The sequence below is a fragment of the Thalassophryne amazonica genome, chromosome 10 (genome assembly GCF_902500255.1).
Source record: "Thalassophryne amazonica chromosome 10, fThaAma1.1, whole genome shotgun sequence".
In the NCBI taxonomy this organism is placed as follows: domain Eukaryota; kingdom Metazoa; phylum Chordata; class Actinopteri; order Batrachoidiformes; family Batrachoididae; genus Thalassophryne; species Thalassophryne amazonica.
This window is the reverse complement of record NC_047112.1, coordinates 64,592,721-64,736,899: the sequence shown is the minus strand read 5'-3', so window position 1 is coordinate 64,736,899 and position 144,179 is coordinate 64,592,721. Positions and strand designations below refer to the sequence as shown.

The 144,179-nt window shown below is 43.1% G+C and overlaps 2 protein-coding genes across 4 annotated transcripts in view; one reads left to right on the top strand and one right to left on the bottom strand.

The window, feature by feature from the left end:
- The window catches only part of si:ch73-61d6.3 (occludin), a 75,119-nt gene extending 1,514 nt beyond the window's left edge, over positions 1-73,605 (top strand). The window contains exons 1-9 of one of the 2 annotated variants that reach the window (XM_034180137.1): positions 3,384-3,514; positions 15,182-15,762; positions 25,088-25,279; positions 26,916-27,083; positions 60,929-61,092; positions 67,294-67,512; positions 69,852-70,023; positions 73,092-73,133; positions 73,345-73,605. In XM_034180137.1, coding sequence (XP_034036028.1) covers positions 15,190-15,762; positions 25,088-25,279; positions 26,916-27,083; positions 60,929-61,092; positions 67,294-67,512; positions 69,852-70,023; positions 73,092-73,133; positions 73,345-73,446 — 1,632 coding nt within the window. In that variant the 5' untranslated portion in view covers positions 3,384-3,514; positions 15,182-15,189 and the 3' untranslated portion in view covers positions 73,447-73,605. Of the gene's footprint in view, positions 1-3,383; positions 3,515-15,181; positions 15,763-25,087; positions 25,280-26,915; positions 27,084-60,928; positions 61,093-67,293; positions 67,513-69,851; positions 70,024-73,091; positions 73,134-73,344 lie in introns of those variants that run through there. The other variant, XM_034180136.1, reaches the window with a different exon arrangement.
- Positions 73,606-79,283: 5,678 nt separating this feature from the next.
- Positions 79,284-134,274, bottom strand: nr2f6b (nuclear receptor subfamily 2, group F, member 6b). Of its 2 annotated transcripts, XM_034180135.1 has the most exons (6): positions 133,362-134,274; positions 132,662-133,240; positions 131,853-131,947; positions 110,859-111,193; positions 88,279-88,525; positions 79,284-80,362 (listed from the first exon to the last, which is right to left on the bottom strand). In XM_034180135.1, exons 2-6 carry the CDS (start codon positions 132,928-132,930, stop codon positions 80,088-80,090), a joined length of 1,221 nt encoding a protein of 406 aa, XP_034036026.1. In that variant the 5' UTR covers positions 132,931-133,240; positions 133,362-134,274; the 3' UTR covers positions 79,284-80,087. The 2 variants fall into 2 exon arrangements, with proteins under 2 accessions (XP_034036026.1, XP_034036025.1); XM_034180134.1 differs by lacking the exon at positions 133,362-134,274 and having other exon boundaries at positions 132,662-133,355.
- Positions 134,275-144,179: the final 9,905 nt, after the last annotated feature.

Genomic DNA, 144,179 nt, shown 5'->3' with positions numbered 1-144,179 from the left:
TATAAAGTTTTTGTCCATATGAACATAAGGTTGTGCTGATGCCTCGATGCTGGGGGGTGAGTTGGACAATCTGAAAAACCTGTTCTGGAGTAACTCATTACAAATGGCGGTGACCTCGTTGATTGAGATCTGTTGTGGCTGGAGGAGCTTCAGGTTCCACAAAATCCTTCCAACACCTCACCATGCAGGTTCTATATTTTATTTTAAATGGTCTAAGAGCCCTCTTTGGTGTGTCTCGGCCTACACTGGGCACGGCTTTAATTGTTTTGGACAGATGTGAGACATTTGACTGGAATTCCATGATCAGCAGCAGATGATTGAGTCTGTGTGCTGGAGTGGAGCTCAGACTGTGGCCGGTGGGTTAGACTGCAGTCGGTGTGCTGCACTTACTGCTGTCCAGCACCAAGAGGGGAGGTTTACTGTAGTAATACATTTACTCCAACGGACTGCTGCAACAAATACTTTGTCATTTGCATTCAGTCCTTGCAGTGTCTTATAAACTGAGTTTCAATGACTTCTGCAATAAAGGATTACCTGTCAGTCATTACGTCCATCAATCAGGCGTGAAGGAGGACTCATCCATCTGATTGTCTGTATACACAATAACTCAAAAATTAGCCTGCAGATTTTGATAGAATTATATGCATTATTGCACAAGAAAATGGTAAATATCCAGAAAAATACCAGATTTTGCCTTTTTCCTAGACTTTAGAAAAGCCTAGGCATGTACCTTACACAATACAATAAGTTAGGGTTCGTCCGCCCCCTCTGGTTTTAATACAATAACTCAAAATCAATAATTGCTATTGTCTTTTACGTCTCCAAATTAAAAGGGCATATCGTAAGAACAAACTAACTAAAATCTGGCAAACTTTGACCCACCAGATCAATCAAGAAAGTTGTTTTGCTTGTTTTGCCTGCCACCTGCTGAACACTGCCACCTGCTGGATGGATAAAAATTAGCAACAGGTGTGGTTGAGCTTGAATGTAGCTTGCCTGCCACCTGCTGGACGTTGTGTGGGCTTCTTGCAAGGAATAATCTTTTGGAGTGCATGGTGGAAATCAGGAGCAGGTGATGTTACATGTGGCTTGAAAAGAGCTTTTGACTTTCTTTCCTTTTGAGCTTCAGTCTGGTGTTGACCAAACCACCTCTGCATATTGACAAAAGAGATTTAAAATCAAAACGATCCCATCCCTCATCCATCTGTCCTCCTCTGTCCACACCTGGTGCTTCAGTTTTCATCTGTCCTCTCCGTTTGACTCGAACCAGCTTCTGCAGGCGAGATCTGGGACAGAGAGCAAATTGGAGCTAATTAATCAGAAAACTAAATGTGCTAACATGCTTACCGCTGGTAATGTCCTATAGTTGGCAAACGTTCCCCAGGAATGATATAGTTTGGAACACAAATCAGTCGACCTCAGTGGCTTTTTGGTTGGCATATTTGAAAGATGATCTCCAAAGGTTTCCATGTGTGTTGTTTTTGTGTTAACTTAATTTGAGGTGGGCACGGACACTGTTGATTAACAAATAGAGAACACCTGACACTGGTGCACAAAACATACCTGTCCACCCGTCCTCCTCTTTTCTGTCTCTTTCTTCTGGCTCTCCTCCTTTAGGAGCAGCACAGTGGAGCCCTTGTTTGATCCTCTCTGGACAGTGCCCCAAATTATAATTATTTTTTTTTGCTCTGACTCCATGGCAACATTGTTCCTGCAAGGAACAGGTTTGACCTTTGCCCCTCCTGCTCTTGAAACAAAGGCAAGAATTTACAGAGGGAGCAAAGGAAAGGGGCGGGTTTAGGACAGGGGGATTGTAAGAGGCTGAGGGACACGGAGGAATGAGCGTCTCACATGGAGGATCCAAGACCAGACGTCTTCTGCAGTGTGGGCCAGAACCCCATAAAGAAAGCAGAGTTATGAGCTCACACTGTTGGTTGTGGCCAGCAACGGTCTCATTGTCTTTACAGGAGTCTGGGTGATGGGAATCTGGAACATAACCTGTGTCACAATCCAGTTTAGCTGCTGATTTTTATTCATTTTTTTGTTAAGGTTCAGGTGGATTTCTTTTGGAGGGTGATATATGATTTCCTCAGATTTGCATGATTTTTTTTTTTTTTTTTTTTTTGGTGAAAGGCTTTGGGCTAGATAGTACTAGAGTGCCTTGATTGAGAGAGTAGCTTCAATTCAGAACATGGTGCCATTTTGGGTCTAACTGCGCTGAACTACAGAATGAACCTTTAAATTTTTCAACATATTTTTTATCATTCAGCCACAAAAGAGAAGATATCCCTTGAGCGGCACTTGTGTGGCTGAATATCCCTTGTTGATGTCAGAGGACTTGGGCAGACTGGTTGAATGGGTGACTGCACAATACTATCATGTCAATATGGACCAACATCTCTGAGGAATGTTTCCAACACCTTGTTGAATCTATACCACAAAGAATTAAAGCAGTTCTGAAGGCAAAAGGGGGTCCAAGCTGGTAGCAAGGTGTACCTCATAAAGTGACCAGTGAGTGTATTTCAATGTCATTTTATTAAGAAGTCCAGTTTTGGCTCTCAAGAAATTCACCATAGGCCCTAGACCAAAGACCCTAGTTTAATAAACAAACATTTGGTTTAATCAATCAATCAGTCAAACTTTATTTATAGAGCACTTTTCATACAATTAAATGCAACACAGTGCTTCACAAAGTAAAAACAGTACCGTTGAACTACCATTGACCCACGTAAAAACATCAACCCACAAAAATCCACGTCATACACACCACCGCTCACCACACACAAGCACATTAAAAGAATAAGAGAATAAAAGGCAATAACAATTTAAACAAGATAATAATGATAAATAAACATTAATTAAAAGCTAAACTAAAAAGATGAGTCTTGAGCCTGTTTTTAAAAACCTGAACATTCTCTGCAGCCCTGAGCCCCTCCGGCAGACTATTCCAAAGATGAGGACCGTAAAACTGAAAAGACGCCTCGCCATGAGTGTGTGTTCTGACTTTGGGAATGACTAACAGTCTGCTGCCAGAGGAGCGCAGAGAGCGTGAGGGTTCATATGGTAAAAGCAATTCTGAAAGATAAGAAGGGCCAAGACCATTAAGACATTTAAAAACCATTAAAAGAACCTTAAAATCGATCCTAAAAGACACGGGGAGCCAATGCGGTTTAGAGACCTAGAATTTTTTTTCCCATTTAGCCATAGACCTCCCACCTCAAAAACACATACCAGAGGGTGAGACTATAATTGGTTAAAACATTCTGCAAGACAAACATTTTATCTTGTATAACTTTCATATCTGTGTGAGATTTGTAACGAGTAGAAAAAATGTGTTGTGAGAGGACAGAATGTGAAATGTTCAAAGGCTGTCTGGACTCGGTGGGGAAGGAGGGAGGCTCCTGCAGCCTGTGAAGAAGCAAAAAGGAAAGTATTGTTGTTTGGTTGTGCTCTCCTTCCTGGTAGCGATATCACCGCACTGACTCTGACTTTACTCTGACATCTCAAAGCCGAGGTCAGTTCTTCAATATTTCTTGTGTGTGTTAATGTTGGAAAGCCGGTCTGGTCGTTGTAACCCAGTGAGTACAAGATGTAATTTCAATGTTGATTTTTGGTTGAAAACTGGGTTATATTTGTCTGAACGTCTTTTCACCCACTTTTAAGCCAGCAGAAACGTGGCTACATTATCAACATGTCACAAAATGCAAATTTCTTTCATCAAATGGGTGATTCATTCAGATGAAGCTTTAAACAGATATGATATGGATTATTGTGGTGAAATTTCTCCAGATTCACGTTTCACTGATTGGTGAAATCTAGTTTAAAAAAGATGTCTTTTCAACACATTTAATGTTGGACATAAAATGCCATAAACACAGTGTTGCGAGGGCTCCACACTGTCAACAAGAAGTCTCCAGAACTCTGTAATGTGAACAGATTTAGGGATTAATTTAGAATAAGAATATACGTTTGTTGTTATAAGGTGCATGCACGTACACTTAGTTTATTTCTGGAGTTCAGTGGCTGTGGGATTGTAGTTTGGAACACCTTAACAAAGAGACCTTTGGCTTGGTGCGGACTTTACACCGAGTGCCCTCTGGTGACATATTTGGCCAATGAAAACATCGCCGAGCTCAATACAAATACTTGTGATTTGGTCACTTTTCAAAGGGTTCAGACTCGTCAATAAAGTCAATGTAATGTATAATTGTTCATTTCAGATCAGCTTGGTGTATAAATCTCATTGTTCCAGGCAGTGAGAGCCCTCAGCTGGCTGATAGAAGCAAGTTAGAGACAAAACAAACCAGCTGATTTCAATAGACAATCAATGCAGGCCGAGCTTGTTTTCATCAGGCGGCCAGTCGGGGAGGTTCAAATTCTCGCCTTCAGATTCACCACTTCACCGGAAGTGACGTGTCTCCGCGCCAACCCATAACATGAACAAGCAGAAGAAATATGAGACTTTATAACAACACACTCTGTAAGCATTTTTGCTACTGTCTCTCAACAAAACAATCCAGAAATGAGCGCTGTTGCTTTTTTTCTTTTTCTTCCCCGTTCACAGTTCCCAAGGCTTTAGGTCTGCTAAGTTAAAGCTAACATGCTAATGCTGTCTGATTAATCAAAAATATCCCCAAACTATTTTCACAACATGTTTGTGTGTGATGTTTAGATGTTAGTGAAACTGGCTCATCGATTTCTATTTACTCACTAGATGGAGGACCACGGCGATCCACTCATTCACTGGCTGTTGCCAGAGTGCCGCCATCTTGGTTAACGTCTAACAACCAGACATAAATAGAAATCACTGTGGGTATGATCAGTGTTTTAAAGAGACTGTCACAATAAATCTGCATTTTCTGTGCTATTACTGTGCTGTTACATTTTTTCAAACTCAGTCCCTCATTTGTACAGCCACTATTTGTCAAAACAAATACAGAAAAGGATCAGACTATTTATATAATAGACTTAAATGAATTTGTTAGTCCCAGTCCAGGTAGAAAATAATACCATAATAAATAATACCAGTTTGTCAAACACACTGTTTGCCACAACACCAGATACTAGTGTGATCCTTAATTAATTAATTAATTTCATTATGACGTTAAAGATGGGAAATAATCAGGGGATTGAATGGATTGAATGGTGAGATATTTATCATGACAAAGCATTCAGGCAGTAAAACTGAAGTCTCCACAGAATACAGATTAATACAAAATAAATCATTTTCTAACTTTTATTCAGCAATTTTAGTCATTTTTCCCACATCATTTATATTACATATACTACACACTTCTGAATGCTCACACCACAATTTATTATTATTTATTTTACCTTTATTTAACCAGCTGATACTCCTTTGTCAGCTTGTCGCAGCACCTGAATGCTGCACGAAACAGCATTTTCAGATCACTTTAACCCAAGTTTAAGTCAGCAAATAACCTAATTGTATTTAACCTAATGCCCGATGACGTATAATAACGCTAAGCAAGATGGCGGCGGGGATTGTTGCCCCGCCGCCATCCCCGAACCCAGTGGTGGTCGCCGGAAGTAAGGGATGCTGTCAAGCTGAAGGAGGAGTCCTACTTGTCTTTGTTGGTAGGTGGGACCCCAGAGGCAGCTGACAGGTACCAGTAGGCCAAGCATGCTGCAGCCCGTGTGGTCGCAGAGGAAAAAACTCGGGTCTGGGAGGAGTTCGGGGAGGCCATGGAGGAGGACTATCGGTCGGCCTCGAAGAAATTCTGGCAAACCGTCCGACGCCTCAGGAGGCGGAAGCAGCTCTCCACCAGCACTGTCCATGGTGCGGGTGGGGAGCTGTTGACCCTGACTGGGGATGTTGTCGGGTAGTGGAAGGAATACTTTGAGGATCTTCTCAATCCCATCGTCACATCTTCCGAAGAGGAAGCAGAGACTGGGGACTCAGAGGCAGACTCATCCATTACCCAGGCCGAAGTCACCGAGGTGGTTAGAAAGCTCCTCAGTGGCAAGGCTCCTGGGGTGGATGAAATCCGTCCTGAGTACCTTAAATCTCTGGATGTTGTGGGACTGTCTTGGCTGACACGCCTCTGCAACATCGCATGGTGGTTGGGGACAGTGTCTCTGGATTGGCAGACTGGGGTGGTGGTCCCTCTGTTTAAGAAGGGGGACCGGAGGATGTGTTCCAACTACAGGGGGATCACACTCCTGAGCCTCCCCGGTAAGGTCTGTTCCAGAGTACTGGAGAGGAGAATTCGACCGATGGTTGAACCTCGGATTCAGGAGGGGCAGTGTGGTTTTTGTCCTGGTCGCGGCACACTGGACCAGCTCTACACGCTCCATCGGGTGCTCGAGAGTTCATGGGAGTTTGCCCAACCAGTCCACATGTGCTTTGTGGATCTGGAGAAGGCGTTTGACCGTGTCCCTCGGGGCACCCTGCGGGGGGTGCTCTGGGAGTACGGGGTCCGGGATCCTTTGCTAAGGGCTATCCGGTCCCTGTACGACCGCAGCAGGAGCTTGGTTCGCATTGCCGGTAGTAAGTCAAACCTGTTTCCAGTGCACGTTGGTCTCCGCCAGGGCTGCCCTTTGTCACCGGTTCTGTTCATTATCTTTATGGACAGAATTTCTAGGCGCAGCCAGGGTGTAGAGGGCGTCTGGTTTGGGAACCACAGAATCTCATCTCTGCTGTTTGCGGACGATGTGGTTCTGTTGGCTTCGTCAAATCAGGACCTTCAGCGGGCACTGGGGCAGTTTGCAGCCGAGTGTGAAGCGTCCGGGATGAAAATCAGCACCTCCAAATATGAGGCCATGGTTCTCGACCGGAAAAAGGTGCTTTGCTGTCTTCAGGTCGGTGGAGTGTCCTTGCCTCAAGTGGAGGAGTTTAAGTATCTCGGGGTCTTGTTCACGAGTGAGGGATGGATGGAGCGTGAGATCGACAGACGGATTGGTGCAGCATCTGCAGTGATGCGGTCACTGTATCGGACCATCGTGGTGAAGAGAGAGCTGAGTAGGGGGGCAAAGCTCTCGATTTACCGATCGATCTACGTTCCGATCCTCACCTATGGTCATGAGATTTGGCTCATAACCGAAAGAACGAGATCGCGAGTACAAGCGGCCGAGATGAGTTTCCGCCGCAGGGTGGGTGGGCACTCCCTTAGAGATAGGGTGAGGAGTTCGGTCACTCGGGAGGAGCTCGGAGTCGAGGCGCTGCTCCTCCACGTCGAAAGCAGCCAGTTGAGGTGGCTCGGGCATCTTTTCCGGATGCCCGCTGGACGCCTCACTGGAGAGGTGTTCCGGGCATGTCCCATTGGGAGGGGGCCCCGGGGAAGACCCAGGACATGCTGGAGGGACTACGTCTCTCGGCTGGCTTGGGAACGCCTTGGGGTTCCCCCGGAGGAGCTGGAGGAGGTGTGTGTGGATCGGGAGGTCTGGGCGGGTTTGCTTGAGCTGCTGCCCCCGCGACCCGACTCCGGATAAAGCGGAAGAAAATGGATGGATGGATGGATGGATGGATGGATGGATGGCTGGAAGATGGCAGCGCACTGGCAAAAGCTCACAGGCTGGGTCCGCCATCTAGTGGATTAAATAGAAATCGATGAACTGGCTTCATAACAGGCTGTTTGTGCAGCCTGTAATATTTTATTTTTGTTGTTGCATTTTCTTCAAGACAGCTCTTAATGAATACACTTATTAGTGCCTTCCTCAGCTACCTTAGCAGGTAGCTGTAGCTTTAGGCCTGGGGCAGATGTCATCAGGTGGTATCCAACCTTCTCTGGGTGTTTCAGCCCTAAACCACGACACCCTCCAGTTGGTGGGCCCGCAGTGAGTGGCCAACTCACTGCCCATCTGCCCCCGGCTTCCAGCTCTCCTCCTCCCTTTTGCTCCAGATCCAGCATGAGGCACGTTCTGCCTCCTCCCCCATCCGGCGAGCCGCTTGCTTTTTACTCTGCTCGTCCATCCCAATGGCACAAAGGAAGCTCCATGTAGACTTCGCTGGGAAGCCCCTACACCCTATCTCTACAGGGAAAACCCATGCCTGCCAGCCCCTGTCTCGACATTCTTGGGCCAGAGGTTGGTATTTTGCAGCTTTCCTTTCGTGGGCCTCCTCGCAGCCCTCTTCCCATGGCACCGTTAGCTCGACCAGGATTATCTTCTGGTCTTTTGCCGACCACAGCACTATGTCGGGGCGGAGGGATGTTTGCACCACCTCGGGGAACTGCAACCTACTTTCTACATCCACCCTCATCTCCCAGGAGCTTGCGGCATGGAGTATGCTGGGTCTTATCCTTTTGGTGGTCTGTACAGGCCTGGCTCCTTCCTTAAGGAAGGTGATCTTTCTTCCTGCAGTTGTGTGAACTGGTCTCTTCTTGACTCTCTCCCGCTCTATGGTATCAGCCAATGAGAGGAGCACTTTGTCATGGCGCCATCTATACCGCCCCTGGGTCAAAGATATTTTACACCCAGAGAGTATGTGGGCCAAAGTCCCCTTCTGGCTGCACAACTTGCAAAGTGGATCCTCTCTTAGCCCCCATGTGTGCAGATGTACTGGAGAGGGGAGGGTGTCATAGACCGACCGCAAGAGGAAGGAGATGCGGTATGGCTCCAGGCGCCACAGCTCTCTCCACGTGACTTTGCGCCTAGGCAAATCCCATTTTGTCCAGGCCCCCTGGGATCCTTGCTGCACTGCTCTGGCTACTCGCTTCTCCTCCTCCCTGTTCCTCACTTCTGCCTGCACCAAGCCTCGCCTGGTTCTCATGTTTGCGCCTCCCCAAGTTTGAAATTGTGCAGAGCCGAAACCTTGTCGATGGACGCATTGGTTGCCAGCAATATCCCGCAACTTCAGGGAACCAATGGCCTGTTCCACAGCTGTGTTGGCAGACCATTTGCGTCCAGACCTAGTTGTAATGCCCGCTTGTTTAATGAGGTCATCGTTAGAATTCCTCAAGCTTAGGACGACCCTGCATTTTGCCACCTTGTACTCCTCAACAACTGATGACAGGGGGAGTTGCAATTGACCAGACCGGATGTAAAGGCCCACTGCTGAGAAGCTTGGGGGAATTCCCAGCCACCTCCGCAGGTGCTTGTTGATCTTCCTCTCAATGACCTCGATGGTAGTCATGGGAAACTCATAGACTGTGAATAGCCAAAGTAGCCTGAGCAAGAGGCCATGTTGATACAGCCAGGTCTTAAACTTGCCCGGGAGTAAAGACTTATCTATCTTCTTCAGCCATTCCTCGATCTGCTTCACAGCCTCAGCAACATTGGCTCCATCCGTCATTGACGCATTGAACCATTTTCCCAGGCATTTTATTGGGCTGCCCTCGATGGATGGAATGACCTCACCCTGGACTTTGAGGCTAAACTTGCTGGTGACTTTACCCTTCCTAATGACCATACTCCTAGACTTCCTGGCTTTAAACAGCATACCTGCCCAGGTGGCGACACTACCCAAGGTTTCCAGCACCCATCTTGCTTGGACGTGCGTCATAGTTGTTACAGTGATGTCGTCCATGAATGCTCGCAGCACTGGCTGCTCTACACTGGATTCCAACTTGGGACCCCGGGTTATGCCCTCTGCTGCGGATAACAATAAGTTCATTCCCATAATGAACAAGATGGGGGAGATGGTACACCCTGTTGGAATCCCCTTTTGGAGGTCCAGTCAACTGGTGGTAAAGAACGCTGATAAAAACCTGAGTCGAAATCCCGCAAGATAGTTGTTAATCAAGCCTCGAATTGCCATAGGAATGGAATAATGGTCAAGCCCTTCTTGGATGAGGTTATGTGAAATTGACCCATAAGCGTTGGCAAGATCTAACCAGACGACTGTTAGGTCACTTTTCTTCTGCCTTGCTTCTTGAATCAATTGACTAATCATCGAGGTGTGTTCCAGACAGCCCGAAAAGCCTGGGATACCACCTTTCTGGATGGATGTATTGATATATTGGTTTTGTATCATATAGGTGGTAATTCTTCGTGCCAGAACAGAAAAAAAGATCTTACACTCTACACTAAGGAGAGAGATTGTCCTAAACTGAGAAATTGTGGAGGACCTCTCCTCCTTTGGAACAAAACATCCCTCCGCCAGTTTCCAGCTGGGTGGAATTATGCCCTTGGCCCAGATCTTCCTCATAATTTTCCACAACCTCCTAAGGAGTTTGGGACATTTCTTGTATACCTTATATGGTATACCACTTGGGCCAGGGGCAGCTGAAGATTTGGCTTTACGGACGATGTCCTTAACCTCCTGCCATGTAGGTTCCTTCACGTTCAACTCAATTGTTGGCTTTCCAGGCCTTGAGATATTGTGGTTGGTTCCTAGACCCTGACCCCTATTAGGGTCGCTGTAGGCTTCCACAAGGAACTCTTCTACCTCCGACTTAGAGCTGGAGAGTGAGCTAGATCTTTGTTGGCAGAGAAGTGTCTTAGTGAAGCTGTATGGGTCTCTTACAAACTGAGCTCTCGTCTTCTCTTTTTTCCGACGCTGCTTCCGAAGCTGTTCTGATTTTGAGTCATGCAGTGGCCGCCATCTTGAAAACTGGTGGTCATTTTCGTATATAATTCTCAAAAATAAATTTTTCCAGTTAAAATATATTCTACTTAATAGAAGAGAAAGACAGCTGGTGCAACACAGAAGTAGGTGCTGAAAAATTTATTAAGGTGCTGAAAACAGACAATAGGGACTAGCGTTTCGATGTGAGCATCACATCTTCATCAGAGTCCTGAAAAGTCATAGATAGTACAGCCTAAATACTAATAGGAGCCAGGTGTCATAATGCTTAAAGGGGGCGTGACCATCCATCAATCAAGGCACTCACTGAATTTGTAATCAGTTCATAATTAGAGACACACTGTCCCAAAAAACAAATATGACATGACAAAAACCCAGAATAAAAACAAATATTAATATTAAAGAAAACAAGTAAACTTCAATTCTTCATTCGAACCAAACGGTTCCAAAGTGCCCAAAGTATAAATCCAAAATGCTTCTCTACATAAAAGTTTTTTAATGATGTCACCTCTTCTGGGTGGAAAAGTGATTTTCTCAATTTTCTCAATTAATTGATTTTCTCAATCAATCTCACTCAGGGACTTGTTGGTCCCTGCGGACCCACCTGAGGAGACTGTGATTAACATCACTGATTCTGCCCTCACAGGTACTGAGACAGCGATTCTTCGGTAAGGACTCTCCTTTGCTCCTTCTAACCACCTTGATTCTTTTCCTCTTAAAGTTGATTCTTTTAATTTTTTCAGACAGCTTCATTTTAAACATTTTTTTCTCTAAGTCTAATAATTTGTCTAACAACAAAAGTAATGATCCGGTCTCTGATATTAGTGAGTCTTCAAGAGAAGTTACCCACTTTAAAAAGAAATCAAGTTTTTTGCCTTCTTCAAATTTAAACCCTACTATAGTGACTTTTAGCCAGTTAGTTGAGCAGGATTTTGCTAAATTAGGTGTTTTATGCCCATCTAAACATAAAAATATGACAAAGAGTGAATTGAATGTATTGCAGTCTTTGGAATCCAGATGGGATATCATTTGTCATGGGGCTGGAGAATTATGAACATGGTATTTTGAAATTGTTAAATAATGTAAAACACATTCAACCTTTATCTTCTAATCCCACTTCTAATATCAATAGTATGATTCATGAATTTATTGACTCATAAGAAAGGCTGGATTACAGAAAAAGAGAAGGCTTTTCTTTTTAAGTGAATTTCCTCGTTGTCCTGTATTTTATGGTTTACCCAAAATTCATAAACAGTTGGATGATCCTCCATTACAGCCTATTGTTTCTGGAATAGGGAGTCTTACTGAGCCCCTTTCACAATTTGTTGACTTTTTTCTGGGAAAATTTGTTCAGAATTTACCTTTGTATCTTGAGGACACTACTGATGTTCTAAACCTAATCAATAATTGGAATTGTGCAATTGATGATATCCTTGTGTCTTTGGATGTACAAAGCTTGTATACATACAAATAACCCTTTTCACTCAAAAATATCATTATGGAGTCGATATATTGATGGTGTCCTCTTAATTTGGAGGGGCACATCTGATGAGTTACATCAATTTCTGAATTGTTAATTCCACTACAGATTCTTTCTTTCACTAGGAATTAGAATCTTCATTCCATTGACTTCTTAGATCTTACTATTTATAAGAATGATAATATTTTTTTGCAATCTACTATTTACTGTGAACCCCTCAGTAAAAACACTTTGAGAGCAGACAGTAATTATCCATCCCATTTAGTTTGTAACATACCAGTGGGTCAATTTTTGTGAGTTACAACAAATTGTAGCATTATTACTGATTTCATGTCAAAAGCAGCTCTTTTAGCACATCGGTTTGAACAATGTGGCTATGATAAAATTGATATTGGTAAAGCATGGGATAGAGCTCTAAATACTGATCGTTCCTCTTTACTTAAGAAGAAATCTAAATCTTCTCCAACATCTAAATTGTTTTTTTCTTCCTGCTATACTCCATTGGCTGGAAGAATAAAAAACATAACTTACAAACACTGGCACATTATTAAAGAGTGATCCGACACTTAGACATCTGTGCTGAACCGCCCAAATTTATATTTAGGCGTGCCCGTAATATTCGTGATCGACTTGTTCACTCAGATATGAATACTCCCGTCTCGACTACTTGGCCTTCCAGCCCACCAAAAGGTTTCTTTAGATGCGGTAATTGGGAACATTGTTCTGATCCCCGTACTGGTAAGCAATATTCTATTTTTTTTATTTATCAATTGTAATACTACACATGTAGTATATCTCCTAAAATGTCCTTGTGGATGGGCATATATTGGCAAAAAGTCAACTTAAATTACTGCCTTTCTCAGTCCTACCTGGTTGCACCGGATTTTTTTGTGCTGTACAGAAGCACGGAGAACTGTCCTTTTTTTGTTTTACATTCTGTTTAATGTTTGTATCAATAGCATGTTTCTATTTGTATCGTTTTACCCCGAAAACTGGATTTTCAGTTGGTTAACATGCTTCTCTTAAACAATAAGTCTTATACTTCATTTGTGCCAGATTTGGTGCTTGTACCATCAAGTGAAAGATTCTTATGGAATATTGACTTAATCTGCGTCACTATAAATGATAAATGTGGACATGCCTTGCTAGCTAGGCTTCATCAAAATTACAATTTGCTATAATTTACACATTGTACAGGTTGGGAAGTACTACTATTTAAAATCAAGTTAAAAAACCATCTTAACCCGAACGTTGATTAAAGGTGATAGAGAGAGGTTGAATGGGGCATTAATCCTTGTTCTGTGATGTGATATGTAGCCCAAAAAAAATTGGTTGGGTCTGTAATGGCTCAGAACCTTCCTAAAAGGCTCTCTGAACAGCTATGTTACTATGCTGGGTTTAGAATGCCACGTTTGCCTTTAATGGCGTCATTTCAGAGCTTATTTGGCAACCTCATTATGAAATGCAAGTAGGTGGCGCTGATCGGTTGCCGTTGTTTGATTGGCTGCCCTTGCTCTCACTGAAAAGAAAGCATTACTTATTTATTTTCATTGCTTTTATATTTTCTGTTGTGTTTCTATTCAGGTTTTTTTTGCCTCTTTCTCTAAAATTGTATATAATAATCTTTAGATTATTAATATATAAACAAAAATAAATTTAAGAAATATTACAATTTGAAAACAAATGCACCCGAACGTGATGACAGCTGCAATGCTAACTTTTAACATTGAAAATGCCATAGACATGCTGACGCGTTAGCATCGCTCCCATTTTTAAGTTATAAAATACATCTATCAACTGTTTCAGAAGAACATAACAGGTCGGTTTAACATAGAAAAGGTAAATAATACTCACAGACGTATGCTGTTTAGGGTTTTAGCAGGAGAAAATTAAGCAAAAGAAAGAAAGAATAATCGAAGCATTGCTTCAATCTGCGAAGCACTGCTTCGATTGGTTCAAGGTTCAAAGCAAAGCCGCGCTGCAGAAAAGTTGTTTACGGACCCGCTGCAGGGTCTGTAATCAATACAGAAATGATCATTTTCCTGACAAACACCCCCCAAAACAACGGCCACTCTGAAGGACCGATAACATAATCGTTAAGCACAAAGCTTATTGATGTCGGTGGATTGAGTTATTTCTTAACGATACCCAAAAGGAACCGGTTCTCAATACACATCCCTAGCTGCTAAGGGGGGGTTAGCTCATTCCCTTTAGAGGAACAAACCAGAGCTAACGTGCCATTCTAACGTGCAATTCTTACAACAGGAATATGGCGCAACACAAATTTAAAACAAAAGAAAATGTGATACTTACAGGCTGTACTGATTGCTGGGGTTGATTTTGTCACAGAGTCAGAACTGACCCTCTACTGAGTATTAAATGCCGACTGAAGCCAGCTCGAAATCATGCAAGGTTTGTGAAACAGTCCTCCGTGAAATGCGCAGAGCAAAGAAATAGTCGGCGGTTGTATGTACTGGGGATGCGGTTAAAAATGAATAAAAGCCAGTGATCACGTACATTGCTTTCCGTGGGAAGATCGTAGTCTGCTAAAACAGCCTGGGAAAGCACACCTGTAGCTCGCCATTGCTTCTCTTCGAGTGTTACGAATGGGTGGGCACAACCTTATGAATAATTAATTTCGAAGGGGCGTGTGTGAAAGGGTGTGGGTGTGTGTGTGGGGGGGCTATTGGTGAAAAAGTGACGCAAGTTTTCTCTCAAAAACGGATTGGCCTGTTTTCAAGGGGCAATTCAAAAAAGGAGAAATACTTGAAACAGAGGTTCTGAAACTTGCTGGCACTTCGTGTGTATTCCCCACAGCGGGGAGACTCTGAACTAACACCAAAAACATGAAAAAGATGATTTTGATTCTCTATCCCCTTTAAATGTCTACAAATAGACATTAAAAAAACTTTCACTTTTGAACCATTTTTGAACGTCTTTTCAACGGAAAAATGCTCACTGGGAATCTACTCACAGTGGTGGGCAAAACTGCACACAGTTGAGAATATATATACAGTACTGTACTTGTACTGTTGTGAGTCACTCACCCTTGGACATAGTAAAACTTTTACACGGTTACTAAGCCTCATTAGTGGTGACAGTCATGCCTTACATTCTCAGGTTTCTCCACATTATTCACAACACCACCATTGGAAAAACACAATTAACTGATGCACCACAGTTGGATATTGACAAATTGTTTGTGTTTTTTGTAGTTGCTGAGATGTTTGACCACCAGCGCTACGACAGCCCCCCTGTCTACAGTCCTCCTTTCAGCCCAACATCCAATAATGGTTTTGGCCCTCAGAGCAGCTTTCATCCTCCTCAGAGTGATTACGATCCTTACCCACCCGCACCGGGCTCCTACTACATCGAGGCGAAACCACAACACTTTTACAAATGGGTGTCACCCCCTGGGGTCATCAAGGTCATGATGGCGGTGGTCATTGTACTGTGCGTGGGAATATTCGCCTGTGTGGCCTCCACTCTCATGTGGGACCTTCAGTATGGATATGGAATGGGAATGGGTTACTATGGTTCTGGGATGGGCTACGGCTCTGGATATGTCGGCGGCAGCTATGGCTCAGGTTACGGCAGTTATGGCAATTATGGGAACTACTACGGCTCCTACATTTCACCTTACTCAGCCAAAACTGCCATGATTTCCATGGCAGCCATTAACTTCATATTGGCATTGGGTTTTTTCATTGCCAGCTTCACTAAGTCTGACTTCGTCCGCAGCAGGAAGTACTTTCTGGGTGTCGTGATAGCAAGCATCATCATGGCTATCCTGGAGGTAAGACTTATTACATTTTGGGGTTGTATTGTGCTTCTGCCATTGCACTTTTGTGTTGTTGGGACTGCCTGCTAGGGATGCGCTTATCCAATATTTTGGATCGGTATGCACATGGACTATGGGACTAGAGAAGTAATAAGTTTGTTTGATAATTTGAGTTGATGTTTTGTTAGTTGGGTAGGTTAGCAAAGATGTACATGTAGACATATGCGTTTATGAACAGATTAGTTGACTGAAGACAGGTAGTATTATTTAGTAGTGCTGTTTGAATTAGCAGTGTAGCAATATTCAGAGTTTGGCAGTTTGTGTTTTAGTCTTGGTAAGTACATTATTTTAAATACATCTTGGAGTTTTTCATAGAAGCCAGATGGGTTAAATTAGATCTGACCAGTGTTTAAGACTATCTAGATCTGTTCTAGGTTGGGCAGTTCCACTCCACATTATTTATTCCATTTGAATGGAATTGTTAACCCCCAAAACGTGAATCAGCTGCAAATCATGAATTATCCACAAACCGTTAATTGCAAAATGTGAAAACTGAAAAAATATCTCACAAAACGTGAATGCAGGTATTGCAAAACATAAATATCTTTCATGATATATATATTTTTCATTTTAAGTAGCTTATGGATTTCAGTTTATGGATCACTTACTGTAGGAAATCTTGATTGCAAACCCTATCACTGAAAAAATGATTTTTTTTTAATTGAATTTTTTTTTGGGGGGGGGGGGGGGGGGGTCCGAGCAGGTCTCACTTCGCTGCAGGTGAGGAGTTTGACTGGGATGATCCACCTGTCAAACTCACAGAGGACAGAAACCTTCCCCTCCGGTAAACGGATCAATAATCTTAAGAGAAACATTGTAGAAAAACAAGCAACACTAGATTCTAACCTCAGGAAGGTAGATAACGAGCTACAACCTTATTTTTTTCAATATGAACCATCCTGTGAGCTGGGAAAATTATACTGACCCAAACCAGCAAGCGGCAGAAAAAATGTAAGCGTAGGGACTGTCTACAAAGTGCAAAAACAAGACACCAGAAAAATTTTAAATAAATTCGGGTGTGGTGTCACCAAATTCACTGCACACATCAATGGTCTCCTGCTGGTTATACTAGAGGTGGGCGATACCGGGAATTTTGGTATTGATCCAATACCAAGTAAATACAGGCCCAGTATTGCCGATATCAATACTGATACGTTTTCATATTTAAGCTTCATAGATCCAAAGGACCCAAAAGACCTAGAATAGAATTTCGCCAAACATTGTACGTGACAACAAAATACTTGATTATCACAATCAACATTTTTGTTTAAAAAAATATCACTCAACACAACTTAAAACAAAATCTCCTGAGGTAGAGGGCTGACAAACCACAATACAAGGGTGCGCTGCTCTGTGTGACACAGTGCAGCACTGCTCTTACAGACAGAGAGTAGACTTTGATGAATCTGCGTGCGCAGCAGTCAGTGCGTGCGGGAGAGAAAAAAAGCTTGAGTATTGACCTTTTTACATGAGGATATTTCAATATCAATACCAGCGTTGGTATCGATATTATCGATATTAGGATCGATCCGCCCACCTCGAGGTTATACTACGGCACTCAGCACTCACACTGCCATCTACTGCCAGTAGATGGCAGTGTTCATGGCAGTGCGACACACTTACACTAAAAGTGATGGACTTAACAAACAGAATTTTCAGTTTTCAAATTGCCTTTTTTTTACAAATGAAAAAAAAGGACATATTTAGAAATACAGATTTGTAAAACCCACCACACGTTTCAGTAACTGTGTGTTATACCGATCAGTCAACCACTGACATCAGGAAACTAATGTACCCATAATGCAATGCGGCATGTGTGTCTAAACTCTAAAACCTTCAAAATTAATGGATTACTTTAAAGCTAAAACATACAGCTGATATTTTTACTTTGTAAAATGACAGACGTGATGTTAATTTCAATAACTTGTATGGATTTAGTTTGTTTAAAATTATAACCATAAGTCAAAACTGTCTGCCTGAGCAAGACTCCAGTGAAATGACTGGCAGGTCTGTATGGTGGGAAGAGAAATTGTCTTTTTTCTTCTCTCCCTCTTTCTTTCTCTCTGGTAGTCAGCTCTCCTCTGCCTGCAGAGGATAGAGCTCTGCCATTCATGGCTGTCTGTCTGCTACAAAATATGTAACAGATTTCAGACTTTACAAATGTTTTTAACTGTTAAGCTTTATTTACTATGCCCGCAGAAATATGCTAGCAGTCTAAAAGTTATCGGAACTAAACCTATCGGAAGCTAATTGGTCCGCTGATGGTTTTCAAAGTTAACTGGAAAGCTAATCTGCTAATGAAAACTTTGTGTCGATAATTAGCGGTTAGCGGATTAGCAGACCTCTGCCCACCACTGAAAATAAGGTTGTAGCTCGTTGTCTTCCTTCCTGGGGTTAGAAACTAGTGTTGTTTGTTTTTGTACAACCTTTCTCTGAAGATTATTGAGCCGTTTACCAGAGGAGGAGGTTTCTGTGCTCTGTAGGTTTGACAGGTGGACCGTCTCAGTCAAACTCCTCATCTGACACTGTCCCCGGAGCAAGACACACCCAACGGGGTCGGGCACTTGACACCAGAAGCAAGAGCTGCTCGGATTACCTCCCGACCTCACCGGCTGTATTGAGCCCCCCTCTCCCCCTGCCATAAACTACTAAACTGAAATATATATATATATATATATATGTATGTATATCATGAATGGTATTCACGTTTTGCGAGACCTGGGTTCACGTTTTGGGAGCTGTTTCATCAGTATTCACATTTTGCAATTGATGGTTTGTGGATAATTCACAATTTGCAGCTGATTAACGTTTTTGGGGTTAATAAACTCCATTGGTGTTTTACCATGGGTACAGTTTAGTTTTTCTAGTTATATATACTCCTTTGCAGTTGAGGGCAGCATAAAACCACTACATACAAATAATTTAGCTAATATTTATCAAAGCTGGGCGAGATGCATCTGGTGCTGACGTCACATTGTAACAAAGCAAGACCCTCATTCTAGTTTTAAAGTCGTCACAGGATTTGAGTGACAACTGTTAAGACTTTGTTTGTTTGATACTCACATTACACCTGTCCTATACATTTTATTTCTTATTAATTATGTCATTTTGTGATGTTAATTTACTGTCTTAATGTATTTACAAATTGTTTTGGTTCTTGTTACCATATACACACTATTATAATTATTATATTTTATTATTACATCTATTTTGACATTTTATTTTTAAATGGACTCCAACGGAAATAAGTGTTTTCACTTTCTTGTGTCATCCATGTATTTTTAACGTATTTCCAATTATATTATGTACTTACATTGAACTTACCAAATAATATTACACACACACTCGATGCTTTTAATCTAATGATGATTTACTGCCCCCCGGAATGACCTGTTCGTCCAGAATGTAATTAGCAATGTTAGCTAATATCTGTCATTTCTCCAAAAATATTAGTCCAATCAACGTTCCGTTTTGGCTCCGTTCATCCTTGACCCAAAATACATAAGTGTACCAATCAGAAAATGTCAGCTGTCCCCAGTCGCATGCAGAGCTTTGTGTTTCTTCTGCATTCTGCTTCAAGCAGGTGCATTTAATTTTTACACACGCACAAACATGGTGGAAGACATCAAAAGCAATGCTCTTGTCACTCATGGTAATGACAACATGTCACTTAACTAAACTGACTAAACCAGCGGTTTTCAAACTGTGAGGCGACCGACATCAATAGCCTTTTTGCTTAACGATTCCCTTATTGCTCCTTCAGAGTGGCCGCTCAGGGGTTGAAATACATTTTTTAACCTACTTGCACTGGTGTTAGTAACAAAAAAATTACTTGCACCAAAAAAAAGTTACTTGCACAACCAAAAGTCAGTCTTATATCAACCTTAAAACTCCTCCTCTGATGTGTCAGACTCTTCCTCTCTGGGGAGAGTTTGCTGCTGCTGCTCTCCCCTCAGTTTTTTTTTTCCACGTGCATGCATGAACGAATCATCTGTGAAGATTATTTTATTTATTAACTACACAGATGTATAATAAAGCAAATGGTGACTGGTTTATAACACAATTTTGACAGAGTTTGAGGGGAAAGAGAGCGAGGAACTACGGAACCCTGGAAGTGTCATCGCAAAATGTTTTGCATGTGCAGAGAATGTGCGCAGGTTTTATTATATTGTGTGCACTTTTTATGATATTGTGCACTCGTTTTATTATATTGTGCGCACGTTTTATTATATTGTGCGCACATTTTAAGCATTGTTTGAGTAAAACAAGGGCACGATCTACTTAAACGTGGCCACAATTTGTAAAACGTGCACGCAATATTATCTTGACACATAAATGTTGGCTATTAGTCAACAATCCAGCAGACAGTGTAATACATTTCCTCATTAGAAATGGATCTGGTCAGGGTGTATCATCATGGTTTGGGCACACAAGGACATACAGAGAACTCCAGCTGCCCAGCATGATATCATCTGTAGTTTAAGCACATTAAAAAGGATGCTGAGGTCGAAGCGTCTTCCCGTGGTGAGGATGACAGTTTAGGTCATATTATGGAGTTCATTTTGACCGAAAGGAAAATGTGCGCACGTTTTATTAATTCGAGGGTTCAATTAAAGGAAAACGTGTGCACGAATTATCACGGCCAGGAAAACGTGCGCACGTTTTATTAATTTGAGAGCACATTTTATTAATTTGTGTGCTCAATTAAAGGAAAACGTGTGCACAAATGATCATGGCCAGAAAAAAAAAAATCACTTTAAGTGACCTCTCCCAGGTTCCGTAATGTAACCACAGCGACAGCCAGTTTTTTTTTTCATGTGCGCACGCGAACTAATCGTCTGTGAAGAGAATTTTATTAACTACACAGATGTATAATAAAACAAATGGTGACTCGTTTATAACACAATGATGACAGAGTTTGAGGGCAGAGAGAACAAGGAACCGCAGCGGCAGCCAGTTTTTTTCTTTTCTTTGTTTACATGTGCGCGCACTAACACAACAAATAGAGCATAGCAACGCGCTCTGTGTGTGAGAGTCATAAAACGCAGGGAAGACAAAGACAACACACTGGAAATTGTTTTTCCTTTTCCTTTATTGGTTCATTTTACTGGTGCTTATAATTGATAAAACTTGAATAAAGTGACTTGCACCAGTGCAAGTGTAGTATAAAATTACGTGCACCGCTCGAATAATACGTGCACAAACTAGCACATGCACATACTATTTCGAGCCCTGCCGCTGTTTTTGAGGGTGTTTTAGCAGGAAAATGATCATTTTCCTATATTGATTTCAGACCCTGCAGTGGGCCTGTAATCAACGGCTTCTGCAGCAGCTGTTCTTGAAGCTTGAACCAACGAAGCAGTGCCCCAACCCACTGCTTCGTTGGTTCATTGCTTTGCTGCTTTTCAGAAGCGGCAAGTCCGCTTCTTAACCTCTCCCAAAGCCATTTAAAAATGTCAATTGTGAGTCACTTTTCTGCAGATTAAAGTTACTAACTGGTTCTCTCACCTTGTTGCAGGGAAGAAATGAGAATCGTCCTCCGTTCCGTTCGGACTGCTCCAAACGCTGCACCACTCTCTGCTGAGTCACGTTAGAGTCCGGCTGGAATTAATAACTTCAAAGCGAATCACCGTTTTAAATCAAATGACGCCTCTTTCCAAACATTGTAACACAGACAACAAACTATAACAGACTAAAACGTTTTTTTTTCCTCCCAAAATGAGACATCCTGCATTATTTATGAATTACATTGATGTTGACATGCAGCTTAGCGTTATGGAGTGACATTCGTGAAATTAATGTCTGAAAGGAAATTGCTTTTTCGAAAGTACAGATTTTATTTTTATTATAGGATCCCGTAACCAATTTCATATTTATTTACTTTAAGATTCAATAAAATGTTATTGACATAGAAAACCTGTAAAGCCTTTTTTGTAGTACACAGAAAATTCATAGGAGGTATTGATAAGGGAATCGATAAGGAATTGGATCAATAAGCGGAATCGATAATGGCATCGATATCGATAAAATCTGATCAATACCCATCCCTGAAGTTGAATTAATATTATGTTCAAATGTGTTAGTTATGCCAAAGACATTTAAAAACACACAGAGATGTTAAATGTTTAAAAAAAATATTTAAACTATGACAAAAGGTAAAAATAGAAGAACAGAAAGTTCTTTAAAACACGTTTAAAATGTTTGAAAAAGGTGTAAAATGTGTGAAAGAATAGAAAGTCATTTAAAATGTTTACAAAGACTAAAATGTGTAAATGCATAGACATTTCCTTAAAAACACACAAATATTTTTAAAATGTGTATAAGATGTGTAAAAGAATTAAAAGAAACACATGAAGATGAAATTGTGTGTATGTGGGGGTGGGGGGTGCAGCTATTAATTTGTTCTCTGAGGTGGGCTCACTCTCCCACACATTGAAAACCCCTGTGCTAAACCAGTTGAGCTACAAAAACACAATGAGTCAGTAACACTAATAACACTGTTAAACTACCATGAACCACAATAACAACATTTAAACATCAAAACCCCGAACTCCCATGGTGCATTGCAGCACAGTATCCATTGTTTACTAGTGAGGTAAAATTGCTAATTTCTCCAAAAGTATTAGTCCTCTCAGCTTTCCGTTTTTGCAGCGTTCATCCTTGATCCAAAATGCATAAGCATACCAAATGGAAAATGACAGCTCTCCTCGGTTTCTGGTGATTGAAGCCATACACACGCACGCACTCACACAGAGGCCACTTGGCTATGATAATATAGATATCTTAATCCTTTTACATGAAGACATGAGCCCCATGGACACTAGCTGAATGCACCAAAAACATGACTAATTGTGTCCAGTAATATTTTACTGATAAATAAAGCCTAAAAAGATATTATTGTTCTTCTTATCTGATACATAGGCAGTAGGTTTCCCTGAAGTAGCCCATCTATTTCTTGGTGTCATTGTTGACATTGTTTCCATGTTCCAGTTGTTTGTTTTTAGCAAAAAGGAATTGATTGTTCAGGATATGTGTATGTACTATACGAGGTCTGTTAGAAAAGTATCAGACCTTTTTATTTTTTTCAAAAACCTTATGGATTTGAATCACGTGTGCTTGCATGAGCAAACCTTGAACCTTTGTGCGCATGCATGAATTTTTTCACGCCTGTCATTTGCATCATTTGCTTGTAAGCAGCCTTTGTGTGAGGATGGATGGAGTCTCTCGTCGTTTTTTCTTTGCAAGGAAATGGCGGAATGACTGGAGCAGCGCGACTGCATCAAATTTTGCCAGAAACTGGGCGACAGCCAGGTGGAAACCATTCGGATTATTCAGACGGCTTTCGGTGACGATCCTCTGGGCATCACACAGATTAAGGAGCGGTACAACCGGTTTAAAGACGGCCGCAAACGGTGGAGAGCGAGCCGCGCTCTGGTCGGCCATCAACATGCTGAAATGACCGGATCATTTCCAAAGTGAACGCTGTGGTGATGTGGGACCGTCGTGTGATTATCCGAGAAATTGTGGAAGAGCTGGGCATGTCACACCATGTCCTGTGAGGCTTCAACACAGTGGCGTTTTTGCTCCGCCATCAGCTTCGTGCCAAAGCCATCGGCATGAATTTCGCTGCAACTCTTTTCATGGCCAAATCTTCTGTCACAGCGGAATGTTCCGAAAAAGTGCTGATGTCCACCTCTTCCACAATTTCTCGGATAATCACACGACGGTCCCACATCACCACAGCGTTCACTTGTGGAAATGATCTGGTCATTTCAGCATGTTGATGGCCAACCGGAGCATGGCTCGCTCTCCACCGTTGTGCGGCCGTCTTTAAACCAGTCTGAATAATCTGAATGGTTTCCACCTGGCTGTCACCCAGTTTCTGGCAAAATTTGATGCAGTCGCGCTGTTCCAGTCGTTCCGCCATTTTCCTTGCAAAGAAAAAACGAGGAGAGACTCCACCCATCCTCACACAAAGGCTGTTTACAAGCAAATGACGCAATCGACAGGCGTGAAAAAATTCACGCATGTGCATGAAGGTTCAAGGTTTGCTCATGCAAGCACACGTGATTCAAATCCATAAGGTTTTTGAAAAAATAAAAAGGTCGGATAATTTTCTAACAGACCTCGTATGTATGCATTGGATGTTATCTTTGCATTTCTGTGAATAACAAGGAAATGTCCCACGTGAGGCCTAGGGCCTGAAACACACCAGATGCGTTGTGTGTGTGGTAGCAGTGTTGTGTGTTGTTGATTTTCATTTTGGTGGCCCTTTTAACATATTACACCTTGTGCACCACCTGCACGAGAGAAGCAGCAGAGGAATTTCCCAGATGTGTGTCTCGTACCACGGCTGCTATGACCCTCTGGAGAATTGAGGCGGTGCCTATTTTTCATCTAACGCAAACTGCACGCAAAAAAAAAAATAAAATAAAAATATATATATATATATATATATACAGAGAAATGATCTGTTAACATCACACTGGTAACATGAAGTACTTAAGTAAGAGGAAAGGTTGTTGGTTCAGATGGTGAGACTATACGTATCTGTTTATACTTTTATGTTTATAACACTTTCAACATTGAGTGTTCTTTCAGTCACATCCTGTCAGCTGACCGATGGTGAAGTCAGCTGGGTGTGCCAGTTAAAACACACAGCCACACACACACACATGCTGCTGGTGGAAAATGGACAGTAACACCCTTTTCAATGTTGCCTACAGTTGTATGAAGTTGAAGCAACTCACAATGATGTCTTACTTTTACATTTACATTTCACATCCCAACCAATAACAACAGTCCCTCAAAACTTCACTAAATATCTGCAATGAGCTTGTTTTCACTTTGGGCTGATTACTCATCTGAATCGAAAGGAATGTTTTGTTTTTTTTCTATCTAAACAAATCTGTTAACTTTATTCCAGGTCATCTGAGGTTTATAGATGTTTGATAAGTAGAATTCTCAGTTAAATTTGTGCTTTTCTGCACATAAACTGAAGTCAGACTTTGCTCGACTTTTCCTAAGTTACATTTTGAACTCTGGTGCTGAATTTTTATTTTACTCTTTTCTGCTACTCATGAATAGTGTCCAGTTAGTCACAGAGTTTATGTGGTTGCCGTCATCATATGATCACATCATGTAGTGATGTAGTGTGGTCGTGTAACAGATTACGGGGGCATACTCTTAGTGTACTGTGAGTCCTTCAGACATGGCTGATGGATCTTTCAAATGTCAAAGTATCTCTGTTGTTGTTACACTAACTGTATATCTTTCACAGGGCATTATAAGTATTGTCTATATTGTCGGGGTGAACCCAATGGCTCAGGGATCCTCCAGTATGATATACAATCCAATGCTGATGATGTGTCAGAACCTCTACCAAACTAGTTACTCTCAGATGGGTGGAGTGGGAGGATTCCCCATGTACAACCAGTATCTCTACCACTACTGCTTTGTGGATCCTCAAGAGGTGTGTACTATTTTTCCCCCTGAATTTAATTGAGAATGTCCATATATCTCACCATTTGTGGTTTTATTAGCAGCATTGCTTGTACATTGATGAGCCAGACATTACTGAAAATAGCCAAACGCTCAAATAAACGGTATTCTTTTGATGATGAAAATGAAGGACGTGATTCCACCAGTTTGTAACTCAGTGACTTGCTTACACTGTCACAACTGCATGACTCTTGCGTGTGACTCAGTGCAAGACAATTATTAATTATTAATCAACTATTTTTTTACAATTGATTGTTTCAGTTGATCATTATAACTGATCATCTCACTTTCTTAAATGTGAAAATGTCAGTTTCTTTAGTAAATTCTTTACTCTTTTCTGATAGTAAACAGAATATCTTAAGGTTGTGGACAATAAATGGTAAATGGACTGCATTTATATAGCACTTTTCCACCTGAATCAGAAGCCCAAAGTGCTTTACAGTGATGCCTCACATTCACACACTGATGTCAGGGTGGTGCTATGCAAGGCGCTCACTGCACACTGGGAGCAACTTGGGGATTAGGGACCTTGTCCAAGAGTCCTTAGTGATTTTCCAGTCAGGCTGGGATTTGAACCGAGGATCCTCTGGTCTCAAGCCCGCGGCTTAACCACTGGACTATCACCCCCCCAATACAAAATATTTGGCTGTTTCATTTCTTGTCATCAAGATTGTTCATGATTTTCTGACATTTTATGGAATAAACAATTACATTGATTAAGAGAAATTTATCTCCAGATCGATCATGAAAATAAACATTAGTTGCAGCAGCCATACTCTACACATAGGAGGGTTTTTCCCCACATCTGCATTGCTACAATATGCAATGAGCTTAATGCCCATAGAACAGCTGAGGAATTTCATGTCAGTCCGTTCATTTATATATTACTTATGCAAAAATAGTTCGATTTTGCTCTGTTATCTGGTCCGTATGTGGATTATTTGAAAATGTAAGCACTTTTTTAGGATGCTTTGTACAATTACTGTTAATAAACAAAACAAAATATGTGATACTTGGTACACAGGCACGAGTCACATAAACAACACTCAGTAAGACTGTGAAACAACATTAAATATATGTAATCAATAGTAAAATAAAAAAATAGAAATAAAAAGGTCATACTCATGTTACGTAAATGAATTTATTATTAACTTCTGGCACCAGACGTGTTGTTGGATAAAATATCAGATTATTTCACCTTGTTTCTTTATCTTTTTTTACTGTATGTTTACAAAAATTACAGGTCGTGAATGTGGCACAAGTTATTATCCAAAAATGCAATTTGGTCCAACTGCAGACAGACCCAGATTCAACGGATTAGAATGAATTGTTGGTCAGGAGTCACATGTACTGTGTTACTGTAATTGTACGCTTAAACATGCTCAGCAGTTTTATTTTTTCATTATTTCATGGCATTATTAGACTCCTGTTTCTTACATTAATAGAGAATGTCACTGCTTATGTGGGAAATGTGAGACAAATAATACATTTGTTAAACAGTAAAATTTCTTTTACAAGTACATTTGTTAGATTTTTGGCTCCACAGTGTCAGGATTTGTGTTTTGCGTCAAGCTTCTCTGTTTAAGAACTTGTCATTGCTTTTCTAGGGAATTGCTATGGTGTGTGGATTCCTGGTTGTCATTGCATTGAGTGTTGCTGCATTCTTTGCACTGAAAACAAGAGGCAAGATCTGGCGCTATGGGAAACCCAACATTTACTGGGAACAGCCTCTTGCTGGTGGGAAAGCCTCAGAGGGCAGAGATGTAGAGGAATGGGTAAGAGACACACACAGACGACAGCCACAGTTTAATGAAACAGAGTTTACATCAGATTTACAGAAATCACATTTTGATCCCAGCTGACCTTGACCTAGATTTGACTGTGCAGCTTGCAGTGGGTCACAAACAGCTTAAATCCATCCTAAAATGAGTTGATGGAAAACAATGTCCACTGTCAGATTTGATTAGACAATGAAATGTTCAACTTTTATGCATTTTCTCCACAATGGGGTTCAGCAACCAAAGCCCAGTTTCTGGCAAAATTTGATGCGGTGCTGCTCCAGTCGTTCCGTCTTTTCCTTGGAATGAAAAAACGCCGAGCGCACGACACATGTCCTACACAAAGGCTGCTTACCAGAAAATGATGCACTCGACAGGCGTGAAAAAGTTCACACATGCGCACAAAGGATCAAGGTTTGCTCATGCAAGCACACGTGATTCAAATCCATCAGGTTTTTGAAAAAAATAAAAAGGTCCAATACTTTTCTAACAGACCTTGTATATGATAACAAGAACCTAAACAATTTATAAGTACATTAATGCAGTAAATTAACATTAAAAATTCCATAATTAACAGGAAATAAAAGGCTTGAGTTTCTCTTCTAAAAATTGTTGAGGTCTAGGGCTCTAAAAACATCCTGGATTTACACACTATTCCAACTCATTATACAAGCTTTGCTTAATTTATTACCACCCTTGAAAAACGTCAGCTACCTATTTTATAAACACTACCCAATCTGGAGCCCGTGGATCCCCACGGGCAACACGCTAGTTGTTTTAAATGTTGCTCAACAATATTATGATGCTTACGTGTTCTCATTACCCATCTTTACAAGTTTCAAGTCTAAAAGGTGTGTCGTATACAGATCAATTCATAGCACCAGTGTGGAAACGAGAACATTACTGACAGTGTTTTCTGTGACTGGGTCACTTTGTTCAGGGTCACAGCTGATAGCAGCCAGACATTGTTTGCTCATGGTGTACTGCCTGGTTTCACTCTAAGTAATCATTAACCAGCCCAGAAAACAGTAAGCTGGCAGGTGGTTTCTACAGAACTAACCTCAGATTTGTACAGCGGCACGTTGTTACCTGAGATATGAGCTGATTATTGAATTTACCTTCTTCAGTTCAAATGCTTTAGACAGTGACAGTTGGTGAGCTGTAACAGTGATTGAATAAAGAACAAATAATATCTCAAGTTAGAAATATCATAGATGTATTAAGACTTCATTTCTAGAAACCAGGAGAATGTTTGACAGAATGTGGTCACATTCAATAGTCACAGAGTGAATGTGAAAACTTACTTTGTAACAGTAGTATACAGCCATATTTAAATGACCCATAGTTATTTTGCTTTGTAAATTTATTTATTGATCACATCTGTAAACTGCATGAAGTCGTATGATCAGTGTCTCTGGCAAATGCAGGAAAATGCCATGAAAAACGATTAGAGGGGCCTAACTTCTTTCCAGTTTTGTGGCAAAATAAATGTATACATGTACTGTCAAGAACAAGACATTTTATAATTTCATGATGAAATACTTCAAAATTTATTCCACATTTATTTTAGACTAGAGTTTAGAGAAGAATTTCCCTACGTTTTATATATACTACTTGCATAGTCTTTAACCCTCCATGACCCGCAACTGGAATAAGTGGGTTTAAAAAAAATGTAATTTTGCAGAAAAGTCATTTATTTCATAAAGTGAAAATATTATAGTTATAGTTTTATAGCTAGTGGTTTCAGTGCGGAAGGTTCCCGGTTCAAACCCCACCCCTGCCACATTTCTCCATATAATGTGGAGTTGTGTCAGGAAGGGCATCCGGTGTAAAACGTGTGTCAAATCAACATGCAGATCCACCTTGGATTTGCTGTGGTGACCCTGTCTGAAAACAAGGGAGCAGCCGAAGGGAGTCATTTTATACATATAAACTAAAATGTTTTAAGCTTTGTTTTCAATTTTAAATTGTGATAATTAAGGCAGAACAAAAAGTAAAAAGAAAGAAATATCTTTACAATCTAAGTGTGCATGTTTGCATCATGTTTGTGTGGGTTCTCTCTGGGTGCTCTGGATTCCTCCCACTTCTGAAAACATACACGTTAGTTAAATTGGAAACTTTAAATTGAGCGTAGGTATGAGTGGGAGTGTGAATGTGGTTGTCTGTCTCTATGTGGCCCTGCAGCAGACTGGCATTCTGTCCAGGGTGTACCTCACCTCTTGCCCTATATCTGCTGAGAAAGGATCCAGCTTCCTTGTGACCCTTAAGTGTGTATAAAATAATTAATGAATGAATGAATAATGGACCTTCAGCTCGTCTGTATCGTTGGGTTTGGTGTCTTGAGTCTTTTCCTTGACAACACCCCATAGATTCTCTGTGATGATCAGGTCAGGCCTGTTGGCTGCCCAAACAAGTACATTAATATAATGGTCAGCAAACCAGTTACTAGTACTTTTGGCACTGTGGGCAGGCTCCAAATCTTGCTGGACTCGGCTTTAGGATTGGGGTTGGGGACCCAAGGAGGTGGACTGAATTGCATGAGACTGTGGATAAAATACAGAAAGCTTTATTTACAATGAGGATTTTGCCCACAGGAGTAGCTGCCGAGGCACAGAAGGAGGAGGAACCTGTGGTCTGGAGGGAGGTCAGGAGCAAATTAGCCAGATATAGCCAGTGGAGCTGGTGGTGATGGCAAACTTAAAAAACAAAACAGAGTGACAGAGTTACACAAAACACAGAAGCATTGACTAGGAGACACTGGGGACAAAGGTAAACAGAGTTTAGGCCATGTTACCACTGAGAGGTATGCAAGAATCTGGCAAGGATGAAGTGAAGAGCCAGGGGAATACTGTGAGGGTGATTGATTGCAGGTGTTGCAGCTGCCACAGGTATGTCCAGTAATCAGCAGCACTGGCAAAATAAAGAAGAAAGGGGGAGAGAGAGCACAGCAACAGAGGCCAGGAAATGTTTCTGTACCCTTCCCCAGATTTGTGCCTCAAGACAATCCTGACTCAGAGGTCTACAGACAATTCCTTTGACTTCATGCTTGGTTTGTGCTCTGACATGCACTGTCAACTGTGGCACCTTATATGTAGACAGGTGTGTGCCTTTCCAAATCATGTCCAGTCAACTGAATTTACCCCAGGTGGACTCCACTTAAGCTGTAGAAACAGCTCAAGGATGATCAGTGGAAACAGGATGCACCTGAGCTCAACTTTGAGCTTCATGGGAAAGGCAGTGAATTCTTATACACATGAGATTTCTTAGTTTTTTTATTGTTAATAAATTTGAAAATTCAAAACAACAACAACAAAAAAAAGCAAACAAACCTTTTTTCACGTTGTCATTATGGGGTATTGTGTGTAAAATTTCATCTATTTTGGAATAAGGCTGTAACATAACAATATATGGAAAAAGTGAAGCACTATAAATACTTTCCAGATGCACTGTATTGAAAATGTTTCACACAACAGTTTTACCGCTTTTCTTCTGCATTACCTGCACATCTGCATGACATTCTGTGTCTCTTTTAAATACGTCCAGTGACAGTCTAACAGGCTGTGGCTGGTTTCAGATTGGACTCGTTTCTCTTGCTGTGCTGTGGGGGGCCTGGTTCTCCCCGATGACCTCACACAGTCGCCTCATTCAGCTCATCCATGCAAGCTGCATTGTGTCTGCTGCATGAGGTCATCAGTCGACTTCTGCAGGGCCTTCTATATGCTGTACGAGCTTAGCTACTGGGCAGATGTGTAAAGTTCTTGGACTAGTTTTGTAGGCATGAATTAAAAAATACCCAGTAAGCGTAGCTATTACACTTTTAGTAGCTATAGCACCACTCTCTGGTGGTTTTGATTAAACTACACGAGTTTAGCACAGAAGAACATACGTACATAGAGGTTGTGCAGCTGATGTCAGGAGTTTCATAGCCATTGTTTGTTCACCGTGTTGAACGTCATTGTTACCAGATGTCTGCAAGTTGTGCAGAATGGTGCACCACTTGGAAACCAGAGTCATACGAGGGCTGTCAATAAAGTAACGGTCCTTTTTATTTTTTTCAAAAACTATATGGATTTCATTCATATGTTTTTACGTCAGACATGCTTGAACCCTCGTGCGCATGCGTGAGTTTTTCCACGCCTGTCGGTGACGTCATTCGCCTGTGAGCACTCCTTGTGGGAGGAGTCGTCCAGCCCTTTGTCGGAATTCCTTTGTCTGAGAAGTTGCTGAGAGACTGGCGCGTTGTTTGATCAAAATTTTTTCTAAACCTGTGAGACACATCGAAGTGGACACGGTTCGAAAAATTAAGCTGGTTTTCAGTGAAAATTTTAACGGCTGATGAGAGATTTTGAGGTGATTCTGTCGCTTTAAGGACTTCCCACGGTGCGAGACGTCGCGCAGCGCTCTCAGGTGGCGTCGTCAGCCTGTTCAAGCTGAAAACCTCCACATTTCAGGTTCTATTGATCCAGGACGTCGTGAGAGAACAGAGAAGTTTCAGAAGAAGTCGGTTTCAGCATTTTATCCGGATATTCCACTGTTAAAGGAGATTTTTTTAATGAAAGACGTGCGGACAGGTCCGCGCATCGGGACGCATCCGCCGCGACGCTCCGCCACAGGAAAAACACCTCTGTTGAAAGCCTTAAGGACAAGTTGGAACATGTCCTGCCTGTTAAACAATTTCTCATATACTCACTCCACTGAAAGCCATCAAAAGCCGCCTGGATTTTACAAATGGTTATCAACACGGAGGTGTTTTTCCTGTGCCGCCGCACCGCGTCGGCTGCGTCTCGACGCGCGGATCCGTCCGTACGTCTTTCATTAAAAAAATCTCCTTTAACAGTGGAATATCCGGATAAAATGCTGAAACCGACTTCTTCTGAAACTTCTCTGTTCTCTCACGACGTCCTGGATCAATAGAGCCTGAAATGTGGAGGTTTTCAGCTTGAACAGGCTGACGACGGCGGCTGAGAGCGCTGAGCGACGTCTCGCACCGTGGGAAGTCCTTAAAGCGACAGAATCACCTCAAAATCTCTCATCAGCCGTTAAAATTTTCACTGAAAACCAGCTTAATTTTTCGAACCGTGTCCACTTCGATGTGTCTCACAGGTTTAGAAAAACTTTTGATCAAACAACGCGCCAGTCTCTCAGCAACTTCTCAGACAAAGGAATTCCGACGAGGGGCTGGACGACTCCTCCCACAAGGAGTGCTCACAGGCGAATGACGTCACCGACAGGCGTGGAAAAACTCACGCATGCGCACGAGGGTTCAAGCATGTCTGACGTAAAAACATATGAATGAAATCCATATAGTTTCTGAAAAAAATAAAAAGGACCCTTACTTTATTGACAGCCCTCGTATTTGTCTCATCCTGTTCACGACTAAAGACTGTAATCTCCCACCATGGTTCTCACCAGGATTTTTTTACAGCATAGGGGAGAACTTGGTGTGGCATAGCCGCACAGCGAGCGCTGCAGGCACAAATATTGTTGGAGGGTCTGGAAATTGAAATTTATAACCCTCGGACTTCCGGTGGAGCGAATGGAGTAGACGTGTCAGGAACCTCTCTCCCGCTTTAAACTTGAACATCCCAAAATCGAACTTTTTTTTTATTCTTAAACTGGGCAAGATTGTTACTAGGGATTACAACCCCTGGCAAAAATTATGGAATCACCGGCCTCGGAGGATATTCATTCAGTTGTTTAATTTTGTAGAAAAAAAGCAGATCACAGACATGACACAAAACTAAAGTCATTTCAAATGGCAACTTTCTGGCTTTAAGAAACACTATAAGAAATCAAGAAAAAAAAATTGTGGCAGTCAGTAACGGTTACTTTTTTAGACCAAGCAGAGGGAAAAAAATATGGACTCACTCAATTCTGAGGAATAAATTATGGAATCACCCTGTAAATTTTCACCCCCAAAACTAACACCTGCATCAAATCAGATCTGCTCGTTAGTCTGCATCTAAAAAGGAGTGATCACACCTTGGAGAGCTGTTGCACCAAGTGGACTGACATGAATCATGGCTCCAACACGAGAGATGTCAATTGAAACAAAGGAGAGGATTATCAAACTCTTAAAAGAGGGTAAATCATCACGCAATGTTGCAAAAGATGTTGGTTGTTCACAGTCAGCTGTGTCTACACTCTGGACCAAATACAAACAGCATGGGAAGGTTGTTAAAGGCAAACATACTGGTAGACCAAGGAAGACATCAAAGCGTCAAGACAGAAAACTTAAAGCAATATGTCTCAAAAATCGAAAATGCACAACAAAACAAATGAGGAACGAATGGGAGGAAACTGGAGTCAACGTCTGTGACCGAACTGTAAGAAACCGCCTAAAGGAAATGGGATTTACATACAGAAAAGCTAAACGAAAGCCATCATTAACACCTAAACAGAAAAAAACAAGGTTACAATGGGCTAAGGAAAAGCAATCGTGGATGACTGGATGAAAGTCATATTCAGTGATGAATCTCGAATCTGCATTGGGCAAGGTGATGATGCTGGAACTTTTGTTTGGTGCCGTTCCAATGGGATTTATAAAGATGACTGCCTGAAGAGAACATGTAAATTTCCACAGTCATTGATGATATGGGGCTACATGTCAGGTAAAGGCACTGGGGATGTTGGGAAAGTGTAGGAACACGGACCCACAACAGGGGGCGCAAATGAACGGACAATGGAGAAAGTCAAATCACAAAGTTTTACTGTTGTGAATTCACACAACAAACACAACAGATTACAAATACAGCAGTAACCGAATTCCAATGGTGTCGTGTGGGCAGGCTCGACGATAGGAGACGTCTGTCCGAGTCGAACCGGAACCACCCGATTTCCTCTGCCACCGAACCCCGGGGATACTGGAGCCGCCAAGTCCCGAACCCCAGGTGGCCACTGCCTCCGCTCGTCGGATCCGGTACTGCTGGCAAGGAACAGAAACAGTCAGGTGTGGGTGCGGCTGCACCCAGCAACACACAGGGTGGAGACACCACCTCCACCTCTTGTCAGGAAAATACTGGTAAGTGCAGGAGTGTGAGTACTTATCCAAGAAGTCCAATACAGTCTCCCGCTGTACTACTCACTATCTGCTATCCAACACACAAGCAACAAAGTATTATCGTCAAGAACACAATTGGCTGAGTACGTTACCTCCTTAGTAGAGCGATATCTCGGCAATGAGGTGGAGATGCCGTCCTGCTGATATACCTCCCTGTTGATTGATATCAGCTGTCTCAGGTGATGGGTGACAGCTGTCACCCTGGCTGCTCCTGTGAGGCGGCAGCGCCCTCCGGTGCCTGGAGCCCGCACTCCAGGCAGGGCGCCCTCTGGTGGTGGTGGGCCAGCAGTACCTCCTCTTCAGCGGCCCACACAACAGGACCCCCCACCTCAACGGGCGCCTCCTGGCGCACGGCCAGGCTTGTCCAGGTGGCGACGGTAGAAGTCGGCCAGGAGGGCCGGGTCCAGGATGAAGCTCTTCTTCACCCAGGAGCGTTCTTCGGGGCCGTACCCTTCCCAGTCCACCAGATACTGAAAACCCCGGCCCATCCGTCGGACGTCTAGGAGCCGGCGCACAGTCCAAGCCGGCTCGCCGTCGATGATCCGGGCAGGAGGTGGTGCCGGACCCGGAGTGCAGAGGGGTGAGGTGTGATGAGGTTTGATTCTGGAAACATGGAATACTGGATGAATCCGCAGTGAGGCCGGAAGCTGAAGCCTCACTGCGGCGGGATTGATGACCTTGAGAATTTTAAACGGACCAATGTATCGTTCCTGTAGTTTCGGGGAGTCCACTTGTAGGGGAATGTCCTTGGTGGACAACCACACTTCCTGCCCAGGACGATACGTGGGAGCCGGGGTCCGCCGCCGGTCTGCATGGGTCTTCGCCCTCGTCCGGGCCTTCAACAAAGCAGAACGGGCGGCACACCACACCCGACGGCACTTCCTTAGGTGGACCTGGACCGAGGGCACACCGACCTCTCCCTCAACCACCGGAAACAACGGGGGCTGATACCCCAAACACACCTCAAAAGGGGAGAGGCCGGTGGCTGATGATACTTGACTGTTGTGGGCGTACTCGATCCCGGCCAGGTGGGTACTCCAGGCCGTCGGGTGCGCGGCTGTCACACAACGTAGGGTCTGCTCCATCTCTTGGTTGGCCCGTTCTGCTTGCCCGTTGGTCTGGGGGTGATACCCGGACGAGAGACTGACCGTGGCCCCCAGTTCCCGGCAGAAGCTCCTCCAGACGTGCGAGGAGAACTGGGGACCGCGATCGGAGACGATGTCTGACGGTATCCCATGCAGACGGACGACGTGGTGGACCAGGAGGTCCGCTGTCTCCTGGGCCGTTGGTAGCTTCGGGAGGGCCACGAAGTGGGCCGCCTTGGAGAATCGGTCCACTATCGTGAGGATGATGGTGTTTCCCTGGGACGGCGGAAGGCCCGTGACAAAATCCAGGCCGATGTGAGACCAGGGGCGATGAGGCACGGGCAGCGGCTGTAGCAATCCCGATGTCTTGCGGTGGTCGGCCTTGCCCCTGGCGCAGGTGGTACAGGCCTGGATGTAACCCCGGACGTCGGCCTCCAGGGACGCCCACCAGAAGCGCTGCTGGACGACTGCCACGGTTCTTCGCACCCCAGGATGACAGGAGAGCTTAGAACCGTGACAGAAGTCCAGAACTGCAGCCCTAGCTTCTGGTGGGACGTAGAGTTTGCTCTTTGGTCCGGTTCCGGGGTCCGGGTCTCGTGTCAGGGCCTCCCGGACGGTCTTCTCCACGTCCCAGGTGAGGGCGGCCACGATAGTGGACTCCGGGATGATGGGATCCGACGACTCCGTTCTGACTTCATCTTCATGTACCCGGGACAAAGCATCCGATCTTTGATTTTTGGTCCCGGGACGGTAGGTGATCCGGAAGTCAAAATGGCCGAAGAACAGTGACCAGCGGGCTTGCCTGGGATTCAGCCGCTTGGCGGTCCTGATATACTCCAGGTTCCGTTGGTCAGTGAAAACCGTGAATGGCACGGACGTTCCCTCCAACAGATGTCTCCACTCCTCAAGGGCCTCTTTCACCGCAAGGAGTTCTTGATTGCCGACGTCATAGTTCCGTTCGGCTGGGGTCAACCTGCGGGAAAAATAGGCACACGGGTGAAGGACCTTATCGGTCTTCCCGCTCTGGGACAGCACGGCTCCTATCCCTGAGTCCGAGGCGTCCACTTCAACCACTAACTGGCGACTAGGATCGGGCTGCACCAGAACGGGTGCAGACGAGAAGCGCCGTTTCAACTCCTTGAACGCGGCATCGCAACGATCCGACCAGGTGAAGGGAACTTTTGGCGAGGTCAGGGCTGTCAGGGGGCTAACTACCTGACTGTAGCCCTTAATGAACCTCCTGTAGAAATTAGCAAAGCCTAGGAACTGTTGCAACTTCCTACGGCTCGTGGGTTGGGGCCAGTCTCTCACCGCCGCAACCTTGGCCAGATCAGGAGCGACGGAGTTGGAGGAGATGATGAACCCCAGGAAGGACAAAGACGTGCGGTGGAACTCACACTTCTCGCCCTTCACAAACAGCCGGTTCTCCAACAACCGCTGCAGGACCTGACGTACATGCTTGACATGGGTCTCAGGGTCTGGAGAAAAGATGAGTATATCGTCTAGGTATACGAAGACAAACCGGTGCAGGAAATCCCGCAAGACATCGTTAACCAACGCTTGGAAAGTCGCGGGAGCATTTGTGAGACCGAACGGCATGACCAGGTACTCAAAGTGACCTAAGGGGGTGTTGAATGCCGTCTTCCACTCGTCTCCCTTCCGGATCCGGACCAGATGATACGCATTTCTAAGATCGAGCTTGGTGAAAATTCGGGCTCCATGCAGTGGCGTGAACACCGAATCCAACAGGGGCAACGGGTATCGATTGCGAACCGTGATTTCGTTCAGTCCCCTGTAATCAATGCATGGACGAAGTCCGCCGTCTTTTTTACCCACAAAAAAGAAACCTGCACCCATCGGGGAGGTGGAATTCCGGATCAACCCGGCGGCTAACGAGTCCCGGATGTAGGTCTCCAATGATTCGCGCTCAGGCCGTGAGAGGTTGTACAGCCTACTGGACGGGAACTCACTGCCCGGAACCAAATCAATGGCACAATCATACGGACGGTGGGGGGGAAGAGTGAGCGCCAGATCCTTGCTGAACACGTCGACAAGGTCATGGTACTCCACCGGCACCGTCTCCAGATTGGGCGGGACTCTGACCTCCTCCTTAGCCTGGGAGCCGGGAGGAACCGAGGAACCTAGACACACCCAATGGCAGGTTTCGCTCCACTGAACCACTACCCCGGACGGCCAATCAATCCGGGGATTGTGCTTCAACATCCAGGGAAATCCTAAAACCACACGGGAGGTGGCAGGAGTCACAAAAAACTCGATCTCCTCCCGGTGATTCCCTGACACCACCAGAGTTACAGGTGGTGTCTTGTGCGTGATCGGAGGGAGTAGGGAGCCATCTAGTGCTCGAACCTGCACAGGCGAGGTAAGCGCCACCAGAGGGAGCCCTATCTCCCTGGCCCATCTGCTGTCTAACAGATTCCCTTCAGAGCCCGTGTCCACCAGTGCTGGGGCCTTCAGGGTTGATTCCTCATAAAGGATCGTAACTGGGAGTCGTGTGGCAATGTGGGTGTGTCCCACGTGAATGTCTCGGCCCACCCCTAGCCCAGTCTCTAGGGGCGGGCGTTGGTGTTTAACCGCTCGGGGCAGTCTCTCACGTGGTGCTCTATCGAGCCACAAACAAAACATACTCCGCGGGCCCGCCTCCTCTGTGCATCTTGTGCCCTAAATGTTGCCCTGCTCGTGTCCATAGCTTCGTCAGCAGGGGGAGCTGTAGCCACACGGAGCGCGGGGGCCGTGGAGCGTGGGGAAGGCGGAGCGCGGTCTCGTTCCCGACGACGTTCTTCTAACCGGTTGTCTAGTCGTATGACAAGATCGATGAGCCCATCTAAATCCCGCGGTTCGTCCTTAGCCACCAGGTGCTCCTTGAGAACCAAAGACAGTCCGTTTACGAAGGCGGCGCGGAGGGCAGTGCTATTCCAGCCGGACCTCGCAGCCGCGATGCGGAAGTCGACTGCATAAGCAGCTGCACTCCGGCGCTCCTGTCTCATTGACAGCAGCACGGCTGAAGCGGTTTCTCCTCTATTAGGGTGATCAAACACTCTTCTGAACTCCCTCATAAACCCATCATATGTCTGAAGGAGCCGTGAATTCTGCTCCCAGAGTGCTGTAGCCCAAGCGCGTGCCTCACCGCGAAGCAGGTTTATTACATAAGCTACCTTGCTAGCATCAGTTGCGTAGATGACGGGACGCTGTGCGAAGACGAGCGAACACTGCATAAGAAAGTCCGCGCACGTCTCCACACAGCCTCCGTACGGCTCTGGGGGGCTTATGTAAGCTTCAGGGGAAGGTGGGAGGGGTCGTTGAACGACCAGTGGAACGTCACTGTTACGCACAGGGTCGACGGGAGGGAGAGCTGCAGCGGCACCCGGAGGGCGCGCTTCCACCTGCGCGGCGAGAGCTTCCACCCTGCGGTTCAGGAGGACGTTCTGCTCAGTCATCACATCCAACCGAGTCGTGAAAGCGGTGAGGATCCGCTGCAACTCACCGATCACCCCTCCTGAGGACGCCTGTGCGCCCTGTTCTTCCATTGGCCGTTCAACAGCCGGTTGACGCCCTTCGGGATCCATGACGCTGGCCGAGATATCCTGTTGGGAAAGTGTAGGAACACGGACCCACAACAGGGGGCGCAAATGAACGGACAATGGAGAAAGTCAAATCACAAAGTTTTACTGTTGTGAATTCACACAACAAACACAACAGATTACAAATACAGCAGTAACCGAATTCCAATGGTGTCGTGTGGGCAGGCTCGACGATAGGAGACGTCTGTCCGAGTCGAACCGGAACCACCCGATTTCCTCTGCCACCGAACCCCGGGGATACTGGAGCCGCCAAGTCCCGAACCCCAGGTGGCCACTGCCTCCGCTCGTCGGATCCGGTACTGCTGGCAAGGAACAGAAACAGTCAGGTGTGGGTGCGGCTGCACCCAGCAACACACAGGGTGGAGACACCACCTCCACCTCTTGTCAGGAAAATACTGGTAAGTGCAGGAGTGTGAGTACTTATCCAAGAAGTCCAATACAGTCTCCCGCTGTACTACTCACTATCTGCTATCCAACACACAACAAAGTATTATCGTCAAGAACACAACTGGCTGAGTACGTTACCTCCTTAGTAGAGCGATATCTCGGCAATGAGGTGGAGATGCCGTCCTGCTGATATACCTCCCTGTTGATTGATATCAGCTGTCTCAGGTGATGGGTGACAGCTGTCACCCTGGCTGCTCCTGTGAGGCGGCAGCGCCCTCCGGTGCCTGGAGCCCGCACTCCAGGCAGGGCGCCCTCTGGTGGTGGTGGGCCAGCAGTACCTCCTCTTCAGTGGCCCACACAACAGGGGAGATGGCTGTCATTACATCATCAATAAATGCACAAGTTTACGTTGATATTTTGGACACTTTTCTTATCCCATCAATTGAAAGGATGTTTGGGGATGATGAAATCATTTTTCAAGATGATAATGCATCTTGCCATAGAGCAAAAACTGTGAAAACATTCCTTGCAAAAAGACACATAGGGTCAATGTCATGGACTGCAAATAGTCCGGATCTTAATCCAATTGAAAATCTTTGGTGGAAGTTGAAGAAAATGGTCCATGACAAGGCTCCAACCTGCAAAGCTGATCTGGCAACAGCAATCAGAGAAAGTTGGAGCCAGATTGATGAAGAGTACTGTTTGTCACTCATTAAGTCCATGCCTCAGAGACTGCAAGCTGTTATAAAAGCCAGAGGTGGTGCAACAAAATACTAGAGATGTGTTGGAGCGTTCTTTTGTTTTTCATGATTCCATAATTTTTTCCTCAGAATTGAGTGATTCCATATTTTTTTTCCCTCTGCTTGGTCTAAAAAAGTAACCGTTACTGACTGCCACAATTATTTTTCCTGATTTCTTATAGTGTTTCTTAAAGCCAGAAAGTTGCCATTTGAAATGACTTTAGTTTTGTGTCATGTCTGTGATCTGCTTTTTTTCTACAAAATTAAACAACTGAATGAACATCCTCCGAGGCCGGTAATTCCATAATTTTTGCCAGGGGTTGTATATTCACCAGAAAACAAAGCTAAAATGCCTAAATCTCAACCAGAAAAGAACACTTCATCTGCTAAAGCTAGCTCCCACTCAGACCAAGCTAAAGCTAGTAACAACGCCACGCCAGACGCGGACTCTGAGGTACTGAGAGCAATAAAAGAGCTGAGAGAGGAACTTCAAGGCGGCACTGCGCTTAACCTGGACAAACTAAGTCAAGAAATACATGAAAAGCTGGACAGATTTGGCAGAGACTTTAACGGTAAGCTGGACAGCGCCATGAGCGAAGTCAAAAGCCTGATGTGCAGAATGGATGAAGCAGAATCACGAACAACGCAAGTAGAGAGCTGGGTAGAAGAAGCCACCAAACTACTGTGCACATGTTTGGAGCAACAGAGAAAACTTCAGCTTAAAGCTACTGATATTGAATCAAGGTCACGCAGGAATAATCTCCGTATTTTTAACTTGCCAGAGGGCATCGAGGAAAATATGCCCATCCTTCAGTTTATCGAGAGCTTTCTTAAAGAACACCTGCAAATACCTCGTGACCTGAGGATCCAGCACGCCCACCGCTCCCTGGCGAGCAAACCACCGCCCAGCGCCCTTCCAAGAGCTGTCATTGTCAATTTCCTGGAACATTCAACGAAGGAGCTGGTCTTGAGAGAAGCGTGGAAAAAGAAAAAAGTTCAGGTGGGCTCCAACTCTATTTGCTTCGATCATGACTATCCTCCAGAGATTGTGGCCAAGTGCAAGGAATACAGCATGATCAAGAAAACACTCAAAGAAAAATGAGTGCGCTTTCAAACCCCATTCACCAATATGAGGATACACTGGGAATCGGGCGCGCGCACTTACAGCAGCGCGCAGCACGTCTACGAGGAGCTGCGGTGCCTTGGCTTTGATGTGGAGGTGCCTGTCCCGGAGAACAACGCGACCTGCGTGGTGACCCGGCTCCGGGAACTTCTGGGATGGCAGCAAGTGGACAGCGGCGGATTTGCAGTGACACAAAGAGCTAAGACCAAATTGCGGAGCTTCCAGAAAGAAACAGACGAGTAGGATGACGCGGAGCATCCTCTTGATTAAAGGGCAGCGAATCATCGGCTTTGTTTTCTTCTTTCGGCTAAACCACAAACGTGGGAGAGAAGGCAACCTTTACTACTTATTTTTAGTTGGACATATAGGATAGAAGTGTTTACTCAGATAGACACATCAGCTATCCTTTTTGGGCCCTCTCCATGTGAGAGGCTTTCCCTTGGACCCCCCAACAAGGTCAGAACAGAGGAGGTGACTCTTCTTTTTGGAAGTCAAGTTTTTTATGTTTTTTCTAGTTCCATATTGTGTTATTGTTCTTTTGTTTTTTGGGGTCACTGTTTTAAATATGCATTACAGAGTTTTACAGCTTCTGAATGTTAAATGACATAAAAATAGGATCTTTGAATGTAAACGGTCTAAGTGGTCCAGTAAAACAGAAAAGGATTCTCACAAAAATTAAAAAAGACAGAATACAGGTTGCTTCCTTACAGGAAACGCACATGTCAATGACTGAGCATGGAAAATTTAAAGGCTTTGGGTATACCAATGCAGTTTATAGTTCTTGTAAAAAATACCAGACAAAGGGGCGTGATAACTCATATCTCTAACTCTGTAAATTTTGAAGCTGACACTAAAGTTGCAGACAAAGAGGGCAGGTATATAATAGTAAAGGAGAGGGTGGATAATGTGGTGGTCACATTTGCTAATGTTTATGTCCCACCTGAAAGTGATAGAAAATTTCTCAAATCGCTCTTTGATATAATTATCACCAACAGTGATGGAATACTGATCTGTGGTGGAGATTGGAATATAATTCAAAAATTTTCTCTAGACACAAGTTATAAAAGACAAAAAGCATATAGATCCAAAGATCTGAGGGCCTTAATTAAACAATCCGGGCTAAGCGACATCTGGAGAGACCTGAACCCTAAAGACAAGGTTTTTACTCATTACTCTCTCACACATAAAGTGCACTCAAGACTTGATTTCTTTTTGTTAAATACTGTTGATAGACACAGAGTGAAGGAGTGCTCAACTGGCACATCTGATATATCAGACCACCACATTATCTATCTGTCATTGCAACTGTCTAACATACCAAAGGTTACTCTGTGGAGATTAAATATTGGGATACTCAATAAAGAAGCCATAGTAAAAGAAATAAAAAAGGAAATAGCAGGATGTATAGAGGTTAATGACAATGGTCAAGTAAGCCCAACTGTGGTGTGGGATACAGTTAAAGCAGTGTTGAGGGGGAACTCATTTCGAGGACATCCTATTTAAAGAAGGTGAGAAGAGAAACATAGGACAATTTGGAAACAAAATTAAGAAATCTTGAACTCAAATTAGTACACAATAGTGACAAAAAATTGTTAGATAAAATAAAACATACTAAACACCAAATAAATGATTTAGTCCAAGAAGAATTAGAAAAATGGTTAAGATTTTGTAAACAAACCTTCTATGAATCAGGCCCCAAAGCAATAAAAATATTAGCGAGACGTCTTTGGACACAAGAGCAAAAACATGCAGTCTTCGGAATCAGGGACCCCTCCTCAGGTAAATTGACCCATGACATAAAGCAAATCCATACTATCTTTGAAAAATATTATGAAAAATTGTATTCAAGCCCCTCCCCAGTGATGGATAGTGATATCACTCATTACTTATCTCAACTAGATTTGCCTTCACTAGGAATAACGCAAAATGAAGTCCTAACCGCTCCCATTACTAGAAAAGAATTAGATACTGTAATTGGCCTTCTTAAAAACTCTAAAATGCCTGGCAGTGATGGATACCCTAATGAGTGTTATAAATTATTTAAACAAGATCTTGCACCTTTATTGCTAAAATCATTTAATTGGACATTAGACAGAGCTGAAATACCCCCATCCTGGAGAGAGGCAATCATATCTGTCATACCCAAAGAAGGTAAAAACAAAGAATATTGCGAATCCTACCGCCCCATCTCAATTTTGAATGTAGACTACAAACTGTTTACCCATATTATGTCCAAAAGACTAGAGAACTATTTACTGGAGGTTATACACAAAGACCAGACAGGATTCATAAAAGGTTGACAAACACATGATAGCATAAGACGAACACTGCATATTATTGAGGAAGCAAAGAAACAGAAAGTGAACATGGCCTTAGTAAGCCTAGACGCGGAGAAGGCCTTCGATCGGGTCAGCTGGCCATTTTTATACAAAGTACTGGAACGACATGGATTTAACAGTAAATTTATCACTTTATAACAATCCAGTAGCTAGAATCAAAATTAATGGTCATCTGACATCTAGTTTTCAGTTGTATAGGGGAAATCGTCAGGGTTGTGGGCTCAGCCCCTCCCTCTTTGCTTTATTTATTGATCCTGTGGCTCAGGCAATACGACAAAATGATGAAATTCAAGGTATCACAATAGCTAACACTAAACATGTAATAGCCCTGTTTGCCGACGATATTATCATTTACCTACAGAATCCTAATGAAACAATTCCAAAACTTATGTCAATTCTAAAAGAGTTTGGGCATTTGTCAGGTTATCACTTAAATATTACTAAGACCCAAGTCTTGACCATCGACTATCAACCAAGTAATTTAATAAGACAACAATACAAACTAAAATGGGACACAAAACAGTTAAAACATTTAGGTGTGTTCATCACACAGGAATTTGATAATCTCTTTTCCTTAAATTTTAATAAAATAATTGACTCGATACAGAAGGACATTAGTCGATGGTCATCACTTACATTGGATTTTGGTTCAAGAGTAGAGACAGTGAAGTTTAATATTTTACCAAGATTTTTATATTTTTTTATGGCACTGCCCATTATAATTCCAGACTCACATTTTAATACTTGGAACAAACTAATTTCACGTTTTATATGGGCAGGTGCCAGACCAAGGGTTAAATTTAAAACACTCCAAATATGCAAAGAAAGTGGTGGCTTGGCTGTTCCTAATCTGAAAGAATATTATTTTGCAACCCAGTTAAGAAATATAGCATGTTGGTGTTCTCCTGAATTTGAAACAGGATGGAAACAAATTTAGATAGATTTAGAGCCTATACCACCAATAAAATAAAATAATAATATATAATAATAAAATAAAATCGGGGGGGGGGGGGGGGTTGTCCTGACAGGGGAGTTCGTGGTTATGTTACGGCAGAGCGCTCCCCTCATCTCACCTCTCGCGTTAGGTGAGCAACGCTGCACAGTGCAGAGTTTGTGCAGGGGGAGGGGGGAATCATTCAGTGTTTGGACGAGGAGGTGGTCGAAACGGAGTAAGACATAATCATGGATAGGAAACGATCAAAGCCATCAGGTGCCCAATTTCGAAAGAAAAAGAAAGAAGAAAAGGAGAAACGAGGAAAGGAAAAAGGTATGTATTGATTTACATATTCCTGCAGCTTCACAGTGCTTTAAACAGTGTGGACGCTGAGCGTCCACAGAGTTTAATAGCGAAGCAAAGAGTGCAGCGAAACGAGACGAGTCATTGGATAAATGCTGGGCTTTGTCCCGCCCATTGGACGCTCAGCGTGTCTGGGGGTCTATGGGGCAGTGGGCTGGCCTCGGCCGGCCCGGACGCTCAGCTTCTGCATGATGATTGGCTGATCTGTCTGAGGCTGAATCCCTTTTTGATTGACAGCGAAATGAGCGAATCAGCGATCTTTTGGTGTAAACATCCGTGGGAGCATTTTTTAATTTTCATTCAGTTCTGAGTTGAACCGGAGACTTTCCTAATCCTCTTAGCGGAATTTTCTTTGTTAAAAACAACTAGCGACAAATCGAGCTTCTATTTCTGGTGTGTTTTTTTGTAGCTGCTTGTGTTTGGAGACTGACTTCTATCGCAGTTTCTGTCCCTACTGAGCAGCGGGTGCTGCTGAGCTCCTTCACCATCACAAAGCACTCACAGGCGGACAAACTTCACACTAGCCTCGCGCCAGTCCCAGCTAGCGAGCTAGCTAGGTAGCTGCACATAATGGCAGACAATTTGAATGTTGTGGACCGGATTTTGGCAAAGCCATTTGATAGTCTTCCTTACGAAGAAGCCATGGCTGCTGTCATGGCTTCATCTCTCAATGGTTTGCAGGCCAAAGTTAAAGCAATAGCCTCCAGTGCAATGTTTGTGCATTGCTATGCACACAGACTGAACCTGGTTCTGTCTCAGGGAGCTAAATGCTTATCTGAGTGCAGAATATTTTTTGCATCACTCTCTGGGTTTGCCACATTTTTCTCAAAATCCACAAAGAGGATGTCTTTTCTTGAGTCTGCAGGCTGCTCAAGGTTGCCCAGAAATGCTCCTACTCGATGGAATTTCACATCACGGATAGTGAGCACTGTGGCAAACAATTATGATGCCCTCCTGCAAACTTTTGTATATAGACTGTTTTCCTCTTACTTCTTTTGCACTTCTTGTTATTTATGACAAATTATTGTGGTTTGCCATTTTTGCCTTTAAATAGTGTTAACTTCTTCACTTGTTGCTTCCTGTTACTTATGATGCACAATAGTGTTTATTTCTTCTTATGTGTACAGTAATGGGTATAGAATTTACCTCTGTCGTTAGTTCATTTATTTATGATACATGATTGCGCTTTACCATTTTTGCCACTTTAATGTATAGGTGTTTTTTTTTTTTGTACATTTTTTTGTCACTTCATGGTATTCTGTAATATACAGATTAACTTCTTTTGTTATTTATATGGTGCGACTTTAATGGAGGTTGTAAGTCTTGTTCATTATGGTGAATGGTACTCTATGATAATGCAAAGTGCACTCTGTTGGTATAACTGAATGACGTGCAATATTTTGACCATCGGCTGGTGCTGTAGTGCAGTTGTGCTTTCTTAAATACCTGTACTGTACATAGTTGTAATGTGAAGTCACTGAGTCTTTTGTTTTTTTATGTTCAAAAAGTTTATTGAATTAATTATTGTTTATCTTTGTGTTTATCTTTGTGTTTTTTATTGCAGTAGACATTAAAACCGGAAATTTGTTCTTGAAAATAGCTGTTGTGAGTTAATTTGTGGGATTGTGGGTGTTCTGGACGAAGTTAGTGTTTTCATGGGTAGTGGGGCGGAGGTGGTGGCCACATTAGTGTGCGCGGGGGGGGGGGGGGGGCACGCCGGGGGTTTCGCCCGGGGAGTAAATCACTCTAGGACCGCCACTGTTCTCATATGCAATTCCCAGGGATCCCCAAATCTATCTCCTGGGCCTTCTAACAGAAGAGATTTTTCAGAAAGAGGACATGTACCTTTTTAAAGTTTTGTCAGTTCCATCAAAAAAAGCTATCACAAGGAACTGGATTAAACCCGATCCTCCAAGTCTTAATCACTGGCTGGACATTATAGAAGAAATCTACATTATGGAGAAACTGACCTTTTCTCTTAGACTTAAAGGACATGTCTTTTTAAAACGCTGGAAAAAATGGTTAGAATACACACAAAATATAAACTAAATGTAAACAGTGACCCACATGTTTTGTTTGTTTTGTTAATGCAAAAACTCCAATAAAAAATAAGTATAAAAAAAAAAGAAAAGAAATTCATAACCCTCTGAAACAATATTTTGAGGGCCAAATTTTGTAAAGTAAAGCCAGAGATTTTTTTTTTTTTTAAATCTTTGTTAGAGCCTTACTTTATGGCCAAAAGAATGAATGAATGAGATATCAGACAAAAACATGAAAGAGTGTAGAAATGTGTGTCAGAGGACCATTTGATGTGCTAATTTATACACAGCAGTTTTCTAAAGAAAATCCTTACAAATGTGTTTTTTTTTAAACATAAAGATTAAATGTGATTACTGTACATTTTGAAGTTAAAAATGTTTCTTACATTAGAAAACTTGTCATTAAAATAGTTTTAAGTTTAAAAAAGATTCTTTAGAAATCTTTGATGTTCATCTGTAAATTAAAACCATTTCCTACCTGTTGTTGTTGTTTCAGATGAGATCATTTCTTCATTAACATGATCTTGACTCTTGCTTGCCTCTACTGGTGGTTGGCTCTCACTGCGGTATTGTATCACTTCCTGTTCCGGAGCACAGCGGTGTTTTTCTGTATCTGTTAGCTGTTTAATCTGCGCAGTTAGATTGATCTAGTTATCTAGATTACGATTTGTTTCCCAGTGTAATCTTTACGTGCCTTAACTAAAGCACTCCTTCTGCTGAATCACCTCTAAATTATTTACACATTATTCACTTTGCGTGTTTTTAGGAATCCGCTAGCTTAGCGTAGCTACTAGCTCTTAGCCGATTTAGCATGGCGGCTTCTGTCTCTCCCGCACTTTTCTGCTCTGGGTGTGAAATGTTTAGTTATTCCTCGGCCTCCTTTAGCAGTAACGGTACTTGTAATAAGTGTAGCTTATTCGTAGCTTTGGAGGCCAGGCTGGGCGAATTGGAGACTCGGCTCTGCACCGTGGAAAATTCTACAGCTAGCCAGGCCCCTGTAGTCGGTGCGGACCAAGGTAGCTTAGACGCCGTTAGTTTCCCTCTGGCAGATCCCGAGCAGCCGGGAAAGCAGGCCGACTGGGTGACTGTGAGGAGGAAGCGTAGTTCTAAACAGAAGCCCCATGTACACCGCCAACCCGTTCACATCTCTAACCGTTTTTCCCCACTCGGCGACACACCCGCCGAGGATCAAACTCTGGTTATTGGCGACTCTGTTTTGTGAAATGTGAAGTTAGCGACACCAGCAACCATAGTCAATTGTCTTCCGGGGGCCAGAGCAGGCGACATTGAAGGAAATTTGAAACTGCTGGCTAAGGCTAAGCGTAAATTTGGTAAGATTGTAATTCACGTCGGCAGTAATGACACCCGGTTACGCCAATCGGAGGTCACTAAAATTAACATTAAATCGGTGTGTAACTTTGCAAAAACAATGTCGGACTCTGTAGTTTTCTCTGGGCCCCTCCCCAATCAGACCGGGAGTGACATGTTTAGCCGCATGTTCTCCTTGAATTGCTGGCTGTCTGAGTGGTGTCCAAAAAATGAGGTGGGCTTCATAGATAATTGGCAAAGCTTCTGGGGAAAACCTGGTCTTGTTAGGAGAGACGGCATCCATCCCACTTTGGATGGAGCAGCTCTCATTTCTAGAAATCTGGCCAATTTTCTTAAATCCTCCAAACCGTGACTATCCAGGGTTGGGACCAGGAAGCTGAGTTGTAGTCTTACACACCTCTCTGCAGCTTCTCTCCCCCTGCCATCCCCTCATTACCCCATCCCCGTAGAGACGGTGCCTGCTCCCAGACTACCAATAACCAGCAAAAATCTATTTAAGCATAAAAATTCAAAAAGAAAAAATAATATAGCACCTTCAACTGCACCACAGACTAAAACAGTTAAATGTGGTCTATTAAACATTAGGTCTCTCTCTTCTAAGTCCCTGTTGGTAAATGATATAATAATTGATCAACATATTGATTTATTCTGCCTTACAGAAACCTGGTTACAGCAGGATGAATATGTTAGTTTAAATGAGTCAACACCCCAGAGTCACACTAACTGTCAGAATGCTCAGTAGCACGGGCCGGGGCGGAGGATTAGCAGCAATCTTCCATTCCAGCTTATTAATTAATCAAAAACCCAGACAGAGCTTTAATTCATTTGAAAGCTTGACTCTTAGTCTTGTCCATCCAAATTGGAAGTCCCAAAAACCAGTTTTATTTGTTATTATCTATCGTCCACCTGGTCGTTACTGTGAGTTTCTCTGTGAATTTTCAGACCTTTTGTCTGACTTAGTGCTTAGCTCAGATAAGATAATTATAGTGGGCGATTTTAACATCCACACAGATGCTGAGAATGACAGCCTCAACACTGCATTTAATCTATTATTAGACTCTATTGGCTTTGCTCAAAAAGTAAATGAGTCCACCCACCACTTTAATCATATCTTAGATCTTGTTCTGACTTATGGTATGGAAATAGAAGACTTAACAGTATTCCCTGAAAACTCCCTTCTGTCTGATCATTTCTTAATAACATTTACATTTACTCTGATGGACTACCCAGCAGTGGGGAATAAGTTTCATTACACTAGAAGTCTTTCAGAAAGCGCTGTAACTAGGTTTAAGGATATGATTCCTTCTTTATGTTCTCTAATGCCATATACCAACACAGTGCAGAGTAGCTACCTAAACTCTGTAAGTGAGATAGAGTATCTCATCAATAGTTTTACATCCTCAATGAAGACAACTTTGGATGCTGTAGCTCCTCTAAAAAAGAGAGCTTTAAATCAGAAGTGCCTGACTCCGTGGTATAACTCACAAACTCGTAGCTTAAAGCAGATAACCCGTAAGTTGTAGAGGAAATGGCGTCTCACTAATTTAGAAGATCTTCACTTAGCCTGGAAAAAGAGTCTGTTGCTCTATAAAAAAGCCCTCCGTAAAGCTAGGACATCTTTCTACTCATCACTAATTGAAGAAAATAAGAACAACCCCAGGTTTCTTTTCAGCACTGTAGCCAGGCTGACAAAGAGTCAGAGCTCTATTGAGCTCAGTATTCCATTAACTTTAACTAGTAATGACTTCATGACTTTCTTTGCTAACAAAATTTTAACTATTAGAGAAAAAATTACTCATAACCATCCCAAAGACGTATCGTTATCTTTGGCTGCTTTCAGTGATGCCGGTATTTGGTTAGACTCTTTCTCTCCGATTGTTCTGAGTTATTTTCATTAGTTACTTCATCCAAACCATCAACATGTTTATTAGACCCCATTCCTACCAGGCTGCTCAAGGAAGCCCTACCATTATTTAATGCTTCGATCTTAAATATGATCAATCTATCTTTGTTAGTTGGCTATGTACCACAGGCTTTTAAGGTGGCAGTAATTAAACCATTACTTAAAAAGCCATCACTTGACCCAGCTATCTTAGCTAATTATAGGCCAATCTCCAACCTTCCTTTTCTCTCAAAAATTCTTGAAAGGGTAGTTGTAAAACAGCTAACTGATCATCTGCAGAGGAATGGTCTATTTGAAGAGTTTCAGTCAGGTTTTAGAATTCATCATAGTACAGAAACAGCATTAGTGAAGGTTACAAATGATCTTCTTATGGCCTCGGACAGTGGACTCATCTCTGTGCTTGTTCTGTTAGACCTCAGTGCTGCTTTTGATACTGTTGACCATAAAATTTTATTACAGAGATTAGAGCATGCCATAGGTATTAAAGGCACTGCGCTGCGGTGGTTTGAATCATATTTGTCTAATAGATTACAATTTGTTCATGTAAATGGGGAATCTTCTTCACAGACTAAAGTTAATTATGGAGTTCCACAAGGTTCTGTGCTAGGACCAATTTTATTCACTTTATACATGCTTCCCTTAGGCAGTATTATTAGACGGTATTGCTTAAATTTTCATTGTTACGCAGATGATACCCAGCTTTATCTATCCATGAAGCCAGAGGACACACACCAATTAGCTAAACTGCAGGATTGTCTTACAGACATAAAGACATGGATGACCTCTAATTTCCTGCTTTTAAACTCAGATAAAACTGAAGTTATTGTACTTGGCCCCACAAATCTTAGAAACATGGTGTCTAACCAGATCCTTACTCTGGATGGCATTACCCTGACCTCTAGTAATACTGTGAGAAATCTTGGAGTCATTTTTGATCAGGATATGTCATTCAAAGTGCATATTAAACAAATATGTAGGACTGCTTTTTTGCATTTACGCAATATCTCTAAAATCAGAAAGGTCTCAGAGTGATGCTGAAAAACTAATTCATGCATTTATTTCCTCTAGGCTGGACTATTGTAATTCATTATCATCAGGTTGTCCTAAAAGTTCCCTAAAAAGCCTTCAGTTAATTCAAAATGCTGCAGCTAGAGTACTGACGGGGACTAGAAGGAGAGAGCATATCTCACCCATATTGGCCTCTCTTCATTGGCTTCCTGTTAATTCTAGAATAGAATTTAAAATTCTTCTTCTTACTTATAAGGTTTTGAATAATCAGGTCCCATCTTATCTTAGGGACCTCGTAGTACCATATCACCCCAATAGAGTGCTTCGCTCTCAGACTGCAGGCTTACTTGTAGTTCCTAGGGTTTGTAAGAGTAGAATGGGAGGCAGAGCCTTCAGCTTTCAGGCTCCTCTCCTGTGGAACCAGCTCCCAATTCAGATCAGGGAGACAGACACCCTCTCTACTTTTAAGATTAGGCTTAAAACTTTCCTTTTTGCTAAAGCTTATAGTTATGGCTGGATCAGGTGACCCTGAACCATCCCTTAGTTATGCTGCTATAGACGTAGACTGCTGGGGGGTTCCCATGATGCACTGTTTCTTTCTCTTTTTGCTCTGTATGCACCACTCTGCATTTAATCATTAGTGATCGATCTCTGCTCCCCTCCACAGCATGTCTTTTTCCTGGTTCTCTCCCTCAGCCCCAACCAGTCCCAGCAGAAGACTGCCCCTCCCTGAGCCTGGTTCTGCTGGAGGTTTCTTCCTGTTAAAAGGGAGTTTTTCCTTCCCACTGTAGCCAAGTGCTTGCTCACAGGGGGTCGTTTTGACCGTTGGGGTTTTACATAATTATTGTATGGCCTTGCCTTACAATATAAAGCGCCTTGGGGCAACTGTTTGTTGTGATTTGGCGCTATATAAAAAAAATTGATTGATTGATTGATTGATAATGAATCTTGGACATTTATTTTTAGACAAATACAACAGCATGAAAAGTGAATGTTTAAGTTTGGTAGATTCATTCATTCATTCATTCGTATCTGCATTTCAATCAGGAAAAGACACTAAAGAAATTTAAATATTTATTATAACACAACAGGAGATGATGTAACAATGACTGCAGTGTGTCTGTTAATTAGTCTCAATGTGAGATAAACTTTATGATGAAATCAGGTTTTCAGTCATTTCAACATTTAATTACATCCTCAATAATTATGTGCAGTGGTGGGCACGGCTAACCAAAAAATTAGCTTCAATAACAGTTAATCAGATAACTGAAAAGTTATCTTTTATAAAGCTAAACCGATAAACCACCCAAAAATGTATTGGAAGCTACAGCTAACCAATAACTTTCACTATTGCTTCCGGTGCACTTGCAACTACAAACAAGCTGATTTTGAGTTTTAACACCACGATCATTTCTGGTAGCATCAAAGGCAACCACAGACTCAAACAATGAGTCAGCATTTCTGTCTTTGTGCACCCTGCCCACTGCTGAAAGCTCCTGTTTACTACATTTTTTTGCAGCAGTGAAGCAGCTGAGAGGCACTAAGTTCATCTCTACACACACACATAAAACAAGCCATTATTCCTTAACAGTGCCGCATTGAGGCAGAGGTCTTGGAAAATAAAGCAGTTTTGACTTATAGTTTTGATTTAAAATCATCAAATTAATCCAGATAGAATAACTCAATGTCAATTCTGTCATTTGTACAAAGTTAAAATATAACACATATCTTTTAATTTTAAATAATGCACAAATTCTGAAGTTTTGTACCAAACAGACAGATGCCAAAGGAATTATGGGTAAATGAGCGTTCACTAACACTGATTGGTTGACTCATTCATTCTATGTAAAAACTAACACATTAATGTGAGATGTGTGTTGGTGTTTACATATAAATGTGCTTTTGTAAAATATGCCTTTTTTATTTGTAAAAAAAAAAAAAAAAAGCCATTTGCAAAAGCCAAAAAGTCAAGTTGTGATTAGACAACCGTCTATATAACTGGGGTAAAAATAAATAGAACACTGCCATCTATTGGCATCCAGATGCTCATACTGCCAGGAACACTACTGGCCAGTAGATAGCAGTAGAGACCGTGAAAACTTGCCAAAACAAATATTCCAGATAATCCGTGTCTGCTACGTTTAAGCTGCGAGGAATTTCATAAACGCAAACTGAATTTCAGACATCTTATATATATTACTCTGGAACAAAGAGGACAGACAGTGTGTGACATAAGCAGGACTCTAAAGAGCAAACAGGAAGCAATTGCAGCTCACAGTGATTCCAATTGAAAATAATGGAGAAGCAACCGGGGCTTCTTCTGGCATTTTTACATAAAACAAACACAATAACAACGTCTATAAACCCAGAGAATAGATTCACGAGAGTTTTAGGCACAACATACAAAGGGTTTAATGCTGTTGTCCGTGTGGAGCCTGATCAGAGCGTCTCAAATGCATTTCTTCTGTCATGAATGTACTGAGATTACCTATAATGCACTTGGACAGCATGTCCATACTAAAACCTGCAAAACATTAAAACTAAAACATATATCTGATATTTTCACTTTATAAAACTTCAGACGTGACGTTAATTTAAATAACCAAAATTAGTTTGGTTAAAATTTTAACCATAAGTTAAATCTGGATGACTTGGGTGATATTGCCAGCGCATCAGTATGGGGTCAAAAGAAATGATCTTTTTTTTTGTTTTTTCTTTTCTTTTCTGTGACCAGTTCTCCTTTGTTTGTAGAGGGTAGAGCGGTTTCTCCTGGAACCAGCTCTCCTCTGTTTGCAGAGGATAGAACTGTATATCTATTACAAAACATTTAACAGGTAGGTACTCAAATATTTGATTTCAGACTTCATAAATGTTTGTAACTCTTAAGCTTTGTTCACCACGCTTGCAAAAATATGTTAGCGTTCTAAAATTTATTGGACCAAAATTTATCAGAAGATAATTAGTCCGCTGATGGTTTTCAAAGTTATCTGAAAAGCTAATCCAATAATGAAAACATTAGCTTTGATAATTAGCGGATTAGCGGAACTGTGCCCACCACTGATTATGTGATTGCTTTTAATGTTATAATCAGGACAGAGTAATTACTAAAATATGAATTTGACTATTCTAGTGATTGTGAATGCCTTGAAATCCAGAAATGATGCATGTTTAGCCCACTGGTCCACAGCTCTCAAACTTCTGGTTCCAACTGAAATCTCACCCTCCTCAATGAGACAGCGTCAAAACAGCTGTCTTCAAAATGTACCGAGCACAGGGCGGACGAGTCGCTGGGTGACCCACTTATCTGTTTAGTCCACTCATTCTGACGCATCCTTAGAAAACTTAAACAAACTGACTTTGTCTGCACAAGTGTTCAAACAAAAGCCTGCAACACATCCAGCCAGCATAACTCCAGAAATGAAGCACTTACACACATAAATACGTCCGATCACGAACAAAGCAAATGGCACTGTTAAAACAATGGTTCTCCCACTGATGTCACTTCATCCTTCTCCAATTTCGTGACTCAGCCAAAAGTTTCTGGTTTTTAGTGGTGCGCAGTTGAAATACGAGTATTTATCTCTTCATTAACCACACACCGGGAAAGTGTTAATCTCACACTGTTGTTTGATTTTAGTCTTAAATACTCAAAAAACATTACATCTCATGTCACCTACACTTTAAAGATCCTTTGTTTTATTTAGAAGTGAAGCAGCAGGTGTTGGTTTTCAGAGAGGACAGGTGAGCTGGACCCTCGGGACAGTTAACGAAATGAAGGTCTCTTCTGCAGCTTCAACCTCTTGGTGTAGTTTTTGGAGACACTTTCCTCACATTTTGAGGAGCAGAGATGTTCTCTTCTTCTGTCTGGACTTCAGGTTTTGGTGTTCAGCTCCATCCCTGGAAGTTTTTGAAGTGCATCTGTATTCCCAAAGTTCTCTGCACAGAAAATGTTGAAATGTTCCTGATGTGGGACAAGTGAAGAAATATGTTTCTTAAATATAAAGAAACACTAAACAGTGCTGTGCTATTTTTTTGTCTGATTACTAGATAGTTAAAAAAATTTTAATACAACCCCAATTCCAATGAAGTTGGAACATTGGTGAAATGTAAATAAAACAGAATACAAAGATTTGCAAATCCTCTTCAACCTATATTCAATTGAATACACCGCAAAGACAAGATATTTAACGTTCAAACTGATAGACGTCTTTGTTTTTGTGCAAATATTTGCTCATTTTGAAATGGATGCCTGCAATACATTTCAAAAAAGCTGGGACAGGGGCAACGAAAGCCTGAGAAAGTTGATGAATGCTCAAAGAACACCTGTTTGGAACATTCCACAGGTGAACAGGTTAATTGGAAACAGGTGAGTCTCATGTTTGGGTACAAAAGGAGCATCCCCAAAAGGCTCAGCCATTCACAAGCAAAGATGGGGCAAGGATCACCACTTTGTGAACAACTGTGTGAAAAATTAGTCCAGCAGTTTAAGAAAAATGTTTCTCAATGTTCAGTTGCAAGGAATTTAGGGATTCCATCATCTGCAGGCCATAATCAGAAGATTCAGAGAATCTGGAGAACTTTCTACATGTAAGCGGCAAGGCCGAAAACCAACATTGAATGCCCGTAACCTTCGATCCCTCAGGCAGCACTGCATTAAAAACCGACATCATTGTGTAAAGGATCTTACCGCGTGGGCTCAGGAACACTTCAGAAAACAATTGTCAGTTAACACAGTTCGTCACTACATCTACAAGTGCAAGTTAAAACTCTACCATGCAAAGCAAAAGCCATACATCAACAACATCCAGAAATGCCGCCACCTTCTCTGTGCCCGAGCATTTTTAATGGACAGATACAAAGTGGAAAAGTGTGCTGTGGTCTGATGAGTCCACATTTCACATTGTTTTTGGAAATCATGGATGTTGTGTCCTCTGGACAAAAGAGGAAAAAGACCATCCAGATTGTTACCAGCACAAAGTTCAAAAGCCAGCATCTGTGATGGCATGGGGGTGTGTAAGTGCCCATGGCATGGGCATCTTACACATCTGTGATGGCACCATCAATGCTGAAAGGTACATCCAGGTTTTGGAGCAACATGCTGCCATCCAAGCAACATCTTTTTCAGGGACGTCACTGCTTATTTCATCAAGACAATGCCAAGCCACATTCTGCACGTGTTACAACAGCGTGGCTTCGTAGTAAAAGAGTGTGGGTACTAGACTGGCCTGCCTGCAGTCCAGACCTATCGCCCATTGAAAATGTGTGGCGCATTGTGAAGCACAAAATACGGCAACGGAGACCCCGGACTGTTGAGTAACCAAAGTCGTACATCAAGCAAGAATGGGAAAGAATTACACCTACAAAGCTTCAACAGTTAGTGTCCTCAGTTCCCAAATGCTTATTGAGTGTTGATAGAAGGAAAGGTGATGTGGTAAACATACCACTGTCCCAGCTTTTTTGAAATGTGTTTGAGACATCCATTTCAAAATGAGCAAATATATGCACAAAAACAATAACATTTATCAGTTTCAACATTAAATATCTTGTCTCTGTGGTGTATTCAATTGAATATAGGTTGAAGAGGATTTGCAAATCATTGTATTCTGTTTTTATTTACATTTTACACAATGTCCCAACTTCATTGGAATTGGGGTTGTAAATAACTTTTCTTGTAGTCAAAGCAGTAACCATTAAAAAACTCTGTAGCTTTATTTGGTAAAAATAAAAATAGATTGAACAATTTACGAATATAAAACATTCACTCAGCTCAACTGAGTGATTGATTCGACATCTTGTAGCTAAAGGCTCAGCTGATGTTAGCTGATAAAACTTCAGCGGTGCACAAACGTCACATTTTATTTTTAGATTATTCACTCCCCTTAGACAAATTTACAGAAGCTCTATTGCTCAAACTGGGTGTGTGTGTGTGTGTATACACCCAAAAGTGAAAATTTCAGACTGAATGTGTCTGCTCGATCACACCGGCTGCTGGCTCTGTAGCCAGCTAGCCCCTTCAGCTCCATCCAGCCTCACTGACAAATGGTCACTGAAAAAACCTCCTCCCAGCGTCTGTCACTCGTTCTTCTGTTTTTTCTCATTAATCTTGTGGTTATGACTCATGGACTGTGTTTTGCTTTTTAATTTTCGCTTTTTTTGGAAACACATGGCGTTTCACAAACACGGTGATTGTGAGACTTGTTAAACCTCCGGCGGAAATGCATCTGCTGAATCGCAGAGAAAGAGGTATAATTAGCAATAAAGTACATCAGCGATAACTAATTACACTGGTCAACAATTTTTTTTTTCTTACATGGACTTTGAGAACTGATTTGGGCTAGTTTTGGGGTGCTGAATCTGAGCTCAGATTTCCTATATCACATCACATTTTTTTGCAATCTGCATGTTCTATATTGATGGATTACACAAAAGTTCCTCATTCACTCACAAGGTTGACGCCACTAATCCTGCACAAAAGAACCTTCAAAAGCATAGTTTTAAACTACGTTTGCGAAATGTGAACAAGAGCCATAATATTATTTATGGGACCAAAGAGGTGTGAGAGACTGCAGCTTTTGCTTCAGTGCTTGATACGAGAAATATGTTTTCATTTTTCAAAAAGGTGATGTGATTGGCAAAACCTAACACCAGATTCAGATTCAGCGCCCCCAAATTCTACAAAATTCATTGAAAAACTTTATGCAAGAAAAATTGTGTTGCCCAGTGTTATTACCGCATGTGAGAAAATACACTTACTTTGTGTTGCTAACTGGGACATTAAATAACATAGAATCGAATAGAATAAAATGCTTTTTATTGTCACTATACACAAGGTACAACGAAATTAAAAGACAACTCCCGTAGTGCAAAGGTGTAAAAGTAAATATAAAAAGACAAATAAATAAGAATATATACATGTATTTACAAAGGAGCCAGTAGGTGTATATAAATAAAAAGTCTGTGCTATTCATTGCATTCACCTTTATAAAAAATAAATGCAATGAACAGTGCAGACTGTAGGCTAATGTGCATTCAATACTGGTATTGCACTTGGGTAGAACATGTTGGTGAGTGTTCTGTGCTGAATCACAGAATCACTGAATCACAAATCACAGCATCTGGGCCCCCTATTCTAAAAAATGTAGCAATGTAGCATCATCTTATTCTGAGAGACAAAATACTGAAGGAATACTTTAAATGTTATGATCACTTCTTCAAACATGAATGATGTCAAGGTTTGCTGTAGCTTTTGCTGCATAATCTGTTATTTTCTTCTGCTTGTTGCAATTTGCAACTTACTATCCAGTGGTTTTGCATTTTCAAATATTGTAAACTCTCAAAGCGCATGATTTCATCTGAGACCGTGAGGCACCATTCCCGGTTTGTAAGTTGTAATCTTTGTGGTTCTTTGTGTGAGAATCTGTCATACAGTGTCTTGATCCAAACCATGTTATCCTTCTGAGATGAGTTGTGAACTAATTTCTTTATTTTCCAGTTAATTTGGGTGACTCCCCCCCCCCCCCCTCCCAAAAAAAAAAGATACCTTCTGTGCCCACCATTACCCATTCCACCGTTGTGTGCCGATCTTCATGATTTTCAAACCTTGTAGTGTATTTTGGTAAAATTATGGCACAGTGTTTTACTCATCTTGGCAGTTATATCAACTAATAAGTTTTAGTTTGTTTCCTAGCAACATTACTCATCATAAATCTCTATGTAAAGGATTTTTCTGGCCTGCGACACAAACATTTTCAAGCAGCTCTAGATAAAAATTTGGATATAGGAATGTAATAACTTTTGTCCACTGTAAATACTATGTTACATACAGAAATATATTGTTCTTGTTGCTTGTGCTAACTCACCATTTCCTGAATCATAAAAGAATTTCATGCTATTTTTATGACAAAACTGCTCATTTTGGGAATTCCTTTTGACAGGATTAAGTTGTTCAAAAAACTGCTTTGGCAGAGGAATGTTCTCTGATAGCTGCTTTTATGGTTTCATACGTGAAACACATGTTGATATAAAGTACATGTGGTTTAGCTCCATCGGGACTCTTGTTGTTGCCGCTTAGCTCGCTTCCTTTATTTTCATCTGTTCTGCCTTCCCCAAATCTTTCATCACACATACTCATGCTTCCCTTTGATAATATCCACTCACATCCAGGACTCTGTTCCCTGCTTTTCTCACTTTCTCTAGCTCCCTTTTACCACTGTGCTTTTCGTCATCAGGTCCACGGTCTCGAACAGTCTTGTTGTACTTGCACGGCTGCTCACAGCCCAGCAGCTGCTGTGCTGCACACTGAGTAGAGCTGGTTGAGATTCTACTATCAATGTCGCTCTTGAAAGAGTATTTTTCTGCAGGTGTAAGAAGGAAAACCTTCCTAAACACAAGCACCCAACCCACTCCACATACAGTGATTGTTTTTTTTTGTTTGTTTTTTTTTGGCCCTACTTTTGCACTTTTTGCTTGCTCAATACTGCACAACTCAAGCAGTTCCATCCCTGTCCAGTGTCCATCAATCCATGTTCTAAACCCAGTTATTCCAGTTATGGGCCACAGGGGCTGGAGCCTATCCCAGCCATCACAGGGTGAGAAGTTCACCTTGGACAGGACACCAGTCTGTCGCAGGACCACATACAGACAAACAAATTCATTCACACACCTACCTTCCAATTCACCGAACCTGCATGTTTTTGAAACTGGGAGGAAGCTAGAACACCCAGAGTGAACACATGTGAACACTGGGAGAACATGCAAACTCCACACAGAGAGGACCAGGGGGAAGCAAACCCAGGACCTTCTTGCTGCGAGGCAACAGTGCTAACCACTAAGCCACCATGCTGCCCACAGCCATGAAAATTGATTTCTACATGTTGTTTAGCAATGGGCACTGCCAACATATATGTAGGTCAGTAAAGATAATGATCAACTTTATTTATTCCAAAGGAAATTGTTTTGACAGAGTACAGAAGCAGTAAACAATAAACAATGATTAGTTAAATACACAATTACAGGAAGCGTTACTCGTTAAAAAAAAAAACCCAAATATAGAATACAAGTTCATAAAGTGTAGAATGGTGTCTAAAGTGATAAAATAAAGTACAATAAGTACAACAAATTTATGTGAAATGACTAAGATATATTGCACAGATGTTTGACAAGATTGCACATAAGTTGAATAAATGTGATCGTTATGTGTTCATCCTGCAGAAGGGGGAGGAGTTATTCAGTCTGATTGCCACAGGTAGGAAGGACCTGCTGTGGCGTTCTGTGGTGCACCTCAGTGGTCTCACCCACGTGTTCTCCAGCAGCTACTTGACTGATTTGAATTCATCTTTGCCAAAATTTGTTGTGTTCTGAAAAACATTTTGATAATCTTTCATTGAAATTCTTTCCACAAATAACACATTTTTGAAGACAGCAACACAATATCATTCAGGCCATGTTGACACAATTAGTAGGTTTGTGGGGGAAAAAGGCACAGTTACTGGGTTCATTGTTTTTGAGCACAGTGAACCAAGCAGACAACCTAACATTTCATTCAGGAGTTGGACTGTGCTCTCTAATTTCATGCCTCAGTGGCTGCTCAAACTTTAAGAACTAACCAGCGTAATGTTTCCTGTGGTGTGGAAATAGCTTTGCTTTCTCCTTCAAAACCATTACTGAAGCTGCCCTGTGCTGTTTCACCTGCTGCACTGCAGCGTGTTGTTATGCAGTGTTAGCTCAATAGATGATGTTAATATCAGAAATCTGACACAACAAAGCAAATCTGGTTGTCTCAATGTCTTAGCTAAACTGAGGAGAGTAAAGTTTTCTTCTGCGCAATATCTGGCTGAAAAAGAGGCCGCAGCACACCGTGTTCTTTGATAATGTGGCGGTTTGTCTCTTTATGTTCGCTGAGTATGTTCCTCTTGTTTTTTCCTGTCATTGTAGGTGAACAATGTGGAGGAAAGCCAGAGTTTGCAAGATGCTCCGACAATGGTGGTGTCCGAGAAAGGAGCCGGGGTCCTCAACGCCTCGCCAAACAGTGTCATCTCCTACCCTCCTGCTAAGATGGACACCAGCTCCTTTAATGAAGACACCTACATTAACAATGAGTGGGTGACAATCAGGTTTTCTTTAGTCCAACACTTTAAGAACCTGTTACAATTCAGTTCAGTTCAATTTATTTGTATTGCATCAAATCACAAAATAAGTCACCCCAAGGTGCTTCAGATGGGTAAGGTATAACCTTACGAAACCCCCTGAGCAAGCACATAGGTGACAGTGGTAAGGAAAAACTCCCCCTGTTTTTTTTTTTTTGAGGAAGAACCCTCAAGCAGACCAGACTCAGAAGGGTGACCCACTGCTTAGGCCATTCTAATGGTAACGGAGATCAAACAAAGTTCAAACAAAGTCATCTAACATGCTATAGTATTGTGGTTGTCGGTAGTTTACCCTTTGCTTCACTAGCAGACCTAGAATTTATATATAATGAGACCTGCTGCTTTGTTAATGACAGAATTAAGGAGAGAAAAAATGGTTTGATACAACACAAGTAAGTATGTTTGTTATACTAAGTATAAACAGATGATTATTTAATTTGGACTTGAATGACTCCAGAGAATCAGATTGTTTTTATCTCAGCAGGAACATTGTTCTACAGAACAGGCATATAATAAGAGAAGGTTCTGTGGCCTGTTGTCTCCTTTTTAACCTTAGGGACACACAGTAGTCTTGCGTCCTGAGTATGCAGAATATAGGCCAGTGCGTAAGGTTTAAACATCCGAGGCTGAATTGCATCAGAATGACACATCCGGCCACAGAAAGCATTGAGGTGCGGTCTGAAGATGGATGAATGGCAGTCTCTGAGCAGTCTACATATTTGGTCCTATTCGCTCGGCTGTCCCGAGTGTGTTGCGCAGTTCAAAACACTCTTGGCACCATCAAGATGGGACGCAAATCTGACAGCGGTCTGTGTGCAGTTGAGCATCATCTGATCTCAATCTACATATTCTCTACAAGAGTCAAGACAGAAGAACGTAGCACATGGGGAAAGTTGACGCACTGCCAGCACAGTTCATCAGCAGTTAAAAAGTCCAGCCGGACAAATAAAATCTAGGAAGTATATACTGATCAAACACCAAATGGGATTTTTTGCCGGACTGTCTAACAGCAGGTAATCACTGCACATTCTTGCTATGTGTGATGGGGCTTTAATTAGATTGGCCACGTAGGGAGGCGTTAGTCCATGAAGGATTTTGTATGTTAGTAACAAAACCTTACTGGAGCACTGTGCTCGTAGAGCGCAAACCTAGTTTCCAATTCCACAAATTTTTACCTTGAAAAAATTTTTCAAGGTCAAAGTCCTGTTAGAAGTGACTTTTAATAAGCCAAATTAAATTTTTTTTGTGGTGTTTTCATGTTTTTTAAAATTTCTGTTTTCAACTTTGCAGTTTCTGAATTCTTTTTCAGATAATTTTCACAGAACATTGGTTATCTCTGCTATGCACAATTTGTCATTGCTTTTTGGCACCTGGTTTCCAGCTGATGACTGGAAGATAGACAAACAGGAACAGCAAAATTGGAACCTCCATCCAATTTTAGCAGAGGCACTTTTGATTGAGATATAATGTAAAATATACATTAAACGGGGTTTTCAATGTTAAATTTAAATGGCCACAAAATATGTAATCCGGATGAGATCCAGATCAAGCTTTGTCATTTGGTTAAGGTTAGGGTCATGAATCCCACAAAGTATACATTCTTGGTCACTGATCACGAATGTGATGATTCGAGGCAGAGGCGTCAGGAGTCCTCAGGAACTGTTGCAACCTGTTACCACGCATTACGATTAATGGCACATGTTGCTGGAGAATTATCATGAACTGTTACGCACGGTCAATGTCACTGTCCTCCTTTGGCATACTGCAGCATTAAAACTGAATGCGGTGCAGCAGGGTTTAATTGTGCGGACGTGAGAGAAGTGATTCGTAGTGGTGTGCAGTGAAATGTGACACCGCGTTACAATTCGTGTCAAAACTTGACAGTTTCTGTGTCAATTCGTAACAACACGTGATGTGTGGGCTCCAAGAATCATAACAGGAACCACTACGAATGCCGTCATGCTCTGTTAAGGATCACCACTAATCAAGACGGATCAACACGCTCAGTTGCGAACTCCATGACATGAGAGGAAATGAGGGTGGTGCGTGACATTTGTGGAAGATTTTTAACAGCCAAAAACATGCTCCACGAAAATCACGCACCGACACACACTGTTAACAAACCTATTCTGATGCGTTAAGTCACATTAAAAATGTCAGGAATGTGCCACGAATGACAGAGAAATGACATTCGTAACGTGTCCTGCCTATGTGTACACGCAGCATTAAGTATACCATCCCACATAATACTCTCAAATATGAACGAAATTCAATATTTTTGAGTTATGAATTTTTTTTTAATTTGTTCAATGCTAAAGGAGAGGGATATTCCCTGACTTTGACTTATGGCCTTGAAAATTGAATCAGTTCTTTCCTGTCAGGATATGAATGTTAAGTAAAAATTTCATAACAATATATGAAAAATTGTGGGTTGCAGGTTTTTCACAAACAAACAAAACAGGGGCAAAAACATAACCTTCGCCCAACTTCCAACTTCGTTGATAAAAATCTAACCTTGCAGGTAATATGGGGTATAATAAGTTCTAGCAAGAGCATTTTGAACCATTTGGAGAACTCTAATGCAAGACTGCAGTAAATCAGAACAGAACATTGCAGTAATCCAACCTAGAAGAGACAGTAATATAATATAATATAATGGAGGTGGAAGAAAGCTAACCTGGTGATTTCTGTAATGTGTAGGTCAAAGGACAGTGTGGGATCGAAGATCACCCCAAGGTTTTTCACTTTGTAAATGTGAAAAACCTGGTCACACCTTAGAATATCTCTTTTTAATCCTCCCACACTTTTTGAGGGGGATGAAATCTTGCTTGAGATAAAACCTTTGATTTTCAGTTCAGACATGGCATTGAAAGCAGTGGGTGTGGATACTTAAAATTGCCACTGCTGTGCTTTCAAACCCGTGAACATGTGCTGTCCTGCCCACAAACAGTACCATGTGTGACCTTTGAAAGTGTGTTGAATTTTTTGTTTCTTAAGTGTAATGTTTGGCAAAAATTCTGGGAAAGGAAACAAGAGGAAGTTTGTGAATTTCTCAAGCACCTTATTTTTGTTAGTCTTTGCATCAGTAACACAATGTTTGTGTGACTAAAGGATTTCCAGTCCACATTCTTAACATCAGTACCCTTTGATCTCTGGCTTGGTCAGATTTACACTCAAAGCCTCACTGTGGGCATTGTGAATATTGTTTTGCTGATCTTCTTGTTAAATAAAAAGATCAGAGCTCCAATTTTCATAAGCGGTGGCATGTTAGCACGAAGACCTGAAGTGCTCTGTTGTTGAAAAAAATGTATTTTTGATAAAAAAAAATAAATAAATTTGGAGGCTGCATTTGGTTTCCTCTGCAGATCCTTTCAAACATTAAGAAAGTGATTGTTTCCCTTTTTGTTATTGAGAAGCAGTACCTGCTTCATGGACAGAGTCAAATTGTAGGCTGCCGGTGACAGTAATCATGTGTAGTCCAAAGCATGTAGTTTTCTCCACATGGTGTTTATCCAGCTCACGCCAAAAGGTATTTATGAACTGGTTTAGTCTGGTTTTGAAGTGAGACATACCACTAATTTATTCACCGGTCACCTCAATAAAGCAAATTAACAATTTTGCACTGTAAAAACATATACCGTATTCGGCCAGGTCCCTCCATGCAAAGAAAGGGTGGGCCGATGCACGAGCATGGCCCACCCTTCATCGGAATACTCATCTCAATAAAATAGCGGATTTCATCACAAATAAAAATAAATCACAAATAACTCACCTGTTTGTGTTTGTTTTTGTCCTTTTCTCATTTATGAAATGTGTTCCTTGTAATTTAATTTAATTTCAGGTAGGCACTTAACCAACTGAAGCTCAGCCATGGGCCGATGGGCAAATACGGTATATCTTTGAGAATTTTCTGTCTCTGCTCTTTAAACCCAGTCCACATCATAAGTTAAATAGATGTGCTCTATTCCAGAATAGGCACAACCTTTTTACAATTTTTTTTATTTAATATTTGTTTTTAACTAATTTGAAAAATACTCATAAAACAAGTGGAGGGTAAAACTTATCCTCATTGGCAGAGGAATGAAAGAATCTCTGTATGACATAAAATGCAACAAGTAATCTGCCCTGAAGAACCACCAGCAGTTCCTGCTGAATTGGTACTGTAGAGAAGGCCGATATTTTGGCGCTTGTCAACCTTTGAATCTTCCATGATTTGACCCAGAAAAAGTAGGTCAACTGTGATGCCATTTGAACCTGTGTAAGAGGGTTGTGAGGTGAACTCATGTCCTAAATATCTTGGGTCAGCGATGATTTGGTATAGCATAGTCTTGCTGAGGCCACTGAGGGACGGACTCGCAAACACACAGGTGGATCCCAAACAGATTATATTTATGTATACAGTAGTGTTCAGAATAATAGTAGTGCTATGTGACTAAAAAGATTAATCCAGGTTTTGAGTATATTTCTTATTGTTACATGGGAAATAAGGTACCAGTAGATTCAGTAGATTCTCACAAATCCAACAAGACCAAGCATTCATGATATGCACACTCTTACGGCTATGAAATTGGGCTATTAGTAAAAAAAAAGTAGAAAAGGGGGTGTTCACAATAATAGTAGCATCTGCTGTTGACGCTACAAACTCAAAACTACTATGTTCAGACTGCTTTTTTAGCATCCTGTGAATCACTAAACTAGTATTTAGTTGTATAACCACAGTTTTTCATGATTTCTTCACATCTGCGAGACATGGAGTCAACCAACTTGTGGCACCTTTCAGCTGTTATTCCACTCCAAGATTCTTTAACAACATTCCACAATTCATTCACATTTCTTGGTTTTGCTTCAGAAACAGTTTTTTTGATGTCACCCCAGAAGTTCTCAATTGGATTTAGGTCCAGGGATTGGGCAGGCCACTCCAAAACATTAATTTTGTTGGTTTGGAACTAAGATTTTACCTATTTACTAGTGTGCCTGGTGTCATTGTCTTGTTGAAACACCCATTTCAAGAGCATGTCCTCTTCAGCATAAGGCAACATGACCTCTTCCAGTATCTTGACATATCCAAACTGATCCATGATACCTGGTATGCGATATATAGGCCCAACACCATAGTAGGAGAAACATGCCCATATCATGATGCTTGCACCACCGTGCTTCACTGTCTTCACTGTGAACTGTGGCTTGAATTCAGAGTTTGGGGGTTGTCTCACAAACTGTCTGCGGCCCTTGGACCCAAAAAGAACAATTTTACTCTCATCAGTCCACAAAATATTCCTCCATTTCTCTTTAGGCCAGTTGATGTGTTCTTTGGCAAATTGTAACCTCTTCTGCACATGTCTTTTATTTAACAGAGGGACTTTGCGGGGGATTCTTGCAAATAAATTAGCTTCACACAGGTGTCTTCTAACTGTCACAGCACTTACAGGTAACTCCAGACTGTCTTTGATCATCTTGGAGCTGATCAATGGGTGAGCCTTTGCCATTCTGGTTATTCTTCTATCCATTTTGATGGTTGTTTTCTGTTTTCTTCCACGCATCTCTGTTTTTTTTGTCCATTTTAAAGCATTGGAGATCATTGTAGATGAACAGCCTAAAATTTTTTGCACCTGCGTATGTTTTCCCCTCTCCAGTCAACTTTTTAATCAAACTTCGCTGTTCTTCTGAACAATGTCTTGAACGTCCCATTTTCCTCAGGCTTTCAAAGAGAAAAGCATGTTCAACAGGTGCTGGCTTCATCCTTAAATAGGGGACACCTGATTCACACCTGTTTGTTCCACAAAATTGATGAACTCATTTACTGAATGCCACAGTACTATTATTGTGAACACCCCCTTTTCTATTTTTTTTTTTTTTTTTTACTAATAGACCAATTTCATAGCCTTAAGAGTGTGCATATCATGAATGCTTGGTCTTTGTGAGAATCTACTGAATCTACTGGTACCTTGTTTCCCATGTAACAATAAGAAATATACTCAAAACCTGGATTAATCTTTTTAGTAACGTAGCACTACTATTATTCTGAACAGTATTGTAAATATCCTCCCTAATCCAGCGATGTTCATTTTGGACTGTGAAGCTAAAAGAATAGCACCAATATTTAAAGTTGGACCTGTTGAAGTGTTTTCAGTTTTGTCCATTGCACTCCTGCAGGTACTCTGAGAAGACCACCAGTCGACCCTCACAGGCATTTTCTCATGGTGGAAGGACCAGCTCCAGCCCATCAGAAGAAACAGGGGGCAGCCGCAAGCCCTCAGCCAACAGGGGCAAGAGACGCCGACGCAACCCGGAACTGGATGAGTCTCAGTATGAGACAGAGTGCACGACAGGAGGGGAGACTGGCAATGAACTTGACCCAGAAGAGTTTGAGAGGTGAGAGTTAATCTTCCACAAATACTGTGTGCAGGATTAGAGATGGAAATTTCATTAGCCAAAATCACAGAATGTAGATTGCTGCCAAATACTGTTTCCCCCACAGGCTCAGAGCTAAACACTCTGAACAGAATGAATAACTGGACGCTAAAGAAAGCAAAGTCAAATCAGAGTGGTGCAACGCATGTCATCTGGGCAGAAACATCACATGTACTAAGGGTTCTAGGGCATTACCCCCCGATCCATTCTGCCCCCCACACACACACCTGTGCATGTTTTCTTTTATACTACATTGTATTTACCTTTCAAACTGTACATACGACAGTAAATATAAACAAAACATGTTCCTGATATAATGGAACTTTATTTGTAATTATAACATACCAACTTTATTTATAAAGCACTTTAACACAGTCACCAATAATACAAAGTGCTGCACATTAAAACATACATATAAATAAATGAATAAGAAATACAATTTAAAACTAAGTCTCACTGGGGCCAAATGCCAAAGAGAAAAAATAAGTTTTTAAATGAACTTTAAAAGTTGGCAGTGAAGGGGCGTCTCTCACAGACAAGGGCGAGCTGTTCCACAATTTAGGAGCATCAATAGAGAAAGCCCTGTCCCCTCTGAGCTTCCTTCTGGATTTTAGTACTTCCAGCGGGTCAGCTGACCTGAGAGACGGACACGGTACATAAGGATGAAGAAGCTCAGAGAGGTTAGACGAGGCAACACTGACGAGATTAAAAACAAACATAAGAATTTTTAAATGGACCCTAAAAAGTATAGGCAGCCAATGAAATAACAACTAAATATTTACAAACAAGCATGAAAAATTGACATTAGTATTTGATCATTTGGCATGTAAAGTGTTGTATCAATGAGTCTTTTCAAATATGCAAAATATTAGTTTTTTTTAGGACATTGTTTATAGCTGCAAATTGTGGGCAATACCACAATTTGCACAAAGGCAAAAACAGGCAACATCCTGGTTGCAAGGGAGAGCTTGGGTCAGTAGCATGTCTCTCTCCTGGAGCCCTTCCACCTGCACACAACAGTGCACACATTGGGCCAAGTGGTAAAGGTATGCTTGCGGCTCTGCTTTTTGGAAGGCGGTTTGGACTGCATTGAGGGCTGTCTGCTCAAAATCCATCAAGATGACTGGATTTAAGTTGCCCTCTTCCTGCTTCAGTGCTGTGAATAGGGAATTATAAATTCTTTCCTCTTTGTTTGGAAGCAGAGCATAGACACAAGGGATAACCTGCCCGTTAATCAAAGCATGGATTGTGTCGAGTTGGAAAAATAATTCCAGCACAATTTTGAAAGTTTCATCCACGAACCAGTGATTAGCCTGTGCAAGGGGATGTAACTCTGCTTCAGCAGAAAATACCAGAAGTTGTGGACCATCCGTGTTGCTGTCGTGAAGAAGAGCTGGCTGACCAGTGATGGTCGGCCTGTAATGCGGAGGTCTCCAATGTGAAGGGATACTGGGCGAGGATCATTGGTACGCTGCTTAGCACTGCGTATCAATGACTGGAGGGGAAAAGGGCTGGAGTGGGGGCGGGGATGACTTAGGGGGAAAAGACTAGGGGAAAAAAGGGCTGGGGGGAATGACCAGGGGTGAAACAGAAAGAGGGGGATGACCAGGGGGAAAATGCTCTGATACCGTACTAAGTGTATAGAAGTTTCTAAACAGTTGATTTGGGGTTCTTCAGATATTTTACTATTAGTAATACTCATTTATTCCTAATCTTTATGGCATATAAACACCTTGAAGCCACACTGTGTTTATGTGGCTATGTCCAGGAGAATCACTAATCCCTGAGGCATGACTTTCCACATGGGCTGAACCCAGATACCATGACAGAATTGGGCCAAAGGTATAAGACTTGGCAGTCATGGGAGTTTATGAGCGAGTAGACATACTTGACTGTTGTTTGATCCAATCAGGCCCCTACATGAGGACCACTTTTGGAGTTAAACTTTTATTGAATTCATTCACACCAGCACTAATAATTCAGTGAAGTTGTTTATGTGCACTTTTGTTGTTCACAAGTGCTCAGGGAGTGATGTGAAGAAGCTTTATTGATGTAAAAGATATGAATACACCTGAATGGATCTAAATGTACAGTATTATCGTCATACCTGAGCATAAGTTGCACTTTAATTTGGGATTGTTGTCTATTGTTGGAGTGTATTTTTTATTATTGCTATTTATTCTTTTATTATTGGAGTTTATGTTTAGTGCTTTGATTCCTCAGAAAGCCCTAAATAAATAGATGTTATGATTATTAATAATGAATGCCTGATTTTTCTTTACTGCTCTTATCTCCTGTAGCATGTACCCAGAAATAACATCTGATGCTCAGCGTCACGACTATAAGAGAGAGTTTGATGCTGATCTTCGGGAGTACAAGCGCCTGTGTGCCGACATGGACGACATCAATGACCAGCTGAACAAACTCAGCCAGCAGCTGGACACGCTGGATGACACCTCTGCAAAATACCAGGTCAGATACACAACATCAACAATTTTATTAGTGTAACTGCCAAAAATCAGTTTTGTGCATTGAAAAAATTTGTACTTCACAGTTCTGCTGAAGTTTTTAGATGTGCATCACAATTTCAAATGCAGCTGGTTTTTCCTTCATAAGCTTCAAGGAACAAACAGACTGTAATGTGTTTACAGATTCAAGGCAAGAACTCTGCAAAAGATGAGAAAGATTTTAAGTATACACTGAAATGCTAATTTGTCTGAATAATAGTGTTTAAAACAACAACTACCTCTGCTGTATGTAATTTACTAAATTAGCAATACCCTGGTGTCTGCATAAAGACACAGAGGGTCATTACTAAATTTAGGCTTGTGGAAAACCTGCTGAAAATGAGCTCAAATAAATTCATTTGCGGATACCTGACCTGAGAGAGAGAGAGAGAGAGAGAGAGAGAGAGAGAGAGAGAGAGAGAGAAAGAACCAACACTGCCAGTGTCTCCATTTTTCCTACATAGTTTAAAGTCTGAAGTAGAATTTGTTGAATTCACTCAGTCATTGAACACAGAGTGAAGTGCAGTGGAATGGGACCAGACTTTAAGTGATATTTGGTCACAGATTCACTCATGTTATGTGTAGTCTGAATTCACCACTGGCCATTTTGTGTCTTTACAGGTGTCGTAATTAGACCTGTCCAGCAACCTAATATAGGTCCCTATCTGTCTTAGAATCATTGTAATTGAAGTCTGCAGCCACACTGCCTGTTTTTATGCACTGTCTTTAAAGGAAAAGGGGATTGATGGTTACCACGCCCAAGGAGAGTAGAAACAGGAGCCCTGTAATAACAAACATACCTTTTGGTTGTCTTGCACAGACCCCAGGCAGGCTCAGTGGACGTGTCTCACAGAGAAAATTTGGATATGGGCATCTCTGACATATGTTGCAAAAGTCTAAAACAAGATGTCTCTGGTATAAATTTGGCTTGTAGCTATATGAACAGTCATGGAATTGTGGGACTTTGAGGATGATTAAAATAAATCCTTAACTCAGATATGAGAATTCTCTGCAGGTCTGTGAATGTCTGGGTTTGCACAAGATGAGCATCCAACCATATTTTTACAGTGATTGATACAAGGAACCCGTATAGCATACTGTATTCCGGTTTCGCCAACCAAACGGTCTCCCCTAAAAATCAGTCCGGCCTGCCTTCACTGCACATGCGTCATTAGCCGGGGTTCACAGATTATCACCTCATTTCTGCTTCAAACTGCACTCCAGTCATCCTCTATCTCAGCGACAGATATCTGAAGCTTTTGTACAACAATCATTTCCACATAAATCCAGCGTTATTTCATCATAAAAGACAAAGGAAGCGATCAGAGCCGCAGCTACATGAGCTGCTAGCTGATGCGTTCACTGCGCGTTGGTCATTTCAAAGCGTCAGAGTTTCGCAGAGTTTCTCCTTAAAATGGCCTCGTTTCTGCTTAAAACTGACTTTAGAATGATTTAAGAGGTTTTACCTTGTCATCTGATGGTTAATAATCCCATTAATCCATTTGATCGTTTTGGGTGAAGAGACTCTGTTTCAGACGTGCCGCTGAGCTCCGAAATGACGCATGCGCAGTGGAGGCAGGCGGATCGATTTTTAGGGGCAGACCGTTCAGTCTGCGACACCAGTGCTGGATAAGGCACATTTTTGTTGGTTGACAAAGTTAGCTATCAGGCAATCATTGACCACAATGTCATCTAAGCGTAGTCATTTTAGATGATGTCACAGTAGATGATGAAGGCCTATAAAACTGAACTCTAATGACGTCTACTACTAGTGGAGCTAGAACCACCGCTTTGCACCACGTCCCAAAATTAAACCAACCAACCAAGAAACTAAAATGTGATGTTCTCTTATATTAATTCTAATATTAGCCGCTATGATGCATTTTAATTGAAAGAAGTCATTTGGCGGCTATTTTGGCACCATTTTCAGTTTAAAACTTGTGAATAAAATGGTGTAGACACAGATATATTTTTGTGACCTAAAACTTAATTGTCAGAGAATATTTTCAAAACTGTCAGTTATAGGTCATTTTTAATTAGGCGGGGCAGCCATTTTGGACGCCATGTTGAATATCTGGCTTGAGGGCAGTTTTTACTTGTGGGATTGTCTAATGCCTGGTTCACACGGCAAGATATTTAGGCCGATATCTGACCTGATCTTCCCTTTCTGACTATCTTAAGGGCACCCCGACTATCGTGATTGCTCTTAAGACAATTTTATCAGATATTTCTGCTGTTTGTGGTGCATTAAGAGCGTTCTAATCTGCTCAGAAGGACATCGGGACTGCTCAGACCTCAAATCGTGGATATTCAACATGTTGGATTGTCTTGGCCCGCTATCCCAGCGTGTCTCCTGAGCACAAACAAGCACGCAGCCTGTTGAATGTGACGTGTAGCCAATCAGAAAGCAAGGTGACAGATGCACAGAGCGGAATCCAAAATCAAAACAGCTGTCATGGCGCACCTGAAAGTCTGGTGCTCACGCTTTCTCCACTCCTTTTACAAACGCCTTTTTGTTTTCTTTTTGTATCGTTTTTTTTTTTTTTTTCCAGTTAGAAATAGTCCACAAAATGTCGCCATTGCCTCTTCTTCATCCACCATGTTTGTTTATTTCGAAGTCACATTTGATCTCGAGAGATTTTGACCTGGGAATGTTCGTGAGTGAAATCTGTTCACATTTGGTGTGTTGTCTTACCGTGTGGCTGCACACCACACACTGTACAACCAAAACTGTTATATCTATGGGGTTTTTTAATCACCATGTGTGCGATCTCTCAGATATTGAAAACCTACCAGCAATGTTAAAATCTCGCTGTGTGAACCAGGCATAACAAACCTGAAAATGTTCTGCTGGTTTAGTTCAGCGGTGAGATGAGGGAGTGAATCCTAGTTCCCCTATAAAACCATATTTATATAAAAAGCAGATAAAAGTCTCTATTGTACAATATGAGCCTGTTTTCACTTTTGTGTCATATTTGAAATATGAGGAAAATGTGACTGTAATATATATAAATATATATATTTTCCCTTCAGGCTGTAGCAGAGGAATATAATCAACTGAAGGACCTAAAGCAGGTGAGGATGGAACATTTTATTAACCTGTTTGAAAATCCTGTGTGGCATATTAATGATCTGCTTCAGAATGTAAGTTCATTTTATTCTCGTAGTGTTTTTGGATGTATGTTCCTTGTTATTCTCCATAAAATTTCTCTTGATGATAATTTATCACAGAACTATTGTCTTGTCGAATGTTTGCCAAATGAAACATTGTCTTTGTTGCCTGCAGACAGCTGACTATCGGTCCAAGAAGCAGGAATGTCGCAGGCTGAGACACAAACTGTTCCACATCAAACGCATGGTGAAGAACTACGACAGGAACCACTCGTAAAGTCGCTGGGTCCTGACGCACAGCTCTGTAGCTGGAACAGCAAACACTCACACACTGGGAGAACACGGCCCAAATGCTAACGTACACTCCACAAAGTGACAAAAACTCAGAAATGCTGTGACCAAAGTACGTGTACACAGATCATACTGTAATAATAATAATAATGATAATAATCTATATTTGTGTTTTCCTTCAGCTTCCTAGTCACTTATATCATGCCAAACTGTACATGTATTGCGAAGACTTTGTGTCCATCCATCTGTCCGTCCGTCTGTCTGTCTGTGCTCAGCATAGGTCCAGTCCTATTACTGCCAGGGTCTTCAAATTCACAGGGAACATTCTTGGGACACAGACCTTGGACAAGTTCAGAGATTGGTAACCTTGACCTATTCTTAGGGGTCAAAACGTAACATTCTTACTACACACGCTCTCATTGATTAGATGCTCATATGGCCGAGGGTATTTTAGTACTGCGTTTTATTTTAATTTGCAAAAAACTAAAAACACATGACTACGTCCACACATTGCCATTTTTCTGATAAGAGTGATTTAGTTTAGGGTTTGTAGTGGGTGCGGCTGGAGAAAGGTTGAAAGTCACATGACCTTCAGTCTCCTGTGATTCCTGCTGGCTTTCTGTGTTTGACTTTATCACCACAGATAAGAACTGGAACAGTGTTGTGCTGAAGAGAACAAAGTCAGGCGTGAGTAATCGTGCCGTTTCTAAACACTGACCTGACACTTTTGTTTATGGAGACTTTTCTCATTGCTGCATTAATGCTTGCTAAAGAGCTTTCTGCCACTCTGGACAGAATGTGCTGGTATTTTAAAGATGTTCATAGTGATTATTAGCATGAATTAATTGAGGTTATGAAAAAGGGGAAACACTGGCTGATTAGATTTGTATTTTTATACTCTATGCTTTCTGTTTATAATGCACACACACTGAAACAGCGGTTGATGGTTGTTATGTGCCAGTTGAACAAATGGTGGATGTATGTACCTGTTCAGAGACTTTGTTAGCATTTATGATGCCATAGAAGTCTAAAGTGTGACATCACATATCCATGACAACACTCAAGCTGGTTGTGCACTGGTCTTTCAAAATGTCCGTTTTGTGTTTTGAAGACCAATCAAAGTGTATTATGTGCAAAAATGGAAAAAAACAGTACATTGAAGTACATTACAGACCTTCAATACACAGTTTATTCACAGAACAGAAAATATTAAATTTAAGAAACATCAAGAAATAAAAACACGATAATCTGATTAATACATTTACTCTGGTTTGGCTCCTCCATCTCCTCTAAGTGATGCTTGATGGCTTTGTTTGATGTGTCACTTTTGCATATTGTATTAGTGTATAAGCTCCAACAGGAACCAATGTATGATTTTAGGATGTACAAACATTTTTCATTTAATTTCATTAAACTTTAGTCAAAAAAGTTATCTGACTTAAAAGTTAACATAACTAAATTCAGTAAAAATAAATTCTCACCTTCAGGGTCCCATCATGATCCTTTGGGGGGGTGGAGCGGTTCCGGTCACGCGGTAATATGACGTTGCACGGAGATTCCTTGTTTCCTCGCAGTTATTGGGAAATAAAGACCTCCTTGAATGGGAATGTTGATGGCACATAATGTGGGTGTGATTCATTGTGGGACTTGAAAAAAACAATAATAAAAATCAATATAAACATTAACTTACATTTGAATGCCTTCGGCAACTGCATTTCATGATGGTTTTTCCCTCGTGCGTGACAAGCAGTGATGCCGTTTTCATTGTTTAAAACCAGCAAGTGGAACCAGAACCACTCCATGTGCGTAGGGGATGATGGGACCCTGAAAGACTCTACTGGTCCACTAATGGTTTTCAAAGTTGCCTGAAAAGCTAATCCGCGAAAGAACAAGGTAACCTTGCTAATTAGCTCTTAGCTAATTATCTGAACCATAGTCACCTGCAATGGCATAATAAAATACAGAACAGCAAAATCACTTTTTTCTTTCATGCCAGCTCGCACAATTCCTCACAGTCACCTGGAGAATAATTATAACTTCCCATGTGATCAGATTTGTTGTGTTTTTCCTCGTGCTTTAGTGATATTGGCTCATCAGAAAAGCTAGATGCCAAAAGCATTATTGTGATGGCATTCATTTTTTTTCATTAGCAGCCATTTTTGTAGTTGTCAAAATGCTGTGATGTCAACACTTCAGAGCGCTATTTGTTTTTCTTTTTTTGTTTTCACATTTTGAAGCACAGTCACTGTGATATGGAAACCACAAAAATGTCCTGTTAATGTTTTGTTACAATGTGTCTCACTGTGTCTGTCTGTTTTAAACTGCTGATTCGTTCTCAGTGAAAATGACTGTCTGCATTCATTGTGGGATAATTTTGTATTAATCCTCATTTGTGGTGTTGTAATCTAGTGTACATTCCAAAATTTGTTTAGGTGCTTTGATTTATCATGCATTTGGATTTTCACGAGGAACATTGTCATGTGAGCCATTTATTGTTTTTATATGAACATATTTGACACAATTAGAAAAAAAGCTTTTTTTGTAACTGTACTTCCATAAGGTCTGACATCTAAAATAACAGATTTCACTAAATAATAAAGGAGTATGTATATGTACAACAGAATTTAAGTCTGTTTTGTTAATAATGATAATAAATCTTACATTAAACTCAGATGAGCCATTAGAAGCACCACCATGAGTGTCCAACAGGGGTCGTAGAAGTAAAACTTGATTCTTGGTTGATTCCAGAATCCTAGAGTGCAAACAGGTGCTGCCCCTTATTGACCAACGAAGTTGCAGGAGGTTATACTTGTGCAAGATATGTTACTCAGTATGTATGTTTTTGCTTTGTTTGTTTGTTTTGTAATCATTGTATTTTTCACCTTTAACTTGCTCTGGAGCACACAGTTCGCAGATTCACAGATTCTTGCAACTTCATGTATAGCAGTCCTAGGATACATTTCAGCACTCAAAGGGATCACGGTCAAGGTCACAGGAAGGTCAAACACTAAAATCACCAAAACAACTTTCCCGGTCGTAATTTTTAAATTTTGCCTACAAATTTGGCATGAACATAGTGAATGGCCTTGTCCATAAGCCATTACCTGGGATAAGCGATCTGGTTATACTAATTTGAATTTTAGTGAATTAGTGAATTTTATTGCTCATTTTATTATTTATTTTAATGGTTTAAAAAAAATTTAAAAAATTCAATTTTTGCACATTTTTCCAAACAGAGTGCTGTAGTATAACCAGCAGGAGACCTCTGATGTGTTCAGTGAATTTGGTGACACCACACCTGAATTTATTGAATATTTTTCTGGTGACTCTTCTCATGTTTGCACTTTGTAGACGATCCCTACACTTCCATTTCTGCTTGTTCAGATCAGTGTTATTTTTCCAGCTCAGACGACGGCACATATGGATAAAAATAAGGTTGTAGTTAGTTGTCTACCTTCCTGGGGTTAGAAACTAGGGTGTTGTTTTGCTACAGTGTTTCACTTCAGATTTATTGAGCCGTGAACTTCGAACTGTGAATATCTTTCTAACTTTACCGGAGTCTCCAGGGGAGGTGTCTGTCCTCCCTCTGTTTGACACATGCGTTACTGTTTGACAGGTGTCAAATTCCCCTACTGCTGCTGTCCCCAGAGTGGGTCTGGGAGGGGGATGGGATCACTGCCAGCTGCAGTGACCCCATCCCCCCCCAAAAAACAAAACAAACAAACAAAAACTTTTTTTTGTGGAGATAGGGTTTGTGACCAAGATTTCCTGCTGTTATTGATCCATAAACTGAAATATATATACATATATATACAGTGAGGAAAATAAGTATTTGAACACCCTACGATTTTGCAAGTTCTCCCACTTAGAAATCATGGAGGGATCTGAAATTTTCATCTTAGGTGCATGTCCACTGTGAGAGACATTCTAAAAAAAAAAAAAAATCCGGAAATCACAATGTATGATTTTTTTTAATAATTTATTTGTATATTACTGCTGCAAATAAGTGTTTGAACACCTGTGAAAATCAATGTTAATATTTGGTACAGTAGCCTTTGTTTGCAATTACAGAGGTCAAACGCACCCCCAGAGTATGATGTTTCTACCCCCATGCTTCACGGTTGGGATGGTTTTCTTGGGGTTGTTCTCATCCTCTAAACATGGTAAGTGGAGTTGATTCCAAAAAGCTCTATTCTGGTCTCATCTGACCACATGACCTCCTCCCATGCCTCCTCTGGATCATCCAGATGGTCAGTGGTGAACTTCAAACGGGCCTGGACATGTGCTGGCTTGAGCAGGGGGACCTTGCTGCCCTGCAGGATTTTAAACCATGACAGCATCATGTGTTACTAATGTAATCTTTGTGACTGTGGTCCCAGCTCTCTTCAGGTCATTGACCAGGTCCTCCTGTGTAGTTCTGAGCTTTCTCAGAATCATCCTTACTCCACAAAGTGAGATCTTGCATGGAATCGCAGACCGAGGGAGATTGACAGTCATCTTGTGTTTCTTCCACTTTCTAATAAATAATCATAACAGCTATTGTCTTCTATCAAGCTGCTTGCCTGCAGTAACATACAAATGAATTATTTAAAAAAATCATACATTGTGATTTCCAGATATCTTCGGGGTTTTTTTTGTTTTTTTTTTAGATTATGTCTCTCACAGTGGACATGCACCTAAGATGAAAATTTCAGACCCCTCCATGATTTCTAAGTGCTCCGTTCATGTTTTGGGAGATATTTTTTCAGTATTCACATTTTGCAATTAATGGTTTGTGTATAATTCACGATTTGCAGCTGATTCACATTTTGGTGGTTAACAAGGGTCCAATTTTAAGTCTGTTTGTCTATCTTCCTGTTATCAGTCAGAAACCAGATGCCAAAAAGCAATGACAAATTGTGCAGAACAAAGATAACCAGTGTTCTGTGAAGAATTCAGAAACCAAAAAGTTGGGGGGGAAAAAAAAACCCTGACAACACCACAAAAAACAAAAACTTTGATTCAATTTTTGAACTAAATACATACTCCTGACATTTGATCACATCGAATTTAGCATGTGAAAAGTAAATTCTAACAGGACTTTAACCTTGAAAGTTAAAAATTCTGTGGAATGGGAAACTAGTGTTGGTGGAGGTTTTTGCGCATTACGAGCGCGGTGCTCAAGTTGTATGTTTTAATGCTGTCAGTATTTTGAGAATACTGTACAGTGTTCGTGGTTTGTGTTAAACATGATATAACAGGCTGTTCTCAATATTCACAAAACAACAATTTGATTAAAATATGATACAACTGTCTGTGTTCAAAGCAAATTTATTAATACTCAGTGCTGGTTGTTAAAACTGTAATTCTCAGTTATGTGTAGTGTCAGTCAGAAGTCACCTACAGAAAAATGTGTGTGCTTTATTTTGAGAAATGTAAAAGCAGTCTTATGAATTTTTGTACATTTTGGTTTGGCAATGTCATAAAAATATGATTCTTATAAATGTAAAGTTACACTGTTAAATCACTATATTCCAACAAGTAACAATGAGCTGTCAGTCGCCGGGTGGCATCAGGAAGCATGATTATTGTATGCCTTTTACATATAAACACACCAGACACCTTTTGTCGTTTGAGCTCGATTACCTCGTACCTTTATCTTTTCACCAGCAGACACCACAAACCTTTAAACCTTGAATCTTGGCGTACCTTATTAAGCATAATAATTACAACTGACCTCTATTTATTAGGCTGTGTCTTAATGCACTGATTTACAAGCAATAATCTGTGTGTGGTGGGGGAATTACACAATACTCGTACTCACATAACCCAAATTTTACACAATTTGGAAAAAGACAATGAACATGCAGAACTTAAAGTGAGATTATTACTGATATGTTTTAGCAATAAACACAACTCAGTGTCTTTTATTTAGCGTATCATCGCATGAACACTTCATTATACAATCATTGTCATTAAACACGAGGTAATAATATTAGACAGGGATGTGACTGTTTGAGGGTCCAGGCTGCGTTTGAAAAGTTGCACCAGTCTACCTGCTGATTTCACAGTGCCAATAACATTATTGTATAGTCTGCTATGGCTAGTAGCTAACGTGTGCTGCATTTTATTTAATTATGTATAATGTGCAATGCAATGCATGGTTTGAATGAAGTATGGTGTGCAGCTGGTGTAGCTAAATCTGCTGATTTTACCACATAGCAATTGTTTTGACCTGCATAACAGTTGAAATATAAAGTTATGAAGCTGTAGATCAGCTGTATTATGCTCATATGAAACAGATCAAGGCCTGGGTTCAAACGGAGTCACATAAAGGGTGATGTGGGAGGAGGTAGTAGAGGCGCAAGGCCACATTAAAGGGACAAGTGCAAAGCAGTGCCCTCAAATTCATGTTTTCAGCCTGATGGGGGTGCTGTTTTGTGCCTAAATGATTATGAGGACAGTAAAAGTCTGCATTTTAAAAGCCCTGTTTTTTTTGTTCCTCCAGAATGAGACGGAGAGAGATTAGACACAGTTCATATCAAAACAGACAAGTGCTGCAAGCATATACAAAGACATACGGTACTTTTTTCCTGTTCCCTGTATGTTGCTGTTGCAGATCCGTCTCACTCTGGACCTCAGCAGTCCTCACTGTCCCGGTGCATAAGGCCAGCTGATGGAGCTCCCTGATAGCTGCATGTCGCGGATCAGTGTCTCAATGGGCGTCTTGCCCACCAACCGCATGAAGAAGAGCTGAGAGATGAGGTTGGCTGGCACGGCGCGCAAGGCAGGCAGCCGGAGCAAAAGGCGGCCAAAGCGTTGAGGCTGGTTGGGGTATTGCACCCTTTCATACTCAGTCAGAGCTACCTGGGCCTTCTCTTGCAGGGACTCCACGTGGGCTGGGTCGGTCAGACCACATGCGTCTGAAAGTGAAAGAAAAACAGGCTGTACATAGGAGGTCAGATGGAATGGGTTCGTAATGAGAGCAGCAGGCAGCCATCAGGATCAGGAGGTTCCTTGGCTGCCATCCAGGCAGAAGCAGGAGAACTGCAGAGTTCATAAGGTCCTGTACACTGATGGAACTGGAAATAAATCTCAAGCTGGATCACATCTGAGGGATTCTCTTCACTGGGATGTGTGATGTCTATGTGGGAGCTTTTTAAAATCTAGATCTTGCAGGAGGTAAGGAGGTGTTATGTGCTGGTATTTGGACAGGAATTGGGTTTGGGTAAAACTGGGTGAACATCTTAATTAATAACTGACCAGGCATCACCAACGTCGCGGTGGAGCCGCATGGCGCAAAGCAACGCCATGATGAAGCCTCACAGGACATGTTGGGGCATGTCCAGCTCATGCTCAATTTCTCAGATAATCACACGACTGAAAAGCAACCGACAGCCGTCTGAAATCCACCTGAAAGCCATCCTGTGAGACCAACACGGAGGTGGTTTTGTGCGGTTTTTGTGTTTTTTTTTAATGAACGGCTCCGTGGCGTGTCCCTCCACTTTTCTTTCCATGAAAAAAACTCCTGTAACAGTGGAATGTGCCAAAAACGTGCTGATGTCCACGCCTTCTGCCTTTTTGTGAAAGTCAGACGACGTCCCGGATCAACAAAGCCTTCACGTTGGAAATGATTTGGTTGTTCCAGCGGGGTTGGAGCCTGTCGATCGGTGCTCGGAGCGCGGTGTGCTCTCAGCAGTTGTGGGCGGTCTTTAAACCGTCTGGATCACTCCTTAATCTGTGTAATCCCCATAAAATCGTCCCTGAAAGCCATATTAATTTTTCGAACGGTGTCCACCTGGAGGTCTCTCACAGTTTCTGGAAAACAATTGATGCAGCAAAGCTCCAAATCGTTCAGACATTTATTCGCAATAAAAAAACGACGAGAAGGGTGGACCACTGCTCACACAAAGCCTGCTCACAGGCGAATGACGCAACCGACAGGCGTGAAAAAACTCACGCATGCACACGAAGGTTCAAGCTTGGCTGATGCAATCACACATGATTCAAATCCATATGGTTTTTGCAAAAAATAAAAAGATCCGATACTTTTTGGACAGACCTCGTATTTCATTTATATAGTGCCAAATCACAACAAAGCTGCCTCAAGGTGCTTCACACAACTAAGGTCTAACCTTACCAACCTCTAGAGCAAGCACACAGGTGATAGTGGTAAGAAAAAACTCCCTCTGATGATTTGAGGAAGAAACCTCAAGCAGGCCAGACTCAAAGGGGTGACCCTCTGCTTGGGCCATACTACCGACACACTTGACAATACAAATATACAGGAAATTTTGGGAGTCCATGCTGGTGCCCAGGATGGGAGACTTTCAGAAGAAGACACCAACTGGAACCGCACCTCAAACACACACAGAGAGAGAGAGAAAAAACAGAATCAGGTGGCAGAAAGACAACAAATAAGGTATAATTTGTCAGAATTAAGCAAAAGAAAAACAAGAAATACTAAGGTGATCACCGGCCACTAGCCCTAAGCTTCACTAAAAGACCCAGAATTTAGATAAAGTTGAGGCCGTGACCCGCTCTGCTTGCTAATAAAATGAATTTAAAAGGGTAGGAAGCATAGTACCATACTATGCCAGTATGCTGGCCATACAAAAGGGAAAATAAGTCTCTACAGAGTCTGACTGTTTTATCTCCATAGGGATATCATTCCACAAATCAAGTGCACCATAAGAGACCCACAGACTTCTTATTCATTCTAGGGACACAAAGTAGTCCTGCACCCTGAGGACGCAGAGCTCGGGCCGGTACGTAGGGTTGAATTAGGTCAGCTAAGTAGGGAGGTGCCAGTCCATGAACAATTTTATAGGTTAGAAGCAAAACCTTAAAATCTGAGCTCACAGGGACAGAAGCCAGTGAAGAGATGCCAAAATGGGTCTCTTCATTGGCAAACATGGTCAAACTTTCTGCTTCCTGTCAAATGTCTGGCAGCAGCATTTTGAACCAATTGGAGACCCCTAATGCTGGACTGGGGTAAACCAGAAAATACAACATTGCAGTAGTCCAATCTATAAGAAACAAATGCATGAATCAGGGTCTCAGCAGGGTCTCGTAATATCTCTAATGTGGAGGTCAAAGGACAATGTAGGATCAAAAATTACCCCAAGGTCAGTGTGATGTATGTCACACGAGCCTAGGCTAATCAATAGCTGGTCAAATTGATGCCAATGTCTCACTGGACCAAGAACCATCATTTCAGTCTTGTCTAGTTTAAAAGTAGGAAATTGCAAGATATCCAGCTTCTCACTGATGCAAGGCAATCTTCTAAGGATTTTACGTCGATGAGATTACCAGCAGTTATCAGTATGTACAACTGAGTATCATTAGCATAGCAATGAAAGGTAATCCCAAAACGCAGCAATATGTGCCCAAAGGGTGCAATATAAAGGGAGAAAAGCAGGGGGCCTAAGATGGATCCCTGCGGAACCCCAAATTTCATGTCACTAAGGTTAGAGGTAGTGTTACTGTACAAAACACAGTGAGAACGACTGGTCAGGTATGATGTCAACCATGCAAGGGCATTCCCAGTAATCCCAAAATGATTCTCCAGCCTATCGAGTAGAATATGGTGTTGCACCATATCAAACGCAGCACTAAGATCTAACAGCACCAGAACCTTAGTGGTGTCCGAATCCATTGCAAGCAGAATCATTCACCACTTTAGTGAGAGCTGTCTCTTTGGAATGATATTTTCTAAAAGCAGACTGCTTCTTCTTCTTTGTCTTTTGGCTGCTCCCGTTAGGGGTCGCCACAGCAGATCAATCGTTTCCATCTCACCCTGTCCTCTGTGTCTTCCTCTGTCACACCAACTACCTGCATGTCCTCCCTCAGCACATCCATAAACTTCCTCTTTGGCCTCCCTCTTCTCCTCCTGCCTGGTGGCTCCATCCTCAGCATCCTTCTTCCTATATACCCTGGGTCCCTCCTCTGCACATGTCCAAACCATCTCAATCTCGCCTCTCTGAGTTTGTCTCCAAACCGTCCCACCTGAGCTGTCCCTCTGATATGTTCATTCCTAATCTTGTCCATTCTTGTCACTCCCAAAGAGAATCTCAACATCTTCAGCTCTGCCACCTCCAGCTTTGCCTCCTGTCTTTTTGTTAGTGCCACCGTCTCTAAGCCGTACAACATAGCTGGTCTCACTACTGTCTTGTAAACTTTCCCCTTCACTCTTGCTGATATTCTTTGGTCACAAATCACTCCTGCCACCTTTCTCCACCCACTCCTCCCTGCCTGCACTCTCTTCTTCACCTCTCTACCACACTCTCCATTACTTTGAACAGTTGACCCCAAATATTTAAACATCTACTTTCACCAGTTCTACTCCTTGTAACTGCACTATTCCACTGGGCTCCCTCCCATTCACACACATGTACTCAGTCTTGCTTCTACTGACTTTCATTCCCCTTCTCTCCAAAGCATATCTCCACCTCTCCAGACTAGACTCAACTTGCTCTCTACTCTCACTACAGATCACAATGTCATCTGCAAACATCATAATCCATGGGGACTCCTGTCTGATCTCATCCGTCAAACTGTCCATCACCACTGCAAACAAGAAAGGACTCAGAGCTGATCCTTGGTGTAATCCCACCTCCACCTTGAATGAGTCTGTCATTCTGACTGCGCATCTCACCACTGTCACACTATTCTTGTACATATCCTGCACTACCCTAACATACTTCTCTGCCACTCCAGACTTCCTCATACAATACCACAGCTCTTCTCTTGGCACCCTATCATAAGCTTTTTCTAAGTCCACAAACACACAATGTAACTCTTTCTGGCCTTCTCTGTACTTCTCCAACAGTATTCTCAAAGCAAACATTGCATCTGTAGTGCTCGTTCTCACCATGAAACCATATTGCTGCTCACAGAGCTTCACCTGTTTTCTAAGCCTAGCTTCTACTACTCTTTCCCATAACTTCATGCTGTGGCTGATGAACTTTATGCCTCTGTAGTTACTGCAGCTCTGCACATCCCCCTTGTTCTTGAAAATAGGAACCAGCACACTTCATCTCCACTCCTCAGGCATCCTCTCACTTTCCAAGATTTTATTAACAATCTGGTTAGAAGCTCTACTGCCATCTCTCCTAGACATTCCCATGCCTCCACTGGAATGTCATCTGGACCAACTGCCTTTCCACTCTTCATCCTCTTCATAGCAGCCCTCACTTCTTCCTTACTAATCTCTTGTACTTCCTGATTTACTCTCACCACATCATCCAGCCTTTTCTTTCGCTTTTTCTTTATTCATCAGCTCTTCAAAATATTCCCTCCACCTTCTCAGCATACACTCCTCACTTGTCAGCACATTACCATGTGAATCTTTTACCACCCTAACCTGCTGCACATCCTTTCCAGCTCTGTCCCTTTGTCTGGCCAATCGGTACAAGTCCTTTTCTCCTTCCTTACAATTCAACTTCTTGTATTCGCTTATGCCACTTCTCTTTTCGCCTTATGCCGCATCTCCTTGTACTCCTGTCTACTTTCTTCATCTCTCCGACTATCCCAAAATTTTTCCCCAACCTCTTTCTCCTTATGCTTTCCTGGACCCCTTCATTCCACCACCAAGTCTTCCTTCCACTGTCCAGATGTCACTGTTCCAATGTCCTAGCTGTCTAGCCCACCACATCTGCAGTACTTTTCCAGTTGTCCAAAATTGTTTCCCCTCCAACCAGTGCTTCTCTCACCTGCTCGCTAAATTTCACACAACAGTCTTCCTCCTTCAGCTTCCACCATCTGATCCTTTGTTGAGCTCTCACTCTTTTCTTCTTTTTTACCTCTAAAGTCATCCTACAAACAACCATCCTATGCTGTCTAACGACACTCTCTCCTGCCACCACCTTACAGTCTCTGATTTCTTTTAGCTTGCATCTCCTATAAAGAATGTAGTCCACCTGTATGCACCTTCCTCCACTCTTATATGTTACCCTGTGCTCCTCCCTTTTCTTATAGTAGGTATTCACCACAGCCATTTCCATCCTTTTTGCAAAATCAACGACCATCTGTCCTTCCCCATTCCTAGCCTTGATAGCATATCTACCCATTACTTCCTCATCACCTCTGTTCCCTTCACCAACATGCCCATTGAAGTCCGCTCCTATCACCACTTTCATGTTTGGGCACACTCTCCACCACCTCATCTAACACACTCCAGAAATCTTCTTTCTCCTCCATCTCACAACCTACCGTGGGGCATATGCACTGATGATATTCATCATCACCCTTTCAATTTCTATCTTCACGCTCATCACCCTGTCAGACACTCGCTTACCATCCAACACACTGTTAACATACTCTTCCTTTAAAATGACCGCAACACCATTTCTCTTCCTGTCCTCACCATGGTACAACGAATTGTACCCACCGCCGATGCTCCTGCTCTTACTTCCCTTCCTCTTGGTCTCTTGCACACACAATATGTCTACCTTTCTCCTCTCCATCATATCTTTACCAGTCATACTACCAACATTCAAAGTCCCCACTCTCATTTCCACCCTTCTAATTTTCTTCTTCTCCCACTGTTTGTTGAAACATTCTCCTCCTCTTCTTCATCGTCTTCACCCAGCAGTAGCCCAATTTCCATCCGGCACCCTGTTGGGCAACAGCACCGGTGGCGGCGACCGATCTGGTATGGAAATTCGATTCTTAGTCTGCATAGTTGGGTTGGCTTGTTTTACGCCGGATGCCCTTCCTGACGCAATCCTTCTCATTTATCTGGGCTTGGGACCAGCACTCAGAATGTACTGGCTGCACACCCCATGTGGCTGAGTTCTAAAAGCAGACTGCAATGACTCAAAAAGATTATTCTCAGTAAGGTGATCCACGAGCTGCTGTGAAACCACGTTTTCCAGAATTTTAGAGCAAAATGATAGATTTAACATCAGCCTATAGTTTTTCAATATACTAGGGTCAAGATTACATTTCTTAAGTAATGGTTTAATCACTGCAGATTTGAAACATTTAAGAACAGATCCAGAGGTTAATTACAGATTAATAATATCCAACACAGTCGGCCCAAGTGTGGGCCACAGGTCCTTAAACAGTTTTGTTGTTACAGAATCAAATAAGCAGTTTGGGCTTTTAGTAGACGTTACACATTTGTCGGCACACCTAGTGATATACTATCAAATTCTGTAAATCTAGGTAACACCTCAGTGATAACACCAACCTCGATAGCAGGGTGTAGTGGCTGGGTTAAGGCATGCTGGGGTATGTTTAACCTAATGTCGTCTATTTTTCTTCTCAAAGTAATCTAAGAAATCTAAGTAATCTGTTTATGATATTCATGGACAGGATATTGAGGCGTAGTCAGGGGGAGGAGGGTTTCCATTTTGGTGGGCTCACTGCTTTTTGCAGATGATGTGGTCTTGTTGGCTTCATCAGGCTGTGACCTCCAACACTCAGTGGATCAGTTCGCAGCCGAGTGTGAAGTGGCTGGGATGAGGATCAGCACCTCTAAATCTGAGGCCATGTTTCTCAGCAGGAAACCGATGGATTGCCTACTCCGTTCAGAGAATACGGCCTTGCCCCAAGTGAAGGAGTTCAAGTACCTCGGGGTCTTGTTCACGAGTGAGGGGACAATGGAGCATGAAATTGGCCACCGAACTGGCGCAGCAGGGGTGGTGTTGCATTCACTCTACCGTCCTGTTGTGACGAAAAGGGAGCTGAGCCAAAAAGCGAAGCTCTCGATCTACTGCTTAGCCTTCGTTTCTACTCTCACCTATGGTCATGAGGGTTGTGTCATGACCGAAAGAAATAGATCGTGGGTACAAGCAGCCAAAATGGGATTCCTTAGGAGGGTGGCTGGTGTCTCCTTTAGAGATACGGTGAGAAGTTCGGTCATCCGTGGGGAGCTCGGAGTAGAGCTGCTGCTCCTTCACGTTGAAAGGAGCCAGCTGAGGTGGTTCGGGCATCTGGTAAGGATGCCTCCTGGGTGCCTTCCTGGGGAGGTGTTCCAGGCACGTCCACCTGGGAGAAGACCCCAGGGAAGACCCAGGACTAGATAAGCGGTTGAAGATGAATGAGTGAGTGAGTAATCTATGAAATCTTGTGTTGTAAAAGTAGAGCGACTTACAGTTGGTTGTCCATGAATAAGTGTTGCCACCGTGTCAAACAAGAACTTTGAGTTGTGCTTGTTTGTGTTGCTCAAATCAGAGTAATAAGCCTGCTTTGTAGCTATCAGGCTTGGTGGCTAAAGTCGTCTGGACGCAAATGCAAAACTCAGACAAGCAGCTCTGTGGTTCAAAAAGGTTTAGTGAAGTTTCAGGCAGAGGTCAGTACACATAAAGGCAGTCCAAAACAAGTAGCAGTACAAAAAACATCAGGCAGAGGCGGAGTCAGGTACACAGGCAGATGGCCAAAAAACGATGAGGCAAACGGGACTAGGAAAAAAACACGGAGAATAGCTGGAAAGAAGGCACAGGGCGCATTGTTCTGACAAGTGACTAGTGAACCCTGTGAGCCTTAAATACCCCCAGGTGATGAGCTACAAATTAGGAACAGGTCATGTTAAAAGACGTAGAACCTTCAGCACCACATATCAAAAGATTAACATGAATGTATGTATATAGTTGAGGTAGCATGTATAATTTTGACTCTGTGTGGATTAGAGAAGATCCAAAATAAATTTAAACTTGTGCACCCAATTTGTATGCTGTATGATTATTCCATCCTGGCAAAAGAACAGTTTATTAAGGACAGCATTAAAAGCCCAAAATTATCCTGACATTCATGCCCATGATGGGTGTATGTAAACTTCTGACCACAACTGTAGGTCTGTGTGAGGCACAGTGCTCATTTCTATCAATCTTACCAGGAGAAAAGAGTGCGATGGCTTTGAGGCAGCTGTACTCGGCAGAGTCCACCTGCAGTCTGTTCAGTTTGTCCACCTGGTCCTGGAAGATTCTGACCTGGTCCATGAAGGACACCACACGCTCTGCAGTCATGGGCGATGAGTGGAACCCAGCCGCCGCCAGTAGGGGAGCCATGTGTAGAGGCAGGGCCGACTGAGCTGCATTTAGGATGAACAGTTCACTCCAGCTCAGCCGCAGTAGCGCCACCTACAGGAAAGAGTTAATTAGTGTCAATTTCCTCATAATTATGACCTTTCACCCTGAAGTATTCAGGGAGAGAAGGCTGCTTTCTGCTTTGCCATACAATGTATCCATGAGGAGTAAAACTGAATTCAGATGATTCGATCTTTGTTCAATTCAAGGATTCAAAAGAATTTTATTGTCATATGCACAAAGGAACATGTGCCCTGCACAATGAAATGTGTTTACTGCATTTAACCCATCCTAATTGCCAGTTAGGAGCAGAAGTCGCCTTTAGGCGCCCGGGGACCAGCTCCAGATGTATATCCTGCCTTAGGTCAACAGCAGGGCTGAGCAAACCATGACCGGCCTCATGACGACAGACGACACACACATAACACACAACACACATAAGCCAGCCCGGTACATGAACACATATAAAAAGCACACACAAGGTAAAACTTGGGAAAGAAAAACCTTCATTGCTGCTGCACTGAATCATGCAGCAGCAATGCAGGAAAAAACCCATCAGCACAATGAACAATGATCACACACAACAACAGGACGAGAGACGACGACCGAGATTTGTAAGAGTCCAGTTATCAGACAGAACACCCGGAGGCCGCCTTTAGGCGCCATCAACGGCCTTGTTCGTCCATTCTGGAGGGAGGAGGGCCCCAGCCCTGAACAGTCCACTGTCCACAGTCAACGTCAGAGCTGGAGAAGCTGAGGGCGGGGGGAGACCTGGGGAGTGAGGCATGAGCGTTGTTCTTCTCCAGGAGGTTTTTATCACAGCGGCCTTGAAGTGCAGCTGTGTTTTGGGAAGCCGAATGAAAATCCAGATTAGCAGATGCCTGAAAGATTCCACAGTCTGAGACAGAGTGGCTTTCAATACATCTGAATTAGGAGAGGAGATGTGGTCATTACTGACGATCAATGCGGTTTTCCAGTGCAGCCATTCTTCCGGAGATGGTATCCAACGCGCGGTTAACACCCACCGACTGAGCTGACACTGCCCTTCCAATCGAATCAATCATGCGGGGCAGCCTGGACGGGCCAATTATTGCCGCTTCCACTTTCTTAATTTTCCGGTAAACCAGCGCTATGCCCGCTCCACACAGCAGGAACCCAGTCACCACCGTGCCAAATATATACACATCTTTGACGTCCTCCACAGACAGCGTGTAAAGGCACAAGACCTGCCATTTCCTCCAGCTGTCCATCACGTAACCCATCACATGTGTCCCAGCAGGACAGGTCGGGTCCTCCGCTCCTGAGTGTCTTGTAGAAAAAATAGTGTCAATTGCATTCAGAGACCACTTTAACAGATCCATTTTTGCTGTTTCCAGAAGAGCAAAGCTGGCAGCCTCACAGACAACACGCCACAGAAGCAGGAAAGATAAGGAGGGAGGGAGAAGAGAAAAATGCGACCGTCTCGGCCGAGAGCAAGGAGGCAAAAAAAAAAAAAAGAAGTGATTTTTTTGTTTCACTTCCAGCACTACTTTGGCTCCAGAAACAAGTAAAATTTTGAATAACCGGTTGCTTCAGAAAGCACAACTCAAGAACCAGCATGCTACAGGAAAGCTGTGACAGCTGTGACTGGTGGTGCCACAGATAAAAGTTACACAATACATAGTTTCTTGAGTCACAGCAACAGAAGCCTATGAGTTGGGTGTCATGTTTCCCTCACTTGTCTTCTTTCACAGTTCCTCTGTTTTTGACAGATTTAACACACAGTACCATATCATTTGTATTTCTTAATGATTGACTTAAGTGAAGTCCAAGACATAACTGGCTGTAAAAGTGATGGTTTGTATTCAGAATCTTTGTATTTAGTTTGTCTAAATACAATACTCATGACCCTCTAAAAATGGAGCTGTTTTGCAGGCTATAAAATGGCTGATTATTGAAAGTCTGCACAATACCACAAAAAGATTACTAGTATATTCTTGACACACATCAAATCACATTTAAATTGGTTGGGACAACTTTTTTTAAAGCTTCTGAACAATGTTTTAGTTATTTTTATGCTTATTGGCTTTGACCTTTTTAAACTGCATCAGTTTTTGTTTTTTGTTTTTCCAACAATTTTCTCTGACCTCAGTCTTGGGGATCTTGTACATTCTGAGCTGCTTCTTCTTTTTTATTTGTGATTTTAGCTAGCTTTCATTAGTATGGAAGCGTATTGCATTCACTTGATAAAAAAATTTGACAGCTGATCTCGTAAGTACGAGATCTTGATGTCGTAATTACAAGATCTTTCCTCGTAACTACGACATCAGCGGTCAAATTTTTTTATCCAGTGAATGCAATACGCGTCTGTACATTAGCTTTCTCTGACTTTAGCTAATATTTCATAACTAGCTAAATTGATTTGTTTGACTTTAGCGAGCTTTCATTAGCTTTCTCTGACTTTATAGCTAACCATGTTATTAACATAGTTAGCTGTGGAAGCTAGGCACTTCGCCTCTTGTCAACTTTGCCCCTGCACCACTTTACCCCGGAATATACAGTTGTATGCAAAAGTTTGGGCACCCCTGATAATTTTCATGATTTTCCTTTATAAATCATTGTTTGTCTGGATCAGAAATTTCAGTAAAATATGTCATATAGCAGACGAAGACACTGATATTTCAGAAGTGAAAAGAAGTCTCTAATATTTACAGAAAGTGTGCAATAATAATTTAAACAAAATTAGGCAGGTGCATAAATTTGGGCACCCTTATCATTTTATTGATTTGAATATATTTAGCACTAATTATTGGAACACAAAATTGGTTTGGTAAGCTCATTGACCCTTGACCTCCTTACACAGGTGAATCCAGTCATGTGAAATGGTATTTAAGGTGGCCATTTACAAATGTTTCTCCTCTTTGCATCTCTTCTAATGAGTGGCAACATGGGAGCCTCTAAACAACTCTCAAATGACCTGAAAACAAAGACTGTTCAACATCATGGTTTAGAGAAAGGATACAAAAAGCTATCTCAGAGATTTCAGCTGTCAGTTTCCACTGTGAGGAACATAGTGAGGAAATGGAAGACTGCAGCCACAGTACTAGTTAAGGCCTGAAGTGGCAGGCCAAGAAAAATCTCAGATAAGCTGAAGCAAAGGATGGTGAGAACAGTCATAGTCAACCCACAGACCTGCTCCAAAGACCTACAACATGAGCTTGCTGCAGATAGTGTCTCTGTGCATCGTTCAACTATACAGCGCACTTTGCACAAAGAGACGCTGTATGATGCTGTAATGCAGAGGAAGCCTTTTCTGCCACAAACAGAGTTGTTTGAGGTATGCTAAAGCACATTTGGACAAGCCAGCTTCATTTTGGAATAAGGTGTTGTGGACTGATGAAACAAAAATTGAGTCATTTGGACATAACAAGGGGCGGTATGCATGGCTGAAAAAGAACACAGCATCCCAAGAAAAACACTTGCTACCTACAACCCCAATTTCAATGAAGTTGGGACATTGTGTAAAATGTAAGGAAAAACAGAATACAATGATTTGCAAATCCTCTTCAACCTATATTCAATTGAATACACCACAAAGACAAGATATTTAATGTTCAAACTGATTATCTTATTGTTTTTGTGCAAATATTTGCTCATTTTGAAATGGATGCCTGCAACATTTCAAAAAAGCTGGGACAGTGGTATGTTTATACCACTGTGTTACATCACCTGTCCTTCTAACAACACTCAATAAGCGTTTGGAAACTGAGGACACTAATTGGTGAAGCTTTGTAGGTAGAATTCTTTCCCATTCTTGCTTGATGTACGACTTCAGTTGTTCAACAGTCCGGGGTCTCTGTTGTCGTATTTTGCGCTTCATAATGTGCAACACATTTTCAATGGGCGACAGGTCTGGACTGCAGGCAGACCAGTCTAGTACCCGCACTCTTTTACTACGAAGCCATGCTGTTGTAACACATGTAGAATGTGGCTTGGCATTGTCTTGCTGAAATAAGCAGGGACGTCCCTGAAAAAACCTGGATGGACCTTTCAGCATTGATGGCGCCACCACAGATGTGTAAGTTGCCCATGCCAGGGGCACTAACACACCCCCATACCATCACAGATGCTGGCTTTTGAACTTTGCGCTGGTAACAATCTGGATGGTCTTTTTCCTCTTTTGTCCGGAGGACAAGACATCCATGATTTCCAAAAACAATGTGAAATGTGGACTTATCAGACCACAGCACACTTTTCCACTTTGCATCTGTCCATTTCAAATGAGCTTGGGCCCAGAGAAGCGGCGGCGTTTCTGGATGTTGTTTATGTATGGCTTTTGCTCTGCATGGTAGAGTTTTAACTTGCACTTGTAGATGTAGTGACGAACTGTGTTAACTGACAATGGTTTTGTGAAGTGTTCCTGAGCCCATGCAGTAAGATCCTTTACACAATGATGTTAGTTTTTAACGCAGTGCCGCCTGACGGATCGAAGGTCATGGGCATTCAATGTTAATTTTCGGCCATGCTGCTTATGTTTAGAAAGTTCTGCAGATTCTCTGAATCTTCTGATTATATTATGGACTGTAGATGATGGAATCCCTAAATTCCTTGCAATTGAACGTTGAGAAACATTGTTCTTAAACTGTTGGACTATTTTTTCATGCAGTTGTTACAAAGTGGTGATCCTCACCCCATCTTTGCTTGGGAACGGCTGAGCCTTTTGGGGATGCTCCTTTTATACCCAATCATGACACTCACCTGTTTCCAATTAACCTGTTCACCTGTGGAATGTTCCAAACAGGTGTTTTTTGAGCATTCATCAACTTTCCCAGTCTTTTGTTGCCCTGTCCCAGCTTTTTTGAAATGTGTTGTGGGCATCCATTTCAAACTGAACAAATATTTGCACAAAAACAATAGTTTATCAGTTTGAACATTAAATATCTAGTCGTTGCATATAGGTTGAAGAGGATTTGCAAATCATTGTATTCTGTTTTTATTTACATTTCACACAATGTCCCAACTTCATTGGAAGTGGAGTTGTGCAGTAAAATTTGGAGGTGGTTCCATTGTGCTGTGGGGCTGTGTGGCCAGTGCAGGTACTGGGAATCTTGTTAAAGTTGAGGGTCACATGAATTCCAGTCAATATCAGCAGATTCTTGAGAACAATGTTCAGCTTCTTTCCTAGAGCTGTTACAGAACTGAACAGACATGCCCAAGCTCTCGTCAGAACAATTGCATTGTTCTAATTAGAACAAGGGGGGACATGTGCAATATTTGTTTTAACTATTTTTAACCTTTAGGTATATTTATTAATTTTTTTTTAAGCTATTTAAGGGTTTTTATTAAAGTTGGGTATTTTTTAACTGATGTTTTAGAGGGATACATGCAATATGGGACATGTGCAGTATGGGATAAGTGCCATATGGGACAATGACAATGTGGGATCAGTGCAATACGAGTTATGTTTGTCTCTGAGCTTGCCTCTCCCCCTCCTCCCCAGTCTCCTGATGTTTTCATATTTATTGAAGTATGTGTGTGGGTAAGTTATGTGTGAGGGTGGGCATTGTTTTTGAGGATGCACAAGCAAATTTCATTGTGCTGATTGCTGTGCAATGACAATAAAGGTGATTCTGATTCTGAATCAGTGACAAAGCTGAAGTTGCGCTGGGGCTGGATCTTTCAACAAGACAACAATCCTAAACACTGCTCAAAATCTACTAAAGCATTCATTCAGAGGAACAAGTACAACATTCTGGAGTGGCCATCTGAGTCTCCAGACCTGAATATTATTGAAAATCTGTGGTGTGATTTTAAGTGGGCTGTCCATGCTCCGAAACCAACAAATCTGAGATGTTTTGTAAAGAAGAATGGTCCAAAATACCTTCAGCCAGAATCCAGACTCTCACTGGAAGCTATAGTAAATGTTTAGAGGCTGTTATTTCTGCAAAAGGAAGATCTACTAAATATTTATGTATTTTTTTCTGTTGGGGTGCCCAAATTTGTGCACCTGCCTAATTTTGTTGAAAGAATTATTGCACACTTTCTGTAAATCCTATAAACTTCATTTCACTTCTCAAATATCACTGTTTGTCTGCTATATGATATATTTAACTAAAATTGCTGATCCAAACAACCAATGATTTATAAAGGAAAATCAAGGAAATCATCAGGGGTGCCAAAACTTTTACATACCACAAACTGCAGTATCACACTGCTCAGAGTACTGCTCTCATTGTAGTGACATCTCTGCTATTTTGGCATTGTGGGATAGCTCACCCACAAATTGAGCTCGCCAGACTACTTTCGCTACACTGCTCAGCGTGCTGCTGAGTGGTGAAATCATTAGGTGTTTCCTGGTTAAAATTAAATCAAAGCAAATGCCTACCTGTAGGCAACATACAGAATGTGTCTCTTCCCAGATAGATCTCTTTCGGTGCAGCTTCTTGTTCTGACTTTAACACAAAGTTAACACCCGAGTCTTTCATTGCCACCTGTAAATGGTCATCAAAACATTCCAGTCGTATCTTTCTGAACTCTTCCGCATCAAAATCCATTGTGTCAATGTTTACAATGTGCTTGAGTGACAACAGGTGAAGTTGCCCATAAACTTAAATATTTATTACGGCCACTCTTTAAACTTCAGTTATCTTTGTAATTTTATTACTGGTAAATTTTGGAATTAATTTAGATGAGTTATACTCATTATCTCCCAGGAATATATCACAATTATCTGAGAACTACTTTTTGCGCAGGAATTCATCAAGCACGTCGGCCGCGGGCGCATACTAACACAGAATACCCAGAAATTTCCCATTTAGTTCCTCATATAAGGGGTGCATGACTTCGGCATCTTTGGGGATGAAGCGGTGGTAAAATTTCATTCCCAAGAACTCATGCAGGGCTCACACCGCGGGTGGTCATGGGAGATTCAGGACTGCCTCCACCTGTCTTTCAGGACTCTGTGCCCCAGAAAGTTGATGGTGGTCAGCTCAAACTGGCACTTTGTGGGGTTGATGATTAGACAATGCATGCTGAGGCATTCAAAAAGTATGCACAGGTAGAACAAGTGCTGTGTTTGGGAGGAGCTGGCCACCAGAATGTTGTCCAGGTAGATGAGCAGGAACGGCAGGTTGCGTAACACAGAGTCCATGAGGCGCTGGAAGGACTGGGCAGAGGTTCTGAAGTTTAACTGCATTCTCAGGAACTCAAACAGTCCAAAAGGGGTGGTCACTGGTGTTCTGGGGACGTCTCATGGGTGGACTGGCACTTGGTGGCATCCCCGGACGAGGTACACCTTGGAAAAAATGGACATGCCCATCAGATGCGTTGCAATGTCCTGGATGTGGGGCACCGGGTAGCAGCCCGGAGTTGTGGTGTCGTTGAGTTGGAAGCAATTACCATATGGGCCCCACCCAACGCTGGGCTTAGACAAATGTGGAGGGGTGACGCCCATGGGCTGTCTGAGCGGCGGATGATGCAGAGGCGTTCCACACTTTTGAACTCTGCTTTTGTGATGCTGAGCTTGGCTGGGTTGAGACGTCTCACTCAGATATACACTGGCGGGCCCGTGGTGGTGATGTGTTGCTCCTCTCCATGCTTGGCAGCAGAGGCAGAGAAGGTCGGTTGCAGAGAATTCCCAGAGCAGCCAGTGGTTTTTGACATCCACCAGCAGTCTGTACGCACAGAGAAAGTCCGCACCCAGTAGGGGGACGGTGACCTTAGCTGTGATGGAGTCCCAGCTAAAGCTCTGTACCCCGAAACACAAGTCAACGTTTCGGGTGCCGTATGTGTGTATGGGACTGCCGCTGGCAGCTGCAAGGGGTAGGCCCACTCCATCCGCCAAGATGTCTAATTTGGAAACCTGTTGTGTGGGCCGCTGAAGAGGAGGTACTGCTGGCCCACCACCACCAGAGGGCGCCCTGCCTGGAGTGTGGGCTCCAGGCACCAGAGGGCACTGCCGCCTGACAGGAGCAGCCAAGGTGACAGCTGTCACCTATCAACTGAGACAGCTGTCATCCATCAGCGGAGGGGTATATCAGCTGGATGGCATCTCCACCTCATTGCCGAGATATCGCTCAATCAAAGAGGTAACGAACTCAGCCAGTTGTTTCATTCAGAGACGTAATACTTTGTTGCTTGTGCTTAGGACACTGAAGACCATATTGGACGTGTTTGGATAAGTACACATATTCCTACACTTCAGTGTTGTTTTGTGATTAGAGGTGGAGGTGGTATTTCCACCTTACGTGTTGCTGGGTGCAGCAGCGCCCACACCTGACTGTTTCTGTTCCTCGCCAGCAGTACCGGATCCGACGAGCGGAGGCAGTGGCCACCTGGGAGTTCGGGACTTGGCGGCTCCAGTATTCCCGGGGTTCGGTGGCAGAGGAAATCGGGTTGGTTCCGGTTCGACTTGGACAGAGGTCTCCTATCGTCGAGCCTGCCCACACGACACCGCTGTAATTGGACTCAATTTCGAGATTGTAGTCTGTTGTGTTTGTTGTGCCTGTTTCACAACAGTAAAAGCAGTGTTATTTGACTCCTCCATTGTCCGTTCATTTGCGCCCCCTGTTGTGGGTCCGTGTTCCTACACTTTCACAACAAAACCCGCAGGATGCTCTGTTGCGCACTGGTGTCCCACAGGAACTGTCGGCCGGAGATGGTGTCTTGGATGAATAGCAGACTGTCGCTGTAGCTGACATTCATGGCTATTACAGAGCACCAGCTCTGCCGTTTCCCTTGTGCTTGAAGGTGCATGGTGAGCAGCAGCGTCTGGCTTTTGCTTTGAATGTGGCATGATAGAAGCTAGTTTGAGAACACTGTTGGGGTGGGATAGGTGCCTTCGTAATGAGTGCTGCTTCCTCCGGGGGTGGCACCAGTGTGCAGACTGGGGCCGCCGCAGCCGCGTGGGCTGGTGTGAGTGCCACCGCCGTCATGCCATGGTGTTGGCCAGCCAGGAAGAATTTGTCTGCCTCCTCTGTCAGCACATGGCAGTCTGTGATGGTGGTGTTGGCCAGAGTTGCACTCACCTGGGGAGGAAGTTGCTGCAGGAATAGGTGGGTGAAAAATCAGCTCAGAGGGTTTGCTGTCCCCCAGCACGTACAGGGAGAAGAGTTTGCTGGCCCTTTTTACGTTGGACAGTTCGAACATTTTTAGGAGGTGAGCCCTGATGGTCGCATATTTGCTCGCTGCCAGGGGGCTTTGCAGGATCATGACCACTTGTGTTGTTGTGGAGCTGCTGAGGGCCGACACAAAGTCATAATATTTTGTGTCGTCCATAGTGAACTCCCGCAGTGCAAACTGCACCTCAGTTTGGGCAAACCAGGTCACAGTGGACAACTCCCAGAACTCAGGGAGCTTCAATGACACTGCATTCATCGTTGCGTTCACCATCATGATGATGATGATGTCAGAGTATCTTTCAAAAACTTTGAAAAATTGACGTTGGGGTCACCAGTGTAGTGTTTGACTGCCAGTGCGGTGCAGTGTCAAAGTAATAAAGAGAGACAGTTCCTACATCCAAACATGCATGGCATGTCCTTTGTTTCACAGAAAAGTAAAAACTGAAAACGTTTCAGGTACACAAACATATATAAGGCTCAGTCCAGCTTTATACCCCACAGGGGGCTTGGCAGTCAGACACAAAGGGCCATACCGGCCAATTACATAAACAGCAGGTGGAGATGGTTGTCTGCAGTAGGCACAATGCAGTGAGTGATCAAAGTTTGCATACATATTATCAAGACATCGTTGGAAACAATCAATAGAACATCACCTGGCAGGGGACCTGCTGGGAAAACAAATGTGCGCCTTAGCTCATTAATATGCCAGGTGAGGATGCAGGTTTGGTGCATCAACATGTGTAAGGCAGGAAATACAAGGTAATTATAAGTGGCTGACATTTACGTGCAAACAGGTTTAACCTAGAGTGGGCCACTGACTTGGTGAATTATGTCCAAACAACACCTTGTGTGTGCATGTGTGTGCTACAACTGTGATAATATGTAGTTAGCTAAATTTGCTCTGTCTGGCAGGTAGAAAACATTAGGTTTTTCTGACTTTAGTGTCATATTTAGGTTTTTTCAGGCTATATTAGCTAACTAGCTTTCCTTGACTTAAGTTAACATCAGTTGGCTTCGACTGACTTAACTTTCTTTCATTAGCATTCTTTGACTTCTCTAAATTGAGCGTTGCTTCACATAAACAATCTTTCTTTCACTTTCTCTGACTTTAACCAGTTTTATTTCACTGTATGCAACCATCTGTATTTTAATAGCCAAGTGACTCTGTGTGCGTGGGTGTGTGTGGCTTAGATCACAGAGAAACTGGAAAGAGCTGACATTTACCGTTTGGTATCCTAATGTATTTTGGGTCAAGGATGAACGCTGTGAAAACGGAAAGATCATCTATATGTAGTGGGATGAAGGTCCCGGGTCCTGATTGAAAAGACGTTCCTGCTAGCTTGGCTAATGGGGGATTCCCCTTTGACTGACCTGGTAGAGGAATGGTCTTTAGTGCGAGCTGTCCAGGTTCGATCCCACCGCCATCCCAGCCACAAAGGTCCTGCGGTCACAATCTGGCATCGCAAACAGGATGTGGGTAGTCACAGAACATGTTTAAATGCACCTGTGACTTCGGGACGAAGTCAAAAATGGTGGGGAGATATGTAGCGGGATGAAGGTCCCAGGTCCTGATTGAAAAGACGTTCCCACTAGCTTGGCTAACGGGGAATTCCCCTTTGGCTGACCTGGTAGAGGAATGGTCTTTAGTGCAAGCCATCCAGGTTCGATCCCACCGCCGTCCCGGCCACAAAGGTCCTGCGGTCACAATCTGGTGTCGAAAACAGGATGTGGGTAGTCACAGAACATGCTTAAATGCACCTGTGACTTTGAGACGAAGTCAAAAATGGTGGGGAGATATGTAGCGGGATGAAGGTCCCGGGTCCTGATTGAAAAGACGTTCCCGCTAGCTTGGCTAATGGGGAATTCCCCTTTGGCTGACCTGGTAGAGGAATGGTCTTTAGTGCGAGCCATCCGGGTTCGATCCCACCGCCGTCCCGGCCACAAAGGTCCTGTGGTCACATATATATTAAAAGCAAAGTGGCATCTGTGTGCATGCGGGTGTGATTTTATATAGTAAGTTCAATGTACCGTATTTTCCGGACTATAAGTCGCACCGGAGTATAAGTCGCACCAGCCACTTTATCCATTATAAAGAAAAATAAACCATAAATAAGTCGCACCGGAGTATAAGTCGCACCAGCCACTTTATCCATTATAAAGAAAAATAAACCATAAATAAGGTCCCCTGGACTATAAGTCCCATGGACATACAGGTATGTTAACATGAAAAGTTCAGATGATAATATTGTGACGGCTACCGTTTTCGGATGCATATTTCACCAGTCGTAACTTACAATCTGCAGAGTATGATTTTCTTTTTGGTGGCATTTTTTCGGGCCTTCTCCGTTGTCTTGTTATGTTATCAGTAACGTTAAAATTATTATTTTTCTATGGTAGTCAGAAGTCGCAGGAACAGTCACACAAGCCTCGAGTGCCCTCTCGTGAGCTGCATTTTACCTACGGATATGTTTGTATTTTGCGGACCACATTGCGAGCCGAACCATGCAGTGCCTACCTGCGCAGCTCATGACCACCCAGCGGTGTCGATCCAGCTCCTTCCAAGTGGAGACGCTAATCCTCCGCCATCGCTCAGTGCTCCCATGCAGCTCTCAGCGTCAACTCTGCTCACACTGATATCCAAGGGTTGAAGCTGTCTTGTTAGCCGTCCCGGAATAAACACCATGTTCGTCTGCTTCAAACGCTTTTCACAATCATCGACGCCAGCTCCTTCCAAGTGCACACGCTAATCCTCCGCCGTCGCTCACCCAATGCTCCCACGCAGCTCTCAGCGTCAACTTAAACACTCTGCTCACATTGATATCCAAGGGTTGAAGCTGTTCTGTTCGCCAAGCCGGAATAACAGCAAGCACCGTGTTCGTCAGCTTCACACGCTGTGGGTGAGGTGAGGAGTACGCATCCAAAGTTCTGTTCTCTGATTGGTTATCGCGACCAGCGTGAACTATAGGATGGCCGTCATACTACAGTGCCCATGATGCATTGCATTTCCTTTTCCGGTGGCCATTTTAAAACATAGATCGACTCTGTCACGTAAAATTGTTTTGTTACAGTAAATTAATTGAGATCCTACCGGTATATTTTTCATTTATAAGTCGCACCGGAGTATAGGTCGCACCCCCCGGCCAAAACATGTAAAAAAGTGCGACTTATAGTGCGGAAAATACGGTAAGTACATAATAAAATTGTAAATATGTTAAAAATACATGGATGACACAAGAAAGTGAAAACACTTATTTTCATTGTGGTCCATTTAAACATCAAATGACAAAATAGAATAATAGTTAAAATTAAAATAATAACAATAGCAATCAGAGATTTCTGATGTCCGACAGTCTGGATCGAGATCACCTCCAAAATCCCGTAATATCTATCTGTGGCGCAAATTCGGTGAGAATCTGTGAAGTAGTTTTACATAATCCTTCAAAGCCTATAAAGTGAAATCTTGATTCAGAATCTGGAAACGGAGCCAAATCACCTCTAAAATTCTGTGGAGTCTTCCATGCCCCAATATCTATCTTTGGCACAAATTTGGTGAGAATCCGTGAAGTAGTTTTGACATAATCCTTAAAAGCTTATAAAGTTAAACTTGTTCTAGAATCTGGATCTGGATCACCTCCAAAATTTAATGGAGTCTTTCATAGCGTAATATCTATCTGTGGTGCAAATTTAGTGAGAATCTGTGAAGTAGTTTTGAGGTAATCCTTCTTCTTCTGCCATTCCTTCAATCCTCATATGATGATGGTGTTGACACGAGTCGTCCTGTCCTGGGTTAGTTGCATAGCTTCTTCCATGCTTATGCCAAGTATCTTAAGGTCTTCCTGTATATTATTCATCCATGTCTTTGCCTGCTGTCCTCTGCTTCCCCGTGCAGAGATATAGCAGTGCAGGACTCTTGTCGGTAGTCTTTTCTGCTTCATTCTTTTCACATGACCAAACCACTTTAGCCTCTTCTTATCTATCAACTAGTGTTGTGACGCTCGCGAACGAGCCGATTCTTTTGAACGGCTCTTTAATATGAACGAAGGGAGCCGAGTCACGGCTGCGCAGGAGCCGTTCTTTTGTCGTTCTTTTTTTTTTTTCATGCGTGTTTGTTTCACACAGCTCCCAGGAACATCCAGTTGCAGTTGCGGCTGTGGCTCCCCCCCGCATAGAAAGAGAGCAGCTACGGGGGGAGGGACACAGGCAGCATGTGCCTTCACATGAGTACTCCTGCAGGGGGGAGGGGGGTTCTTGTGGCGCGAAAATATTGTACCACCTAGTGGAATATTTACAATGAATTCAGACAAAAATTCTTTTCAACATATTATAATGGGGTTATAATCAGTATTTCCAAATAATTCAAACTCAGATAATGGTTGATAATGGCTGTGATATCAGATTTAAAGTGAATTGAAAAAAGAACATGTGCAATACAAAAACTTTCAAAATCAAAAAATATATGGAAAGAACAAAAACAAATGGTGTTGGTCTTAATGACCTTTCATTCATTTTTGTGTTTCTCAGTATGGGTTTCCTTGGTTATTTACAATGCGTTAACGCCATCTACTGGCTACTTTAAGCAACAACAGGTTTGGTTTAATGTCAGGTTTGTATTCCCTGTTCTCTTCTTGTTTGGAACGAGATTTCAGTCAGTCAACACCAGTCTTTTGCCTGAGCGTGCTGTTCTCCCCAAGGATTCATGTCGATGTCCACTGCTGGCACAAAAGGTAGGGAGACACAGAATAGGGGAGCAAATTTGAAAAGTGACATTGAGATGGCTCATTTCTCTCTGTCTCTCTCTCTCTCTCAATATTTTTAGGCTTAATTATCAATTTATGTCACAAATGGCGCTAGGAATTTCTAACCAGAATGCATTGTAATGGCAAAGTGCACATGCACGCTGCAGCATGCACCACCACGAATGCGCACATGGCGGAAATTGATAATTAAGCCTAAAATACTTTAAAAAAAAAAATAGAGCCATATGAGCCAGTTTTTTGAACAGCTCTTTGAAAGGAACAAGCCATAAAGATCCGGATCCCCCCAAAGAGCCATAAATCCCATCTCTAGTATCAACCACTGTTTCAGTTGAGCCTACTCTTTGTCTCATGACTGTTGTGTGGGCTGCCAGAAGAGGAGGTACTGCTGGCCCACTACCAGAGGGCACCCTGCCTGAAGTGCGGGCTTCAGGCACGAGAGGGCGCTGCCGCCACGGACACAGCCGGGGGTGACAGCTGTCACTCATTATCTCTTGACAGCTGTCACCCATCTACACTTCATCATCTCACTCCATAAAGACCGGACGTCATCTCCACCTCGTTGCCGAGATATCATCTACCTAAGGAGGTAAATTCTCAGCCGTTGTGATTGTCCGTTACAGACAATATTTTTGCTTGTGCTACTTTTGCAGTTGGGTTTCTGTGAGTGCTTGTAAGCTGAGGCTGAGTTGGGACTGACACCTTCTCACCCCAACGTTTGATAAGTACACTTACAACTGCACGTGCCAGCTTTCTGAATGAGAGGTGGAGGTGGAATATCCACCATAAGTGTTACTGGGTGTTCATACACCCACATCTGATTGTTTCTGCTCCTCGCCAGCAGTACCAGATCCGACACGCGGAGACGGTGGCCACCTGGGGACTCGGAACTTGGCGGCTCCAGTATTTTCCAGGTTCGGTGGCGGAGGAAATCGCGTGGTTCCGGTTCTTCTCAGGACAGACGTCTTCTATCCTCGAGCCTGCCCACACGACACCTTTGTTAATTGATTTTTGTACATATTCTGTAATCTGCTGTGTTGAGTTGCAGTGTTGCCACAGTTACTTTGAAAAAGTAACTTAGTTACTTTACTGATTACTCAATTGTAAAAGTAACTTAGTTACTTTACTGATTACTCAATTATAAAAGTAACTAAGTTAGATTACTAGTTACTTTTTTAGTTACTTTTCCCAGCTGCCGACAACAACCCTCTGCCACCTCAACATGACAATGATACCTGTTTTGCCAAAACTCACTTTATAGTCACCCTTTCTTGACTTCAATGAAAATAAATACTTGTTTTATAAAAAGTAAAATAAAGACGTCTTTCTTGACCTCATATTTAACTGTTGACAGCACTGTAACAGTAAAACTTGCAATTTCGAGCCTACATTGTTTATAAAGGTAACTATTAAATTCTAACATTTTTCTAACATTTAAATTCTCTCTAAACATTTTACTTGTCGAAATTATTATTATTTTAAGCAATATTAGTTGTAGTAAAAAACGGCTTCAAAATTGCACCTTTAATCTAGGGGTGTTGTGGGGGAGGGGGCACATCCCTCCCCCACGCCCCCATTCCATCTAGATTCGCCCCTGCTTTGGCGTTTGAGCACAAAGAATGGATAACATTTATTTATGCAGAAAACAGGACCAGATTTACAGGTAAGAAAGTTTTATTGCGTTTTCACATCATGTGGTCCTCAGAAAGAGAGTTTAGGTGCATTTGAGTGGAAAATAGTGTTAGTTGTTGACGCGTCGCGGAGGATCAGCTGTTTTTAACGACCAGATACAGAGCGGCTCAGCTCAGAATTCTAAATAAAGGAGGAAACAAAGTATAAAAATGTCTTTGTAAAGCTCAGTGCAGGTGTGCTGATCACCGCGCTTTAAGAGGTGAGGACGAGTCGAGCAGCTGCAAAAAACCGCGGATTAAAAGCTCACAGCTCACTGAAAGTGGGCAGTTCAGTCGAACCCCGACCTCCTGCCCACGGACCAAGTTTAATGCTGTTATCGACCCACAATGAAAAATAATAGTAACGCACAGTGACATGGAGAAGTAACTTTAATCTGATTACTGATTTGGAAAGATTAACGCGTTAGATTACTCGTTACTAAAAAAAGTGGTCAGATTAGAGTAACGCATTACTAAGTAACGCGTTACCGGCATCACTGTTGAGTTGTGCTATTCACAACAGTAAAGTGTTCATATTTGACTTCCTCCATTGTCCGTTCATTTACGCCCCCTGTTGTGGGTCCGTGTCACCACACTTTCACAACAGGATATCTCGGCCAGCGTCATGGATCCCGAGGGGGGTCACCCGGCTGTTGAACAGCCAATGGAAGAGCAGGGTGCACAGGCGTCTGCAGGAGGCGTGATTAGTGAGTTGCAGCAAATCCTCACTGCCTTTACTGCTCGGTTGGATCAGATGACCGAGCAAAACGTCATCCTTAACCGCAGGATGGAGGCTCTCACCGCACAGGTGGAAGCGCGCGCTCAGGGCGCTGCTGCAGCTTCTCTTCCTGCCGACCCTGTGCAGGATATCGACATTCCACTGGTCGTTCAACGACCCCTCCCACCATCCCCTGAAGCATACATAAGCCCCCCAGAGCCGTACGGGGGTTGTGTGGAGACGTGCGGGGACTTTCTTATGCAGTGTTCACTCGTCTTTGCACAACGACCCGTGATGTACGCGTCTGATGCTAGTAAAGTAGCTTATGTGATTAACCTGCTTCGAGGAGAGGCACGCGCTTGGGCTACGGCGCTTTAGGAGCAAAATTCATGGCTCCTTCTCACGTACGCTGGGTTTGTGAGGGAGTTCAAAACAGTGTTTGATCACCCTAATAGAAGAGAGACTGCTTCGACAGTGCTGCTGTCAATGAGACAGGGGCGTCGGAGCGCAGCCGCTTATGCAGTCGACTTCCACATCGCGGCTGCGAGATCTGGCTGGAATAACGCTGCGCTCCGCGCCGCCTTTATAAACGGACTGTCGTCAGTCCTGAAGGAGCACCTGGTGGCTAAGGATGAACCGCGGGATTTAGATGGGCTTATCGATCTCGTTATACGGCTAGACAATCGGTTGGAGGAACGCCGTCGGGAAGGGCGTGGCCAGGCATGCGCCGTCCCTCTCCCTTCCGGTTCCGAAAGGGTTCCGCCCTCCCCACGCTCCACGGCCTCTACACTCCGTGTGGCGACAGCTCCCCCTGCTGACGAAGCTATGGACACGAGCAGGGCCACATTTAGACCACCTAATAGACAAAGGAGGCTGGCCCGCGGGGCGTGCTTTGTCTGCGGCTCATTTGAGCATCAATTGAGAGACTGCCCTGAGCGGTTAAACACCAACGCCCGCCCCTAGAAACTGGGCTTAGGGTGGGCCAAGACATTCACGTGGGACATACACATATTTCCACACGACTCCCAGTTACAGTCCTTAGCGGGGATTTAACCCTTCAGGCCCCAGCACTGGTGGACACGGGGTCAGAAAGGAATCTGCTAGACAGCAGATGGGCCAGGGAGGTAGGGCTCCCTCTGGTGGCGCTCCCTTCGCCATTGCAGGTGCGGGCACTAGATGGCACCCTTCTCCCTTTGATCACACACAAGACACTACCAGTAACTCTGGTGGTGTCTGGCAATCATCGGGAGGAGATTGAGTTTTTTGTGACTCCTTCTACCTCCCGCGTGATTTTGGGGTTCCCGTGGATGTTAAAACACAATCCCCGGATTGATTTGCCATCCGGGGTAGTGGTGCAGTGGAGCGAGACCTGCCATTGGGTGTGTTTACGATCCTCGGTTCCTCCCGGTTCACAGGCTAAGGAGGAGGTCAAAATCTCTCCCAATCTGTCAACGGTGCCGGTTGAGTACCATGATCTTGTTGATGTTTTCAGCAAGGATCTGGCAGTCACCCTTCCACCGCACCATCCGTACGATTGTGCCATTGATTTGATTCCAGGCGTGGAGTTCCCATCCAGCAGGCTGTACAACCTCTCACGACCTGAGCGCGAATCAATGGAGACCTACATCCGGGACTCGTTAGCTGCCGGGCTGATCCGGAACTCCACCTCCCCGATGGGAGCAGGTTTCTTTTTGTGGGCAAGAAAGATGGCGGACTTCGTCCATGCATTGATTACAGGGGGCTGAACGAGATCACGGTTCGCAACCTATACCCGTTGCCCTTATTAGATTCGGTGTTCACCCCCCTGCATGGAGCCAAGATCTTTACCAAATTGGACCTTAGAAATGCATACCACCTGGTTCGGGTCCAGAAGGGAGACGAGTGGAAGATGGCATTTAACACCCCGTTGGGTCACTTTGAGTACTTGGTCATGCCGTTTGGCCTCACTAACGCCCCCGCGACGTTCCAAGCTTTGGTTAATGACGTCTTGCGGGACTTCCTGCACCGATTCGTCTTCGTATATCTGGACGATATACTTATCTTTTCTCCGGACCCTGAGAGTCATGTCCGACATGTACGTCAGGTTCTGCAGCGGTTGTTGGAGAACCGGCTGTTTGTGAAGGGCGAGAAGTGCGAGTTCCACCGCACTTCTTTGTCCTTCCTGGGGTTTATCATCTCCTCCAACTCCGTCGCCCCTGATCCGGCCAAGGTTACGGCGGTGAGAGATTGGCCCCAACCAACAAGCCGTAGGAAGCTGCAACAGTTCCTCGGCTTCGCAAATTTCTACAGGAGGTTCATTAAGAGCTACAGTCAGGTAGTTAGACCCCTGACAGCCCTGACCTCTCCAAAAGTCCCCTTCACCTGGTCGGATCGGTGCGGTGCCGCGTTCAAGGAGTTGAAACGGCGGTTCTCGACTGCACCCGTTCTGGTGCAGCCCGATCCTAGCCGCCAGTTTGTGGTTGAAGTGGACGCCTCTGACTCAGGGATAGGAGCCGTGCTATCCCAGAGCGGAGAGACCGATAAGGTTCTTCATCCATGTGCCTATTTTTCCCACAGGTTGACCCCGGCTGAACGGAACTATGACGTGGGCAATCGGGAGCTCCTTGAGGTGAAAGAGGCTCTTGAGGAGTGGAGACACCTGTTGGAGGGAGCGTATGTGCCTTTCACGGTTTTCACTGACCATCGGAACCTGGAGTATATCAGGACCGCCAAGCGGCTGAACCCCAGGCAAGCCCGCTGGTCACTGTTCTTCGGGCGTTTTGACTTCCGAATCACCTACTGCCCCGGGACCAAGAACCAGAGATCGGATGCCTTGTCCCGGGTGCATGAAGATGAAGTCAAGACTGAGCTGTCGGATCCACCGGAGCCCATCATTCCGGAGTCCACTATCGTGGCCACCCTCACCTGGGACGTGGAGAAGACCGTCCGGGAGGCCCTGGCACGGAGCCCGGACCCCGAAACTGCGCCGAAGAACAAGCTCTACGTCCCACCAGAGGCTAGAGCTACTGTCTTGGATTTCTGTCACGGTTCTAAGCTCTCCTGTCATCCGGGGGTGCGAAGGACCGTGGCAGTGGTCCGGCAGCGCTTCTGGTGGGCGTCCCTGGAGGCCGACGTCCGGGAATATATCCAGGCCTGCACCACCTGTGCCAGGGGCAAGGCAGACCACCAGAAGGCACAGGGACTTCTTCAGCCACTTCCTGTGCCTCATCGCCCCTGGTCCCACATCGGTCTGGATTTTGTCACGGGCCTCCCGCCGTCCCAGGGCATGACGACCATCTTCACGATAGTGGACCGATTCTCCAAGGCGGCCCACTTTGTGGCCCTCCCGAAGCTCCCCACGGCCCAGGAGACTGCAGACCTCCTGGTCCACCACGTCGTCCGTCTGCATGGGATACCTACCGACATCGTCTCTGATCATGGTCCCCAGTTTTCCTCACACGTCTGGAGGAGCTTCTGCCGGGAACTGGGGGCCACTGTGAGCCTCTCGTCCGGGTATCACCCGCAGACCAATGAACAGGCAGAACGGGCCAATCAGGAATTGGAGCAAGCCCTGCGCTGTGTGACGTCCGCACACCCGACGGCCTGGAGTGAACATCTGGCCTGGATCGAGTATGCGCATAACAGCCAGGTGTCCTCTGCCACCGGCCTCTCCCCATTTGAGGTGTGTTTGGGGTATCAGCCCCCATTGTTTCCCGTGGTGGAGGGAGAGGTCGGTGTGCCCTCGGTCCAGGCCCACCTGCGGAAGTGCCGTCGGGTGTGGCGCTCCGCCCGTTCTGCCTTGTTAAAGGCCCGGACGAGGGCGAAGACCCATGCAGACCGCCGGCGGTCCCCGGCCCCTGCTTACCAGCCCGGGCAGGAGGTGTGGCTATCCACAAAGGACATCCCCCTACAAGTGGACTCTCCGAAGCTCAAGGACAGGTACATTGGACCATACAAAATCCTCAAAATCCTCAGTCCTGCCGCAGTGAAGCTCCGACTCCCAGCTTCACTGCGGATCCACCCAGTTTTTCATGTGTCAAGAATCAAACCTCACCACACCTCACCCCTCTGTGCTCCCGGACCGGCACCGCCTCCTGCCCGGATCATTGACGGGGAGCCGGCTTGGACAGTGCGCGGGCTCCTGGACGTCCGTCGGATGGGCCGGGGGTTCCAGTATTTGGTGGACTGGGAGGGGTATGGACCCGAAGAATGCTCCTGGGTAAAGAGGAGCTTCATCCTGGATCCGGCCCTCCTGGCCGATTTCTACCGTCGTCACCCGGATAAGCCTCGTCGGGCGCCAGGAGGTGCCCGTTGAGGGGGGGGTCCTGTTGTGTGGGCCGCCAGAAGAGGAGGTACTGCTGCCCACCACCAGAGGGCGCCCTGCCTGAAGTGCGGGCTTCAGGCACGAGAGGGCGCTGCCGCCACGGACACAGCCGGGGGTGACAGCTGTCACTCATTATCTCTTGACAACTGTCACCCATCTACACTTCATCATCTCACTCCATAAAGACCAGACGTCATCTCCACCTCGTTGTCGAGATATCATCTACCTAAGGAGGTAAATTCTCAGCTGTTGTGATTGTCCGTTACAGACAATATTTTTGCTTGTGCTACTTTTGCAGTTGGGTTTCTGTGAGTGCTTGTAAGCTGAGGCTGAGTTGGGACTGATGCCTTCTCACCCCAATGTTTGATAAGTACACTTACAACTGCACGTGCCAGCTTTCTGAATGAGAGGTGGAGGTGGAATATCCACCATAAGTGTTACTGGGTGTTCCTACACCCACATCTGATTGTTTCTGCTCCTCGCCAGCAGTACCAGATCCGACACGCGGAGACGGTGGCCACCTGGGGACTCGGAACTTGGCGGCTCCAGTATTTTCTAGGTTCGGTGGCGGAGGAAATCGTGTGGTTCCAGTTCTTCTCAGGACAGACGTCTTCTATCCTCGAGCCTGCCCACATGACACCTTTGTTAATTGATTTTTGTACATATTCTGTAATCTGCTGTGTTGAGTTGTGCTATTCACAACAGTAAAGTGTTCATATTTGACTTCCTCCATTGTCCGTTCATTTACGCCCCCTGTTGTGGGTCCGTGTCACCACACTTTCACAACAACGACTTCATTTCTAATTCTATCTTTTCTAGTTACCTTCAGAATTCTTTGGGAGCAGTTCATTTCCATGGTCTGTAGCCTTTTTTCATCTTCTTTCTTCATACCCAGCATTCAGAACCATGTAGCAGTACCGGCAATACCAATGTCCCTTGGTATGCTTTGCGCAAGATGTAATCCTTAAAAGTCGATGAAGTGAAACCTGATCCACAATCTGGATCCGGATCACCACCAAAATTTAATGGAATCTTCCATGGTGTAATATGCATCTGTGGTGCAAATTTGGTGAGAATTTGTGAAGTAGTTTTGGCGTAATCCTTCAAAGCCTATATATAGTGAAATCTTGAGCTAGAATCCGAATCACCTCCAAAATTGAAGGGAGTCTTCCATGGCCTAATATGTAATATGGTGAAAATTTCATCAAAATCTGTGCAGTAGTTTTGACGTAATCCTGCTAACTGTAATCCTTCAAAGCCTATATAAAGTGAAACTTGATCCATAATTTGGATCCGGATCACCTCCGAAATTCAGTGGGGTCTTCCATGCCCTAATATCTATCTGTGGTGCAAATTTGATGAGAATCTGTGAAGTTGTTTTGACATAATCCTTCAAAGCAAAAACATTCTGGACTCACACGCCATTCCAACTCATTGTAGAAACATTGTATAATTTATTACCACCCTTAAAAAATGTCAGCTACCTATTTTCTAAACACTACCCAATCCAGAGCCCACAGCAGACTGTATATACACACTTTTGAAAACAGTACAGACCTGCAATAATGCAAAGCATCGTCAGGTTTCTCAGCAATGTGGTACACCTCAACAACAATCACAGGTATTTTCTTCAAGAAATGTGATTGCCCAGACATTTGAATTTAATGTGAGTTTGCACAGACCACATACAGGTGATCTTATGGGGCCGAGCTAACCGGATTGGAGTTTTAGTTTGTGGACTCAGCTATTTTGCTTAGAAATTCTATTTATAGCAGAATTTGAAAATATTCTCTGTTGTGAGAGTAAACTGGCTGCAAAAGGTCACCATTTATTTCTTGACTGACCTGCTCTGAGACGGGCAGGTCTGGGAAGTATGGGATGTTTCTGGCCCACTCGATGGTGCTGAAGAGGAGCCGGGCTGCCAGCTCACAGATGCTGTCGATGCCCATCACCGAGGTGCCGCTTGCAGATGCTTGCATCTGTGCCTGACTGTACGGCGCCCCGTAGCGGCTGCTGGGGTACGGCTCAGCCCGGAGGAGCTGGGAGATGAGTTCTGACACTGGCTGTCCGTTGAAGAAGTCGGTGCCAATGTGACCTGGTCCTGCAACAGCAACCCCCCCTGCCAGAGAGTTGGGGCTGATACCTGAGTGACATGGAGGGATGCGCCCCCGCTGGACAGCTGCAGGAGGTCAAAAACAAAAAGAAAATGGACACAGGAGAGTGAAACAATGAGTTGTTGAATCCACGTCAAAAGACATCTTGCAGAAAATCCTGCCACAAAGGAGCTGAGCTGCTGACTATTCAGCCCAGTCTTGTTTTTTTTATGAGTCTTTTGGTCAAGATAATATCTGCCTGTCTGTACCAAGCAGTAAACTTCGATGGCATCTTTTCTCACCTTCTGGGAAGTGAAAAATATTGCAGTTCCTTGACTGGCCGTTTGAGGCTGGCTCCAAAACCAAAGAGGTTATATATGAGAACTAGAGAGCGCAGTAGCGCTGAGCCGTGTGCCGGCAAGGAGGCGTGATCGCCATTTTAATTCCAGGCAAGTTAGTGATCTGTGTGCATAGAAGTTCAAGAAACAGGTGGAATATGCCGGAAACCTGCGCATATTGGTAAAGCCACAAACGGAGGAACAAGGGAGACAATATTTCCTTCCATAAGTAAGTGGTTTTGGTTATTCTTGTCACTTTGTCCAAGATATTTGGATGATAAACAGCTGTATGTTTCCTGCCGTACCTGTGTCGCCCGATGACACGGACCATTAACTCTTCACTTACTTGTATGTCTAGTTGCTATTTTCTACCGCTAGACCAATGTCTAGTTAAAATACTTGTCATTAGTGATTAAAATTGTTCAACAAGACTGGGGATTTTTTTTTAAATTTGCACCTTAAAATAATGAGATTATAATGACCCGCGCTGTGCCGCTCACAGTCACACCCACACATAGAGGTGTGTACCCACACCACTGACTTCATGAATGAGACTCGGTCAATAAAGGATAATTGTGTAAAAAAAAAAAAAAAAAAAAAAAAAAATATATATATATATATATATATATATATATATATATATATATATATATACACGCACGCGCACACACACACACACACACACACACACACACACACACACACACACACACTGTCATGCTGTCATCTAGTTGCAGGATTTGCTCATGTTTGACTTCCTAAGTTAAGGGTATGTTTGAGTTTGGTCTGTATGTCCCGTCTTTGTCAATTGTCATGTGTAGATCAATACGCTTTTTCCTCCCTGGCCCCGTGTGTATGATGCAGTGCCCTGGGTAGGCGTGTGTGTTTGCCTCTTAAAGGGGCAGTCTCTGTACCACTAGTGTCTGTTTAGATTTTGTCTTGCTTTGTTGTACTGATGGAACAGTTTAGAATAGTATTGTTAAGTTCTCATGGCTGTTGTATAACATTTGCATTTTGTAGAGTTACACTTTCAGCAGCAGTTCCATCATGTCTGTTCTGAAGCAATACTCATGGTTCTTAGATTCTGGTATATCAGAGTTGCATGTCTGGTTACTTTATTATGCATCTTGTGTCTCTGGCTCCTTTGATTATAACAGGTTGAGTGTCACTTGCCTTTTGTGTTTGGTAGAGTTTGTTCTTGAATATGATGTTTGGGTCCTGATTTATGCCTTTTGTTTTCTTTGATCTATGTTTAAGCATTGTTGTTTCTTTCTAGAGTCTTTGGTTATTCTATGTTAAATGTTTTTTCTCTTAATGCGTAGTTGGTTATGGGTTATGCTCTTATGTTATTTAGTCTTGAGGACCTCCTGGTTTACTGGCCTCGTGTTCATTTTAAGTCCTTCACGTCTTGATTGCCTTTGATTATTTACACCTGCTTTTCTTGATTCTGTTTATTTAAACCATGCCTTGTGGGTCTATTGTCTACTGTTTGAGGGTTAGAGAGTGTTGCCATTTGTTTCCAGTCTGGTTTGTGAGTACTGTGTTCTGTTTGTTTCTTTTGTTGAGAATTTCTTTTTTTTAGTATTTGGCATCTTGTGTCCCTCACCAAGTGGTTAGCATGGTTTTGTTAGTTTCATTTTGAGCTGTAATAAATCATCTAGATTTTTGACAAACATCCTGCTGAGTCAGTCTGCTTGTTTATGGGGTCCTAAATCTGTTTAGCTCTTGGTCACCACCCCCTGACACACACACACACACACACACATATATATATATATATATATATATATATATATATATATACATATATATATATATATATATATATATATATATATATATATATATATATATATATATATATAAACGTGATTGGGATAGAGACAGGAGCATCTTTACAATATGTGAAATGGAGTTTAGATGTGATAAGGTGACATTAGTGCAGGGATTTGTAAACGAGTTGTTATTGCACATGATTTGTGGACATATTATTGCATGTGGTTATTTCACAGTGTTATTGTGAAGCCTGACAGCAGCAGGGAGGAACAACCTGCTGTATCGTTCCTTCTTGCACTAAGGGTGCGTCAGTCTGTCACTGAACGAGCTGGTCAGCTCCACTACAGTCCGGTGCAGAGGGTGAGACGAGTTGTTCATGATGGATTTGAACTTGGTTAACACCCTCCTCTCAGCCACCTCCTCCAGAGAGTCCAGAGGACAGCCTAGGACAGAGCTGGACTTCCTGACCAGCTTGTTCAGTCTCTTTCTCTCCCGCTCTGTGCTGCCCAACAGACGACAGCATGGAGGAGAGCTGAGGCTACAACAGAGTTGTTGATGGTCTTAAGCAGAGGCCTTCTCACTCCAAAGGATCTCAGTCTCCTCAGGAGGTGAGGCGACTCTGGCCTTTTTTGTACAGGGCGTCGGTGTTGTGAGTCCAGTCCAGTTTGCTGTTGAGATGAACACCCAGGTATTTGAGACTGTCCACAGTCTTTATGTCCTCCCCCTGGATGTTCACCGGTGGGTGAGGTGATGGTTTCCTCCTGAAGTCGATCACCATCTCCTTCGTCTTACTGGTGTTGAGACACAAGTGGTTGCACTCACACCAGTCCACGAAGTCTGTGATGACCAACCGGTACTCCAGCTCGTTCCCCTCAGACACGCGACCCACAATGACGGAGTCATCAGAGAACTTCTGGAGGAGGCAATTGTCCGTGTTGTAGGTGAAGTCCGAGGTGTAGAGGGTGAAGAGGAAAGGCGAGAGGACAGTGCCCTGGGGGGCCCCGGTGCTGCACCTTACAACCTCAGACTGACAGCCGCGCAGCCGCAAGTACTGTGGGCGGTCAGTGAGGTAGTCGATGGTCCAGGCAGCGATGTTTACATCTTGGTGCAAAAAATGGTTTTGGTCTCCATAGATAGGTTCCTCCTCCATGACAGCTATACAAGGGGTGATCTTTTCTAACTTCTTAGTTTAAGATGTTTTAAGCCATAAAGTTCTGTATAATGGCTTTGAGTGACAGTGGCTGAGCCCAGCGACTTTGCTTCCGAAAGTTCACTAGTCCAAAGGTTCAGGTCAATAAATAAATTTCTTTTTCACCCTATTGACATTTCACATCCCGCAAAACTTCGAAGAGTTCGCGAGATCTCAGTAACATTGAGAACTGCACTGAGATGCTCTGATCGGGCTTCACTTTAACTGCTGCACACAGACCACACCATTAACATCGCAACATAAAACTATTTTTATATTGTGCCTAAAACTCTCATGAATATATTCTCTGGGTTTGTAGATGTTGTTATTGCGTTTGTTTTATGTAAACATGCGAGAATCACAGGCCATCTCTCCGTTATTTTCAGTGGGAGCTGCTGTGACCGCCGCTCGCTTCCTGATCATGTCGTTCTGGGGGAAAGTGAAGTTTGCTCTTTAACGTCTTGATTATTGTTCTTTACAACACTGTTTGTCCTCTTTGTTCCAGACTAATATATATAAGATGTCGGAAATTCAGTTTGCGTTCATTAAATTCCACGCAGATTAAACGTAACAGACACAGATTATTTGTTATATTTGTTTTAGCAAGTTTTCAGGGTATCATGCAGCAGTCTCTTATTAACGTGACGAAAAGCATAAAAACATTACATTTTTGTAGTATAATATTCATTTACAATTGTCATCATGTGGATTCTCTATATGTTGTTTGACTGCAGCGACTCTGGCGTGCAAGGGATTATGGGATACGTCAATAGGGCGAATGTGGCTACGACGCTACATGCGCTCTGACTGCCTGATTTCTGGTCTGATATTTTCCTATATCAGACTGTTACAATCAGTCCAGATCGCGTATCACATGTGTTACAAACCAGAAAGCTAAAAACATGATTAGAAAACCAAGTCGGTCATGAATATACTCCATAAATATCTAAACAGCATTAGAAAAAACACAGACTGAAAGCTTACCAGCTAACAACTGGAGCATCTGTCAGCAAGTTCTACACGGAGATGAAGCGAGCAGGTCTGATTACGAGCCCAAAACCATCAGCAGCTTTCATATTCGAGTGATACCGTACATTCATGTGTTTATATGTATAATAATGAACAAAATATTAACCTTGTTTGCGTAAACTGTGCCGGTGGAGAGCTGCTTCCACCTCCTGAGGCGTCGGACGGTTTGCTAGAATCTCTTTGAGGCCGACCGATAGTCCTCCTCCATAGCCTCCCCGAACTCCTCCTAGACCCAAGTTTTTGCCTCTGCGACCGCACGGGCTGCGGCATGCTTGGCCTGCCGGTACCTGTCACCTGCCTCTGGGGTCCCACCTACCAACAAAGATAAGTAGGACTCCTTCTTCAGCTTGACGGCATCCCTTACTTCCGATGTCCACCACCGGGTTCGGGGATTGCTGCCGCGACAGGCACCAGAGACCTTGCGACCACAGCTACGAGCGGCCGCATCAACAGTGGAGGTGGAGAACATGGTCCACTCGGACTCCATGTCTCCAACCTCCCCCGGGATCTGGGAGAAGCTCTCCCGGACGTGGGAGTTGAAGACCTCCCTGACAGAGGGTTCTGCCAGTCGTTCCCAGCAGACCCTCACGATACGTTTGGGCCTGCCAGGTCTGACCGGCTTCCTCCCCTCCCAGCGGATCCAACTCACCACCAGGTGTTGATCGGTCGACAGCTCTGCCCCTCTCTTTACTCGAGTGTCCGAGACACGTGGCCGAAGCTCAGATGATAAGACTACAAAGTCGATCATCGACCTCCGGCTCAGGGTGTCCTGGTGCCACGTGCACTTATGGACACCCTTGTGCTCGAACATGGTGTTCGTGATGGACAAACTGTGACTAGCACAGAAGTCCAACAACTGAACACCACTCGGGTTCAGATCGGGGAGGCTGTGCTTCCCAATCACCCCCCTCCAGGTCTCACTGTCGCCGCCCACGTGGGCATTGAAATCCCCCAGGAGAACAATGGAGTCCCCAGTCGGAGCGCTATCTAGTACCCCTCCCAGGGACTCCAGGAAGGTCGGGTACTCTACACTGCCGCTCAGCCCGTAGGCCGAGAAAACGGTGAGAGACCTGTCCCCGACCCGAAGGCGTAGGGACGCGACCCTCTCGTTCACCGGAGTGAACTCCAACACATGGCGACTGAGCTGGGGAGCAATAAGCAATGCAACCCCAGCTCTCCGCCTCTCCCCGTGGGCAACGCCAGAAAAATGAAGCGTCCAGCCCCTCTCCAGGAGTTGGGTACCAGAGCCCATGCTGTGCGTGGAGGTGAGCCCGACTATCTCTAGTCGGTATCTCTCAACCTCCTGCACAAGCTCAGGCTCCTTGACCCCCAGTGAGGTGACATTCCACGTCCCAACAGCCAGGGGCTGTGAGCATGGACCAGGCCGCCGGGTCACCTGCCCTCGACCGCCACCCAATCCTCTCTGCACCTGACCCCCATGGCCCCCTCTGCAGGTGGTGAACCCACAGGAGGGCGGGCCCACGTTGCTCCTTCGGGCTGAGCCCGGCCGGGCCCCATGGGCTAAGGCCTGACCACCAGGTGCTCGCGCGCGAGCCCCAACCCCAGGCCTGGCTCCAGGGTGGGACCCCGGCTCCGCCATACCGGGTGACGTCTCGGTCCTTGATCTTTCACTGGTCATGGAGGTTCTGAGCTGCCCTTAGTCTGACCCATCACCTAGGACCTGTTTGCCTTGGGAGATCCTACAGGGAGCACAAAGTCCCCGACAACATAGCTCCTAGGATCATCCGGGTACGCAAACTCCCCCACCACGATAAGGTGGCAGCTAGAGGGGAGTAGAATAATAAAATTTAATAAAATCAAGTCACTTTGTTTTTCACTTGTCATAAAGATGCACCATACAATGAAAATGTCATACACAATATTCCATAATTAAGACTTTGGCCATTTATTTCAATGCCACTTATTTAAACTTCCCGGGTAACTGTGAATTTCGATGTTTGGCTTAAGTTGGAGTAAATACACACAGACAATCTTTGGATGAGTGAACCCTTCCCGTAACACTCAGTAGAGGTGGCGATACCGGGAATTTTGGTATTGATCTGATACCAAGTAAATACAGGCCCAGTATCGCTGATATTGATACCGATACTGATACTTTTTCATATTTAAGCTTCATAGATCCAAAGGATCCAAAAGACCGAGGATAGAATTTCACCAAACGTTGTATGTGACAACAAAATATTTTATTATCACAATCAACATTTCTGTTTAAAAAATATCACTCAACACAACTTAAAATCTCCTGAGGTAGAGAGCGGACTCGAGGAGAGCGCTGAGTGGGTGGGCCAGGCTGAGCCTACCTGCATGGCTGTTGGTTGGCGCGGCTGAGACACGTGATGGCGCAACAAAAGACGGGGGGCGGGGTGCGCGCTGCTCCTTGTTGTGTGACACAGCACAACGCTGCTCTTACAGACAGAGTAGACTTTGATGAATCTGCGTGTGCAGCAGTCAGTGCGTGCGGGAGAGAAAAAAGCTTGAGTATCTATCTTTTTACACGAGGATTGTTCAATATCAATACCAGTGTTGGCATCAATATTATCGATATTAGGATCGATCCGCCCACCTCTAACACTCAGAGTTCCCTGGTAGCAGATATCTCACTGCTGTTTGTTTGATTGGAGAATTTTATTACAAACACTTGGAATAAAACAGTTATTGTTATATGAAACAACCTAATGGATCATCTAAGATGCCTTTGTGGCAATATTTGCACTGAGTGAAATCCTCATCATATTTAATGTTGCATGCTAGCGGTGTTAGCACTTTTAGCAGTTGTCGGTAGCTTCATTCATTAGGTTCATTACAATTACTGAGAGGAAAGCAGCTGATCGCAGGAGGACCTCTGCGCCGTAGTACGTTCCGGGACAATGGGTCTGGCTGTCTACACGTTACCTGTCGCTTCATGGGGTTCCCAAAAAGGTGGCTCCCAGATTCGTTGGCCTGTTCCCTGTTGCTAAAATCATTAATCCTGTTTCTGTCCGTCTCTTCCTTCCAAGATCCATGAAGATACATCCCATGTTCCATGTGAGCCATCTGTAAGCTGCCAAGACGAGTCCTTTCTGTCCTGCTCTTTCTTGTTTCCCTCTCTCTTGGCTCTTGGTGGTGGGCGTTCCTCTCTGTCTGGGCACACCCTGGTTCTGGGAGCTTCTCCACACACCTGTTCTTGATTTGCAGTTAATCATCTGGTTGCTTTATAAGCCTCACAGTTTGCCTTTGTCCCTCGCCAGATTGATGTGCCTTCCTTCCAACTCTGTTCTTGTGTCTTTGCCTTGCTACCTTTGCTTCATCATGTTTTTCGACCACCTGCCTGTGTACCTCGACCACGCCTCATCCTGATGTTTTTTGTACTGTTGCTCAATTTGGACTGCCTGTCTGTGTACCGACTCCCGCTAACGTCCCAAGTAAATGCCTTAAAACTACAGAGCTGTGTTTCTGCGTCCTGCATTTATGTCCAGCCTACTTTGCCAGTCATACCTGATAGAACCATCAGTTTGAGAGTCAAGTCATCAGCCAACCAGGGATGCTACAGATGTACTGTGAATAGTTTCAGGATGCCCTAATTATCAAGTCAAGTCAGGTTTGGGAACATGCACTGCTGCTGCATTTTGTCACATCCACAACACCATGGAACAGCCTAGGGGCCTGGATGGCAGCTACCTAGGCAGTACACTGGTCCATTCCCACATCTGTAAAATAGCCAATTGTCTGCAGCAGCCAACTGAAACATGGGCATCCCCTTGTCCTTCTCAAGCTACTAGGGTCCTCAACACTCAGCCACCTGGGTGCTGAATCATGCACAACAAAACAGGCCACATAGCCAAAATGTCATAGCTGACAAAGCGAGTGATACTACTTATCCTAGTCTCTCATTGTAACTGCTCGTTTCATAAAAAGTAATTGCAGGGGTACCCAAGGATCCTCTGAAGAGACCTAGTACCAAAAACATTCAGTGACTGGTTAGCGTCCAAGTCTCACAACTATACAGCAAGACAGGCAGCACAAGGGCCTTAAAGACTTTGACATTCGTTTGTCTCCATAGATCAGCATTGCCAAACACCTTTGTTTGACCTCATGACTCCACAAGCTCTTCCCAAGCGCCTCTCGACCTCAAAGGAAGAGGACCCAGAGACATGTATCACTGCCAAGATATTGAATTATCTTTATCTAAAAATACCCCATAGGTACTGAGGTGATGCATTTACAGTGCTTTAAATGGACAGAAGTTGCTGCTGGCCACAACCTCTCTCCTATGCAGAGCAATAATGTCTCAACAATCTGCCTCTAACTTGCAGACCGTGTGGGTATGTCACACAAAGCATTGACTGATCAAGATCAAGAAGGAATCCAAATAAGCACTTCGGTTACGTATTTCATGAGCTATTATTCCTTAGAACAGTTTTCACATGACAGAATTTTCATATCTTAGGATCATTAACGTGAAACCTGAGCCATGTGTCAGTATAAAAACACATATGTTCATCATTCTCAGAGATTCCTTTCCTGATTGAATTAAAGACAAGCCCGGCATTTCCAGGTAACACAGAAACAAACGCTTGCGTCACGGTTGTGGTCAGTGCTGCATTAATAACCAGCCCCAATGTAACCTCTGGCACAAAGTCACCTCAGTGCACAGTGTGTGTGGAGCAACCTGTGCCTCTTTTATTCCATGACACAACTGGGTTATGTTAGAATCAATTGACAGAAACATCTGGAAGTGAAGAAGAAGAAGAAGAAGAAAAAAAGAAGCCGCTGTAATTGGTTGATTAGAGATAGACAAATTCAGGGTGTTCTGCAGTGTTGCCACAGTTACTTTGAAAAAGTAATCCAATTACTGATTACTCCTTGAAAAAGTAACTTAGGTTACTTTACTTTAGTTTATTAGTTACTTTCAGCAGCTGCTGTCAACACCCCCCCCCCCCCCCCCCACCACCTCAACATAAAAATGACAACCCGTTTTGCCAATACTCACTTTATAGTCACCCTTTCTTGACTTCAGTGAACATAAATACTTGTTTTTTCTAAAGAATAAAATAAAGACATCTTTGTTGACCTCATATTGGCCAAGTTCGGTCCTCGAGAGCCACCTTCCTGACACTCTTAGGCTGGGTTGCACCAACATAGCTTAAATTAAACCTAGTTTAGGCCTAAACTGAATTTAGTAAATCCATTTTTAAACTGGGTTTAAATTAATATGAGATGTGTTGCACGTCTTAAATTTAAACCTGGATTACCTAAACTGGTTTAATCAAGGATTAAAATAAACTTAAATATGTTCATCAGCCTCCATTAATGGGTATGGTCAAATGTATGCATAAATAGACAAAACATACAACTAACATTGACTGTAAACAAACAAATGATGACACATTGAATTATATAATAATATAATGGGCCATTGCGTTCAGTGCTCTGGAATGGCCTGTTTGATATATTTGTAAACACTGTCGCGTGCCGGCCGTTACATTGTATCACTCGGGCAGTGAAGATGGCATCAGTGAAGATGGCACCTCGTCAAAGGGCATCCAATTTTTCTTCTTTTGAGAAAAATTTACTGGCAGGGCTAATGGAGGAATTTGGGAAAATTATAGAGGTCAAAAAAACTGATAATTTGACAGAAAAGAAGGAGCAGGCGTGGGCATCATTAACGGAGCGATTCAATGGGGCAACGGGAATAAAGGAGGCCAGGGACAAGGCTCAGCTGAAAGGCTGCTGGAAGAATTTAAAAAGCAAGGCAAAATCCGATGCGGCTTCTGTGCTTGATAGCTGGTCCGACTTTTTCATTGAGGTACAATACACTTTTGTGAATCTGTAGCGCTGGAAAAACTCACTGTTTCTGTAGAATTCAACAAGGTTTAGCCTATCTCGAATATTTCTGCGTGGAACTCTGTCTTGTAACTCAAGCAGACGAATAACAGCAGCCATGTTGTCTGAATAACTAATTAAAACTCCTCCAGGGGTGGTTTATATTAAACAGGCAATCCAGGTTTATCCTTGGGTTAAAATCACTGGTGCAACAGACTCACAATTAATCTAAGTTTAAGTGGGGTATTAAATCTGAGATTAGCCATGGATTAGATTTAACCAGAGATTAGTGGAAACTAAATTTAAACTAAGTTTAAGTTTGGTGCAACATGACTAAAAAGTAAACTGAGATTAAATGTAGATTAAAGTTTAAACCACATTGGTGCAACCCAGCCTTAGTTGTCTCCCTGCTCCAACACACCTGAATCCAATGAAAGACTCATTAGCAGACTTTTAACAAGTCTTTCATTGGATTCAGGTGTGTTGGAGCAGGGAGACAACTAAGAGCGTCAGGAAGGCGGCTCTCAAGGACCGAACTTGGCCACCCCTGGATTAGAGTAACACGTTACTGGCATCACTGGTTCTGACAGCGTACAGCGAGCTTGTCAACTTCTGTACGAGTTGTGTTCTGTAGTGCACATCATGTTGCCCTCATTCCTAAATGCCAAATAGTTCCAGTGACTTGAGCACTGGGGTGAAAACACACTTTGGTTGACAGTGCAAATATTGTGCTTGGATTACAGACAAACCATCATTTTCTGTTATTTATGTAGGGGAGAGTGTGCTTTTATCAAGCTTCCTAGAGAGAGGTAAGGATTATTTTCATGGTACTTATGTCAAAAAGTACATTTTGACTTCTTCATGTTTTTCGCCACATTTACTTGAGGATTTTGGCTTTCACACATTAAAATTGGAGAGGCTCGAAGGCAGGCATATGATAGACTGACAGCCTCTCCAGAGTGTGCCCTGACTCTCACCCAGTGACCACTGGGATAGACCCCAACACCTCTCTCCTCCTGCGACTCTTGACTAGAGTATGAGGCATGCCTGTAAAATGGATGGATGGATGGATGGATGGATGGATGGATGGATGGATGGATGGATGGATGGATGGATGGATGACCCAGGGGTAAATGCAGTGATGGAGTGACAGAGCCTGTGTAGCTCCTTCACTTTCCTATGACATCTCTTGTGAGATGGCTTAAATTTTTTGCTGTAATTTAACAGAAAACAAGCAGAACATTTGATTGATGGGTTGGTGGCAAATAACAGATCCCTACATGGTGCAAACAGCTGTTTCAAATTAGGAAAAAGGCAAAGATAATAAAAGAGTGTCAGGTTCTGCCCCGGTCCAGGCTCATGTCCTAGTTTGTCCCCTGTCTGTGTCCATGTCCCCACTCTTTATTTTCCTGCTACATTTGTCCCTTGTTGAGGTCTGTCTTAGGGCTCCTTCACACATAGTGGGAATTTGGTCGATTTGCACATAAAGTGCGCAAGAAGCAGGAATCGTGTGCAAAATGTGTAAAATCCTAGCTGCCTCATACATCTGTTGCTATAACTACTTGCGCACACCAGCAGCTGAAAGACAGAGTGTGCGTTGTGTGAGCCCATTGAACCCTCTCGCAGCAGGTGTTGGCCAAATTCAGCTGACACACACAAACATCTAACACCGCTCGCTTGGCACTTAGAAAAATGTGTGGCCATTCACACTATTAACACGACAACAGTCAGCAGACGATTGTTGTTGAGCTGGATGTGAAATTTGTCAAAGTGCCCCACGACTGTGGAGTTGCCAAGTGCACATGTGGCATGCCAGAGTGTCAGAGTGTGCCAGTTTGCGTGCCCCCCCCCCAGGCGAGGCACTTCTCATCTGATCACAGAGTGACATATTGGTCTGTGTGCTGAACGGACAGGGGGCGTGGCTGGCTGCCTACAGCTGCTGAGACGTTTCTGGTCCTGGACGTCACAGCTGCAGATCACGTTCCATGTTTTTACAGACACGCACATGTGTGTGCTTGCTGTCATCATGTGGAAATACATAAAAACACATATCGCTTTTGCGACGGGCTGTAGAAACGGGACGTCAGTTCATGTGGACACGCAGCAGGTGATCTAAATGTCACATCTGTCTGACAGGACACGAATGTCAGGGCGTGAGGGCTGTGAGCGGCACGCCGTGGGACAAGCCAACAGTGTGACAAATATGCCATTTTCAATCATGAATTAGCAGAAATACTCCATAACAAATGCCATTTGGTCAGTTATCACAGCGCTTTTTTCTCTTTAAAAAAAACCCATTTATCTGGTTGTTGATTTTAGCCATTTCATGCTCCCATTACAAGACAGTGATTGTAGTCTAGTGGTAAAGTTTCTGTCTGGTAATCAGATCTTATGGGTTCAAATCCCGTGAATTGCATTTATTTTTTAATTAATCAGGGTTATTTAACCGCAGGGTTCTGTATTGCCTCCCCTTTTATTTATTATTAATATCAATCCAGTGATATTCACTAATATTACAGTTGTTTTTTATTTTATTTTCCTCCACATCAGTGGCACCATCGCGTGCACGACACCGTCGCACCGGGATTGTGCACACCTGCCCGTCAGCTCGATGTTTTCATGGTTTGCTCATACAAGCTGTTCCGCCATGAGTCGTCCTGATTTGTACTTGTTCATACTATGTGTGAACGGGCCCTTAACAATGTCTTCAGTTAAAAATAAGACATATTATTCATTCCACAGCATTCGCTAGAATCACAAAGCTCCTTGTGACTGACACACGTCTCACCCTCTGTGCTAGAGAACCACACCAGACTCACACTGCAAAGCCACTTATAGTGCAGAGTATTTACCCGTGAGCCCCCCGCCATTGCTGTCAGCAAACAGTTTTTTTTATCCATTTTCATGTTTAACTGTTACTTCCTTATTTCAGTGATTGAGTCAGAAAGGAAGGTGATACAGCAGTAATACTGCTGTTAAATGAAGCTGCTTCGCTTGGTTTAACAGGTAATTCATCTTTTATGATGTCAACTATTACAGACTATGTACACTTCTTCTGTGTCCTCATTGGGCATCACTAATATGTGGGCTGGAGGCATGTCCTTTTATGTTATGTTTTTGTTTCTGTTTTTTGTGGGTGGGAGTGGGGGGGGCGGGTAGGTGTTACTTATAATACTTCACTATTTTCATGAATGCATGTTGATAAAGCAAAACCCTCCAATTCTGAGAAATTAAGCCAAAGCAGAAGTGCCAATAGCTGCAGTTCCTTGAATGGCCACTTGAGGCTGGTTCAAAAAGTGAATCATCATCAATACTAGGACAGCTCTTGCTTGCCTCTACTGGTGGTTGGCTCTCACTGCGGTATTGTATCACTTTCTGTTCTGGAGCACAGCGGTGTTTTGCTGTATCTGTTAGCTGTTTAATCTGCGCAGTTAGATTGATCTAGTTACCTAGATAACGATTTGTTTCACAGTGTAATCTTCACGTGCCTTAACTAAAGCACTCCCTCTGCTGAATCACCTCTAAATTATTTACACATTATTCACTTTGTGTGTTTTTAGGAATCCGTTAGCTTAGCGCAGCTACTAGCTCTTAGCCGGTTTAGCATGGTGGCTTCTCCTGTCTCTCCTGCACTTTTCTGCTCTGGGTGTGAAATGTTTAGTTATTCCTCAGCCTCCTTTAGCAGTAATGGTACTTGTAATAAGTGTAGCTTATTCGTAGCTTTGGAGGCCAGGCTGGGCGAATTGGAGACTCGGCTCTGCACCGTGGAAAATTCTACAGCTAGCCAGGCCCCTGTAGTTGGTGCGGACCAAGGTAGCTTAGCCGCCGTTAGTTTCCCTCTGGCAGATCCCGAGCAGCCGGGAAAGCAGGCCGAATGGGTGACTGTGAGGAGGAAGCGTAGTTCTAAACAGAAGCCCCGTGTACACCGCCAACCCGTTCACATTTCTAACCGACACACCCGCCGAGGATCAAACTCTGGTTATTGGCGACTCTGTTTTGAGAAATGTGAAGTTAGCGACACCAGCAACCATAGTCAATTGTCTTCCGGGGGCCAGAGCAGGCGACATTGAAGGAAATTTGAAACTGCTGGCTAAGGCTAAGCGTAAATTTGGTAAGATTGTAATTCACGTCGGCAGTAATGACACCCGGTTACGCCAATCGGAGGTCACTAAAATTAACATTGAATCGGTGTGTAACTTTGCAAAAACAATGTCGGACTCTGTAGTTTTCTCTGGGCCCCTCCCCAATTGGACCGGGAGTGACATGTTTAGCCGCATGTTCTCCTTGAATTGCTGGCTGTCTGAGTGGTGTCCAAAAAATGAGGTGGGCTTCATAGATAATTGGCAAAGCTTCTGGGGAAAACCTGGTCTTGTTAGGAGAGACGGCATCCATCCCACTTTGGGTGGAGCAGCTCTCATTTCTAGAAATCTGGCCAATTTTCTTAAATCCTCCAAACCGTGACTATCCAGGGTTGGGACCAGGAAGCAGAGTTGTAGTCTTACACACCTCTCTGCAGCTTCTCTCCCCCTGCCATCCCCTCATTACCCCATCCCCGTAGAGACGGTGTCTGCTCCCAGACCACCAATAACCAGCAAAAATCTATTTAAGCATAAAAATTCAAAAAGAAAAAATAATATAGCACCTTCAACTGCACCACAGACTAAAACAGTTAAATGTGGTCTATTAAACATTAGGTCTCTCTCTTCAAAGTCCCTGTTAGTAAATGATATAATAATTGATCAACATATTGATTTATTCTGCCATACATAAACCTGGTTACAGCAGGATGAATATGTTAGTTTAAATGCGTTAACACCCCCGGGTCACACTAACTGCCAGAATGCTCGTAGCACGGGCCGAGGCAGAGGATTGGCAGCAATTTTCCATTCCAGCTTATTAATTAATCAAATACCCAGACAGAGCTTTAATTCATTTGAAAGCTTGACTCTTAGTCTTGTCCATCCAAATTGGAAGTCCCAAAAACCAGTTTTATTTGTTATTATCTATCGTCCACCTGGTCATTACTGTGAGTTTCTCTGTGAATTTTCAGACCTTTTGTCTGACTTAGTGCTTAGCTCAGATAAGATAATTATAGTGGGCGATTTTAACATCCACACAGATGCTGAGAATGACAGCCTCAACACTGCATTTAATCTATTATTAGACTCAATTGGCTTTGCTCAAAATGTAAATGAGTCCACCCACCACTTTAATCATATCTTAGATCTTGTTCTGACTTATGGTATGGAAATTGAAGACTTAACAGTATTCCCTGAAAACTCCCTTCTGTCTGATCATTTCTTAATAACATTTACATTTACTCTGATGGACTACCCAGCAGTGGGGAATAAGTTTCATTACACTAGAAGTCTTTCAGAAAGCGCTGTAACTAGGTTTAAGGATATGATTCCTTCTTTATGTTCTCTAATGCCATATACCAACACAGTGCAGAGTAGCTACCTAAACTCTGTAAGTGAGATAGAGTATCTCGTCAATAGTTTTACATCCTCATTGAAGACAACTTTGGATGCTGTGGCTCCTCTGAAAAAGAGAGCTTTAAATCAGAAGTGCCTGACTCCGTGGTATAACTCACAAACTCGCAGCTTAAAGCAGATAACCCGTAAGTTGGAGAGGAAATGGAGTCTCACTAATTTAGAAGATCTTCACTTAGCCTGAAAATGAGTCTGTTGCTCTACAAAAAAGCCCTCCGTAAAGCTAGGACATCTTACTACTCATCACTAATTGAAGAAAATAAGAACAACCCCAGGTTTCTTTTCAGCACTGTAGCCAGGCTGACAAAGAGTCAGAGCTCTATTGAGCCGAGTATTCCTTTAACTTTAACTAGTAATGACTTCATGACTTTCTTTGCTAATAAAATTTTAACTATTAGAGAAAAAATTACTTATAACCATCCCAAAGACGTATCGTTATCTTTGGCTGCTTTCAGTGATGCCGGTATTTGGTTAGACTCTTTCTCTCAGATTGTTCTGTCTGAGTTATTTTCATTAATTACTTCATCCAAACCATCAACATGTCTATTAGACCCCATTCCTACCAGGCTGCTCAAGGAAGCCCTACCATTATTTAATGCTTCTATCTTAAATATGATCAATCTATCTTTATTAGTTGGCTATGTACCACAGGCTTTTAAGGTAGCAGTAATTAAACCATTACTTAAAAAGCCATCACTTGACCCAGCTATCTTAGCTAATTATAGGCCAATCTCCAACCTTCCTTTTCTCTCAAAAATTCTTGAAAGGGTAGTTGTAAAACAGCTAACTGATCATCTGCAGAGGAATGGTCTATTTGAAGAGTTTCAGTCAGGTTTTAGAATTCATCATAGTACAGAAACAGCATTAGTGAAGGTTACAAATGATCTTCTTATGGCCTCAGACAGTGGACTCATCTCTGTGCTTGTTCTGTTAGACCTCAGTGCTGCTTTTGATACTGCTGACCATAAAATTTTATTACAGAGATTAGAGTATGCCATAGGTATTAAAGGCACTGCGCTGCGGTGGTTTGAATCATATTTATCTAATAGATTACAATTTGTTCATATAAATGGGGAATCTTCTTCACAGACTAAAGTTAATTATGGAGTTCCACAAGGTTCTGTGCTAGGACCAATTTTATTCACTTTATACATGCTTCCCTTAGGCAGTATTATTAGACGGCATTGCTTAAATTTTCATTGTTATGCAGATGATACCCAGCTTTATCTATCCATGAAGCCAGAGGACACACACCAATTAGCTAAACTGCAGGATTGTCTTACAGACATGAAGACATGGATGACCTCTAATTTCCTGCTTTTAAACTCAGATAAAACTGAAGTTATTGTACTTGGCCCCACAAATCTTAGAAACATGGTGTCTAACCAGATCCTTACTCTGGATGGCATTACCCTGACCTCTAGTAATACTGTGAGAAATCTTGGAGTCATTTTTGATCAGGATATGTCATTCAAAGCGCATATTAAACAAATATGTAGGACTGCTTTTTTGCATTTGCGCAATATCTCTAAAATTAGAAAGGTCTTGTTTCAGAGTGATGCTGAAAAAAACTGAAAAAAACTGAAAAACTAATTCATGCATTTATTTCCTCTAGGCTGGACTATTGTAATTCATTATTATCAGGTTGTCCTAAAAGTTCCCTGAAAAGCCTTCAGTTAATTCAAAATGCTGCAGCTAGAGTACTAACGGGGATTAGAAGGAGAGAGCATATCTCACCCATATTGGCCTCTCTTCATTGGCTTCCTGTTAATTCTAGAATAGAATTTAAAATTCTTCTTGTTACTTATAAGGCTTTGAATAATCAGGTCCCATCTTATCTTAGGGACCTCATAGTACCATATCACCCCAATAGAGTGCTTTGCTCTCAGACTGCAGGCTTACTTGTAGTTCCTAGGGTTTGTAAGAGTAGAATGGGAGGCAGAGCCTTCAGCTTTCAGGCTCCTCTCCTGTGGAACCAGCTCCCAATTCAGATCAGGGAGACAGACACCCTCTCTACTTTTAAGATTAAGCTTAAAACTTTGGCTAAACAATAATAACAACAATTTAAGCTTTCATACCACAACCCCAATTCCAAAGAAGTTGGGACGTTGTGTAAAATGTAAATAAAAACAGAATATAATGATTTGCAAATCCTCTTCAACCTATATTCAATTGAATACACCAAAAAGTCAAGATATTTAATGTTCAAACTGATAGACTTTTTGTTTTTGTGCAAATATTCGCTCATTTTGAAATGGATGCCTGCAACACATTTCAAAAAAGTTGGGATGGGGCAACAAAAGACTTGTAAAGTTGATGAATGCTCAAAGACACCTAATTGGAAACAGGTGAGTGCCATGATTGGGTATAAAAGGAGCATCCCCAAAAGTCTCAGCCATTCACAAGCAAAGATGGGACGAGGATCACCACTTTGTGAACAACTGCGTGAAAAAATAGTCCAACAGTTTAAGAATAATGTTTCTCAACATTCAATTGCAAAGAATTTAGGGATTCCATCATCTACAGTCCATAATATAATAAGAAGATTCAGAGAATCTGGAGAAGTTTCTACACGTAAGCGGCAAGGCCGAAAACCAACATTGAATGCCTGTGACCTTCGATCCCTCAGGTGGCACTGCATTAAAAACCCACATCATTGTGTAAAGGATCTTACCGTGTGGGCTCAGGAACACTTCAGAAAACCATTGTCAGTTAACATAGTTCGTCGCTACATCTACAAGTGCAAGTTAAAACTCTACCATGCAAAGCAAAAGCCAGAAATCAACAACATCCAGAAACGCTGCCGCCTTCTCTGGGCCCGAGTCCATTTGAAATGGACAGACGCAAAGTGGAAAAGTGTGCTGTGGTCTGATGAGTCCACATTTTGTTTTTAGAAATCATGGACATTGTGTCCTCTGGACAAAAGAGGAAAATGACCAACCAGATTGTTACCAGCGCAAAGTTCAAAAGCCAGCATCTGTGATGGCTTGGGGGTGTGTTAGTGCCCATGGCATGGACAACTTACACATCTGTGTTGGCACCATCAATGCTGAAAGGTCCATTCAGGTTTTGGAGCAACACATGCTGCCATCCAAGCAACGTCTTTTTCAGGGACGTCCCTGCTTATTTCAGCAAGACAATGCCAAGCCACATTCTGTACATGTTACAACAGCATGGCTTCGTCGTAGTGCAGGTACTAGACTGGTCTGCCTGCAGTCCAGACCTGTTGCCCATTGAAAATGTGTGGCGCATTATGAAGCGCAAAATACGACAACAGGGACCCCGGACTGTTGAACAACTGAAGTCGTACATCAAGCAAGAATGGGAAATAATTCCGCGTACAAAGCTTCAACAATTAGTGTCCTCAGTTCCCAAACACTTATTGAGTGTTGATAGAAGGAAAGGTGATGTAACACAGTGGTAAACATACCACTGTCCCAGCTTTTTTAAAATGTGTTGCAGGCATCCATTTCAAAATGAGCAAATATTTGCACAAAATCAATAAAGTTTATCAGTTTGAACATTAAATATCTTGTCTTTGTGGTGTATTTAAGTGAATATAGGTTGAAGAGGATTTGCAAATCATTGTATTCTGTTTTTATTTACATTTTACACAATGTCCCAACTTCATTGGAATTGGGGTTGTATGGAAAAGTCTCAAAAACTTCCCCAGAATGTTATACAAAAATAAGATCCCTACCTAGCTAACAAAATAAATTTACAAAACATTCTAAGAAGATTTGTCAAATATTCTTCGAACGTTAGCTATAAAGATCTCAGATTTTTTTTTTCCAGAATGTTTGATAGTAACATTAGCACAAAGGTTTAGAGAAAGTTAGGCCTAACATCCTGGGAATGTTTTAAAGGAAAGTTTCTTTTTGGTTCCCAGAATGTTTGAAAATAATGTTTGCACAAACATTCTGAGAACGTTAGACCTAGCGTTCTGGGAACAATTTAAGGAAAGTTTCATTTGGTTCCCAGAACATTCTGGTAATGTTACGTAAGGTCACCTAATGATATATTTCATCCAAACATTCCCAGAACATTCTGATAATGTTACCTAAAGTCATCAAAAGAAAATTGGAGTAAGAAAGATGGTGCATATATTTGTCAAATTTCCCTCAACTATAAACATGACAACATGTCAATATAAAAGGAAGGAATAATGTTTGGAAAACGTTTTAGAAATGTTTCTGATAACCATAACCTAAAAATAACCAATATATAATGTTACCAATACGTTATGTGTCAGCTGGGGTTATGGCACACGCGTAAAATCCCATCTTACTGAAGAAAGTCCGAGAGATTCAAAAGAATTTTAGGAAGATGTTCTTTCACGAATGTTAAGCCCCATCACACATAGCAAGAATGTGCAGGAACCAGCCCGACACTGCAAATATTGCCATAATCTGACGCAGTCAGGAGGAAAAGAGGTGTGGTCAGCCGTGTCGGAACGTAGTACCTCGTCCACACCTGCACGATGGCATCCAAAGCGCATGTAGACAACAGGTAGATGATACAGACTGCTGTCAGACAGCCATAAAAGGCACGGAAGTCTGCCCGATGTCCAACAGTCTGGATGGCAAACACGGGATCAGAATGGGAGCGAGTGCTGTGTTCCTCACACGTACGTGCGGGTGAGTTTTATTATATGTGGCACATGCAGGTCATACCGGCAGGCTTTGCCATGCCAGATCCATCTTGAGGTTCCCTTGTATGCGCTCAAATCATTTAGGATCCTGTTTTGACGCCATCTGAATATGTAAATTGTCGTCAGATGGTCCTCAGATTGCACATGGACTGCCGTCAGATAGGTGTCCCATCTCGATGGTGCCCGGAGGGTTTTGAATATGTGCATCACACTCGGGGCCACAGACTGATTTTGACCATCTGTGTGGACTTCCACAGATGGCAGCCAGAATGTTTTGGGACTGAAGTCTGATACTTTTCGGATGCGCACTGATTTGTCATTGTGACGCCATTCTGCCTGATTCCGGCTATGTGTGACGGGGGAATTACATCAACTGTTCCCAAAAAGGCCCCCTTTAACATGCTGTACAAGTGAATGATGGCTCTTCATTTGGGTTAACTTTGTTACCTTCTTTGCGCATTCCGACACGAAAGCATTTCTTTAGACGACAGTACTGGCACTGGTTGCGGTGATGTTGGTCGATTTGGCACTCTCGATTGGATCTGCACACAAGAACAAAACATACAAGGTGAGGTTCAAGCTAAAAATATCTTTCTGTGATATTTTATGGCAATACCCAGCACAGAGATTAAATAGGTTTCCAATGAGGACTAGTATTTTCATGTCAGCCATTCTCCCCCCACGTTTTCATTCCCACTGACCTCCATGATGAATGAAGTGTGTGACCAACGTAGCTTGAAAAAGCTCTCAAGGCTGTGACTTTTGTAAATCATCAGCCCTGCACGCCCTTGTTGCCTTTTACAGCCAGACAACATCTCACTGAAAGCCCTTTTCAGCTCTGGACATCACAAACTACAACACACATTCCACCCAGAGTTTCTAGGCCATTATGAAAGAAAACAAAAATCATTATTTTTAGTAGCTTAGAGTTTCCTCTGTAGGAGAAGAGAATTAAGTTGCAAAATTGTGTTTCTTGTTGGGGGAGAAATAATGGGAATGTTGACCTTCTGAGGCAATCCGTCTTCACACAGCTGACCTTTCTTTTTGTTCTTATTCCAGAGGTGTTTGTGAGACATGTCTGAGGTTGGAACGGATCATTGTGGAGTGAGAAATGTTCTCTCATCTTCTTGAATGTAAACACACCAGTACTCTAACAAATCGCAAACATCAAGTGACATTTTGAGAAATATTAACACAAAATGTGAGAACTTCCTTTGCTAATTTTGACATCTGAATTTTGCAGCAGCGCTGCCTACCTGCAGGAGTAGTTGAGGTTTCGTCTGATGCTTCTTTTGAAGAAGCTCTTGCAGCCCTCGCAGGTGAACACGCCGTAGTGCTTCCCGCTGGACTTGTCTCCGCACACCACGCAGTCCAGCACGCAAGCCTTCTCCTCATCCCCTACGTCCACGTCGCTGCTTCCAGCCTGGGGTGAGACGTCTTCTTCCTCCCTCTTCAGGTACGCTTTCTCTCCCAGTCCATTTGTGTCCCCGTTTGGGTTGCCCCATCCCCCGCTCACCATGGCCATGTTCTCTGAGGCGCACAGTCCTGAAAGTGGATCATAAACAGACCCACCCTGAACCCCTGCTTTCAACTGGACGCACTGACTCAAATACTGACGATAACACAGTGGCGTACACAGGGTGAAAGTGTGGTGAAAAGTCGTCCTTGACTCCTGGCGTTGACCTCCCTCCGCTTTCCGTCTGGTTTCAGTGACCTGGCGGTCTTAAACCGACGCTGTTTTCTTTCCTGTCGCTCGTTCTTTAATCTCCCTGCGCCGTCACCTCTTGTGTTTTCTGCCGTGACCTCTGATCAATGCCTCCTGAGGTCTGAGAAAACTTCAGAGACACACATCGAGGAGTTCAGAGTTCAGGAGGGAGAAAAAGAGCTTTCACAGGAAGCAATAAATTACACTCTGACTCTGTCCCCCTCGCACGAGGAAAAAAGCCCCTCACTGACCCCTCAGCGTGGTGAACGCAGCCGCCCCAGATGAAACGAAGGTCAGCCTGACATTCAGCGCTCTCCACGCTGTAGTTTCTCTCAGAAGGACAGGAAAATAAAAGCGTGCTCTCCTTCAGGCGGGGTTAAACTGCCCTGCCTGCTCCTTCAACTTATAAACTAGTCCAACCAGTTCCTGCTGTGCAAAAGTCTTATCTGCTGATCTGAAACGGTTCTCGTCCAGACTCACTCGTGACTTGTCCAGGCTGTTCCACAGTGTCACAGTGATGGGAAAAAAAACAAAGGTAATATTTTCTCATTCACACGTGCGCCCATGCAAACAGCTGTGGGGACTAGACTCCTTGAGGTAGCATGTTGTCATCACCACTTTAACTTCTCCTGGAGGTGAAGTCTGCAGCCTGTCTGAAGCAGAGACCTTCAGATGCTGAATCCCGCTGTGAACAGTGCTCCCCCTGTTCTGTTGTGAAATAATGTCTTCTTCTGGTTCCGCCAACTTGTCCAGAGCATGTGATGTCAGTGTCTCAAATGTCAATAAAAACAAGCCACAACAAAAGCAGGCTTGAGAAACCTCCTGTGCCTTTTAGCTCTCGGCTGCAGGAGCAGCTGCTGTCTCAAAGCCTCCCAAAGTGTTGTCTTTCTCCTTTTTCCTCGCTCTTCCTTTCACTGTTTTGTCAGTGCTTGTCCATCCAGCAGTAACAACCAGAGGCCTGCACCTCTCTGGGTGTACTGTTGCGCTCTTTGATTATTCCGCCTGTTCTTTCTCCTGGCCCTGGCAGGAATAAATTAGGCAAACAAGCGCAGGAAAAACAGAGTCAGAGACCTCAGTGAAAGCCAGACGCTGCTGTGAAGAGCAACATAGATATGCTTCTCTTGTCTTCCAATCCCTCCCTTCTCGCTCTCTCTGTCTGTCTCTCACTCCTTTAGGGAGTGTGAGCGTGTATGTGTGAGCGTGTGTGTGCTCAGGGATTTGACACTGCTATTCAGACCCTGTGGTTGCTATGGCGCTGGATGCCTTATAAGGCCGGTGGAGTCAAAGAGCACAGAGCGGCTAAAGGCGCACACACATTAAAGAATGCCTGGGTGCTGACTGGCTATATGTTCCCTCTGACCCCAGGCAGGCTGGGAGCACGGGGATTTAACCCCAACACCGCCATAAGACAAAGACGAGGAGTCAGGCTGACCCGCTGAGAGCGTGGCGGGTTCCCTGACAGTGCCCCGCGCTCATGTTCTAACACTTGGTTGACCTAATAATAACAGAGTGGGTTTTGATTGATTGATTGATTCAGAAATTCCACATAAGACGTACAATAAAATAGAATGTGATTAAAACACACACACACACACACACATATATATATATATATATATATATATATATATATATATATATATATATATATAGCATTTATAATGGAATTTCAAGGATAACACTAAAACATCAAAAGACTTCTTTCCATTGTGGTCTTTTACATGAAACAAATACAAAATATGCAGCAAAGATGGGTAAAATCTAGATAAATTGAAATAAAATAAACAATAAACAAATAAAATAATTTACAAAAAAGACAAAAAACAGAAAGTAGTTAAAATAAGAAAAATTTACACAAAATGTGTGTGTTGTTGTTGTTGATTAGGAGCACATGAAAAGGTGATATGATACAGCTATGCTCAAATGTTTACATACCCTGGCCGAATGTTTGCTTTTTTGTCCATTTTTAAGAGAATATGAATGACAACACAAAAACTTTTTTTTCACTCATCGTCAGTGGTTGTGTGAAGCCATTTATTTTCAAACAACTGTGTTTCATCTTTTTAAATCAAAATGACAAGAGAAATGATCCTGATCAAAAGTTTACATCCCCCTGTTCTTAATATTGTGTGTTGCCCCTTTAACATCGACGACAGCTTGGAGTCTTTTGTGGTAGTTTGTGGACGAGGCTCTCTGATGGTAAAGCTACCACTGAATATGTCTTGGACTTTATTTACATTAATTACAAAGACATACAAACAGTATGGCACTCTATAGTAAATCTGCATGGAGTAGACAGTTCTCAAAAACTGAGTGACTGTGCAAGAAGGAGAAGAGTGAGGAAAGCCACCAAGACACCCAGACAACCCAGAAGAAGTTATAGGGTTACCTGGCTGCGATTGGAGAAATTATGCACAGTGCAAGCTTTGCATTTTGTTTCACCAGTTATCCATCTTCATGATGAAGTGGTATAGAGGAGGATTTTCTTAAAAATAAGACCTGAAAGTTTAGCTACAAATTGCCAGAAGGTACATCTGAGATGCAAGCCTGGATTTGATCTGTTTTGGTGAAAGAAAATCCTTCTCTGCTCTACTCCACTATGAAGCTAAGAGTAGTGATGCAAAATGCAGAATTTGCACTGTGCACAATTTCTCCAATCACAGCCACATAAGCCTATAACTTCTCCTTGGTTGTCAGGCGTATTCCGACGTATTCAGTGGCAGCTTTACCATCAGAGGCCAAAACTACAACAAAAGACTCCAAGCTGTCGTTGATGTTAAAGGGGACAACACACAGTATTAAGAACAGGGGGATGTAAACTTTGTATCAGGATCATTTGGGTAGTTTCTGTTGTCATTTTGATTTAAAAAGAGGAAACACATTTGTTTAACAATAAATTGCTTCACCCAACCACTAACCATGAGTGAAAAAATAAGTTTTTGTGTTGTCATTCATATTCTCTTAAAAATGGCCAAAAAAAGGCAAAAATTCTGCCAGGGTATGTAAACTTTTGAGCACAACTGTATGTCCTTTCACATTTGGTACACAATCTCACAGATTTATTGACTAATACCAACACGTTAGCACTGAAGGACAGGTTTTCCCTGAGAGGCACAGAATAAGTGACTGGTGATTTCAGGACTTGATGCTAATTAGTTGCAATCCAATTATAGGCTATAATGACACTGGGAAACTCTGCCAGTGCTGGACAGTTCAGCAAGATTTCCACTGTGAGTGAAGGAGCGAGTCAGTTAGTCAGTTAAGATGTTTGTTAACACAACAACCTACTGGCAAATATACATGGGAACTTACTATTTTGCACAAGGGTGAATATTAATGTGAAAATGAAATAATTATAATTTGGCAAATCTGTGCATAACCAATGCACGATCATTGCTGTCACACAGGCATATAATCCCACGCTGCTACCTGCTGGTGGCAACATAAATGTTCGCTACGATTAATCCTGCAAATCCTGCTGACATCATCATTTGATGGCAGGTTTATAATGTGGCGGCATATAAATCCATACTGCCACATAGTGGGGAACAGCAATCATTGTTGCACAATACTAATAAGGTCGTCTCAATCATCCAGCCCGTGATTGGCTGAGAACTCCTATAAAATGGAATATAATAGAATAGAATAGAATAGAATAGTCTTGTCATTGTACAGGGTGTATGTGTGTGTGTGCATGGGGGTGGGGGTGCAGGGTTAGACTGGGTTGTTTGTTGTCGGGGCGGGGGGGGGGGGGTGTTTATGGGAGTAGGGCTGTGGGTGAGTGTGTGTGTGTGTGTGTGTGTGTGTGTGTGTGTGTGTGTGTGTGTGTGTGTGTCCATGGGTGTTTGCAGTACGTTTGGCCCAAGAGATGAACCTGTTTGTCAGCATTCTGTAGGATCTCCCAGAGGGCAACAGGTCAAACAGGGGTGGGGAGGGTGTGTTTGTTCTCCCGTGATGGCCTTGGTTCTCCTCAGGTGGTAGGATATGGTGATGGTTTCCAGGCGGGGCAGAAGGCAGCTGATGATATTTTGTGCAATGTTTATGACCCTCTGCACCACCTTCCTGTCTTTGGCTGTGAAGCACACATACCACACACCCAGACAGTATGTCAGTATGGTCTCCACCAAGGAGTGACAGAAGTCCAGCAGCCGCTTCGTGTTCAGGTTGTTCTTCCTGAGGAAATGCAGGAGGTCTAGCTGCTGCTGAGCCTTCTTAATCAGAGCCCTGATGTTGGAGGTCTAGGTCAGTGGTCTGCAGAGATGTGAGTGCCCAGAAAACTGAAAGTGGTGACAGTTTCCACCCATTCTCTATTTATGAAGAGGGGGGTGGTGGTTCTGTCTGTTCTTCTTGAAGTCCATGATGAGTTCTTTTATCTTATGAACTTTCAGTGTCAGGTTGTTCTCTGAACACCAGAGCGACAGTTGCTCCACCTCGGCCCTGTATGCTGTCTCGTCCCCATCGCAGATGGGTCCAACCACTGCGGTATCATCTGCATATTTTATAATGCGGTTGGTTGGATGGGTTGGAGAGCAATTGTAGGTGTGCAGGGCATACAGAAGAGGGCTCAGAAAGCAGCCTTAAGGGGAACCATGCAGTGCTGAGTGTGAGTGTGGAGAAGTGGTGAGGGACGAGTCTCAGAGACTGTGGCAGCTGGTCAGAAAGTTTCTAATCGAATTACAGGTGGGAAGGGGGATCTGTAATTTCAGCAGTTTGGTGATGAGAATGTCCGGTATGATGGTGTTAAACGCTGAGTTGTAGTCCATGAAGATCATCATAGCTCCTCTTGTTCTTCAGGTTGTTCAGCACTGTGTGGAGAGTGAGGGCATTGGCATCCTCCGTAGACTAGTTTGCCATGTAAGTAACCTGGTGGAGGTCAAGGGAGGGAAACTGATTGCTCCAGATACTTCATGATTACAGACGTCAGGGTGCAGGTTCTGTAATCATCCAGGCTGTCGATGGCAGGTTTTGGGGAGATGGGGACGATGGTGAAGGCCTTCAGACATGGGAATGGTGGCATGTGTCAGAGAGAAGATAAAGAGTTTGGTGAGGATCCCTGCCAGTTGGTCTGCACAGGCTTTAACCAATGCCCCCAGGATACCATCAGGGCCAGCAGCTTTCCTGGGGTTCAATATTCTTAGGTTTCTCTTCACTTCATTCTCCTGGAGAGAGAGAGGTGAGGTGCTGGAACCAGGGGGAGGCAGTGACTGCAGGTGTGTGGTGGTGGTCTCAAACCTGGTAAAGAAGCTGTTTAGCTCCTCTGCCTGTGTGCATCATCATTGTGATCTACCATATTTTCCAAGTGTAGGTTTTTTGGTTGTGTGCGAGGCACTGTGACTTGCTCTCTGGGTGTGACTCACAATTTTTTTTCCTCTTCACAGTTTAATTTGTGACATGTGTGACTTGTACTGTGAAAAATATGGTAGTTGTCACATAAACATGGCAGACTTGGAAGAGGTTGTTTTGGCCGTAGCAATAACTTGTCTTCAGATACCACACAGTTTAAAACAAAATCATTTATAAGGGAGGTGGTGGTGTAATGGTTTGCACATTGGTCTGTGACGCCAACAATCTGGGTTCATTTCCCGATCGCAGCAAAGCTTCCAAATGGCACTTTCAGTGCTGGGTGTCGTACAGTTTCCAGCAATGCGAACTCTGAACTGCGGTGCTGGGGAGGTGAAAAGACACGTGCTGTGGACCCATCTGGAAATAGGCTTACCAACCAAAGAAGGTTGGGGCTCGTTGTCCACCCACGTTAAATATAAAGACCTTTCCCTTTATCTAACTTGAATGGTTGCAGTTATTCTAGAAGAAGACCAGTAACCTTTGCACAACTGGATCTGTTTCCCTTCGACCACAGCGCACTCTGGTGGTCATAAATGAAGGCATGTTTCGCACCAGTCTGTTGTGTCTGACTCCCATGGTGGGGGAGGTCCCACAAACTGGAGCCAAGTCTGCTCATAAGGGAATTCATACTGCATCAGATTCAAAATGTTTGGCAGATAAATCTCTGCCTGAGCTTTATTAACTCATGTACAGCGTTGACTCATATCAGGAGGCACTAGAGATAACCCAAGGCCCTTTACAAGCTGCTAAACCAAACCAGCATGTTTCCTGTTGCACAACACTGGTGCATACTGTTTCTTACTGCAGTACAAGTTTGTATCAATCCTGTTTAAAGAATATTTCATTTGTTGATTGCATTTTGTGGAATATCAATGACTGACAGGTTTCATTGAGATCAGAGTCTTATTGTTTGCAAATTGATAAAAATTATGAAAATGGCATTTAAAATAAAATAAAACAAACAAACACACACACAGTTTTGGTCAACAATGAAATTTAGTTTAATTTCATCAGGTTTTACAGAAATCAGCTGAAAATGATTTGAGAAATTGACTAAAGTGATGATAATCATTTAATTTAAAAAATAAATAATTATAGAGATTACACACGTGGATCACGATTAACATCAAAACGTAATGGGTGATTCTACTGACACATATTATGAAAATCATATATAGAATAACAGAATTGGAAAAAAAAAATAAGGTCACTAACCAAACCTGATTGTAACTACTGCATCCATAATATCAGTGCTGCTGCATTCAGATTTTACAGGATTAAACTCAAACAAAAGGCATTTTTTTCCAACTGTGTAACTGCGCCATCGTCTTGGCAATAGGTTGTAGCTTAGCGGAATGCCTGACCTGCTTTATTTGTCAGACCATGAGCATTGTTGTGTGAATGTTTCAGCGAAGAGGCAGGACAAAATAAACAGAGTTTGCAACCAAGGTTTCCAATAACAGCCTCCAAACCCAGAGAAAAACACAGAGGAGGTATTCAGTGCTGCCCCAAAACATGCCTGAAAGCCAACACGACCTCCGTGTACTAAAACTGTTTGCTCGTCATATGGTTTGTTCGGCAAGAATAACAAAACATTTCGTCCCGCTTTCTTTTAAACAACATTTTGTTAGTTTTGGCCAGAAGTAAAAAAGTTGATGAAAGGTTGGTAAGAAGTACGAGGGCTGTCCATAAAGTATAGGTCCTTTTTATTTTTTTCAAAAACTATATGGATTTCATTCATATGTTTTTACGTCAGACATGCATGAACCCTCGTGCGCATGCGTGAGTTTTTCCAGGCCTGTCGGTGACGTCATTCGCCTGTGAGCACTCCTTGTGGGAGGAGTCGTCCAGCCCCTCGTCTGAATTCCTTTGTGTGAGAAGTTGCTGAGAGACTGGCGCTTTGTTTGATCAAAATTTTTTCTAAACCTGTGAGACACATCGAAGTGGACATGGCAGTGAAAATTTTAACGTCTGATGAGAGATTTTGAGGTGATACTGTCGCTTTAAGGACTTCCCACGGTGCGAGACGTCGCGCAGCGCTCTCAGGCGCCATCATCAGCCTGTTTCAAGCTGAAAACCTCCACATTTCAGGTTCTATTGATCCAGGACGTCGTGAGAGAACAGAGAAGTTTCAGAAGAAGTCGGTTTCAGCATTTTATCTGGATATTCCACTGTTAAAGGAGATTTTTTTTAATGAAAGACGTGCGGACGGGTGCGGCACAGGAAAAACACCTCCGTGTTGATAACCATTTGTAAAATCCAGGCGGCTTTTGATGGCTTTCAGTGGAGTGAGTATATGAGAAATTGTTTAACAGCTGGACATGTTCCAACTTGTCCTTAAGGCTTCCAACAGAGGTGTTTTTCCTGTGGCGGAGCGTCGCGGCGGCTGCGAGCCGACGCTGCAATCCGCCCGCATGTCTTGCATTAAAAAAATCTCCTTTAACAGTGGAATATCCGGATAAAATGCTGAAACCGACTTCTTCTGAAACTTCTCTGTTCTCTCACGACGTCCTGGATCAATAGAGCCTGAAATGTGGAGGTTTTCAGCTTGAAACAGGCTGACGACGGCGCCTGAGAGCGCTGCACGACGTCTCACACCGTGGGAAGTCCTTAAAGCGACAGTATCACCTCAAAATCTCTCATCAGCCGTTAAAATTTTCACTGAAAACCAGCTTAATTTTTCGAACCGTGTCCACTTCGATGTGTCTCACAGGTTTAGAAAAAAATTTGATCAAACAAAGCGCCAGTCTCTCAGCAACTTCTCAGACAAAGGAATTCCGACGAGGGGCTGGACGACTCCTCCCACAAGGAGTGCTCACAGGCGAATGACGTCACCGACAGGCGTGGAAAAACTCACGCATGCGCACGAGGGTTCAAGCATGTCTGACATAAAAACATATGAATGAAATCCATATAGTTTTTGAAAAAAATAAAAAGGACCTATACTTTATGGACAGACCTCGTACATCGATTCATCTCATGCAATTGTATTCAGTGCGTTAAAGCTGAGGTAACTTAAACCCACAAGTTCTAGTAACTGAATACCAGAATCCCAATGGAAGATTTGAAATTAAATTGAATTTATTCTTGGGCACTGTAAGCCAACAAGAGGCACCTGATTTGTGTAATGTTCCAGTAATTTATATGTATCCCAGAAATTTTTATAAAAATGAAAATTGATTGCAAATTAGCAGCATGACTGGCATATTGATGTTGGTTATTGTATTTTTGTAACTGTGGAACACTGCAGTGGTTGTGGTACTGATGTTGGTCACTGAGCAAAGTTGACAACATGCCAGATGTCTTCATTTTATATTAATATATCTAAGTTCATCTTATCAAATTACCAGTAATTCTCTTTGTGTATGTTTTTAGTTTTGCATATCTGAACTCCAGCACGGTGAGTCGCTACATACAGTATGTTGTACCTGAAGAGTGTGCACGTGTGCATTGTTTTCTCTTTGATCTGCAGGTCAGGAATGCAGCTGCTCTCAGTGTGAAGTCGACTGTGCAGGAGTCTGTGCATTCTCAACTCAGTCAGGAGTCCAGAGTCATCGGGGCACAGCACACAACACTTCAGTGTGCACTCACCTGAGTGTGCACAGCCTACAGCGAGTCTGAAAACCTGCACAGGCACATACGTAAGCACATTTAACCTCAAACATTTTTTGTAAGAAACTGGTTTTAGGTTTATGTGGCTGAATATTTTTTGCATCACCAAGAAGTTTATGCTTTCACTCCGAAGGATTATGCAAAAATGTACCAGATGATTTTATTGACCCTTAGTGGAAGGGTGGGGTATGAGTTATGAAGAACCCACTGAATTTTGATGTGGATCCAGGTCAAAGGGTGGATCCACAAATAGCTGTGAGAAAAGCCCATCCAGTTCAGCGATCAAGATCAAGGATAAGCGATAAAGGTTAGGATTAGGATAAAAGCTCAACTATCAGAATCGTATGGATGAAAGGTCAGTGATCAGGATCAAAGAGCAGCGGTCAGAACCAAAAGTATCTGAACTGGATCAAAGGTCAAAAAGAATCAAAAGTCACAAACATTGTCAAAGTTTAACCAACCAGGATCAGAGTTCAGTTAGCAGGATCAAATAGTGATTTGGATCAAAGGTCAATACTCAATTATAGGTCAATGATTAGGATCCAAGTTCATTATCAAGATTAGTTGGCTGCCTTGTGCATTGGCCATAGGATCACATCCTTTTGGAGAGCTTTTAGAGTGGACTAAGGGTTGGAATTTGGTTTGGGGCTCCCATTTCTTGAGTGCTCTTCTAGTTTGTATCTGTGACACAGTAATGCAGTGGTAAGCACTAGGTGCTCCTACCCTAAAGGGAACAAATCATAAGTACTGAAGTATGTGGGTTTCAGCTGTAGGTTCCTAGATCCTACTAGCTGTTCACACCAGACAGAAAGACCGTCTTTATGTGAAGTGGCAGTAATCACACTTGTAAAGCTCCAACTTGACAAGGATTCTGGTAGCAAGAACAAGAACATACTTTCTGACATACTAGTGCTTTATTGCTGATTTCCATTTGGGCCACAAGATCCATCCCAGACCCGCCTCAAGGAATGTGGTATTTATAATAAAAAGGGATTACATTTAATATTCATTTACAATAGCAGGTATTTGTGTGTGCCAGGAAGTGGAGACCATATATAGACTGGGGTATGACAAGGTGCAAACCTACAAGAAAATATACTCCTGATCTGCTCTTATCACAAGACAACAGAAGGGGTCACAGCAAGAAAATTTTTAACAGAAGGTCACATCAGGATTGGAGATAATCCTCATTTACAGTGAGAGTGGTAGATACATGGAACAACCTGCCAGAGGACATACACACATAACAGAACAGAGTGTAATCAGTTTTAAAAATACATTATTGAGCAATTCTACTGCTATTTGAGTCGGATTGCCAACCCCAATCTGAACAGGGTCTAATTTAACTTACATAGCTAATTTAAATTCATTGTTACAGCCATTAATATGCAAAATCTATGTCACATACTGCCCACTATCAACTGCGCATTTCCTCTTCATAAATCATCCACAAAACTGTCTCCACTGGATTGCCTACACAATTTAGTATTTCTTATCTGGAATCTTAGTAAATCATACCATAATTGCATGTTCCTGCATTGTTCCAGTCCACCCACCTGTAAATGGGTACCATCCTTGGCTAGGGAAGTAACCTGTGATAGACTGGCATCTCATCCAGGGGGAGTCACAAACTCTGCTCCACTTCATGCTATGAATTCCAAGGATACGTATGTACTGACCTAATGTACCTCAGGGCCTTTAAAAGATTTTCTCACCACATAGGATACAAGACAAACAAATACCTTTGATTGAACCCTTCAGTGTCTTTCTTCAGCGTGTTTTAAGATGGCAGCTAGTGATAGTCAAGTGGTTAAAGCTTAGGGCTTGTGAAGAGGGTGTCCTCTGTTCAAATCACTGAAGGCCCTTGGGCGAGGTCCTTAATCCCCAGTGTGCATTTGAGCACCTTGCATGGCACCAACCTGCCACTGGTTTGGTTAAATGTGAGGCATCACTGTAAAGCGCTTTGACCATGGAAGTGGTGTATAAATGCAGCTCCTTTACCATAACATCAGTTTGTACCTTCTGGTGCTAATCACGCATCATTTTATTTTGTAGATTCATATGCGTAGTGGACTTTGGTCTTGAAATGAATATATTTCCTGACTTAGTTTTTG

Excerpts from the sequence above, each read along its gene's own strand:
- nr2f6b (XM_034180135.1), bottom strand. The coding sequence starts at position 132,930 with ATGGCCATGGTGAGCGGGGGATGGGGCAACCCAAACGGGGACACAAAT. Across the intron at positions 131,948-132,661 it reads AACCTCAACTACTCCTGCAG|ATCCAATCGAGAGTGCCAAA; the intron begins GTAGGCAGCGCT and ends TCTTGTGTGCAG. Across the intron at positions 111,194-131,852 it reads TGTCGGAATGCGCAAAGAAG|CTGTCCAGCGGGGGCGCATC; the intron begins GTAACAAAGTTA and ends GACCTCCTGCAG.